This window comes from Moschus berezovskii, chromosome 17, assembly GCF_049115385.1.
Source record: "Moschus berezovskii isolate FMDL1 chromosome 17, NW_MosBer_1.0, whole genome shotgun sequence".
Lineage (NCBI taxonomy): Eukaryota > Metazoa > Chordata > Mammalia > Artiodactyla > Moschidae > Moschus > Moschus berezovskii.
In genome coordinates this window covers 7,434,674-7,576,161 of record NC_142476.1, presented here as the reverse complement: position 1 = coordinate 7,576,161, position 141,488 = coordinate 7,434,674, and the positions used below count along the sequence as shown (strand labels likewise).

At 48.2% G+C, this 141,488-nt stretch overlaps 5 protein-coding genes and 1 pseudogene across 12 annotated transcripts in view; 3 read left to right on the top strand and 3 right to left on the bottom strand.

Annotated features, from left to right (window-relative positions):
* Window positions 1-42,233: 42,233 nt before the first annotated feature.
* FCAMR (Fc alpha and mu receptor) lies at window positions 42,234-53,821 on the top strand. The gene is made up of 6 exons (XM_088845078.1): window positions 42,234-42,308; window positions 44,290-44,446; window positions 49,768-50,106; window positions 51,010-51,769; window positions 52,417-52,535; window positions 53,148-53,821. Exons 1-6 carry the CDS (start codon window positions 42,234-42,236, stop codon window positions 53,315-53,317), a joined length of 1,620 nt encoding a protein of 539 aa, XP_088701204.1. The 3' UTR covers window positions 53,318-53,821.
* Window positions 53,822-64,049: 10,228 nt separating this feature from the next.
* Window positions 64,050-81,495, top strand: PIGR (polymeric immunoglobulin receptor). 2 transcript variants are annotated; one of them, XM_055419972.2, is made up of 12 exons: window positions 64,050-64,156; window positions 67,130-67,257; window positions 71,121-71,206; window positions 72,049-72,393; window positions 73,140-73,793; window positions 74,928-75,260; window positions 76,206-76,529; window positions 77,672-77,837; window positions 78,199-78,320; window positions 78,909-79,040; window positions 79,147-79,199; window positions 80,203-81,495. In XM_055419972.2, the coding sequence occupies exons 2-12, from the start codon at window positions 67,238-67,240 to the stop codon at window positions 80,299-80,301; spliced, it is 2,334 nt and encodes a 777-aa protein (XP_055275947.2). In that variant the 5' UTR covers window positions 64,050-64,156; window positions 67,130-67,237; the 3' UTR covers window positions 80,302-81,495. The 2 variants fall into 2 exon arrangements, with proteins under 2 accessions (XP_055275947.2, XP_055275948.2); XM_055419973.2 differs by lacking the exon at window positions 67,130-67,257 and having other exon boundaries at window positions 64,084-64,156.
* Window positions 81,496-88,264: 6,769 nt separating this feature from the next.
* On the top strand, window positions 88,265-104,619 carry FCMR (Fc mu receptor). Of its 5 annotated transcripts, none has more exons than XM_055419975.2 (8): window positions 88,305-88,536; window positions 95,330-95,662; window positions 96,425-96,556; window positions 97,672-97,894; window positions 99,585-99,721; window positions 100,042-100,200; window positions 100,770-100,828; window positions 101,579-103,406. In XM_055419975.2, exons 1-8 carry the CDS (start codon window positions 88,500-88,502, stop codon window positions 101,753-101,755), a joined length of 1,257 nt encoding a protein of 418 aa, XP_055275950.1. In that variant the 5' UTR covers window positions 88,305-88,499; the 3' UTR covers window positions 101,756-103,406. The 5 variants fall into 5 exon arrangements, with proteins under 5 accessions (XP_088701279.1, XP_055275950.1, XP_088701280.1 ...); XM_055419974.2 differs by lacking the exon at window positions 101,579-103,406 and adding an exon at window positions 103,413-104,619 and having other exon boundaries at window positions 88,315-88,536; XM_088845153.1 differs by lacking the exons at window positions 96,425-96,556; window positions 101,579-103,406 and adding an exon at window positions 103,413-104,619 and having other exon boundaries at window positions 88,265-88,536.
* A 929-nt stretch (window positions 104,620-105,548) lies between these two features.
* Window positions 105,549-112,433, bottom strand: IL24 (interleukin 24). Of its 3 annotated transcripts, none has more exons than XM_088845157.1 (5): window positions 111,332-112,433; window positions 109,399-109,599; window positions 108,248-108,310; window positions 107,249-107,407; window positions 105,549-106,683 (listed from the first exon to the last, which is right to left on the bottom strand). In XM_088845157.1, the coding sequence occupies exons 2-5, from the start codon at window positions 109,567-109,569 to the stop codon at window positions 106,591-106,593; spliced, it is 486 nt and encodes a 161-aa protein (XP_088701283.1). In that variant the 5' UTR covers window positions 109,570-109,599; window positions 111,332-112,433; the 3' UTR covers window positions 105,549-106,590. The 3 variants fall into 3 exon arrangements, with proteins under 3 accessions (XP_088701283.1, XP_088701282.1, XP_088701281.1); XM_088845156.1 differs by having other exon boundaries at window positions 109,399-109,596; XM_088845155.1 differs by having other exon boundaries at window positions 109,399-112,433.
* Window positions 112,434-130,862: 18,429 nt separating this feature from the next.
* LOC148775046 (integral membrane protein 2C-like) lies at window positions 130,863-131,754 on the bottom strand (annotated as a pseudogene).
* Window positions 131,755-140,254: 8,500 nt separating this feature from the next.
* IL20 (interleukin 20) overlaps window positions 140,255-141,488 on the bottom strand; it is a 3,024-nt gene continuing 1,790 nt past the window's right edge. The window contains exon 5 of the mRNA XM_055418854.2: window positions 140,255-140,332. Within this exon, the coding sequence (XP_055274829.2) occupies window positions 140,255-140,332 (78 nt within the window). The remainder of the gene's footprint in view (window positions 140,333-141,488) is intronic.

The following is a 141,488-nucleotide window of genomic DNA, read 5'->3' as shown; positions in this document are numbered from 1 at the left end:
ATTGAGATGATTCCTGGAAGGATTCAAATGCCAAGAGACAAGGCAAAAAAAGAGTACTAAGGCCAACCAGAGAACAAAATATAAAGTTTCTACACGTGCCTTCCAAGTCCCAACTTTGCTGCCCCTCAAGGATGCCCTTCTTTCTCAAGGTTGTCATGAGGTTTCCAAATCTAACCCCTCTCAGGGCTCTGACACTGTGAATAAGCTCGAGTTTAAGCCAAATGAATGACTCTTTAAGAACACACCCACCTACAGAGAAGCCTAATCAGCCAAGACCACCAGACACAAACCTGACTCAGTGCAGTGAGGGAGGGCATTCCAGAGAAGCTATATTAAGAGAATGAACCTCAATAATAGGGAAAACAGGAAGCATGGTTTACAAGGATTTGGTTCCTGCTGAAGAATTTTGAAGAGAGTCTCACAGTTCTGACTTGATTTTTGTTTCTGATGCGAGATTAGGGTACATGGAAATTAACTAGGGATTGAATGTTGTCGTGAGTCAAGGCGTGTTCAGCAATAACAGATGCGTATTCCCTATAACAGATGGATAGAGCAATGTTGAGTTGAGAGAATCATCTGGAAGAGAGAGCTGGTCACTCAAGGAAGAGAGTCTTTATGACATTTTACACCTGCAGCATGACTTGGGGAGAAACAATACTTTCTTTCTATATGGCAGCTGGTTTTATCTGTGTCTGTCCTCCCAACCTGATTAAGGGCAGAGCTGCTTATTTATTTTTCATAATGAGATGATTTTGATGATTTGACCTTCGGGTTGGATGCCTATCTATTGATCTATCTATCCATCCATCCGTATATATCACATGATGGTTGGGGACATAGCTACCGGAATCAGACTGCTTGTATCCATATTCCAGTTCTACTACTTGCTTACCTCCGAGATCTTTAGCAAGCTATCTTGCCAAAGATAACTCTGTCTCTCAATTTCCTCTTTTGTAAAGTAGGAACCAAATCAGAGCAGTCATCTCATAGGATTAACAAAATAATACATGTGAAGTTCTTAGACCAGTGTCTGGCCCTCAATTAGTGTTCAACAAGCATTAGTTCTTTTTCTTCTTACTATTATTTTTATTTTAAAAGTAACCCTGTTGCAGGAAAGGGGACCCCTTCCAGGGCCCGAAACTGGGCTCTTGTCTAACACTCAGAAAAGAATTGTCCAAGGAGACACGTGCTGACAAAGCAAGAGATTTTATTGGGAAAGGGCACCCGGATGGAGAGCAGTAGGGTAAGGGAACCCAGGAGAACAGCTCTGCCGCGTGGCTCGCAGTCTCGGGTTTTATGGTGATGGGATTAGTTTCCAGGTGGTCTTTGGCCAATCATTCTAATTCAGTCTTTCCTGGTGGTGCATGCATCGCTCAGCCAAGATAGATGCTAGCAAGAGGGATTCTGGGAAGTGGACGGACACCCGGTGTCTCCTTTCCACCTTTCCTGAACTCTTCTGGTTGGTGGTGGCTTATTAGTTCCATATTCCTTATCAGGATCTCCTATCATAAAACAACTCATAAAAATGGTTACTACAATGCCTGGCCAGAGTGGACGGTTTCAATCAGTGTGCTTCCCCTAACAACTTAACTTCTGATTAAAGATGGCAGGTCTACTATACATGTTTTCTCTTCATCCTTCAAAGAAATCTCTAAATAATAATTAAAATGTATAACTGAGAGCAATGAAAAGACTAATAGATTATTAGCATATGGAAGAAATCAATAAATACTCAGAAGACATGAAGCAGGTGGAGGAGTGACCACTGTTGATGCTAAGAACAGAAACCCAGAATGCAGAGGAGAGAGTGCCTAGCATGCTGCATGCTAAGTTGCTTCAGTCATGTACGACTCATTGTGATCTCATGGACTGTAGCCCACCACGCTCCTCTGTCCATGGGATTCTCTAGGCAAGAATACTGGAGTGGGTTGCCATTCCCTTCTCCAGGGTATCTTCCCAACCCAGGGATCAAACTTGTGGTTCTTACATTTCCTGCTTTCGTAGGTAGGTTCTTTACCACTAGCACCACCTGGGAAGCCCTTGGAGTACCTGGGGAAGATCAGAGAGTAAGGGTGTAGCTGGGAAAGGTCAACTTCGACTCCATACTGGATCTGTTTCTGCAACATCAACTCTTACTTTGTCACTTTTGTTATTATAGGTATACATAATGGCCTGCCCCAGGAAGCTCTGCCCACCACCCACCCCCTGCCTGACCCTTGGGCTAGGGTGCCTTTGCTTGACTCAGGGAGATAGCCTGACTCTGCCCGCCTGTGAGGGACTGTGACATTCTTGAGTTCTTTGTGTGGGAAATGGCACCCCTCACCAGCTGCTTATTGGCATGGCTCAGAAATTCACATTTTGGGGGCCAGGGCCAGAATCACAGATAGCTGTGACATCTTTGTTTGTTGATATGACGGGAGAGAGTCCATTTCACACCACCTGTGAAATAACTGTAAGGAAGTGAAACTAGCACATCACCCTGCCTGGGGCTTGCCATTCTGAGCAATATTTGCAAGAATTAAATAGTCTTTTACTCTGTTTCCTCACCTCCCCCCAACTCTCATCCATAAAAGAACCTTGTATCCAGGCTCTGACAAGATAGTTATTTTGAGACATTAATCAGCCGTCTTTCCAGTCAGCCAACTCTCTGAATAAAGTCATATCCTTTGCCTCAACACCTTATCTCTTGGGTTTTTTGGCCTATTGTTCAGTGAGCAGAGCAAGCTTGGACTAAGTAATAGGGGGCTGCCATGTTGAGCAGAACCCAGTGAACTTGGCCTTAAGAAATGCCAAGTGGAATGAAGCCAAGAGTGAAACATGGGTTTGAAATGGGGTGTCTGCTGAAATCCTATGCACAGAGCAGTTGAATGCTACCCAAAGCCTTTGCTCAAAATACACAGGAGCCATGAACCAACCTTCAAGGAAAACAGAACAACAATCAAAAACCAGAAACAAAATCCTGAAGCAAAAATCAATGAAGGATGTTTCCCATGAGAAACAGAATAGTCTCAGGGAAAAGATTCTCCCAAAATGGCATTTTGATGGACCCCAGCATAACTGCTGTCTCCCCACCCTACCAGCCTGAAGCGAAGCACATACGTGAATATAGAAGTCCCAATCTAATGTTTCAAAAAATGAACAGACAAAAAGGTCAATTATGTATCTTAGAAGAGCCTCCATCATAAGAGAGAGAGATAAAGAGATGGGGGGGGTTCTAATTAGGAAGTATATAAATTAGTGAGTATGAATCTATCCAGATAGATAGACAGGTATAAACTTACTACATATACACACATATATCAGTTCAGTTCAGTCGCTCAGTCGTGTCCAACTCTCCGCGACCCCATGAATCACAGCACGCCAGGCCTCCCCGTCCATCACCAACCCCCGGAGTACACTCAAACTCATGTCCACAGAGTCGGTGATGCCATCCAGCCATCTCATTCTCCGTCGTCCCCTTCTCCTCCCGCCCCCAACCTTTCCCAGCATCAGAGTCTTTTCCAGTGATTCAACTCGTCGCATGAGGTGGCCAAAGTATTGCAGTTTCAGCTTTAGCATCAGTCCCTCCAATGAACATCCAGGGTTGATCTCCTTTAGAATGGACTGGTTGGATCTCCTTGCAGTATAAGGGACTCTCAAGAGTCTTCTTCAACACCACAGTTCAAAAGCATCGATTCTTCGGCGATCAGCCTTCTTCACAGTCCAACTCTCACATCCATACATGACCACGGGAAAAACCATTGCCTTGACTAGACGGACCTTGGTTGGCAAAGTAATGTCTCTGCTTTTTAATATACTATCAAGGTTGGTCATAACTTTCCTTCCAAGGAGCAAGCGTCTTTTAATTTCATGGCTGCAATCAGCATCTGCAGTGATTTTGGAGCCCAAAAAAATAAAGTCTGACACTGTTTCCACTGTTTTTCCATCTATTTCCCATGAAGTGATGGGACCAGATGCCATGATCTTTGTTTTCTGAATGTTGAGCTTCAAGCCAACCTTTTCACTCTCCTCTTTCACTTTCATCAAGAGGCTTTTGAGTTCCTCTTCACTTTCTGCCATAAGGGTGGTGTCATCTGCATATCAGAGGTTATTGATATTTCTCCCAGCAATCTTGATTCCAGCTTGTGCTTCTTCCAGCCCAGCGTTCCTCATGATGTACTCTGCATATAAGTTAAATAAGCAAGGTGACAATATACAACCTTGATGGACTCCTTTTCCTATTTGGAACCAGTCTGTTGTTCCATGTCCAGTTCTAACTGTTGCTTCCTGACCTGCATACGGTTTCTCAAGAGGCAGGTCAGCTGGTCTGGTATTCCCATCTCTTTCAGAATTTTCCACAGTTTATTGTGATCCACACAGTCAAAGGCTTTGGCATAGTCAATGAAGCAGAAATAGATGCTTTTCTGGAACTCTCTTGCTTTCTCCATGATCCATCTATGTTGCCAATTTGATCTCTGGTGCCTCTGCCTTTTCTAAAACCTGCTTGAACATCTGGAAGTTCACAGTTCACATACTGCTGAAGCCTGGCTTGGAGAATTTTGAGCATGACTTTACTCACATGTGAGATGAGTGCAATTGTGCGGTAGTTTGAGCATTCTTTGGCATTCCCTTTCTTTGGGATTGGAATGAAGACTGACTTTTCCAGTCCTGTGGCCATTGCTGAGTTTTCCAAATTTTCTGGCATATTGAATGCAGCACTTTCACAGCATCATCTTTCAGGATTTGAAATAGCTCAACTGGAATTCCATCACCTCCACTAGCTTTGTTCATAGTGATGCTTTCGAAGGCCCACTTGACTTCACATTCCAAGATGTTTGGCTCTAGGTGAGTGATCATGCCATCATGATTATCTTGGTCGTGAAGATCTTTTTTGCACAGTTCTTCTGTGTATTCTTGCCGCCTCTTCTTAATATCTTCTGCTTCTGTTAGGTCCATACCATTTCTGTCCTTTATCGAGCCCATCTTTGCATGAAATGGTCCCTTGGTATCTCTGATTTTCTTGAAGAGATCTCTTGTCTTTCCTATTCTATTGTTTTCCTCTATTTCTCTGCGTTAATCACTGAGAAAGGCTTTCTTATCTCTCCTTGCTATTCTTTGGAACTCTGCATTCAGATGCTTATATCTTTCCTTTTCTCCTTTGCTTTTTGCTTCTCTTCTTTTCACAGCTATTTGTAAGGCCTCCTCAGACAGCCATTTTGCTTTTTTGCATTTCTTTTCCATGGGGATGGTCTTGGTCCCTGTCTCCTGTACAATGTCACGAACCTCCGTCCAGAGTTCATCAGGCACTGTATCTATCAGATCTAGTCCCTTAAATCATTTCTCACTTCCACTGTATAATCATAAGGGATTTGATTAAGGTCATATCTGAATGGTCTAGTGGTTTTCCCTACTTTCTTCGATTTAAGTCTGAATTTGTCAATAAGGAGTTCATGATCTGAGCCACAGTCAGCTCCTGGTCTTGTTTTTGCTAATTGTGTATAGCTTCTCCATCTTTGGCTGCAAAAAATATAATCAATCTGATTTTGGTGTTGACCATCTGGTGATGTCCATGTATAGGCAGAGTCTTCTCTTGTGTTGTTGGAAGAGGGTGTTTGCTATGACCAGTGTGTTCTCTTGGCAAAACTCTATTAGCCTTTGCCCTGCTTCATTCCGTGCTCCAAGGCCAAATTTGTCTGTTACTCCAGGTGTTTCTTGACTTCCTACTTTTGCATTCCAGTCCCCTATAATGAAAAGGACATCTTTTTTGGGTGTTAGTTCTAAAAGGTCTTGTAGGTCTTCATAGAACCGATCAACTTCGGCTTCTTCAGCGTTACTGGTTGGGGCATAGGCTTGGATTACTGTAATATTGAATGGTTTGCCTTGGAAACGAACAGAGATCATTCTGTTGTTTTTGAGATAGCATCCAAGTACTGCATTTCGGACTCTTTTGTTGACCATGATGGCTACTCCATTTCTTCTAAGGGATTCCTGCCCACAGTAGTAGATATAATGATCATCTGAGTTAAATTCACCCATTCCAGTCCATGTTAGTTCGCTGATTCCTAGAATGTCTACGTTCACTCTTTCCATCTCCTGTTTGACCACTTCCAATTTGCCTTGATTCATGGACCTAACATTCCAAGTTCCTATGTAATATTGATCTTTACAGCATCAGACCTTGCTTCTATCACCAGTCACATCCACAGCTGGGTATTGGTTTTGCTTTGGCTCCACCCCTTCATTCTTCCTGGAGTTATTTCTCCACTGATCTCCAGTAGCATACTGGGCACCTACCAACCTGGGGAATTCCTCATTCAGTATCCTATCATTTTGCCTTTTGATACTGTTCATGGGGTTCTCAAGGCAAGTATACCGAAATGGTTTGCCATTCCCTTCTCCAGTGGACCACATTCTGTCAGACCTCTCCACCATGACCAGCCCATCTTGGGTGGCCCCACATGGCATGGCTTAGTTTCATTGAGTTAGACAGGGCTGTGGTCCATGTGATCAGATAGACTAGTTTTCTGTGATTATGATTTCAGTGTGTCTGTCCTCTGATGCCCCCTCGCAATACCTACTGTCTTATTTGGGTTTCTCTTACCTTGGTCATGGGATATCTCTTCACAGCTGCTCCAGCAAAGCGCAGCCGCTGTCCCTTACCTTGGACAAGGGGTATCTCCTCAAGGCCACCCCGCCTGACCTTGAATGTGGAGTAGTTACTCTCGGCCCTCCTGCGCCCGTGCAGCCACCGCCTGTTGGCCGTGGGATAGCTCCACTCGGCCACCGCCCCTGACCTCGGGCGTGGGGTAGCTCTTCTCGGCCACGCATAACTACTGGAAAAGCCATAGCTTTGACTACACAGACCTTTGTTGGCAAAGTAAAGTCTCTGCTTTTTAATATACTGTCTAGATTTGTCATAGTTTTCTTCTAAGGAGCAAACCTGTTATCAGCACTTCGTTCCTTTTATGGCTGAGTGATGCTCCATTGTGTAGCCATATTACAATTTTGTTTATCCGTTCTTTATTTGATCAACAATTTGGGTCGTTTCTACCATTTAACTACTATTAATAGTTGGTGATGGACAGGGAGTGCTGTGATTCATGGGGTCGCAAAGAGTCAGACACGACTGAGTGACTGAACTGAACTAAACTGAACTGAACTGAATAATGCTGTTGTGAACATTCTTGTACAGTTATTTTGTTTTACATTTTATTATATGGGGTGTATGTTTCGATTCTCTTGGAGAATACCTAGGAGTGGAATTGCTGGGTCATATGATAGCTTTGTTTAAATTTTTTAAGAACCGCCACACTTTTTCCCCAAAGTTGCTGCACCATTTTACATTCTCATCAGCAATGTATGATGATTAAATGGTATTTCACCCATTTTATGTACATAGTACAATTTATGCATTCTTCAGTTGATGGTCATTTGGGTTGTTTCCAGTTTTTTGCTGTTATACACAAAGATCTTGTGAACACTCTCCCGTAGGTCATCTGGTGGACACGTGCCAGGAGTTTCTTCAGAGTGTATAACCAGAAGTGGAATTGCTGGGTCATAAGGTTGGCACATTTGCAAATTTATTACATAATCCTGAATTGTTTCCCAAAGTATCATTCTCATAAGCAATTCCATCCTCAGTGTTTAAGAGCTCCCATTCTCTACATCATATCTTGGCATTATCAGATTTTTTAAATCTTGGGTAATCTGATAAGTATGCAATGTCCTCTCATTGTGGGTTTTTAATTGGCTGTTTCCTGTTTGCTCACCATCCTGAGCATCTCTTCATATGTCCATTTTAGGTTTCTTCTCCAGGGAAAATTGAGATGTCTTTTGTCGATCTTTCTCTTGGTTTGTTTTTATTTTTCTTATGATTTGTGTTTTTCCTTTGTTCTGAATAGAAATTCCTTTGTCACTTATGGGTGTTGCAAATATATTCCTTCAGTTTGTGGTTTTTCTTCTCTTACTACAGTAGACTTTGATAAAGAGTACAAACTATTTTTTGATAAACATTACCAAAGTGGTCATTGTATTCAAATATATACAATATATTAATGTATTCAAGTGTAGTCCCCTCTCTTTTAGTTTCTTATTTCTGTTTTGTTAGAAAAAAGAAAAAAACCTTCTTTTCCTTGAAGACATGAAAATCTTCTATAATCCTTCTAAATTTAAATTGTTTGTTTTTTATATTTAAGTTTTTAATTCATCTGGAATTTATTTTTGTGTATGGGTTTCCCTGGTGGCTAAGTGGTGACGAATCTGCCCGCCAATGAGATGTGAGTTGGATCCTTGAGCTGGGAAGATCCCGTGGAGAAGGAAATGACAACCCATTCCAGTATTATTGCCTGGGAAATCCCATGGATAGAGGAGTGGTGGGCTACAGTCCATGGGGTCTCCAAAGAGTCAGACACAACACTTAGCGACTAAACAATAAATGGTGCAGTTAAGGACTTGATTTTTTTTTAATCATGGCTAAATAATCAGCAATAATATCCTTCTCATATATCAAGTTTTCATCTATGTGTTTGACTGTTTCTGGGTTTTCTTATTTGGTCTGTTCCATTAATTCATTGGTTTATTCTCATCTAACATGACACTGTTTTAATTACTCTAGTTTTATAAAAAACTGTGACATCAGAGAACATGCTAGCCCATCCTTACCACCAATCTTGTGCTTCCTCAGAAGGCCTTTGGATATTCTGGGTCCTTTGTTCTTCCAAACAGACTTTAGAATAAGTTCATCATATTCCAAGGAAAATCACATTAAGGCTTTGATTGGAATTTCTTTAGTTCTATAGATCAAGATGGAGAAAATATATTTACAAAATTGATCTTCCTTCCACACAAATATATTATCTTTCTACTTGTTTAAGTCTTCTATATCTTTCAAAAAATCATATTTTTTTAATATGAAGTATTTACATATTTTTAGAGTCATTCCTAGACATTTTTCCTTCTTTACTGCTCTTATCATTGAAAGTTTGAAATTATATTTTTGTTTATTGCTGATATAAAAATGAAGTTGTTCTGGGGTATTGATTTTATCCTTAGCAACTTTGCTAAATAGTCAATAATTTTAATAATAAATGCGTAGATTGTTTGGAGTTTCCTATGCAGATATTCATATTATTGGCCAAAATGAGACTTTTATTTCATCCTTCTTCATTCTTATATCTTTTCTCTTCTTTTTCTTGCCTTGCTGATCTGGCTAAAGTCTTCACTTCCATCTTTATTCGTTTCTGAATTTAAAAGCAATACTTTTAACATTTCATTTACAATGTTAAAACTATAGTTTTTAAAAATAATTTTCTTTCTATTTCTAGTAAAATAACCTTCTATTTCTAATTTATTAAAAGGTTGGTTTTAATTTTTTTAAAGTGTATAAATGTTGATCATCATTTAATAATCTTTCTAGACCCGTTGAGGTGAATCACTTTAAATCTCTAATGGGATAAATTATATGAAGATACCCACTGCAGGATTCTTGCCTGGAAAATCCCATGGACAGAGGAGTCTGATGGGCTACAGTCCATGGGGATGCAAAGGGTTGGAAATGACCTAGTGACTGAGCAACAGCAGCAGCATTTTCCTATACAACTTTGTGAAATAGACTTATATATCATTTTTTAAATTTGTATTTATTTATTTTATTTTAGGCTGTGATAGGCCTTCATTGCTGTGCACGGGCTTTCTCTAGTCACAGTGTGCAGGCTTCCTACTGTGATGACCTTTGTTGCTGAGTGCAGGCTCTAGAGTGCAAGGGCTTCATTAGTTGCAGCCCGTAGTCTCAGCAGTTGTGAGGCACGGGCTTAGTCACCTCATGGCACATGGGATCTCCTGAACCAGTGATCAAACCTGTCCCCTGCGTTAGCCAGCAGATTCTTTACCACTGGACCACCAGGGATACCCTCATATATTATTTTTTAATGACTGGATTATGTTTGGAGTATTTAACTTGAGCATTTTTGTTTTTTGTTTTTCCATCCACTTAAGTAAATGAGTCAGATCTGCTATTTTCTTTTCCACACTGTCTTTGTACAGTTTGGGGATCAGGTTCCACTTAGTCTTATAAAATGAAGTTGAGAGTATTGCCTCTCCTACCATAAAAGTTTGAATAAGTTTGGATTATCTGCCTTTATCTCTTGAATACATAATATTAATAGAAGTCACATTTATAACTGTTTGGGCTTAGTTTTTTTCTTTAAGATTCAATTTTGTTAACAGTTATAAAACCACTCTGGGGCTTCCCTGATAGCTCAGCTGGTAAAGAATCTGCCTGCAATGTGGGAGACCTGGGTTCAATCCCTGGGTTGGGAAGCTACCCTGGAGAAGGGAAAGGCTATCCACTCCAGTATTCTGGCCTGGAGAATTCTATGGACAGTCCATGGGGTCGCAAAGAGTCGGGGACAGCTGAGCGACTTTCACTTCACTTCACTTCATAAAACCACTCTAGTTTTCTTTTCTACGTAAAGGCAAATAGTTACCAGTTACATTTTTTTAGGAGTTTGTCCATTTCACCTAAGAATACAAGTTTATTGGCATAGAGTAATTTATCACACTTGCTACTATCTTTGATCTTATAATAACCTCCTTTCTCATTCCTGATAAATTTGTGAGTGCCTTTCCTTTCCTTAGCTAAGAGTCTTCCAGAGCTTTGTTAGTTATTTTGGTTCTGTTGGCTCTCTGTGTCTCTACTCTAATGTTACTCTTGTCTTACATTTTACTCTCCACTTTAACTTGATTTTCTTCTTCTTGTGGTTCTTTTCCTAACATCTTTAGTTGGATACTGAATCTAGTAAAATTACTTAACCTTCACCTCTCTGTTCTAAAGCAAGAAATTTAAGGCTATAAATTTCTTTCAAATTTATACTTTAATTTTGAAAGTTAGTATTTTTATTGTTTAGATTTAATATTTTTCTAATTCACATTATCATTTATATTTTAACCATCAGATAGTTAAATACCTATTTTGAATTTGCCAAATATATGGCTTTTACAAGATAGGGGTGTTTTTATGTTCAGATAAAAAGATCTGTTTGATACTAACTTGAAATGTGTTGAAAGTTTATAACTTACAATGGCAGTCAATTCAAGAAATTTTTGTATATATTTTTTAAAGAATGTGTTTATTTAGTTTTTAAGTATAGTATTTAACGTATGTCCATTAGGCCAACCTTAGTTAGTTGTTTTATTCATAGTAATATTCTTAGAAACACAAAGACTGAAGAAATTTACTTATCAAGCCTCTTTTGTTAATAAATGATTATCAATAAGCTTTAGCAAACATCAGAGTTGTCTAAGACAGAAGAAAACATGGGGCCCAGAAACAGCAAGCTTTAAAATGAGTACTATTTTTCTTATTGTATAGGTGAGAAAACAGGATCAAAGATGTTAAGCAACTTGCTTCAAGTCACATAATCATTCACGAGTCCCGGATTCCAACCCAGGCACTAGGCTCCAGAGCACATGCTTTTCCACTGGCTTCAGCATTCCACTGGGCTTATACTAGCCCAGTGTTCCTTTTACAAATTTACTTGTTGTTAATTGCTATAGGTTGAATTGTTCCCCTGTCCCAATTCAAGGCCTTCTTAAATGAGCAATGCAAAGAAATAGAAGAAAACAGCTGAATGGGAAAGACTAGAGATCTCTTCAAGAAAATTGGAGATATCAAGAGAACATTTCATGCAAGGATGAGCATGAAAAAGGACAGAAACTGTATGGACCTAACAGAAGCAGAAGATATTAAGAAGAGGCGGCAAGAATACACAGAAGAACTGTACAGTAAAGGTCTTAAGAACCTGGATAACCACAATGGTGTGATCACTCATCTAGAGCCAGACATCTTGGAATGTGAGGTCAAGTGGGCCTTAGGAAGCATCACTACAAACAAAGCTAGTGGAGGTGACAGAATTCCAGCTAAACTATCTAAAATTAAAAGATGATGCTGTTAAAGTGCTCCATATGTCAGCAAATTTGGAAAACCCATCAGTGGCCACAGGACTGGAAAAGGTCAGTTTTCACTCCAATCACAACGGATGACAATGCCAAAGAATGTTCAAGCTACTGTACAATCGTTTGTACTGTACAATCTGTCTAAGACAACTCATTTCACATGCTAGCAATGTTATGCTCAAAGTCCTTCAAGTTAGGCTTTAGCAGTGCATGAACCGAGAACTTCTAGATGTACAAGCTGGATTTCAAAGAGGCAGAGGAATCAGAAATCAAACGGCCAACATTCATTGTATCATGGAGAAAACAAGGGTTCCAGGAAAACATCTACTTCTGCTTCATTATTTATGTTAAAGCCTTTAACTCTGTGGATCACAACAAATTGTGGAAAATTCTTAAAGAGATGGAAGTACCAGACCACCATACCTGTATCTTAGAAGCTTGTATGCAGGATAAGAAGCAACCGTTAGAACTAGACATGGAACAATGGACTGGTTCAAAATTAGGAAATGAGTATGACAAGGCTGTCAACCTGCTTATTTAAATTATATGCAGAGTACATCATGCAAAATACTGGGCTGGATGAATTACAAACTGGAATCAAGATCCAAGAAGAAATATCAACAACCTCAGATATGCAAATGATACCACTAACAGCAGAAAGTGAAGAGGAACTAAAGAGCCTCTTGATGAAGGTGAAAGAGGAAAGTAAAGAATCTGTTTTAAAACTCAACATTCAAAACACTAAGATCATGGCATATGGTCCCATCACTTCATGGCAAATAGAAGGGGGAAAAGTAGAAGCAGTGACAGATTTTATTTTCTTGGGCTCCAAAATCACTGCAGATGGTGACTGCAGCCAGGAAATTAAAAGATGCTTGCTCCTTGGAAGGACAGCTATGACAGAGTATTAAAAAGCAGTGATATCACTTTGCCAACAAGGATCCATGTCGTCAAAGCTTTGGTTTTTTCCAGAAGTCATGTATGAATGTGAGAGTTGGACTATGAAGAAAGCTGAGCACCGAAGAAATGAAGCTTTTGAACTGGTGTTGGAGAAGACTCTTGAGAGTCCCTTGGACTGCAAGGAGATCCAATCAGTCCATTCTAAAGAAAAGGAGTCCTGGGTGTTCATTGGAAGGACTGATGTTGAAGCTGAAACTCTAATACTTTGGCCGCCTGATGCAAAGAGCTGACTCATTTGAAAAGACCCTGTTGCTGGAAAAGATTGAAGGCAGGAGAAGGGGACGACAGAGGATGAGATGGTTGGATGGCATCACTGACTCAATGGACATGAGTTTGAGTAAACTCTGGGAGTTGGTGATGGACCGGGAGGCATGGCATACTGCAGTCCATGGGATTGCAAAGAGTTGGACACGACTGAGCGACTGAACTGAACTGACTGGACCTTTTCCCTAACTCCAATCAATTTTTCCCACACCTAAAACCACCCTGCTTTTTTATCCCATAAATATATCAAGCCCCTCGCCTTCAAGAAGTTGGATTTGAGATTTGTTGTCCACTCTCCTCACTTGACTGCCTTGCAAATAAACCCTCTCTTTGCTGCAATCCTCAGTGTCTCAGATGATACCTCTCTAAAGCAAGAAAGCAAAGAGGAATTAAAGAGTCTCTTGATGAGGGTGAAAGAAGAGAATGAAAAAGCTGGCTTAAAGCTCAGTACTGAAAAAACTAAGATCATGGCATCTGGTCCCATCACTTCACGGCAAAGAAAAGGGGAAACTGTGGAAGCAGTGGCAGATCTCCTCTCTGGGGAGGAGATGCAGATGGTGACTGCAGCCATGAAATTAGCAGACAGCTGCTTCTTGGAAGGAAGGCTATGACAAACATAGTGTGTTAAAAAGCAAAGACATCACTTTGCAGACAAAGGTCCTTATAATCAGGGCTATGGTCTTTCCAGTAGTCACGTACTGATGTAAGAATTAAACCATAAAGAAGGCTGAGCCCTGAAGAATTGATGCTTTTGAACTGTGGTGCTGGAGAAGACTCTTGAGAGTCCCTTGGACTGCAGGGAGATCCAACCAGTCCATCCTAAAGGAAATCAATCCTGAATACTCTTTGGAAGGACTGATGCTGAAACTGAAACTCCAGTAATTTGGCCACAATGCAAAGAGTGGACTCACTGGAAAAGACCCTGATGCTGGGAAAGATTGAGGGCAGGAGGAGAAGAGGGTGACAGAGGGTGAGATGGTTGGATGGCATCACCAATTCAGTGGACATGAACTTGGGCAAACTCAGGGAGATAGTGAAGGACAGGGAGACCCCCGAATAACAACAACACATTGGGAAAAATGAACCTGGTTTGGTAAAAAGGTTCAGTTAAGAAAGAGGTCATACTGCAACAGAGTGGATTCCTAATCTAACATAATTGGTGTCCTTATATTGGGTTGGTCAAAATGTTTATTTGGGTTTTTCTGTAACATAAAATGAAAAACAAAACTTCACCTGAGGGGACATATTTGCCCAGGGGGTGAACACTACAGTAAGTTTGGAGTTCTGCTACCCGAAACCAAGAAACTACCAGAAATTAGGAGAAAGGCCTGGAATAGACACTTCCCTGGTCTTCAAATGAAACAAGACCAAATCAGCACCTTGATTTTGGAGTTCCAGCCTCCAGAAGCATAAAACGTGAAGTGTCCATTATTCAAGAACCCAGTTTATGGCACTGTGTTATAGCAGCCTGCTGCTGCTGCTGCTGCTAAGCCGCTTCAGTCGTGTCCGCTCTGTGCGACCCCATAGACGGCAGCCCACCAGGCTCCCCTGTCCCTGGGATTCTCCAGGCAAGAGCACTGGAGTGGGTTGCCATGTCCTTCTCCAAAGCATGAAAGTGAAACGTGAAAGTGAAGTCGCTCAGTCGTGTCCGACTCTTAGCGACCCCACGGACTGCAGCCCACCAGGCTCCCCCGTCCCTGGGATTCTCCAGGCAAGAGTGCTGCAGTAGGGTGCCGTTGCCTAGCAAACCAATATACGTGTTACTCGCTTATGTGCAGATGAGACAAGCTGAGTGCTGGAGGAGGACAAATAAATATATATCCGGCCTCTGTCCTCACCTCTGACACAGAACTGTCAGCCCCTGGTCAGTCCCTCAGTGGTAAGAGCGCTGGGGGCCTCTTTTGTTCTAACAGGGAACCGTCACTGGGCTCCTGGGTGGCTCCTGGATAAAGCTCATCTCCAGAAAGACCACGCCGCGATGTGAAGCTTGAAATTTTCAGCCCCACCATCCAATCTCCAGAGAGGGGTGAGGGGCTAGAAATGGAGTATATAGATGATCATGCCCAAGTGAGGAAGCCTCCATAAAAATCCCCAAACTGCAGAGTTGGGAGAGCTTCCAGGTTGGTAAACACTTAGAGGTGCTGGGAAGGTATTGTACTCAGAGAGGGAGTGGAAACCCCTCCCCACATGCCTGCCCTTTGCGTCTCTTCCATTTGGATGTTCATCTGTATCCTTCCTCATATTCTTTTATTACAAACTGGTAAACAGTAAATACACTGTTTCCAAGAGTCATGTAAGCCGTTCTATCAAGTTAATCAAACACAAGGAAAGAGTTGTGGGAACCTTCAATTCAGAGCTGATTGACCAGAAGTACAGGAAACAAATGGGCTTGCAGTTGGCATCTGGAGGGTGAGGGGTGGCACGACTGAGCCCTTACCTACAGGCTCTGATGCTATCTCCAGGTAAATAGTATCAGAATTGAGTTAAATTGTAGGACAGCCAGCTGATGACACAACATTGCTTGGTGTGGGGGAATCCTACATATGTTTAGTGACCAGAAGTGTCAGAAGTAAAATATGCTCTGTAAAAGTAACCGGGACACATGGACTGTAGGCTTTTCTAATACAAAATGGAATTTTACTTCTCATCCATGTGTTTTTTAAATGCAAATGATTTATTTAATAATGTTTCTCCAGTCTTCTCTCAAAACACCCCAGAGAGAGAGCCAGGGATATCTCTCCTTCTCACCCTCTATCTCCTGTGATCTGACCACAGTCTACTTTCTGCTAATGGGGCAGAAGGCAGGGTATCACTCAGTTGTGTCCGACTCTTTGCAACCCCATGGACCGTAGGCTGCCAGGCTCCTCTGTCCATGAAATTCTCCAGGCCAGAATACTGGAGTGGATATCCATTCCTTTCTCCAGGGGATCTTCCCAACCCAGGGACTGAACCCAGGTCTCCTGCATTGCAGGTGGATTCTCTACTGACCGAGCCACCAGGGAAGCCCCCAAAACTCCCCAAGTATACTAGTAATTCTTCTGAAAGACTTACAAAATAAATGCTGGTCTTACTGAGATTAAATAAATAATTGGAAATGAATTATTCTATTCACCAAATTATAAAACCACCTAAAATTATGCAGTGTGACAGTCAAGAACCCTTTCTCCAGAATCTGATAACCTGGGAGCACACCCCCGCCCCCCAGTGCAATAGAAAACCTCATTTCCCGTAGTCTGAGAGCAAGCCCTACAGCTAAGGCTGCCACTGGCCTAAGGAGTGACCAAGAGATCTCAATCACTAGTGAGAACAGGACAATAATCAAACTGAACTTAGCTACAAAAATCCCAAGTGCTACTTGAACTTCATGGGGTAGAAACAATCTTTTATCTCTGTTCCAAAATCCCATTAACGTGTGGAGTTTTAAAAGGTAAAAATTCACAAAGACAAAAAAGAGAAGAGGAGATGACAGCGAACAGTGAAAAGCAAGTTAGGAAAGGGTTCCTGGCCAGGTGGGGCAGGGAGAATGTGATTCCAAGCCTGAGACTGGGAAGCCAGAGAGAAGCAGCCTTTTGTGCTGAAGCCGCAGAAACATCAGGAATTAGAGGAACGTGGAACTCAGAAGGTGTGGATGTGGAGGATTCCGGCTAAAAATAAAGCAATTATACCAGATAACTAAACACAGAAATGCCAGGCACAGCTGAGAACTGAGAGATTAATTCACTGTCTACTCTGAATAGTCGAAACCTCAGCCTTCCTCTATTTGATTCAAAAATGCCAGCAGAGGCTTATACCCTCTCTCTACCTCTGCCCCTCTACCTGCCCTGCCCTGCACAGGACTGGAAGATTCTCTGGGGAAACCAACCAGCCCAAGAGAAAATGGCTATTGCAACTGAATTTGGGGGGTTCTGCCAATGAAATGGATGGGTCACTGCCTGAAAAAACAAAACAAATCATCTGCAGTGAAGCTTGTCAAGATTATCGACAGGCTCCAAAAACGCAGAGTCAGATAGCTGTTTGGGTGCTTCACTCTTAAGGATGAACACACATACATGGTCCTCTAGACCTCTGAGGAAAGCCTCTAAAATCAGACCAGAGGCTAAAATAAACACACATGAAGGAAGGACTTGAGGGGAAACATACAGTGCAGACATTTAAAAAAACTCTACAATTCTTTATAAAAAAGGAATCAATATCTTTGGAAACAAAAAGATACTGTAACCATGAGCCAAGAAAATGTCATATATTTTAAAAGGGGAATTTTGAAAACAAAATGTCCTTATAAAATGCATACGCATGCATGCTAAGTCGCTTTAGTCACGTCCGATTCTTTGCAACCCTATGGATTGTAGCCCGCCAGGCTTCTCTGTCCATGGGGATTCTCTAGGCAAGAATACTGGAGTGGGTTGCCATGCCCTCCTGCAGGGGATCTTCCCAACCCAGGAATCAAACCCACAGTCTCTTATGTCTCCAACAAGAGAGACATATGTCAGCATATGACTTCTTTACCACTAGCACCACCCCGGAAGCTCTGTAAAGTATATACACACACACACATAAAGCTGTGGAAAAATCTTCTTTGGTTCTGACCCTCCTGCTTCTCTCTTCCCCTTTATAAGGACCCTTTTAATTACACTTGGGACCACCAGATAATCCAGGATAATTTTTTTCAGGTCAAGATCTGTAATTAAATCCCCTTGCAAAGTCCGTTTTGCCAGGTAAGGTAGCATAGTCACAGGTTCCGGGGATTAGAATGTGGACATCTTGGGGGGAACCATTACTCTACCTGCTATGGGTAGGATTTCAAACGGACACAGTCCATTCTCCTTCTTGAATGGGCCACCTTTACCTCTGGTCCACAGGGAACTCAGCCTGGATAGAAGCTGAGTGACTCTCTTTAGCTTGCTCTGCTCCTAAAGTTGCTAGTCAACCGGCTTAGCCTCTGCCCTGGATTCCATGGGCAGGAGTCAGCCTTTGCCCAAACTGCAGGAGGCCCCACGCTCTAAGTGGTCAGCTACAGCCTGAGCAGGGAAGCAGAGCCATCCGCCACCCACGGTCCTTTGTTGAGGGAGGGGGCTCAGTCTCAGTACAGGCCCCTGTAGAAACAGCTGCCTCCCCAGCCCCAGTCTCTACTCCCAAACCCCTCACAGCCTCGGTGCAGGGACTCGCCTCACTGGTTCTCTTGGTGGAGTATCTTTTCTGCAGATCTGCCTCTTATGTCACTCTGGGATCATTTATTTCATGTCTGGGTGATTCGGTCAAACTATCTAACTTCATCTGCTGTTATAAAAACAAAAAAGAGAAAAGTAAGCAGAGGACACAAAAAGGCAATTCGTAAAATAAGTATGAATGATTAATATTCATTTAAAAGTCATTTTCCATGTGATGAAATATATTCAAATTAAAACAAGATACCATTTTCATTGATGAGAGGAAGAAGGTCTTAAAGTTTGATAACACCCTGCAAGGGCCTGAAAAAAGTCAAAGAGTCACTCAGTCGTGTCCAACACTTGGTGATCACATGGACTGTAGTCTGACAGGCTCCTCTGTCCATGGAATTCTCCAGGCAAGAATTACTGGAGTGGGTAGCCATTCCCTTCTCCAAGGGGTCTTCCTGACCCAGGGATCAAACCTAGATCTCCTGCATTGCAGGCAGACTCTTTACCATTTGAGCCACCAGGGAAGCCCTTGTACACTGTTGAGAGGAATTCAAATATTTTGGATGGCAATTTTTCAATATTCATCAAAGTCTTTAAAATTGGATGAAATTGTTGGCATGTGTACAAAGATGAATGAATGAAGATATTCACTGAATCAACATTTATATTAACAAAAGTGATTGATCATTAACCAATAAAGGATTGGTTAAGTAGTTTATAATCTCCGTACATGATGTAATTATTTGCAATCCTCTGAAGTGATCAATGCAAAGAAATAGAGGAAAACAACAGAATAGGAAAAACAAGAGACCTCTTCAAGAAAATTAGAGATTCCAAGGGAACATTTCATGCAAAGATGGGCTCGATAAAGGACAGAAATGGTATGGACCTAACAGAAGCAGAAGATATTAAGAAGAGGTGGCAGGAATACACAGAAGAACTGTACAAAAAAAATCTTCACGACCAAGATAGTCACAATAACGTGATCACTGACCTAGAGCCAGACATCTTGGAATGTGAAGTCAAGTGGGCCTTAGAAAGCATCACTACGAACAAAGCTAGTGGAGGTGATGGAATTCCAGTTGAGCTATTTCAAGTCTTGAAAGATGATGCTGTGAAAGTGCTGCACTCAATATGCCAGCAGATTTGGAAAACTCAGCAGTGGCCACAGGACTGGAAAAGGTCAGTCTTCATTCCAATCCCAAAGAAAGGCAATGCCAAAGAATGCTCAAACTACCGCACAATTGCACTCATCTCACACGCTAGTAAAGTCATGCTCAAAATTCTCCAAGCCAGACTTCAGCAGTATGTAAACCATGAACCCCTAGATGTTCAAGCAGGTTTTAGAAAAGGCAGAGGCACCAGAGATCAAATTGCCAACATCCGCTGGATCATGGAGAAAGCAAGAGAGTTCCAGAAAAACATCTATTTCTGCTTCATTGACTATGCCAAAGCCTTCGACTGTGTCGATCACAATAAACTGTGGAACATTCTGAAAGAGATGGGAATCCCAGACCACCTGACCTGCCTCTTGAGAAACCTGTATGCAGGTCAGGAAGCAACAGTTAGAACTGGACATGGAACAACAGACTGGTTCCAAATAGGAAAAGGAGTCCATCAAGGTTGTATATTGTCACCTTGCTTATTTAACTTATATGCAGAGTACATCATGAGGAACGCTGGGCTGGAAGAAGCACAAGCTGGAATCAAAATTGCTGGGAGAAATATCAATAACCTCAGATATGCAGATGACACCACCCTTATGGCAGAAAGTGAAGAGGAACTCAAAAGCCTCTTGATGAAAGTGAAAGAGGAGAGTGAAAAGGTTGGCTTGAAGCTCAACATTCAGAAAACAAAGATCATGGCATCTGGTCCCATCACTTCATGGGAAATAGATGGAAAAACAGTGGAAACAGTGTCAGACTTTATTTTTTTGGGCTCCAAAATCACTGCAGATGCTGATTGCAGCCGTGAAATTAAAAGACGCTTGCTCCTTGGAAGGAAAGTTATGACCAACCTTGATAGTATGTTAAAAAGCAGAGACATTACTTTGCCAACAAAGGTCCGTCTAGTCAAGGCAATGGTTTTTCCTGTGGTCATGTATGGATGTGAGAGTTGGACTGTGAAGAAAGCTGATCGCCGAAGAATTGATGCTTTTGAACTGTGGTGTTGGAGAAGACTCTTGAGAGTCCCTTATACTGCAAGGAGATCCAACCAGTCCATTCTAAAGGAGATCAATCCTGGATGTTCATTGGAGGGACTGATGCTGAAGCTGAAACTGCAATACTTTGGCCACCTCATGCGAAGAGTTGACTCACTGGAAAAGACTCTGATGCTGGGAAAGGTTGGGGGCGGGAGGAGAAGGGGACAACAGAGAATGAGATGGCTGGATGGCATCACCGACTCTGTGGACATGAGTTTGAGTGTACTCCGGGAGTTGGTGATGGACAGGGAGGCCTGGCGTGCTGTGATTCATGGGGTCGCGGAGAGTCGGACACGACTGAGCGACTGAACTGAACTGAACTGAACTGAACTGATGTTATAGAAGGTGAAATGACATCAGTAAATAAGTCTGGGTATATTGACAAATGAAAAAACTATTTGCAGAATAATTTTGTGGGAAAATACATATAAGAGAAGAACATTCAGATTTTAAAATAGGATATCTTTATATAGTGAGGTAATGGGTAAATTCTAATTTTCTTCTTTGGTTTTTCTATGTTTTGAATATAAAACTATGAAATTGTATTTAAAAATTTTATAATAAAATCCACTTTTAAAACATTAAATAGCTTTTCCTTGTATCCACTGCAGAATCGTCTTCAGAACTGGTTTTGATGTAAGCAGAGTCTGTTGGAAGTAGTACTGGGAGGCACTCTCACTGTAAAAGGGGAGCAGGACTGTGGAAAATGGCCTACAGCGACAGGGCAAGACAAACTCCTCATCATGATGAGCAGGGTGGGGAAAGCCGCTGGGTTGGACGGGTGTCTATAGTCAGGGCTCTATTAACAGATGGCGTGCTTGACCCTCCGGGGCCCCAGTCAGCACACACTGGGTCTATGCCCGTGAAAGAGGAGAAAGAGCATATTGTGTTTGAGTTTCAAAGGGCTGGTTAAGGGGAGAAAATAAAATGTATGAAATAATTACAAAGGTATGCAGTAAATATATTTTTTAATACTAGGGAAACTATTTTGATATATTTTGATATCTGGTTTAGCTGGATTATACAGTGGTTGGGTGGTGCAGTACTCTCAATAAGTGTTTTGGAAGGAAGAAAGGAAAGAGAGAGAGAAAGAAAGGAAGAAAAAGAAAAGAGAGAGGGAAGGGATGGAAGGAGGGAGGGAAAAAAAAGAGACGTTTCAAGTGGAAGATATGGCTGAGCCAGTGGTTCTCAAAGTGTGGTCCCTAGACCAGCAACATCAACATCACCTGAAACTTCTAAGAAATGAAGATTCTCAGACTTTACCCAGATGTGCTGAATCAGCTATATACAATCAAGGGATTCTAATCGCTAAAAGTTTGAGAACCACTGGGCTAAGCAAAGATGTGGAAGCTGGTATGAGCAGGTTGTGGGTATAGACTCTGACTTTATCAGAGTGAAGAAGTCATATCAGACATAGATGGAAGACAAAGTGGGAAGTAAGGAACCAAGAAGGCTTTGTATTATTGGAGGCAAAATTGATGAATTCTTTCATAAATAATATGATTGGTATTTGCAAAAAGCTGGTATTTGTATTGATTGGTATTTGCAAATATGAAGGAAATCTGTTAAAGGAAACATCACTTATAGCCACCCTTCACCAACACATCAATTAGCTTGATATTTTCCCTGCTCCATTACAGTGTTTGTATGTATATTTAGATAATGTTCATGCAGTTGTAATGAAGTCATACATGCAATTGGGGGGGTTATTCACTTGTTTTAGTTCTTTGTAGTTTTCTTATTCAACATATTATTGAAAGTTCTAGTCAGATCAATTAGGCAAAAAAAAAAAAAGAAATAAAAGACATCTAAATTGGAAAGGAAGAAGTAAAATGGTCACTATTTGAGAATGAAATGATTTTATATATAGGAAACCCTAAAGACACTCAGAAGTTGTTAGAAATAATAACAAATACAATAAATTTGTAGGGTACAAAAATCTGTTGCATTTCTATATGTTAAGGCTGAGCTTGCAGAAAGAACAATCAAGAAAGAAATCTCATTTACAAATATAACAAAAGAATAAAATACCTAGGAATAAATTTAACCAAAGAAGTGAACGACTATAAAACACTGATGAAAGAAGTTGAGGAAGACACAAATAAATGAAAGGGTCTCCTGTGCTCGTGGACTGGAAGAATTAACATTGTCAAGATGCCCATACAACCTATGCCCGGTCTGAGTCGCAGCACACAAACTCTTAGCTGCAGCGCATGAGATCTCATTCCCCGACCAGGGATTGAACCTGGAGCTTGGCATCTTAGCTACTGGACCACCAGGGAAATCCCTAAAACGTATCTTTAAAGTCAGAACTAAACCTTAAATGTGCTTGGGGCATTTTGGGTCCATAGGCAATGTAGAAAGACATCTATCTTCCCCACCCCCCTACCCCTCTTTTAATAGGTGTAGTTGGGATTTCCTTGTACTTAGTGTCTGAGGGTCTCAAGACTCTTTCATGTATTACTAACCTTGAACGAAGTGGAGGATGGCCAGCGTGGGTAGTTGTAGGAAGCTTCTCGCTGGGAGTAAACAGAGGGGAGTAGCACAATTTGAAAAACGCTGCCAGAACTGCCTTTAAATAATCCCAGTACTTCCTCTTGTTCTTTCACATTCCCTGTCCCAGTTTGCCTGGCATAGTCCCAATTTATACCTGCTGTTCCCGCACTGAGATTAAAAGCCCCCTTCCACTTTAAAAACTGTCCTAATCTGAGTAATGGGACTTCCCCCACGGCTCAGCGGTCAAGAATCCACCTGCACTGCAGGAGATGCAGGAGGCACGGGTTCGAGGCTTTGGTAGGAAAGATCCCTTGGAGGAGGAAATGGCAACCCACCACAGTATTCTTGCCTGAAAAATACCATGGATAGAGGAGCCTGGCGGGCTGCAGTCCATCAGGTCACAGAGAGGGCATGCAGGCTCACGATTTCAGAAATAAAGGACGCGGTCATCCTAGCCATGAAGCCTTGCGGCCACAAGGTGGCAACATCTGTTCATCGCTGAAAAGCCCCGCAGCTGGTGGGCGATCCCAGTACCTGTGACAGAAAGCAGCCCCTTCCTTAACCCAGAAGGTGGAAATATAGCACCAGACCAACGAAATGAGGGTAACTTAGAATTCAGGGGCTAGTAAGGGGGCCATCTTGTCCACCCTCCAGACCTGAGCGCTATGAGAGAGGCTGTCCCTGGGACAGGGATTCTCTTAGCCCTTGGGGAAGGGTCCTCTCCACCAGCAGTTTCTCAGATCCTGACCTACAAAGGCACTAGTCCTTGCACTGAAGGTGCACACCGCCTAGATGTATTCAACGTGCCTGCTTGGTTTTCCCAACAATCCTTTCATCGTCAGATCTTTTCTTTTTTTTTCGTCCTGTTTTCAGGCTGAATTCTTTCTTCCAAAAGGATACACTGAAGTTCTAACCCCCAGAACCTCTTGAAAATAGGGTCATTAGAGAAGCAATTAGCTAAAATGACACCATACAGAGTAGCTGCTGCTGCTGCTAAGTCGCTTCAGTCGTGTCCGACTCTGTGCGACCCCATAGACGGCAGCCCACCAGGCTCCCCCGTCCCTGGGATTCTCCAGGCAAGAACACTGGAGTGGGTGCCATTGCCTTCTCCGCGTACAGAGCAGAGTGGACCTTAATCCAGTACGACTGGTGCCCATATAACAAAAGGAGGAATGGACTGGGGTGATGCTGACGCAGGTCACGGAACATCTGGGGTGGAAGAGGGAGGGGTGAGCCACTTCCTGGAGGCTTCAGAGGGGCCATGGCCCTGCCAGCACCTTGAGGCTGCACTTCTAACCTCTGTAACTATGAGAGAAAACATTTTTGTTTCTCCAGCCACTCAGCTTGTGATATTTTACAACAGCCCTAGAAAATTTTTTTTCACTCACTGATCCCAATGATTAGCATCAATTGCTGCATAACCATACTACCACACAGTTAGCAGATAAAACAGCGCACATTTATTTTCTCATGGTTTCCTTGGGTCAAGAGGCCCAGCAGGGCTTAGCTGAGATCTCTGCAAGACTGCAATCAAGGCATCAGCCAAGGCTGCGTTCTCATCTGAGAGCTCAGTTGAGGAAGAATCCACTTCCATGTTTGCCTGATTATTGGTACAATTCAGGTCCTTGAGGGTGCTGGACTGAGAGCCTCAGTTTCTTGTTGGCTGGAGGACAAGTGAAAGTGTTAGCCACTCAATCCGGTCCAACTCTCTGCAACCCCATGGACTATAGCTTTCCAGTCTCCTCTGTCCATGGAATTCTCCAGGCAAGAATACTGGGCTGGGTAGCCATTCCCTTCTCCAGGGGATCTTCCTGACCCAGGGATCAAACCTGGGTCTTCTGCATTTTGCAGGCAGATTCTTTACCATTTGAGCCAAGGCTGCCCTCATTTCCTTGCCCCAGTGCCCTTTCCTCAGAGCAGCTCACAATAGGGCAACTGCCTTCAGCAAAGTCCACAAATAAAAAAGTCTCCTTACAATCTTATGCATCTTAATCATAAAAGTGACCTCTCATCACCTGTGCTCTTGGTTTAGGTAAGTCACAGACTACACGCACATTTGAGGAAAAGTCATGAGCACCAGGAGGCAGGGATCTTGAAGCCACCATCTAGCAAGGCTTTGGACAACAAATTACTTGGGGATGAAATTTTCAGGCCAAACTTCCTGGGGCGTGAGTCCCTATAGTTCTCCCTAGCCCCTACCTTCCCACAGTTCAGTTAAGTCATTCATTCATGTCCGACTCTTTGTGACCCCATAGACTGCAGCACACCATGCTTTTCTGTCCATCACCAACTCCCAGAGCTTGCTCAAACTCATGTCCATTGAGTCGGTGATACCATCCAACCATCTCATCCTCTGTCGTCCCCTTCTCCTCCTGCCTTCAATCTTTCCCAGCATCAGGGTCTTTTCCAATGAGTCAGCTCTTCGCATGAGGTGGCCAAAGTATTGGAGTTTCAGCTTCAGCATCAGTCCTTCCAATGAACACCCAGGACTGGTTTCCTCTAGGATGGACTGGTTGGATTTCCTTGCTGTCCAAGGGACTCTCAAGAGTCTTCTCCAACACCACAGTTCAAAAGCATCAATTCTTCAGCACTCAGCCTTATTTATGGTCCAACTCTCACATCCACACTGACTACTGGAAATACCATAGCTTTGGCTAGACAGACCTTTGTTGGCAAAGCAATGTCTCTGCTTTTTAATATGCTATCTAGGTTGGTCATAGCTTTACTTCCAAGGAGCAAGTGTCTTTTAATTTCATGGCTTCAGTCACCATCTGAAGTGATTTTGGAGCCCAAGAAAATAAAGTCTGTCACTGTTTCCCCGTCTATTTCCCATGAAGTGATGGGACCAGATGACATGATCTTAGTTTTTTGAATGTTGAGTTTTAAGCCAGCTTTTTCACTCTCCTCTTTCAGTTTCATCAAGAGGTTCTTTAGTTCCTCTTCACTTTCTGCCATAAGGGTGGTGTCATCTGCATGTCTGAGGATTTTGATATTTCTCCCAGCAATCTTGATTCCAGCTTGTGCTTCTTCCAGCCCAGCGTTCCCATGATGTACTCTGCATAGAAGTTAAATAAGCAGGGTGACAATATACAGCCTTGTTGTACTCCTTTCCCGATTTGGAACCAGTCTGTTGTTCCATGTCCGGTTCTAACTGTTGCTTCCTGACCTGCATACAGGTTTCTCAGGAGGCAGTTCAGGTGGTCTGGTATTCCCATCTCTTTAAGAGATGTGGGATACCTTCCCACATATCCAAACAATAAAATGATTTTTGCCTCCCCATTCCCAAATTGAAAGCAACTTCTCACTGGTCTGTGGGGTGACTCCCTTCCCACACTTCCCGCTTCCTCTCTGCTGCCAACTGCACATGTCACAGGAGGCCCTTAAATTCTGGGATGGGGCAAAGATTGAAAGCTGAAAACAGTCTGATCCGAGGCAAGGAGAGGCTGTGCTCTCCCTGAACCCTGGGGGTACTACCCTCTTGCAGAGATGAGTGAGCCCTGCTCACCCTCACTCGCTTCTGCCTTGCTTCCTGCTGGGCACGGGGTCAGTCCCACTTTATGGTAGGGACAGCATGCTCTCAATGGTCCATGGCCTTGTACTTTCCCATACTCCTTTGCCGTTAGGCAGGGCCATGTGACCGGTGCAGGCCCTGTATGTTTGGTTCAGAAATTTAAGTCCAGTGTGTCTCCCCTTTCCCTTCCTCCCTGGACTCAGCAAGCTTGGAGGCCTAGTGCTGAGAGGGTGATGGCCAAAGGTGGAGGGAGCTTGGTTCCTGACACGTGGTTCTCCTTGCCGGAAAGCCCCTGCTAACCCACTTGGGTATCACATGACTGAGAAGTGAGGTTCATTGCATTAAGCCACTTGGGTTTTGGAATTTGTCTATTGCATCTATAGTGATAAGTGCCCTTCCCAATCACCTTCATTTGGGCTTCTTCATCAGCCTCAGGCAAAACGGTGCAAAGAGAAGCTCAGCCAGCAGTTCTGACACCTCCAGAACCGGCACCAGGCTTGACAGATCTGCCAGGGCCACTTGGATGGCAACACTGACAACTCATTCTGTTCCATGCCACTTACAAGCTACATGACTTTGGGCAAATTACATAATCTCTGTGTCTCTGTTTCCACACCTGTAAAATAGGCTCACTCTTAAGGCTTTGGTAAAGAGTAAATAAATAAACACGCAAAGCAGGGGAGCAGCTCCAGGCTCACCATCTGTTCTACTGGCAAGGATACGGGTGTGCACTATGGGGCACCAGGGTGGTACTCACTTTAACCTTATCCTCAACCTGCCAGCACAGGTCCCTGGGGGCGTCTCCTCAGTCTAGGAAAAGGACTGGGCCTCTCAGTCCTCACTTAAAATCCTTCTTCCTTCCCCAGCTCCCTCTCTCTCAGGAACCTTCCTTTCCTTGATACCAGAAGGTTCTTCATGTATATATATATACATATATATATATATAAAACCATATATATATATATATAACCATAGGTGTTACAATTGTATAGCATCCACTCCTCTCCAGACCTGTCCCAGACCACTTTCTTAGAGCCCTGCTGTTTTCCTTCTTAATAGTCATTAACATTTGTAGTTATATACTTGCTTATATGCTGATGCTGATGGGTACCATGCCCTCCTCCCCAGACTCAGCTCCTTGAGGAAGAGACATACCTGCTTTTTCAGCATCTATGTCCAGCCCCCAGTGTAGTGTTTGGTATATTTATTCTTAATAAGTACTTGAGGACTCATTAAATTAATCCCTCTGTCTCTCCTCTTATTCTCCCTCTGTCCACCTTCCCCCACACCACTGGATATCAGGGTAACCCCTTGTGGCTCTTCACTGCCATCCCAACCTCATCACTTTTGGTTTTATCAGAATTTCCTAATAGGTTTTCATTTTTCCAAATGTTTACACTCCAATACATTTTTTAAAATGCATTTCTATGTACTACTTTATTTTACTTTTTGGTCACCCCACATGGCTCATGGAATCTTAGTTACCTGACCAATGATGGAACCCAGGCCCCCTGAGGTGAAAGCACCATGTTCTAACCGCTGGACCTCCAGGGAATTCCCTCCAGTACATTCTGTCCTCTCCTCTACCCTGCTTGAAAGACCATTACCCACAGGGTCAGTTTCCGACTGCTTTCAAGACATACTAAAAAATGTATCTAGAAAGGAGCAGCTTTGATAGTGGGGTTGGGAGGGACAATGCTGAAATTCCACTAAGGGTGTACATCTGAAAATTCTTGTTTTTAGACAAGAGTCTAAACACTCTTGTCTGTGTAGTGGGAACAGTATTGCTGCCTTAAGGGTCAGTGCAGCGCTTAAATGAGACTGCGGCCATCACGAGGACAAGCAGAAGACAGACATTTAATGAAGGATGCATTTTTGCATTGATAATATTCTATGATTTTAGTTCAAAGGAATGGGGACGCTTCAGGTGAGCAGACAGAAGACTCTAGTGGATGAGTTCAAAGGCTAAGGGAAGAGGGAGTAGATTTAATCTTATATTCCTCTTTCCAGAAGGTATAGGCATTATCAATAGGAAGGAATCAAAAGAAGTTAGAGTTTTCTCAATTAGAATTTCCTAAAAATTAGAGTCGGACACGACTGAGAGACTGAACTGAACTGAGCTGAAAAATTAGAGACATTTGAAAATTTGATGGCTTTGTGTGAGTTTCCTGTCACTGGGAGTAATCAAACCGAGGTGGAATGCTTCATTTTAAAATAGGTCTTTGAAACTGAGTAGATGTTTTTTCAAAGAGGAAATGTAGATGGCCAAAAGGCATATGAAAATGTGCTCAGCATCCCTAATCATCAGGGAAATGCAAGTCAAAACAATGAGTCAACCTCATACCTGTCAGCATGGATATCATCAGAAAGAACACAACAAATATTTGGGGAGGATGTGGAGAAAAGGAAACCCTTATACATAGTTGATGGAATGTAAACTGGTACAGCCACTACAGAAAACAGCATGGAGATTTCTCAAAAAACTAAAAATAAATGTGACCAACAATTCCACTCTTGGGTATATATCTGAAAAAAACAAAAATGCTAATTCAAAAAAATACATGGACCCCAATGTTCATAGCAGCACTATTTACAATTGTGAAGATGTAGAAACAACCTAAGTGTCCATGAACATATAAATGGATAAAGGTATGGCACATATATACTATAAAATACTACTCAGCCATAAAAAAGAATGAAATAATGTCATTTGCAACAATATGAATGAGAGGAGCATACTAAGTAAATCAGAAAGAGAAAGACATTACCATATGATATCACTTACATGTGGACTCTGAAAAGTACAACAAACTAGTGAATGTAACAAAAAAGAGGCAGACTCACAGATACAGAGAACAGATGAGGGGTTACCAGTAGGGGGAGGCAATATAGGGGTGGGAGAGAGGGAGGTGCAAATTACTGGGATTCAGTAGAAGCAGTGCTAAGGGGAAGGTTCATAGCAATACAAGCTTACCTCAAGAAACAAGAGAAAAATCAAATAAATAACCTAACTTTACACCTAAAGCAACTAGAAAAAGAAGAAATGAAGAACCCCAGGGTTAGTAGAAGGAAAGAAATCATAAATGTTAGGGCAGAGATAAATGAAAAAGAAAGGAGACTAAAGCAAAAATCAAGAAAATCTAAAGCTGGTTCTTTGAGAAGATAAATAAGATACACAAACCATTAGCCAGACTCATCAAGAAACAAAGGGAGAAAAATCAAATTGACAAAAATTAGAACTGAAAATGGAGAAATCACAACAGACAACACAGAAATACAAAGGATCATAAGAGACTACTATCAGCAACTATATGCCACTAATATGGACAACTAGGAAGAAATGGACAAATTCTTTGAAAAGTATAACCTTCCAAAACTGAACCAGGAAGAAACAGAAAATCTTAACAGACCCATCACAGTCATGGAAATCGAAACTGTAATAAAAAATTTTTCAACAAACAAAAGCCCAGGATCAGATGGCTTCACAGGTGAATTCTACCAAAAATTTAGAGAAAAGCTAACACCTGTCCTACTCAAACTCTTCCAGAAAATTGCAGATGAAGGTAAACTTCCAAACTCATTCTATGAGGCCACCATCTCCCTAATCCCAAAACCTGGCAAAAATGCCACAAAAAAAGAAAACTACAGGCCAATATCACTGGTGAACATAGATGCAAAAATCCTCAACAAAATTCTAGTAATCAGTCTTGCTTTTCGAGAGCAATGCTTCCAGGCTGAAGTAGATGGGACTGCAGGATTCCAGCCCCTTCTCTCCTTTAAGATAAATCTCAGCCTCAAAAATTGAACAGTTAGGAAGGAGAAAACCTCAGGGACTTTGAGGATCCTAGGTATTAGCTTCTGAAATGAAGACTGAGGCTTCAACATTTCCTTAGGCATCTTTGTAGAAGCCATTTAAAAAATTAAAAGATTTTTAAAAGACAGAGGATTAAGGGCAATGATCTCTGAAGATAATCTCCCTTCTCAAATTAAGACATTTTGTTACTGTGGAGCTTACCAGATGAGAAAGTGAAAAATAGGCTTTATTTCGCACTTAGAACTGAATGAAATGTCAATTACCAATCATTATGGATCCTGCCCCGTCGTAGCAAATCTGGATACGATCCATCAGCTGGTTTCAACATTTGGTGGAGAAACAGCCCTCGAGACGCTCCTATTATCAGCTGATGTCAAATTTCAGGGCAAGTTGGGCAAGTAACATAGCATTCTCTCTCTAAAGGAAAGCTGAGCCTTCCCCTTCTGTTCCCTACACTGAAGTCTAGAGAAGGGAGACATCTGGTGGGGAGATGGGGTTCTGGAGCTTGGGATGGGATAGCTGGTGCATGACACTTGCAAAATTTTAAGTCCCAGCTTCTTCTAAACTCTCAGAGCCTGCATAATTGGCCCACTTCTCCCTATGAAGAACTAGCACCATTCTCTAATCCCCAAATCCCACCACCCCATCTTGCTTGAAGACCCTACAGAGACATCTCCCCACCATCTACCTTCCTGGTAACTAAGCTTATGAAGTAGAGATAAGTCCCACCATCACCCAGTTCCGATGTGCTGGTCCTGATAATGGGAGAAAATGAGCTGCAAGCCCTAGTCAGCGTGACTCAGCCAAAGTCAGAGATGATCGTGTCGGACTTGATTCAGAAGGTCTGGACCAAGGAGGCTGAAATAGAAGATAGTGCAAGGAAGCACTATAGCTTTCCAAGGATATAAGATTTAACACCCTGGCAGGGACTTCAGGAAGTCCTCGCTGTTCCCATGACTCCTAGAAGCATGGAGAAAGAGATGGCCCAAGCCAGAGGCAAATGAAATGCCAGTGCTCCTCCAGCAGGCAATGGGGGAAGAAATAAAAGGATTCAGGAAGGGATCATGCTAGAATGGATGTTCCATACATTTGGAACACCTACCAGATGATTTTGTTCCATGATAAGGCCTGGGGAAAATGTATTTACAAAAACTATAAGAAATGAGTCAGTATTACTAAAAAAGATAGATGGGGGCTCTCCATAAGCCAGACTGCTAGTAGGAGAAGTAGGTGGAGAATTTGGCTTGGTGATGAGAGGCCCAGAACCAGAGAGGCCAAGTGGATGCAATTATTTGATGAGTAACAGGATTGGAGTGCAGACACGGGCCCTGACTCCAGAGAGTTATAGAGATGATTAAAAGAATCTGGTGTTCTTACAGGGCAAAAATAAATGGGGCTTCCCAGGTGGCACAGTGGTAAAAAAAAAAAAAAATCTGCCTGCTAACACGGGAGATGTGAGTTTGATCCCTGGGTCAAAAAGATTCCCTGGAGAAGGAAATGGCAACCCACTCCAGTATTCTTGCAGGAAAAATCCCATGGACAGAGGAGCCTGGCAGGCTACAGTCTATAGGGTTGCAAAGTTGAACATGAGTGAGGGACTGAGCACACACACACAGGCAAAATAAAAACCAACAAGATCGTTTCTTAGATTCTACCATTAAAAGAAGTCAACGATGAATGAGAGTCTAAGGGCAGCCACCCCAATAAAATGTTAGACTCAGATTCAACTAGGTCCCTAAAAGAAAAAAAAAAGCCTACAACCCCGCACCTAACATACAGAGTCGTGATTTCATAAGTCCTTCCCAAAGGGACCCACAGTTGTTTGATTGGGTAACTGGGGGAAGAGGACCCCCAACTGTTCTGAGGACTATTGGACACAGAGTCTGAGCTGACATGATACCCAGAGAACCAGAGCATCACCCTGGCCCCCTATTCTAACCAGTGGGGCATATGGGGGCCAGGTAATGACTGAAGTCCCTGCCAAGGTCTGGTTTACAGTGTGCCCACTGGATCTACAGATATACCCAGTGGTAATTTCTCCAGACCCTGAAAGTATAACTGGGGCTGACCTGCTTGTTAGTTGAATCACTGGGTCTTAGGCTTTTGGGTAAGAGCTATCATAGTGAGGAAAGCCGGTTGGAAGCTTGTGAAAGTGCCCCATCTCTAGCCAAGTCCATAAATACAAAACAGTATCTCATGGTAGGGAGGAACTATTCATACTTGCATTACCTTAAGGATCTAATTAGTTAGGAAGCAACAGTCAGAACTGGACATGGAACAACAGACTGATTCCAAATAGGAGGAGTACATCAAGGTTGTATATTGTCACCCTGCTTATTTAACTTATATGCAGAGTACATCATGAGGAACGCTGGGCTGGAAGAAGCACAAGCTGGAATCAAGATTGCTGGGAGAAATATCAATAACCTCAGATATGCAGATGACACCACCCTTATGGCAGAAAGTGAAGAGGAACTCAAAAGCCTCTTGATGAAAGTGAAAGAGGAGAGTGAAAAGGGTGGCTTGAAGCTCAACATTCAGAAAACAAAGATCATGGCATCTGGTCCCATCACTTCATGGGAAATACATGGGGAAACAGTGGAAACAGTGGCAGACTTTATTTTTTGGGGCTCCAAAATCACTGCAGATGCTGATTGCAGCCATGAAATTAAAAGACGCTTACTCCTTGGAAGGAAAGTTATGACCAACCTTGATAGTATATTAAAAAGCAGAGACATTACTTTGCCAACCAAGGTCCGTCTAGTCAAGGCTATGGTTTTTCCCATGGTCATGTATGGATGTGAGAGTTGGACTGTGAAGAAAGCTGAGCACCGAAGAATTGGTGCTTTTGAACTGTGGTGCTGGAGAAGACTCTTGAGAGTCCCTTGGACTGCAAGAAGATCCAACCAGTTCATTCTAAAGGAGATCAATCCTGGGTGTTCATTGGAAGGACTGATGCTAAAGCTGAAGCTGCAATACTTTGGCCACCTCATGCGACGAGTTGACTCACTGGAAAAGACTCTGATGATGGGAAAGGTTGGGGGCGGGAGGAGAAGGGGACGACAGAGAATGAGATGGCTGGATGGCATCACTGACTCTGTGGACATGAGTTTGAGTGAACTCCAGGAGTTGGTGATAGACAGGGAGGCCTGGCGTGCTGTGATTCATAGGGTCGCGGAAAGTGGGACACGACTGAACTGAACTGAACTGAACTGAAGGATCTGAAGGATCTAAAGTATGCAGAGTGGCAATTCCCGTAATGTCTCTATTCAACACAACAGTTGGCCCCTACAGAAACCTAGTAGACTCTAGAGGATGACAATAAACTACTGCAAACTCAATCAATTATTAACCTCAATTCTAGCTACCATATCTGTTTATCTACTATAGCAGATTTGACATGGCCTCAGGCACATAATCGGAGAAGGCAATGGCAAGTCACTCCAGTACTCTTGCCTAGAAAATCCCATGGATGGAGGAGCCTGGTAGGCTGCAGTTCGTGGGGTCGCTAAGGGTCGGACACGACTGAGCGACTTCACTTTCACTTTTCACTTTCACACATTGGAGAAGGAAATGGCAGCCCACTCCAGTGTTCTTGCCTGGAAAGTCCCAGGGATGGGGGAGCCTGGTGGGCTTCCGTCATGGGGTCACACAGAGTCGGACACGACTGCAGTGACTTAGCAGCAGCAGCAGCAGCAGGCACACAATATGAAGCTTTGGTTTGGTGAATGCATTCTTTGCTATTCCCTTCAGAGGAGAGGATTAGAGACCATTTGCATTTGTGTGGGTGAATAACAACATTTACTTACAATTTGGTCCCAAGGCTATGTTAACTCCCCAGCCCTATGTCACAATACAGTCCAAAAGGATCTGACCATCGGAACACCCTGGAGAATGTTATCAGTTCAGTTCAGTTCAGTCGCTCAGTCGTGTCCGACTCTCCGCGACCCCATGAATCACAGCACGCCAGGCCTCCCTGTCCATCACCAACTCCCGGAGTACACTCAAACTCATGTCCACAGAGTCGGTGATGCCATCCAGCCATCTCATTCTCCGTCGTCCCCTTCTCCTCCCACCCCCAACCTTTCCCAGCATCAGAGTCTTTTCCAGTGAGTCAACTCGTCTCATGAGGTGGCCAAAGTATTGGAGTTTCAGCTTTAGCATCAGTCCCTCCAATGAACATCCAGGATTGATCTCCTTTAGAATGGACTGGTTGGATCTCCTTGCAGTATAAGGGACTCTCAAGAGTCTTCTCCAACACCACAGTTCAAAAGCATCGATTCTTCGGCGAACAGCTTTCTTCACAGTCCAACTCTCACATCCATACATGACCACGGGAAAAACCATTGCCTTGACTAGACGAACCTTGGTCGGCAAAGTAATGTCTCTGCTTTTTAATATACTATCAAGGTTGGTCATAACTTTCCTTCCAAGGAGCAAGCGTCTTTTAATTTCATGGCTGCAATCAGCATCTGCAGTGATTTTGGAGCCCAAAAAAACAAAGTCTGACACTGTTTCCACTGTTTTTCCATCTATTTCCCATGAAGTGATGGGACCAGATGCCATGATCTTTGTTTTCTGAATGTTGAGCTTCAAGCCAACCTTTTCACTCTCCTCTTTCACTTTCATCAAGAGGCTTTTGAGTTCCTCTTCACTTTCTGCCCTAAGGGTAGTGTCATCTGCATATCTGAGGTTATTGATATTTCTCCCAGCAATCTTGATTCCAGCTTGTGCTTCTTCCAGCCCAGCGTTCCTCATGATGTACTCTGCATATAAGTTAAATAAGCAAGGTGACAATATACAACCTTGACGCACTCCTTTTCCTATTTGGAACCAGTCTGTTGTTCCATGACCGGTTCTAACTGTTGCTTCCTGACCTGCATACAGGTTTCTCAAGAGGCAGGTCAGGTGGTCTGGGATTCCCATCTCTTTCAGAATGTTCCACAGTTTATTGTGATCCACACAGTCAAAGGCTTTGGCATAGTCAATGAAGCAGAAATAGATGTTTTTCTGAAACTCTCTTGCTTTCTCCATGATCCAGCGGATGTTGGCAATTTGATCTCTGGTGCCTCTGCCTTTTCTAAAACCTGCTTGAACATCTGGGAGTTCACGGTTTACTTACTGCTGAAGCCTGGCTTGGAGAATTTTGAGCATGACTTTACTAGCGTGTGAGATGAGTGCAATTGTGCGGTAGTTTGAGCATTCTTTGGCATTGCCTTTCTTTGGGATTGGAATGTTATATGTATCCATTATTTATTGATGGTATTATGCTAATCAGGCCATGTGAGCATGCTAATCAGGCCATGTGAGCAAGAAGCAGTTAGCATGTTGGAGGCCCCAGTAAGATAAACACGACTCAGAGGAAAACTTCATGAAAATTCTGGGGGGTGGTCACATCAGCAATATTTTTAGGGGTTCAGTGATCAGGGCCCTGCCAGGGACGCTCATCTCAAGTGAAAGACAAGACATCATATTCTGTATCTTCCACCCCAATGAAGGAAGCAGCATATTTGACAAGTCTCTCTGGCTCTGGAGGCAGTGCATGGGAAACCTGCTCCAGGCCAGGCAGCAAGTGGCATGAAATACTTTTCCCTTTGAGTGGGGCCCAGGTCAGGAAAAGGCTCAGTAGTAGGTCCAGGCTGAGATGGAAGCAGTCCTGCCACTTAATCTGAGAAGCACAGGTGTTGGCAAAAGATACTATGTGGAGCTTATGGTTGCACAGTCCCCTGTGGTTCTTTGGAAAGGCCATACCATCTGCAAGGAAGAATCATGTGTCCTTTGAAAAACAACTGCTAGCGTGATACTGGGCTCTGGTAGATGTAACACCTGAACACAGGACCCCAGATGAATATGCATCTAGAACTGCCCATCATGAACTGAGGGTTACTGTACCTATGAGGTCATAAGGTCAAGTAGGCCAGCAGCAACCCAGCAAAAATTGGAACTGCTGGGATTGAGGGCACATGCAGGCTGCATGAGCCAGTAGGCTGCCCCTCATCTCCACGACCACAGCTGCACCAGTGCCCCACCCCACCACTCCATTCAAAAGGGGCTACACAGGAGCATGTCTTAAAACCACATGGCTGCTGCTGCTGCTAAGTCACTTCAGTCGTGTCCGACTCTGTGTGACCCCATGACGGAAGCCCACCAGGCTCCCCCGTCCCTGGGATTCTCCAGACAAGAACACTGGAGTGAGTTGCCATTTCCTTCTCCAATGTGTGAAAGTGAAAAGTGAAAGTGAAGTCGCTCAGTCGTGTCCGACCCTTAGCGACCCCACGGACTGCAGCCTACCAGGCTCCTCCATCCATGGGATTTTCTAGGCAATAGTACTGGAGTGGCTTGCCATTGCCTTCTCCGAAACCACATGGCAGAGGAACAAAACCCAGGCTTCATCTACAGATGAGTTGTGGCTCAGCTGGTAAAGGATCCACCTGTAATGCAAGAGACCTGGATTGGATCCCTGGGTTGGGAAGATCCCCTGGGGAAGGGAAAGGCTACCCACTCCAGTATTCTCGCCTAGAGAATTCCAAGGACTGTATAGTCCATGGGGTCACAAAGAGTCGGACATGACTGAGTGACTTTAACTTTCACTTTCACTTTTGTTCCATATGTGGGTTCAAGTTGAAAGTAAACAGTAGTTAGTTGCGCTACAAGGAGTAGCCTTGAGAAAGAGTGAAAGCAAGAGAATCCTTCCAATAAGCAGAACTTTAGGCAGTGCACCTGGTCATCTAATTTGTGTTAAAGGGAAAATGTCCTGATGTTAGAGTATGTTCAGAGGTCTGGGTAGAGAAAGATTGGTTAGAACGTGGGTGAACGTGAGCGTGGTGTGGAGCCTGAAGCTCTTTGTACCATAATAATGCCCACTAGAAAGTATCCACATGGAAGAGGCACTAAATCAGCAAGCGGACAGGATGATTTGGCCACCTGACATCAGCCAGTTTCGGGCATCAGCCACCATGGTGCTGGCACAATGGACCCAAAAGAGAAGTGGTCAGGGTCGGAGGGAAGGACTGTGGGCTCCCACGGGCAGCCTGGGCTCCCGCTAACCAGGCTGAGTTTAGCGCTGTTGCTAACAAGCATACAACCTGCGAGCAATAGAGCTGACCCAAGTCCCCCGTCCAGCACCATTCCTCGGGGAGACCAGCTGCTCTTCCATGACAAAGTAGTTATTTGGGGTCCCTTCCATCCTGCAAGGGCCAGCAGTTAGTCATCACAGGACAATGTCTATTCCAAATAGGATCCTAACCCAATAATCCCAACCAGTAAGAAATACATTTGTTTTAATCCCCAGACTCAAGTCACTCCAGAAAGCTTACGCTAAGAGCTGTGGAGCATGTTTTCCCACAGTGATCGCCACCAACACCCCAAGATGAGTATCAGCTAAGATCTTAGGCCATGAGTACACTGCTACAAGCTATGATATGGTCTCCTGGGATTCTTTACCTTGCGCTCTTACCAGGAGGAAGTTAAACCACCTCAGCACTCTCCTGGCTGCCTTTAGAATGTCTTCTGTGTTTGGAGGGTGTGAATGTTGCTGGATTGTAATCTTTGCTATCAGCCCAATGATGATTGGAGTTGTAAAACTTGCTAATGGCATTATAGAATGATTATTTTTTCTATACAAACACTTTCTTCTGTTAGCATCTGGATGAGTGACAAGTCTCATAGTTCACCTTCCTCTATGAATTTCTAAGGAAGTCGTAAAAGACTTGGAGTAATCCAAATGACTTTATTTTTTCTGGCTGCTCTGCATCTTCCTTGCTGTGTACAGGCTTAGTTGCAGGGAGCAGGGCTCCTCTCTAGTTGCAGTCCTTCTCATTCCAATGACTGCTTGCTTTTGTCGTGGATCATGGGCCCTAGGCCAAGTGGGCTAGGTAATTGTAGCAAGTGGGCTTAGGTGCCCTGAGGCACGTGGGGACCTTGGTTCCCAGACCAGGGGTGGAACCCATGTCCCCTGCGTTGGCAGGAAGAGTCTTAACCACTGGACTGCCAGTGAAGTCCTTCCAAGCATTTTTAAACAATGCTTTCTGCAGCCTTCAGTATTCTGACCACAGCTTTGGTGAGGGAGGGGCAGGAGGGAAGAGTCTGTCCTGCAAATAACAAGGATAGAAATAAAGCATACATGTGTGGGTAGACTAAGCAGAAAAATGTACAATGATGTGCAACAAGGAATGTAAATCTTGACCACTGGTGACAATGAAGCGTAAAATGTCTCTATACATTGCTCTTAATTATTCATTAGAAAACCTGTTTTGGAGAAGGACGAGATTTGCATTGGTTAGTATTCTGTATGCTGATTTCCACTCTAGTGTGTCTGTTGAGTGAATGAGAGCCTTTGCTACAACTGGAATTGGGTATTAGAGATGGGGAGGTCAGGAAGCGAATAAAGCTCTTCCCAGATCTGACATTTGCTCTAAGTACTATTTCACCTTTTTCTGGAGTCTGGGCCCTGTAATCAGAAGGTCACAGTGTCATAAATCCATGTAAACAGGCCACCCGTGCCTTTGTGCTGGGCAAGAGAATTCAGTTATGCTCCCAAGAAAAGTAGCCAGCATAATTTTTACCCCCACAAAGTTTCAAAGAGGGGACCACTTTGGCTTTGGACCAGTGCTCTGAAAACTAGCCCATGCTTTCCAAACTAACTGGACTTTGTAATTCATGTATTTATCATCAAAAAGCCTTTAAGGTATTTCAAAAGAAGACATTATTTTTTTTGCAAAATGACCACATAGGTTACAAAATAATGAAAATTTCACAGGTATTTATTTTTAAATACAAGATCATTCCAGACATACCCAGAGTAAAACTGACTTTCCTTTAATCTTTCAAATGGCGAAAGGAAAAAAAAAGGGATAAAGAGCAGCAGACCTCAGAATAGGTGAAAACATTCAAAAAGGACTTCAGGGGAAGGTTTGATAATTGTAAGACACTTGCTCCCTGTTGCTATGTGTTAAGCTATTAACACTATCAGCTAATATTTACTGAGAATTTACTGCCTGTTAGGCACTTCAAGTTCCATGGATTATCACACTTAATTCACATAATAACTTTATGAGGTAGGTGCTACTATCCTCCTGTTTTAAAGATTAGGAAAACGAAGTTTCCAAAAGATAAGTAATCTGACCCACATCACTTTCCCAGCAAAAAGTACAACTGGGATATCAGTTTAGGGAGTCTAATTCCAAAGTCTTTGTGATCAACTGGAAGGCTCTACTGCTTTCTGAGTGCTGGGAGGGGAAACTCTAGCCAAGCATCAGTCCTCTCTGCACCTGTATAGGGGTCATTCAACTCTGAGGATGAGTTTCTGAAGGCAGGACTGCCATGCACAGCTCTTCAGCCTAAACACTGCTCCAGGATGCCACAGCTGAGGGGAGGCCATCCACGTGTTAGATGTGTTCCAACTTACAAGGGAGGCTCTAGGTATTCGTGAGGATCTGAAGGCCATGACCAAGTCCTGGGACAGCAGCACACACAGCTGTGCACAAATGAAGCGGAGTAGGGCGCCATGGTCCTGGCCCCCTGGGTCCTCACCCTGCCTTTTGTCTGCAGAAAAACTTTAGCCAAAGGGTAAGTTTAATCAGAGAAGTGAGAAATGCAGAAACAAGGGGAAACAGTCAAAGGGAACCAAATAATAATAATAATGCGCTCATTAAGAACAGTCAAGGACCATTAGTTCCTTGTCAAGGGCTGAAGGTAATATTCTGAGCCATAACCCGTGAGCTCTTATAGATACCGAAACCCCCACCAGGTGGAGAAGTTAAGGACATGATGACCAGACTGTAGCCATGACATAAGCTGCCACAGTTCTGAGAACAAGCCTCAGGAAATAGAAAAAAAAAAAAAGAAAAAACAGATCCTGGAACAGAAGATTAACTGTACTTAATCAAGACGACACTGGCCAGATCACTGATGACCAATTTCAAGATGACTGTCAGAGCTGACTGTGCTGTTTCTGCAAATAGCCCCGTCCCTCTGTCTAAAAAAGCTCTTGCACCCGCCTGCCAGTGCAGGTGATCGGCCTTTGGACAGGTGTCCACCTTCCCCACCCATTGCCTGCATCCAAAATAAAGCAAACTTTCCTTTCCACCAGCCTGGCCTCTTTGATGGCTTTTGAGCGGCGCGGAGCCAGACCCGGGTTCTGTAACACAGGGACACTGGTGCGCGTGGCTACATGAGATGGTCTCGCCCCCGCCACACTGTAGGCCTCCCCTGGGGCCATTTCTTTTCCTCTCCTATTGCTTTCAGTGGCTCAGTCCCTATCCCCACTCCATCTGCAAGCCTGGCAGGGGGAAAGCGAGGGCAACACACGCTGCCCCAGTGGTTATCCAATACGTGACAACATGCCAACTGCATCTATTTATTTTAAGGAAGAAGTGTCATTTCTAATTGGCTCAAGAATCCTACCTAGTCTATCAGGGGCCCTGGTGAGAGTCTTCAACTGCAGCACTTGTATCCCCTGAAGCCCTTTTGTTGTTGAGTGCTTGGGCTATGCCTGCCATTTTAATGTCAGTTTAAAGCCAAAAGAGGCAGACAAATTACCTCTTCTGCACAATATTTCCATGAAATATCTTCCACAGGGAAATATTAGGGTAATTCTGAAATACGTCATCCACCTGGAAAAGCTACACTTGCCAGCGTTCTCTCTCCATGGAGATCATCTCACTTACTGCATTGTGTTTTGTCCAGAGCATGAGCGGTAGCTGCCAAGCATGCAGTTGAACTGGAGTCAGGGCCTCAAACTGCCTCCTCGTGGAAGTCGAAGGGGACCGGTCAGCTAGTAGGCACCAGCTGCCAGCCAGACAGCAGGGGAATTCCTTTCCTGAATTTTCTCTCCTGCCCAAGCTGTTGCATCACTCACCCAGAAGAGTTCTGAATGAATTGACTGATCTGGGGCATTCTAAAAACTCTGGGCCCTGGACTGGAGGGCACATAAGAGGTAGAAGGATACGTGTCAGTGCATTTCCCTTAAAGCTACTGTCATCACCCCTGGAAAAGTTCTGCAGGAACAAGGGGCAGTCAGAATAACAGGAGACCTGGACGGGCTCCCTGTTATAGGAAATACAAGCCGAGGCCCCGCATGAAGTGGCCGGATGGGAGTGTAGAGAGCTGGGCAGCAGCCCTATGCCTCACCCCGCCAGTCTCCAGAGCTAACTCCCGCTGCCTTCCAGCGCGTCGGACAGCCAACTCAGCCCCAAGGTTTAAAGAAAAGAAACTAGAAGGTTTCCAGTCACCAGCACATCAAAAACAGAAAAGGAAAAGTCCAAGCGGATTTTATTTCTGGACTGAGATGGATCTAGAATCCCCAGCTAAGGCTGGAGATCCAAAGGTGAGATGAGGCTTTCCCCAAGGGGTTGGGGGCTTGTCTCCTGATGTGGGTGATGAGGGGCAGCAGCAGCTGTCCCTGAACAGCCAGGCCTTGCTCCCAGGGGCCAGGGAAGGATTCTGGAGGTCAGGCCAGCATCTCCCTCATACCGTCCTACTCTTCTCTCACTCCCACTCCCCCTCCCCGCAGAGTGCAGGACTCCTTACAGTCCCCTGAGTGACTTAGAACCAACCAACATTAAGAAGGGCTTCCCAGTTGCTACTAGTGGCAAAGAATCCAGGCTGCTGGTACAGGAGACATGAGAGACACAGGTTCGATCCCTGGGTCAGGAAGATCCCCTGGAGGAGAGCATGGCAACCCACTCCAGTATTCTTGTCTGAAGAATCCCATGGACAGAGGAGCCTGTGGGATTACAGTCCTTAGGGCTGCAAAGAGTCGGACTCGACTGAAGCAACTTAGCATACATGCACGTTAACATTAAGAAGGAGAAGGAAGCATGGAGCTCTTGTAGTCAAAGCTCTTGTGTGGCAGTGGAGAGGAGAGATGCTTTGCTCAAGGTCATTGCCATGGGCAACATGGAACCTCCTGAATCCTGGTTCTGTGCTCTGTCCTCTACACCTGCCTCCTCCCTTTCTCGTCTGCTGCCACAGGTGGGAGGACAGGAGAGAAGCGGGGCTCAAGCGGGCAGCAAGGACTTGGGGAGTTACACACCAGCCTGGGCTGAAGCTGGGGTAGAGCCCTTCCCAGTGGGACTGAGGGACAAGAGAATTCCCCAATGTGCCCTGTCCTCTAAAATGCGATGCACGATCCTAGAGATATGTGGCCCCAAGCTACTGAGTTGGGGCTCCCTGTCTCCTGGAAAGAGGTTTCCTGAAGGTCACCGGCAGGTGGATGATTTGGAGGCTTTCCGTTGAATGTTATCCTCGCAACCTCCAATCAAGGCTGATAACTCCTTGGAGGCATTTTATCTCACACCCTGTGTTTCCTCATTGCCCCGCAGAGGCGGTTTTGCTCCTGCAGCCGAGAGATAGCTGCACCCACTGGGGCTTCAGAGAAGCCGGGCAGGGCTGTACAGACTTTGGCCCCAGTGTGCGCTGTGTCAGCACTTAGCGCTTGAGAAAAACCCGCCTGGGGGAACCTGGACAGCAGCCCCAGAAGTAGCCTGGACCTGGTGGATATTAATCAAGCAACAGATTAGGTGCAGACACACCCGGGAGAGCCTCCAGATGAGAGCAGGAAGCCAGCAGCTTAGAGGGCAGGGAGGGCTTGAGGCTGCCATGATGGTGCCCAAGACAGGAGGCAGAGGGAAACTGTGAACCTTGCCACATCGGAACGCCCTGGGGGCTCCACCTGGGTACAGCTGGCAGAGGCTTGAGTGGACGTGGCCAGGCAGAGCCGCGCTGAGGCGACGAGGTGCCTCGCAGAGCCGACCCCAGACTCTGTCTCCTTCTCCTCTCTCGTCTCTCCTTCGGCTCCTGCCTCACGCTTCCTCCCCCTCTCCTGTTTCCTCTGCACCACCCCCCACGCCCACCTTGTTCCCTTTTCTCCTCCTTTAGCCCAAGCCCAGCCATGTGTGATTTTGTCCATTTGGACAGGGAGTGGGGTGAGAGGACCAGATTACGACTGTATGAGCCTGTTCTTAACATGAGCAGGACAGGTATGAGCATGGGAAGGAGGAAACAACAGCTAACTTCAGTTTGATTTCTTTAGAAAAAGTATCCACAGGTCCCAGGAAATGCAGGCAGTAGATATATTCAAAGAAGAGATTTTTAACCACTCAAAAAGCATCCGTGAAAACCCTCTGGGGACTACAAAAGAAGCATAATGTATTAACACAATCCTTGCCTTTTTTCAATCAGCAAGCAACAAAGGGCCATTGATAATAGTCAGTATGGTGTTTGTCAAAACAGTGAGAGGTTCTTGTTCATAACTTGTTTAGTTATGCTCAGTTACGTACCTTGGGCACCTACACCGGGCTAGACCCCAATTCAGAGCCTGGAGGCTCAGAGTCCTACCTTCCAGGAGCTCCCCAGCTGGTGGGAGAGACCAGAGCAGGGGGAGATCAGCAAGGGCCAGGGGCCAGGGATGGATTTCCAGAGCTTGTGGAGGAGAGACCGAACAGGACCCTTGGGCAGAAACGACTTGGCCTGAGAGTTGATTTTTAACTCCTGCTATTGCCTGGAGGCTCACACCAGAGATTTTTCCCTGAAGGAAGCGATTCTTGTGTGAAACAGAAGGGGAAGTGGGAGACTCGGCACCAGGCCCCCTGTGGACACTTGTAGCTCGGTCATTTAAGTGGCACAGCACCCTGCACTGAGTCTCATTCCCCAGGAGAGGATCTCCAACACTGAGTAACCTTTCTGGGGCCCCACAGTTCCAGCTAAGGCTTAAACGTCTTGGAGAGTTTCCACTACACAGTGCTCCCCCAGATCTAGAGCCCCAGGCTGGCAAGCGGGGGCTGGGGCTGGCATGCCATGGAGGGAGTTTTCCCAGGCTTGGTGGCAGTGAGCCAGGCCAAATGTGCGTGTCTGGGGCCATGAGGATGGAGCCACGCTTCTCTCGAAGGGCCGTGACATCCTGCTCTTAAATGGAGCTAATCTGGCCCCAACGCTGAGCTCACCCTGATCCCAGAGTGAGAAGGTGACCAGCAAGGTCCCAGGGCTACTGGACCAGCGTCTCACTCGCCTGCTCTCAAGCCTCCTCATTGACAGTGATTTTTTCTTGCAGGTCACCAGTCAGAGGGCAGGATGGAGAATGCTCATCTTCCTCCTGATATGCCTGCTGCAGGGTGAGTCCCAAACAGCCAGATTCAGAGCTTGCACACCCAGACCCAAGCCTTCCAGGCTGCAGCCTGGCGGGCACCTCAGGGGCCTTCAGCACCCCCTCCAAAGTACAGGCATTCCCCACAGCTTTGGTACGAGGGAGTGATTGGATCTGGGCCCAGGGAGAGTGTGGGAGGCAAAAGCTCAACAAAGGGGTGTGTGTCCAACCTGATGATTGCTGGGATATTCACTGTTTGGATCTGTCTCTGCATTCTTCCATTCAAGTTGACGACTGAAAGTCGGCTGCATTTGCCAGATATAGGTTCCAGGATAGCACTGCTCTATTAGCACTCATTCTAAAATAACTCAAGTGCCAGGCCCCAGTACCAGGCATGTAAAGACGAAGACCTTGCCCTAAAGAGTGCAGAGTCTACAAAGAAACTAGATGGGTAAACAAAAACTACATCAATGCATTTACTTCTTTAGTCAACTCCCACTTATGGAGGGCCTACCCTGTGCCAGGCACTAGGGACAGACAGACGAAAGTCAAGTTGCAGGCTGGTGTGGTGATCAGGCTCAGACAGTGCAGCACAGTCCTGTCTCCATGCTGTGGTATCTGGTTTTATTCTGATGCTAATGGAGAGTCACTGAGGAAGGCAGTAAGTTTGTGCCCAGAGTATCCAAGTAGCTGCTTAATAAAAAATGTTGAAAGAGTAAATTAACAAATAAATGCCATAACACCCTGATGCTGGGAAAGATTGAAGGCAGGAGGAGAAGGGGACAACAAAGGATGAAATGGTTGGATGGCATCACCAACTCAGTGGGCATGAATTTGAGAAAGCTCCAGGAGATGGTAATGGACAGGGAAGCCTGGCGTGCTGCAGTCCACGGGGTCACAAAGAGTCAGACATGATCTATTGAACAACAAATAATAACAGCAAAAACAATTTTGTTTGGTTTATAAACAAATCAGATTTTAATGAATCAAGGGTAGCTAATATTGGAGCAAGAAACCTCTGTGATACAATCACATCACCTCTTTATTTTCATCTCTTACTGCCCCCTTTAAAATTTTTCAGTAGAAGCAAGCTTCCTGGCCCCCAGATGAAAACTCAGGCAGGCCCATGATTTTTCAAGTTTAAAAAGTTCTAATTGGATTATTTTAAGTATCCAGTTAAATGTTTTGGTCAACCATTTCATCTTCATTCAGAGATGTGCCCCCCCCAGCCACCCCAGGCCTGCAGTCAGGAAGGCAGGGAGGGGTGTGAGGCTGCCTTCCCCCCTCCCCTGGTCCTTCTCCCCACCTCGGAGGCAGCTGGCACCTGGGACCCCAGGAGGGTCACAGTGGTGGTTGGGAGGGGAAGCAGGAGGCAGGCTGCTCATAGCTGATGGAGTGGCCTGGAGCTCTCTGGCCCGGCAGGCTTCAGAGCTGGTTCTTCCTCTTGTGGATGCCTTTGTGAACCCCTCCAAGGCCCATCTCCCTGCTATGGTCCCTGCACACAGAAGACCCCATCTCAGATGGCTGCAGGCTGGTTCTCTCCCCACTGGGCCCCACCGCTGGACAAAGGGAGCGCCCAGACCTTTCTCATCCTGTTGCTGGGGCAGAAGTGATCCATCCCAGGCACAAGCTGGCTCTCCTTGCTCCTGCCACATGCCCCTTGCACCTCCTCACACCAAGTCAGGCTCCAGTCTGTGGTCTCCAACTGCAGGCCTCACTTGCCCGTCCCTGCCTGAAGCCACACAGTGGACACTGCTGGGAGATGATGGGTGAATGACAGCAGGGGCACCACCTCCACCAAAGGGGCCCCTGGGAGCCATCACTGCTGCTGCTGCTGCTAAGCCGTTTCAGTCGTGTCCAACTCTGTGCGACCCCAGAGACGGCAGCCCACCAGGCTACTCTCTCCCTGGGATTCTCCAGGCAAGAATACTGGAGTGGGTTGCCATTTCCTTCTCCAATGCATGCATGCATGCTAAGTCGCTTCAATCATGTCCTACTCTGTGCGACCCTATGGACAGTAGCCCACCAGGCTCCTCTGTCCATGGGATTCTCTAGGCAAGAATACTGGAGTGGGTTGCCATTTCTTTCCCCAGGGAGCCATTACACTGATCCTAAAATGCCAGCCCTTTCTTTAATTCTCACAGTCAACTAATACAAAATTCCCAAAGCCTTTATCATATATAACTAAGAGCTTACATAGGAGTCAGGCTTCCTGAGTGGTGCTAGTGGTAACAAACCCACCTGCCAACGTAGGAGACATAAGAGACGCAGGTTCAACCCCTGGGTTGGGAAGATCCCCTGGAGGAGAGCACGGCAACCCACTCCACTGTTCTTGCCTGGAGTATCCCACGAACAGAGGAACCTCGCGGGCTACAGTCCACGGGGCTGCAAAGAGTCAGACACAACTGAAGCAACTTAGCACGCACACATGCAAGAGCCACCAGTTTTCCACTGAAAGTGTTCTCAAGGGTACATGAAATTTGGTATTAAAAAAAGAAAAAAATATTCATTGTGAAAGTTGATTAAGGATTCCTAATCAGCTCTCAACTGCAAAGTCAGAACACCCCATCCTGCTGATCAACGGGGCTCATAAATCCTCTTGCTCTGCCCCTCCCCGCACACACATGTAGATCACACACAGATTCCAGAAATCAGAGCATCATCACTTGTTGCCCTGAGATAGTCCTTGCTCGTGATTACAAAGATTCTTGCTTTTTATGATAAGTTGCCATGTAACTGTATCAACAGTGGCATAGTTGCAGTGTGTCATTTAATTAAACCCACAGTGAGTATTGATTTATCTCTAACATTTATGGTCCTGACTCTTCCTATAATGAGACCTTAAGACATATGCAACAAGAAGGCCAGCTTTATGGGCATGCGCCCTGAGCAGTCAGTCACACAGGGCCCCATTTATAAGGTGCCTGGTTTAATGCTCTACTGTTGCCTTAGTGAACTCTTAGTAACTTTGGAACGAGAGGTCCTTCATTTTTATTTTGCACTGGGCCTTGCAAATTATGTAGCCAATCCTGGCAACAGGGTTTAATTTTCTGGGGTCAGAGGTGCTAAACACATAGAGCTTCCCTAACAGCTCAGTTGGTAAAGAATCTACCTGCAGTGCAGGAGACCCCAGTTCGATTCCTGGGTTGGGAAGATCCACTGGAGAGGGGATAGGCTATGAACGCACTCCAGTGTTCTTGGGCTTCCCTTATGGCTCAGCTGGTAAAGAATCTGCCTGCAATGCGGGAGACCTGGGTTTGATCCCTGGGTTGAGAAGATCCCCGGAGAAGGGAAAGGCTACCCACTCCAGTATTCTGGCCTGGAGAATTCCATGGACTGTATAGTCCATGGGGTCACAAAGAGTCGGACACAACAGAGTGACTTTCACTTTCAAAGACACAGAACAAATTGATAGATGCTAAGCACCCGTATCCTAAAGCAAGATGTTGAAGCACCTGGGCAGGACTGTGGAGAGAGATAGCAAAGCTGTTTGTTCCAGAAATAGCCCCCCATGCCGTCCCCCGCAGAATCACCAGGGGAAAGAAGAGCTCAGAGTAAGAGCTCTCTGGAGAGAGGCAGTGTGATATTCTCTGCACCACCTGTCCGTAAGGGACAGAGGGCTGACCTCTTTCCCACTGTTAGAGGAGTAAGAGAAGGAACTTCTAGGAAGCCACTCAACAAGCTTGCTGTAGTCCCAGCTGTCTCCTGACAGCTCGGTTCCAGCGGGACCAAATGTGGATCCCAGAGAAGGAGCTGCCCCAGGGCCTCCAGCAAGAGGGCCACCCACGGGGCACTGTGACTTCAACCAGAGGGGCACGAAGCCCCAAGTCACGGGCCTGATGGTCAAGGGGCCATTAAAAGGCCAGCAGGAGAGGAAGCAGTTCTTTCCAGAAGGGAGCTAACTGCAGAGAGGCCCCGACAAGGAATCTGGGAAGCAAAGGGGACGGATGCGATGCTGGACACCGCCTTGCCCAGAGGGCGCCACCCACTGCCAGGACTCCTCCTCCCCTTCCCTCTCCCCTCCACACCCGGCCCCAGAGGGGCCCCAACAGCAGTTCTGAGTAGAGAAAGAGGTCCAGCAAAGCAAGAGACCCCAACCTGTCCCCCTCCCAAACATCAGGCCTCCAAGCATAGCTGGAAGAAAGGAAAAGGCTTCAACTTGATAAGAGATTGGAATTGCAACAGTCATTGGTCTGTGTGTTTTCTTATCCAAGCGAGACTATGAAAGCTACTTGAAATTATGTCTGAGGTTTCGTCAAGAAGCAGAGACATCCCAGAGCCAGTGTGAAGAGGCAGTCAGTGAAAGGGCCGTAGACTGAGCTTCAGCCATGATCGCAGCCACTGCCAAAGCAGACGTATTCACAATTCTGCTCGGCTTTGACGGCAGCACTTGGTGGTTACCATTTCTAGAGAAAACTGAGCAGTGTTGCAAGCGCTAGTCTGAGGAGGTACCGCCAAGCAGGGCAGGATTCCTGTGCTTCAGCACCCTCTCCTTTCAGCAGAAAGCATACATTTCTGTTTTTACTATTTAACATCTCTCTTTTTTAAAAAAACTTATTGAAGTATACCTGATTCACAATGTTGTGCTAATTTCTGCCGTACCACAAAGTGATTCAGTTATACATATATATATTCTTTTTCATCTCCTTTTCCATTGTGGTTTATCAAAGAATATTGAATATAGTTCCCTCTGCTATACAGTGGGACCTTGTTGTTCTAATAGCTCTCTTTTACATTCCATGCAAACAAATCACAGTCCTTTGTCAGGTGTTGCCTTGGCCCCCTTACAGGTATTTAGATGCAGCTTTTTAAACATCTGCATTTTAAAAAAGACATCTGCACTGGAGCCCAGTGGCTAGAACACAGGCTCTGGGCAGACTCACAGAGGATCAGCTGGCACATGGTAAGTTCTATGGCGTTTGGCTGAACAGTGGTAAGATCATTCTTGCATTTTCATCTCTCAGATGGGGCCTTTCACACTCTACTGATTATTTTTAGCTTCCCCGGTACCTCAGTGGTGAAGAATCCTCCTGCTAATGCAGGAGGCACAGGTTCGATCCCTGGGTCAGGAAGATCCCCCGGAAGAGGAAATGGCAACCCACTCCAGTATTCTTGCCTGGGAAACCTCATGGACAGTGGAGCCTGGCAGGGCCACAGTCCACGGGGAATCACAAAAGAGGCAGACACGACTTTAGCGACTAAACAACTGCAACAGCGAAAGCTCTACTTTCACGGGGGCACTTTCTGACCTGTTCCCTAATTCTAGCGGAGTCTGGAGCTCAGAGCTCCTCAAACGGCGACACACTCAACACTCTTCCTCCGTGGACTTTTTTCTCCCTCTGCCTGCAGCCGCCAGTGCGTTGACGGGCCCACGGCTGGTGTCCGGGGAGCCTGGGGGAGCTGTGACCGTCCAGTGCCGGTACCCGCGCTTGGCCATCAACAGCCACCAGAGGAAGTACTGGTGCCGCCTCGGGCGCCCGCCGGGGGTCTGCCGCACCGTCGTGTCCACCAACCACTACACGCACGAGCGCTACCGCGGCCGCGTGGCCCTCGCAGACTTCCCCAAAAGAGGCTTGTTCGTGGTGAGGCTGTCCCGGCTGTCCCCGGAGGACGAGGGGCGCTACCGCTGCGGCCTCGGGAGCTCAAACAACGCGCTGTTCTTCAGCATGAACCTGACGGTCTCTCCAGGTCAGCGCGGACGGCTGGCGGGCCAGCTGTGGCGGCGAGAATGCTAGGAACGGGGAGAGGCCACAGGAAGCCCAGAGGCCCAGGAGGGCGTTAAGCACGCGGGCAGTGATGGTGAAAGCTGGGGTCACGCAAGGGCCGAAGGTGCAGGCTCGCACTTCAGACGGAGGGAAGGTAGTTACCAGGGGAGGTGGCCCAGCCAGCGGCCCAGTGCTAGGGAATCCCCGCAAGCTCTCCCACCCTAGGCCCCCTGAACGCTGTGGCGCGTGTATTTGAACAGGGTTCTGTGAAGCCGGTGAGTTGGATAAAGCGGCTTCTTACGGTCACGCCTCTTTGTTCAGACGTGCGGAGCAGGTAGAGGGCAGCACTGAGCCCTTCCTAAGACGGAGCCTCTCAGCAGGCCTCCAACGGCGGCCAGGCCGGGGTCCCGTGTGGCTGGTTCTGGAGCGCTGTCCGGAGCCAGGTACCCGGAGTCCAGGGAAGGTGCAGGCAGGCAGGAGTCCAGAGAGAGAACTGTTCGTTGAGAGGCTGTTCTCTAACCATCTGCGGACACTGGCCACTCTGCTGTGACTGGAGTTTTTCTTTTCTTCTCATTTGCAGAGCAGTACGTGAAGGGCTGTGGGCCTCTGGGGAAGTGGACAGCATGGGGTCCTGGGGCAGTTGGATAGAGAACATGTGGGCATCAAAGAAGGAGACAGGAACACAAAGTGTCAATATTCGCAACAGACTGGAGAATACACCTGGTTTTCCCAGTTTTCTGTTTTATCCAATATATTGGCCAAAGACTACACTGCTTAGTGAGGGTACCTTCTACGCGGCAAATACTTCAAGCCTGATGTCCTTTGCTAAAGCCTGTAGGCAGCCCAGACAGCCTTCTCATTAGGCCTCCTTCTGCTGTTCACACAGGTCTTTCCAGAACCATCCCCACAGCCACTCTGACCTATGGTGAGCTTATCACAGGATCCTCTGAAATAGCATCACCCCCAGCAGCCAAAAGATGCACACGAGGAGACACCCAGACGACAGGAAGACAGCGGGCAGGATGGGATACGGTTGCCCTGACTCCAGGAGCCAGGAAAACCACGGCTTCAGCCACGGGAAGGCAAACCCCAGAAGCAACTGCGGTAGTGGCTCCAGGGACAGGCAGCCAGGTAGAAGGCTCCGTCTGGGCAACTGTGGCCACTGTGCAGAGCCCGGCTTCAACAGTCAGAGGCATGACCGGTGCAACAGAACAGGGTCTGGTATGGAGCACCACTGATTCAGAAGCAGCCGGGGCCGGGGCCAGCAAAAGAGAGAGGGAAACGACTCCTGGGGCTGACAAGCCAAGGGAGGAGGCAGAGAGCATCAGTGCAGCCCCGGGCACCACTGAGACAGCCGCAGGGACGGCTAGGCCATTGACCCTGGCCTCAGAAGGATGGATGTGGGAACCCCTGAAAGAGGAGACATCGGCTTCTGAGCCACAGAGCCTGGGCTCCATTGAAGGGACCATCCCGGCTGCGGCTGTGTGGGCCTCAGAGCCAACCCGCATAGAGATGGCATCTGCAGAGGGAAGCGGTGAAGGTGACCTGGACGCCCCTGCTGGAGACGGTGGTCCCCGAGTGATGCCGAGCCAGGCCCTGGCAGCAGGGCCCCCAGGGTCCCCGGCCAAGGAGTCTTCTGTAAAGAGGTAACCCCCAGGGCCCCCTTCACTGGGGCTGCACCTCTGTGCGCTCCCTCAGTGAGCTCACCTTCACGTGCCCCTGCGTCTGCTCACTCCTCTCCTCCCGCTCTGTAGCCTGGGGACAGTTAAGGGCAAGGGTCACGGGGAGGTGGGGGGGATGTCAGAATGCTCCCTCCTTCAAGGGTCCTCGCTGGGAGAACGCCATCTGAGTATTTTCACATGACTGAGCAAACATCTAAGCAACAGAATATTTAGAATATTTAGGTGGGACTGTTGGGACTTTTCGTTTCTTAAAGATGAGGAAACAAAGCTCCAGCGGGTGGCAAGGTTGGGTGGCGAGGTGACTCACTGAAGCCACAGAGAGAGACTTTGCGGCAGAGCCAAATGCCCAGCGTGGACTCCCTGACCCTGACTCAGTTCTCTTGGCCCCTGCAGCCCGTCGTCAGGGACCCCACACAGGTGGTGGAGGAGGGACAGGACTGAGGACTTGGGAACTGGGAGACCAGCCGTGGAACGGGGACGGCCGGCTGGCCCAGGCCTCCGCGTCGCCTCTGTAAAATGCGGGGTGCGGCCCCAGGGCCTCAGCCTCCCGGGGCGCTCCAGCCCCGCTCCTTGTGCTTTTCTGACGCCCACTGCTGCTGCTTCCTCCGCAGCGCTTCCCTGGAAGAGAAGAACTTCTCCGGGACCCTGACTCCAGTCTCGTCGGTGCTGTGCCTGCTCATGCTGGGGACCCTTGTTCTATGGAAAAGGAAGCTCCAGAGGAAGGCGAGCTGTGAGTGGGGTCTAAGTTGCCCCTGGCCTGCGGAGGGGAGGGCTCAATCCCCTCTGACATCCTCAGGACCAGGGCGGGTCAGGACCAGGGCCAGGACTGCTGGCTGCAGAAATGCTAAATGCTAGTCTGGGCCATGCTAGCCAAGCTTGGCCTTAGTTCCTTTATCTGTCAGATGGGAAAGTCATCTGTTTATTTATGTTCTGGTGACGTCCGAGAGCTTAGGGAGACATTCTTCAGAGAATGGGGAGACTGTTGCTCAGTGTAGGCCTGGGAACCACGTGAACAATGCTGGCAGCAGACAGGAGTGCAGGGCCCAGAGGTGCAGCCAAACTATACCTGCACCCTCTGCAGACCTCGTACAGCACCAGGCCAGGTTTAAACACATCTAAAGCGACTGCTCCATGGTGGTTAGATGTGGCGAAGAAAGGGTGAGATAGTCTGGGAGCAAACAAAAGGGGCTAAGCTTCCCAGACCCAGGGCCCTGTGGATCTAAGGGTCTGATGAGAGATCTTCTGTGTCAGGAACTCCTGACGCTTGCAGTGGGTGAGCGTGCTTCTCGGGGAATCAGATTCGGCGCCCAGGACCCTCACAGCGTGCTCTGTATCTGTGCAGCTCAGAGGACAGGACGGTCGGCAGGGGTCACCTGGATTGAGATGACACAGTTCCCGGAGCCGGGCCTCCAGCCAGGCCAGCCACCCCAGGTGGGAAGGAAGAGGCTCCAGGTTGACCCTCCTCCTCTCCACGCCAGCCTGAGTCTCCCGGCGAGAGACCCGGGACGCTGAGGATGGGAAGGGCAAGCCGCTCGGCCCCTGTGGAAGAGGAACTGGGACTGAACCCCATAGCCCAGCTTCTTCTCCTCCTTCCTCCACATGAATGGGCTGGGGTTAGAGGGAACGGGGCAGTGGGGCTCTGTCCAGGGAGACAAAGGCTGGTTCAAGGGAGGTCGAGCATTTTCCACGACCATAGGTGACACTGTGACTCAAAGAAGGCTGCGAGAAAGGATCAGTTCACTACTGGTGGAGGTCAGTGGACCTGGATACGGCATGAGATTTCCATTCCTGGAGGTCTGAAAATATGAGAGGCTTCCAATCAAAGTGCAATGTTAACGAAATTTCAGCCATCACTCCTGGCCCTTGTAGATGCTCCCTTTTCTGATGTCTGTTAGCACCCAGCCTACTGCACACGTTTGATCCTATTCATTTCCAGTAGATGCTAAGCTCTGGGGGCAGTAATTGTGTGTTGTCCTTCTCACTACATCCCCGAAGAACCTCAGCTCAGTAGAGCCCCCCAATAAATAATTGTACTGAATGGCTGACTGGGGGGGGCATGGTCTCTGCGGCCTCTGGTGACTCTGCCTATGAAGATGCTCTGAAATACTTTCAATGTGGGGGGCCCATAGGTGATCCCACAGGTCCCTACATGGGGACCAAGAGGAAGAACACTTGTTCCCCATTCATCCCTCCCCCTTTGGCCCCACACTCACTATGCTGTAGACCTTTTGACCCAGTCAAGATTTTCTGGGATTTTCCTAAGTTCATGAAGAAGGGTATTTTTCAGTAGATTCTCATCTGCTTCATAAAGCTCCTCTTATTCAACTGCTTATAAATCCCTGATACCAAGGATTGTTGATAAAGCTGGAAAGCGGTTATGGTAAGAGGGGCGGATAAGAAAGCAGATGGTCAAGAGGAATTTTATGTGGATTCTGCTTTGCAACCCATTTTATCACATGCTTGTTGGCGGATTTTGCTCCAGTCCCAGGTGTCACACCTAGTCAAGTGTCACTTCTGCCCTCTTACTTTGCCAGATCTGTCAACAAGCTGTCTGAGCTTCCCGTTTGGACAGAGCAGCCCTTGAGCAATGGAAGAGAAGGGAAAGAAAGGCTCCAGCATCAAGTCAGGAATTGACAGGCAGCTGTTCCCAGAAGGCCCAGCCCTGCCTCCTACGCTGTCAGCAGCAGCACAAACCCTACCTTACTGCCTCTGCAAAGCTGGGGCTGAACCCACACACTGTCCAGGGAACAGAAATATGATACGGTCTTCATGGTTTGGGAGAGAAAGACTCACTGTTTTGGATAAGCAGTGAAGTTGCCTGCACCTAACCAAACGGACTACAGAACTTCAGCACTAATAGATCCTCAGAGATCAACCAGTCTAAAGCCCACTGCCCAGGGTGAGATAACTGAGACCCTGTGGCAGCAAAACAGCTTGCTGAAAGTCACTCAGTTAACCCAGTTAGGAACAGCAGGATGAGGACTAGAAAAGGGAGCTCGTGACCTTGACCTAGTGCTTTCCTCACTTACCCTTGCTAAATACCGTATCAGAGCAAAACTCATCATCAAAAATCAAAGACACCACACCCCTGGCTCTAGACCATTCTCATGCACTTGATCTCAGGGGCCTGCCTCAAACACCTGTAAGAGAGACAGAAGAGCCACATCATCCTATCCAACCGCTGTGGAAACAGCCCTCAGGGGTATAGAGTTCAACCACGGTCCCTCGGCTCCCTGCGTGCAGGAATGGGAGCAAATCCAGACTGTATAGGACCACTCCAGCAGTGTTTTCCAGAGGCATCCACAAAACGCTAGCTTCTGAGGACTATTAAGAGCGATTCTGAGGAAAGGGTTTGGTAGATCAAAGAAGCTTTGGAAACGTGGCTTAAACCAAAAGCAGGTTTTATTCAGGATTTTTGGAAGACTTTACTACACCAAGGTGCATTGTGAATACCCCTGGTGGGACGGTCAGGGGACATTGTACGTGTGTCCCCGGGTTTTGAACTATTGTGTTTAGCTTGAAGCGAGCTCCCGGGACTGGAGCCAGATGCACTGAATCAGGGGTCACAAACCTTTTCTATAAAGGGCCAGAGAGCAAATACTTAAGACTTTGCAGGCTGTAAAGCCTCTGTTGCAACTGCTCCACTCTGCCCTTGCCGCCCAAAAGTGGCCAAAAACCATTCTGAAGTGAATAACTTTTGGCTATGTTCCAACAAAACTATTTACAGAAGCAGGCCACAGGCTGGATCTGGCTCAAGAGTGGTAATTAATTTACAGCCTTAATGCCAATCCCTGCATTAAACCGTAAACCACCTGAGGCTCTCCGCTTCCCACTCTGATATGAAGGGTCTGACCCAATCTCCTCAACAGCTTCCCTTGACCACCCTTTTGTGGCCCCTTCCTCCTTCTGTGCCCCTGTAAGCCTCTGTCTGGGATGCAGAAGTTGGGCGTTCTACCTGACCTCCTGCCTGGGAGAAGGAGGGCACCTGCCGGCCAGGGTGTTGTCCAAGGGGTTGGGGTCAGGGGCAGCTTCCAGAAGAAGGAGAGGCTGCCAAATCAGAGTGTTCCAGGGAAAGCTGAGGTCCGCCATCGGGGAGAGCCAGTACAAGCTCAAAGGGATGGAGCAGAGCCAAGACCAAAGTCTTTGGAGCTGAGCAGAGATAAGATCTGAGTGAAATCTTGGCCAGGAAGGAAGTGGGGGAACCCCTAAGGCGTAAGGCACTCCTTTATGGGCTTAAGGCACTCCTTTATGGGCTAACGGATACCTGGAGAGGGGCAGGGGCCTGGATTTAAAGGGCCAGAGGCAAAGGAGGCCACTGTGGGGAACTGTCAGCACTCTGGTTTTTAATCTCATATCCCCAGCTAGCTTGATACCCACATCTCTGGGACGAGGAGCAGGGGGACTTCCGTCTCTGAAGATGGAATCAGGCAAGTGTCCATGGGAAATATCCAAGAAAGAGGGAAGCACTCCCTTTCCTAAGATCAAGCATGTTCTCTGGATTAGGGAGCAACCCTCCCAGACCCACCTTGCTGCATAACAATACTGCTGCTGTTCATTGAGTATCTCTACCAAGCAGGCACACTCCCAGGTGTTTTCACGTTCCACGTTCACCTGATGCAACATTTCTATTAAGTAGGCAAGATAATCCCCATTTTACAGATGAGAAGACTGAGGAGACAGAAAGTAGCCAGGAGCCACTGAACACAAGGCAGGCACAAACGAAATCCTTGATCATGGCACTGCACCGCCATGCTTGGACTTACAGCCTGCTTATTTTGGTCACACCTTTCCCTGTTTAAGATTCTAGAGAAGTCCTTGTTTTCCTCTTTTAGGCCTGTGTGTAAAAAGGTTCATAATCATTTCCAGTAATTTGTTCTCTTCAGTCAATGAGCTGACCTATTCCTGTCCTGGCTAAGTGAAGTGGAAAAGTTCAAAGAGCTGGATCTAAGAGCAAAAACTTCACTGACCAGCCCTGAGGTCCTTACTGGCATTTGCAAAAATCGAGCTCAGATCCTGACCGCTTGCAGGGGTGTCCGTCTGTCACAGGTAACTCAGGACAAGCGCTTGACTTGGCAGCTGACTTCTCATACTCTCCACAAGGGTTTGGGTGGTTTCTTCCTCCCCTCCAGCAGCCAGTGGGGTCTGGGAAGTACAGAATCAGCTCCCGTCAGATACAGAGAGGGAGGTATTTCCACGAAAGGACTTACACTTCACTTCAGTCAAGTAGACATGGATTATGTGATTATTTTCCATTGGTGCAGATAATCCAGGGCTAAGAGCTTGACAAAGGTTGAATGGAGAGCCCGTACTAAAGGAAGTACACTTTCTGTGGGTGGTGCTGCATGCCAAGTCCAGGGCCACCGAGCCCTCCATTTTTCTTGAAGTGATGCAGCGTGACTTACAGACACTGGCCCTCCCAGGCCAAACTGCTCCCCTCACTGTCATCAAAGGGTTGAGCCATCACCCCACGGCCCACCCTCCAGGGGGGCAGCTGAAACCCAGATGGGCAGCAGAGAGGTGCCCGATGCCGCACTCCTAGAGGCCCATAGTCACCACGAGCACTGCAGCACCGGGTCAGGGGCCCACCGTTTGCCTCCTGGGCCTGTTTGGCTGAAGCATTCCCTGATTAGCATCTAGGGTTTTCTGTGTTTGACCTCTTCCAGCCTCTGACCAATTCCTATCCTTTGCCTCTTTGTTGCCTTGATCTAGACCTACCAGTTTTGCTCTGAGCACGGAGCTTCAGTTAACAAGGGCCCCTTCTTTCCCTAACGTTACAGATTCCTGGTTCCCCAACCCTGAGTCTCTTAGAAGGAAAAGAGCCATGATGGCTGTGACCGAAAGCATTTTCCAAGCTGTCCCGTAATTTGACAATGTTGCACTTCAGACAAGAGTTCAGCAAGAGGGCACTGGGGAGTTTGCTTCTTTAAATCCTGGCGTGGGAAGGACAGACTGGTTAGGAAATACAACTCTCCTCCACCCGTGTAGCACAGACAACTGAAAACTAACTACAGTATACGTCACTGGAAAGAAGCAGATTATACACCATTGTACAGACGGGAATGTTGAGGCTCGGATGGGCACAGGTTGCAGGGGATCACAGAGGATGTGTTTTTAATGGCTGCCGCCAGGCAAAGCTTGGGCTGAAGGCCAAGCTCAGACCAGGAACAAGGAAACAGCAAGTTTTCAGGAGGACCCCAGTGGCTTATGAGAGGGGCTGGGCCCTGTCACTTGACACTCCGCCTATTGACTTTGGATGTCTGCTCTGAAAATCTTCCTCCTTCCGCCCCTCCCTAGCCAGGGGATGGAGGCAGTAGAGGGCAAGAGAGTGGTTTGGTAACTTCAGAAAAGATTTGCTCTTTTGTTCCTGCCTTGCAGAATCAGAGAATAAAAGCTCTGAAGGCAATGGCGAGCCACTCCAGTACTCTTGCCTAGAAAATCCCATGGATGGAGGAGCCTCGTTGGCTGCAGTCCGTGGGGTCGCTAGGGGTCGGACACGACTGAGCGACTTCACTTTCTCTTTTCACTTTCACACATTGGAGAAGGAAATGGCAACCCACTCCGGTGTTCTTGCCTGGAGAATCCCGGGGACGGGGGACCCTGGTGGGCTTCTGTCTATGGGGTCACACAGAGTCGGACACGACTGAAGTGACGCAGCAGCAGCAGGGGTCCCGGAACTGGCCTAGGGGAAACTGAGGGAGCCTAGGGGACTGAAGCCGACTTTCCGTTTCCAGGATCTTTCACGTTCAGTTTCGACATGTCTAGCCTTCTCAGGGCAAGACACGGGCTCAGGCGTGCCCACCGCCGTCTCTGCCGTCACACCCCCACCAGTCACAAAGATCGAATACAGACACCACCCCCACCCAACTCCAGAAGGCTTAGAATTAATGTCGTTCTCACTTTCTAATTAGGAATCAACAGAGCTAGAAGACCAGTGAGGGGCTGCACATGTGGGCAGTGACACAGAGGCTGGTTGTCAGGGAGCAGGAGGTGACTCAGTGAGTTCCTGGAGATGGAAGCAAAGCTCTGAGGCCCCGGAGCACACACGTGGCCAGTCAGTCGCTCTCTGCGACAGGTCCAGTGACCTGAGCCTTGAATCTGGCAGCTTCCCTCCTCCCCTCACACTCCCCATATGCCTGCCACCCAGCGTGCCACTGCGACTTTTCCCTCATTGCGGTTGTTCTTGGCATGGACACGAAGCTGCCAGGTCACAGACGCTCTCCTCCGAACTCCCTAAGAAGGGCCCTGTGGAGCCCCTATGAAGTCACCCACCAGCCAGGCAAACATTCACAAGGAAGCTTCTGTCTACCTACTTCCTGACGGGCAGGTTCCCCAGAAAGCTTCTGAACATAAGTCTGGGCTCAGAGACTCCTCCAAAATCTGACCCAAGCTAAGCCAGGCCAACTGGACTGTTCCAGTCAGGGGCTCCAGGCAGGGACCACACTGCCAAGCTGAGCAAAAGTGCAGTCGCCCACGTCCGAGGCCCTCTCTCAAGCCCCAAAGGTGAAATTAAAACAGCAAGAGCCAACGCTGTGTTCCTGCTGGTGGATGACAGCTGAGCCAGGAAATACTAGATCATTATTTGCTCATGGCAAGGACAGGCAACCTGGGCATAAATAATCCGAAATGGTCCACTTCCTTAAAAAACAGGGTTGGGGGAAGAGGGACTTGGTATTTAGCTTTTGCAGAGTCACTGTCACAATTCTATTTTCCAGCGATCGTTACTAAAATGCTCTACAAATGCTTACCAAGAAATGCTTGATTTCAGGGCTGGCTGGCCTGGGATTAAACATTGACCGCAGACAAGGGTTAAACATTGACTCAGCTAAAGACTTGCACATGGGAGCAAGAGCTGGCAGCAAACAGCAGTGGTAGGCATTTCCCCTGTCCACTCTTGTCCCACTTGTCCCGCAAAGCCGCATTCGTGAGGACGGTCCCCCGTGAGTGGTGCTGAAAGGGCAGTGGAGATCTGGGGAAGGACCAGATAGCATAGGCCTCCCCTTCTCTGTTGGTGGCTGGGTCAGCCCAGGGTCTGGGAGCCTCACACTGGTAGTGACAACCTGGGGGGCCTGTGGACCTGGACTTCTCCCGTCTTGGCGGGATCAATTCAGGGTGCAAAAGGGAGCTCTTGGCTGCCTGGGAAAACAGACTTCAAAAGATTCATCTGGGGGATTAAAGGCTTTGGGAAGTGGAGGAAAGCATTCAATGCTGGGAAACCTGGGTTCTCAACCCATCCCTGCCATGGTGCAGCCCTGGCCGAGTCCTCCCACTTCCCTGCCCTTGGTTCCTCATGGGCCAGCGGGGACTTCCCTGCCCTTGGCTCTTCACGGGTCACCAGGGAGTCAGTCCATTCCAACAACCCATGCAGTCCCTGTGCTGAACCATCAATACCTTCTAAATGCCAGCCACTGTCCATATTATACTTAATCTTCACACCATAGTAATGGGGTAAGTATAATTAGCCCCACTTCATAAATGAGAAAACCAAGGTCCAGAGACATTAAATAACTTGTCAAGGGGCCCCCTGCTAGGAGGTGGCAGGACTTGGGTGTGATCCCAGGGAGCTCCAGGTCTGGAGTGTGGGCGCTTTCCCAAGGCTGCACTGCCTGGCTGGCGCGTGGGGCTGATGGCCCTTCAGTTAGACAAGAAGCCCTTGGGGAACAGGGCTGCACACCCCTGCATGTCTCAAATTTCCCTGGACCTCGAACTTGCTGCGGCCGTAGTTTTGCGGTAATCTGATTGAACAACTGGTCATGGACACAGCAGAAGTTTGTGGTAGGCTGAGAAATGGTGCCCCAAAGACAGGCCCACCTCTGGTCCTGGAATCTGTGAGTGTTACCTTATTTGAGAAAAGGGTCTTTGCGGATGTAATTCAGTTCAGGATCTTGAGATGACATCATCCTGGATTACCTAGACAGACCCCAAAGACCATCACAAGTGTCCTTATAAGAGAGGCAGAGAAACATTTGAGACACACACAGAAGACAATCTGAGCCAAGGACATAGATCAGAGTGGTGTGGCTACAAGGCAAAGAGTGCCCAGGAATGCCAACAGCCACCAGGAGCTGGAAGAAACAAGGGTCCGGTTCTTCCCCTGAGCCTCCGAGGGGGCACTGAGCCCACACCCTGGTCTCCGACGTCGGCCTTCCAAGAAAGAACACCTCTCAGCTGTTCAGGCCACCCAGCTTGTGGTCATTTGTTGCAGCCGCCGCAGGAAACTAATGCGATGCTCAATCAAAACAGAGTCCTAGAACCGGGAAGGCCTTGGAGGTCATTCGGTCCAGCGCCCCAGTTTAGCAGATGAAACACCTGCAGCCCTGAAGGGGCAAGTGATTTGGCGAAGGTCGCTCAGTAAGTTAGAGCCGGGTACAGGCTCGCTGACCCCAGGCCAGGGCTCCCCAACTGACTCGTGCTGAGTCCCAGAGTCATGAAAGGCAAACGAGGAGACTTCCTCATCATTATATTCCTCTCTGATTATTATTTTAAGAGTGAGGGGGAGCTCTTAAACAGATGAAACGCTGTCCAATTTGGAGGTGTAACTCCTGCTTTTACCGTCATCACTCTTGAGTTGGGCGGCCAGTCTCTCCTCCCCCAGGACTGGGAGGCACGGCCTATGTCTTGGGGCCAGTGGGTTCCCGGTGGGGAAACCGCAGCGAAAGACGGGAAGCTGAGGGACTCCAGTCACACTGCTAGCATGTGGCTGAGCCCAAAATAGGACGCAGGGTTTTGACTTCATGGTTCCTGAAGAAACCGCACCCTTGTTTCTTCCAGCTCCTGGTGGCTGTTGGCATTCCTGGGCACTCTTTGCCTTGTAGCCACACCACTCTGATCTGTGTCCTTGGCTTAGACTGTCTTCTGTGTGTGTCTCAAATGTTTCTCTTCCAGGTTCTCTTCCCTGGTTCTGCTTCTCATTTGCTTCTTTCCCTAAGCTGGGTCAGTAGGCAATGTGGACTTGGTGTACTTGTCAGGGCATGGGCACCGTCAGCTAAGATGGTTCTGGGGACTCCTGGGAACACACCAAGCCATGATCTAGGAAATGTCCCATCATCGCAGACTGTAGGGCTGGGAGAGAAGCCCTGGGCCCCCCAGGCAGCCTGAGAAGCAGCTGTTTCCTGGATGTGCTTCCCTCCCTCCCCACAGGCCCGTAACACATCAAGGTTGTGTCCTAGGACTCAGTGGGTCCCCCTTAAGCCGGACTCCAGACAACTAGATGCAAGGTAGCCCTGCTTTGGGGGAAGTGGGTTAATGAGAATAAGAGAACAAAACCTACAAATAGCTTGACGATCGAATTCCAAAGAGAGAGAAAAGAAGGAAAAACCTTTGAAAGGAGCCATATAACCTAGCAGAACTAGAATTTTCCCCTCATTGTCCCCAAACCATTACCACCTCCCCTCACACTCTCCCACTTCATATTGACCCTGGCGCTAGGGAAGGAGCCTGACGGCTGAGCAGGGAAGAAAGATGGCTCAGCTACAGATGCGTCTCTGTGCCTGTCATCCCCCCGTCACCACGGGGCTCAGTCCAGGGCTGCCGCTGGAGAGGAGGCTGACATCGACAGAGAGACCCCCAAGGGTTTGGGGGTGCCAGACAAGGGGGCCTGCGCCTTGCTCGTCCTGTCTGGAGCCCGGGGTCGGCAGCTTACCAGTGTCCCCTGAAGCCCCAGTTACATGGGGCAGGTGAGCGCAGAAAGCTGCAGGGGTGTTGGGGAGAATGAGGCTCTGCAGCACGGGGTCTGAAAGTACCAGAAAAATGGAAGTGAGCCACACTTGCCCTGCACACACTGGAGGGCCTACCTGCAGGAGCCCAGACGCAGAGACTAGGAGACCCAGGGTGGACAGCAGGCCTCTCAGGATTGGCCAGCATAAAGGCCACCAACCAGCAGGACAGGTCACACCTCAGCGGACGGGACTACTCCCTTCTCGAGCCTGAGGCCCACTCAGAACCATCGTGGGGGGCGCTCCTTCCCTCCGTCTTGACAGTCACACTGGTGCAAGCCACCCCCTCACCCAGACCCGCTCCCCCAGGGTTCACAGAAACACCACAGCAGAGACGGGGGGACAGAAAGGAAAGCCAACCCAGGATGAGACTGAGTTTTAAATCAGGAGGAAAGTGAACGAGATATCACTGAATCAGACCAACTTTACCTGTAAGTAACCAGGTAACTTGTTTCCAGCATCAGTCAGATTATGGCTTTAAGGTCTGAAAAAATAGCTGCATAATAGAAAACCAGGTTTATTATCTCGCCATCCAAACCCATGACCTCAGGCTGATAGCCCACCGGGACTGAGTGGCTAGCTAAAATGAGACCCGGGTTCTGGCTGCCTTGTGTTTTTTCCGGGACTCTGTTTCCCCTTTCCTTCTTCCCCTTCTGGGCTCCGGCCTGCAGGACGCTGTAGACAGCCTGGGCCAGCCCTGCGCAGGTAGGACGGGGTGGGCGTGTGAGGGGTGGGGGGCGCGCACGGATGTTGGGGAGGGGGCTCCCCTTGGATAACTCCGACGAAGATGTTTGGGGAACTCCTGGGAGCCCTAACAAGGTCAGGCCAGGGAAACCACCAAGGACCGACCGAGTCAGGGAGGGAGGCTTCTACCGCAGCTCAGACGGTCGGCGCTCACTTTGCCGAGTGAGGCGCCAAGCCCAGGTCCCAACAAGACCCTGAGCTCTGCCATTCCCGCAAGCCCGGGGCAGCTGGAGCCGCCAGCTCTCTAGCATGTGAGGGGGGAAAACCACGGTCCCCTGGGTCCTGGGAGCTCTGGGACTGATGAAAGGGGCTCTACAGGAGATGGGGAAAGAGTGCACTTAATCCAGGGAGAGGGGGACAGGTCCCCAGGTGCGTGAGATGTGAGGCTATTCCTGCCGCCTGTACCCCTTCAAATGCATATCAACTCTGCACTAATATCTGGTGCTAGCCTCAGCCTGTAGGTTTGGTAGCACTCTCTCTATTTTCCACCTAAAAAGAAATAATGAAGGTGACTTGCCTAAGATCTTGCAGCTGGAAAGCAAACAGAACAGGCTCTCCATGCTTGATACCCTGCCTCCCATCCTGCAGATGCAATGATGGGGGACTCCCAAGTAACAGAGTCTCCCCAAGGTCAAGGAGAAGCAAGTGGAGCCAGGCAGGAAGGCGGAAAGGAAAGGAAAGCAAGGGCTCTGTGGGAGTCACGTGCTGCTGGCCAGCCGCCATGCCCATGGGAGAGTGTCCCTTTAAGAGCCCAGGTGTGGGTCAAGCACCACACAGTTTCAGTTTTGGCAGCAGCATCTAGTGTCCTGCTGGAGGCTTCTAGAAAAACCGGGGCTGTGGACTGGTCAGCAGGAGGTGCTCCCGAAGCTGACGGGATAGGAAGAAGGAGCTCAAAGTAAGTGGGGCTGCTCTGGGGTCCCCGAAAGGATGCCATCTGGGAAGGGCCCTCTGTATGCATGACTCCCAGTCCCCCAAGAGTGGGACAAGGGGAACATGGCCACTGACCGCGTGCCCAAGCATGTCGTGGGGGAGCTGACGGGCACAAGCCCAGGCACATCCCGGAGAGACGAGTGAGGATCAGGGGTGAACACTCAGCAGGTGGGAAGAAGGGATGTCTGGGCTTGGCATCTGGCGTTCTGCTAGAAATTTGGTCTCTGAGTTCCCTCCTAACTGCTCCATAATTTAACTGTGACCTTAAGCAAGTCACCTAATTGCTCTCTCAGCCTCTGTTTCCTAATGTGCAAAATGGGCATAAAAATAAGGCCGATCACTTACGGTTGATGTGAGATTCAAATGAAAAAAGATGTGTTAAATCGCTTTGAAAACTCTAGAGCAAAATGACAGTTGTTTTGGTGTTTCCCAATTCAGTTCAGTTATTCCAGGACTATTGAGCACCAGGCCGACCCGGATAGGATAATGCCTATGCAGGTCCTGATACAAGGCAGGTACCCTTCTAGTCCTTGAATATCTCTCCCTTCAGCTTTCTGGTGGAGTTACACGCAGTCCATTTTTCTGGGCTTCGAAGACACCCTGAGATCCTTTCCAATTTCAACCCAACTTTGCTCTCACAGATCCCTGCCACCCCAAGGTATAATGTGCATCACCGTTTCATCCTGTACCTGCTAAGGTGGGAAAAATGAAGTCCTTCCCCGGAAAGTGAGTTAGGCGGGCAGAGCCCCCTGCCAGGCGCAGGCAGCAATCTTCAGTCCTCAGGCTCCTCCTGCCTCTGCAGCCAGGAGACCTCAGACACCAGCTCTCTTACCCTGACAGCGTCCCAGGCCAGCCAGGGGACCCTCAGGACAAGCGCAGCTGCTCTGCAAGCTGCATCCCCCACCAGCCCCACTGTGCGCCACTGCCCCAGGTCAGCTACGCAGCCAGTGCTGTTTTGCACCAGTCTTCACTGTCACTCTCCCCCTTCACTAGGGGAATTACAAGTCCCTGAACATCTGGAGTTGGGATGTGTCAATTCGTGGGTTAGTGTAGAAGGCAGCTGTCTATTCTCAGAGCCAGTTTTGAAATTCTCCATCCATCCCTTGCGCTGCCCTTGTGTGTGGTGATGTGGTAGACGGAGCAACGAACCAGGATCCAGGAGAGCAGCTGGCTCTGTTATCTCTGCCTGCCTCTTAGAACCTCTGGATTCTGTGGCTTTATTTTACAAATAGTGTAATAGCAGCAGCTTCCAGGTAGAAAACACACTTACCCTTGGCTTTCACAGCTTCATCTTCTTCCTACTTGAAACAAATCCAGTGGGAGGCAGGGTAGGTGTCATAAACCCATGTAACAGTTGAGGAAACTGAGGCTGTGAATTAATGTGAGTGGTGCAAGGTCACCCAGCAGGTATAAATGACATTTGGGTACAGTCATTTTGGTATGGTCATGGAGATATTTTGACATCACCTAAAAAGCACGATACACAACTTTTTAAAAAGTAGCACACGCATATGCTCAGCAGACCCCCACACCTATGTCTCGCCCTCTTCTGGGTGGGTGGGGGCTGGGATCCCAAAGACCCCGGCATTGACACAGGGTGATGGACTGGAGAGACGTTTTGGAGGCCATGTGTCTGGTTACAGGAAACGAATGTAACCTGCTGTACATATGGTAAGTGCTGAATAAATAGCAGCCATTATTAATTTTCAGGAAGAAATTCTTCTGTTGGCACCTACCTCTGAGTTCAAATAGAGTCTTTTCACAGGAACCAGCTTTCCTGTGAAAAGCAGAGCGGAGAGAATTAGACTAATTTCTCTAAGACTGGACTTCCTGCTCCTGCCCCTTCTGACTGCTTCCTCTCAAGACCCTCTGCTGTTCGGCACAGTGACTAAAATCTTGTATGCTTGAGCCAGAATGCCTGAATCTGAGCCCCATCCCAGTCACCGACCTGCTGTGAAACTGTGGGCAAGCGTCTTGCTTCTCTGGACCTCAACCCTCTCATTCGTGAAATGAGTTTACCCATTGTACCCTACCTCCCAGGGTGACTGCGAGGGCTAAGTGAGTTAACACATGTAAAGCATCTGAAAATGGCTCCATCGTGCCAGCTCTAACTACGATCCCTCGCTTGTAACCTAGTCCCTGGCACGTGTCTGCTCTTTCAGGCCATTCTAGTCCAGCATGAACAGCTCACCCCCAGTCTTCGAAGGATGCTCAGCAAACAAACGTCTGTTCTCTCACTCTGAGACAGGAAAAAGAGAAGACTGTGTTGACTTTAAAGAGGATGTGGTTAAAAAAAACTGTTATTTTTAAGCTGGATACGCGACTTAGGACTTTACATATGTTGCCTTATTTAATCCCTATGGCGACTCACTAGACTAGATGCAGTCTTCTCCAGTTTACAGATGAACAGTGGGGCTCGATAGATTTAAATAGTCTGCCCCAAATCACACGGTCCCCAAGTGACAGAGCCAACAGCCAGCCTGAGGAGTCCATACGCTGTGCTACTCTCCAAGTGCACAGCGCCCGTGAAAGTCAAGTGCAGAAGCCCCTCAACCTCCTGTGCTAACAAGTAACTGCAGCCTCTTACAGTGGAAGAGCACTTTACACTATTGGGAGTGCCTCTATATATATTAACATAGTCCCCCTTCCCAAGGGAGCCCCTCAAATGGACAACTCAGGGATGACAATACCCATTTTACAGATGGGAGAGTTGAGCCAGCACATTTTGCCCAAGTCGGAGAGCTCTTCTGGTAGGCTGTGACAGAGCAGGACTCTGGACCACTGAGTCTCTTCCACCCTCCCTCGAGCTACTGTCCCGTGAGCACCCAGAACAAAGAAAGCAGTGGGCAAAGTGAGAGAAATCAGCCCTGACCTTGTCCTTCTCAGAGAGGGGATGAGGCCATAACCATCCCTGATCTGATCAGTCTTTTCCGAACAGCTGGTCCTTCCCAGGCACTCCCCGGAGAGCAAGGCCTTCTGGAGATGGGGAGATTGATCTCAGGTGACCCTGCCTTCCAAGAGCTTGCCATCCGGTAGAGTGGGTGAGATGAATGCCTTCACATCAAGGTAGGATGGGATAGAGTCAGTAACAGGGCTTCTCAATCTCTGCTGAAAGACCACCTGAAAATCTACAAGGCTTATTCCCAGAGCTCCGTGGAGCTTGGATTCCATACGTTTTGTTTCTGCTGAAGTCTCACATCCCTACTTTTGGCAGGGATGGGGCCAGATAGTCTTGGATCTTCCAGCTCACGCCTTCCTTGGAACCTGTGGCTTCTCTCTCCATCTCCCTGCTCTCTGAGCTTCAGTGCCTTTTCTCCAACATGGCCTGTGCTTGGAGATTCTCGCATATTCCAGGGCTTATGTAAACTATATAACCTCCCTTGCAACCCTGCCTGTCATTACAAGTCTGAGGCCCTTCCAAACTCCACGGACTGCCCTCCCTCCCCTAGCGGTGCCGTGCTTTCCAGGCTCGCCCTCGTGTGTGCTCAGCCCCTGCATCCACGGGAGAAGAGAGTGATAGGTCCACACGGACTCGAGCAAGCTCCTGGCCATCAGTCCAGGCCAAGGAAAGCCCCTTCCCCAGCCAGGCCAGCTGCTCCCTGCTTCTCTGAGCCCCAAGCTCCCTGCTACACCAAGTTCACACTCACAGGAAGTCAGAAACTGCCACCATGGCTTCAAGCCCCCAGCAGTGCCTGCTCTCTCTTCCTTCCAAAGCCCCGAGGACCGTGAGAGCCTTAACTGTCCCTCTGCTGTGAACCAAGTCGGTGACAAGCCCAGAGTTACTGAAGGCCATATGCTCACCAGGAGCCAAGCCAGGCCCTGGTCCAGAAGACCCTCTCCCTCTGATAGAGGAGAAAGCCTGAACTGAGACGGACAAACATGTGACTCTCAACCACGAGAGCTGAAGATCAGTCACTCCAACTGAAGGCGAGCTAGCTAGAGTAATTTTGTAAGATGGTAGACTCTATTCTTTAGCGGGGCCTACACCTAGCCCCAACCTGCAAGTGTGCAGACATACGTTGTCAATATATGAGGGGCAGTAACTTGGTAAAGTGAGAATGATCTAGAATATCCCAGCCTGACTACTGAAAATACAACTCCTATTTAAGAGCCAGAAAAGGTACCGTCATGCGTGGTATACTAACCTATGTATATCTGGGAGAATAGGTCCCTCTGAGCATCCGAGGAGTGATAATAGGGTACCAATTTGATCCCATTCTGTTATAAGTCTTGGGGCCAAAATCTCTCTAACCCTTAGATTTCCTATCTGCCCAGGAAGATATTCTCTGTCCCTTGGGTTGCTGTGATGGTGGATAAAATCATAAAGAAAAGAAGGTAGCAGAGCATCCTGTGCCCAGTAAATATTACGCTCTTTCTTTCCTTCCTAAAGCAAATCCTTTGAATCCAACTCCAGCCCCATGGAACTGGGGCCTCCCTGACACCTGAATCTCCCAGGTTTGGGAACAAATATGGTTTTAAGACTTTGAGAGGAAGGGATTCCTAATGATTTGCAAAGCCCAGGGTCTTCCAGGTGAGAGCAGAGAAACTGTGCTTTAAGTGAAGTTTTGAGCAGAGATTTCCTGCTCCTGAGAACGTGGGGGTATGGGAAGAGTCCAGTCTCCCCAGGGACTGGACTGTGCGCTTCCTACCAAGGTCAGCTTCCACAAAACTTGCCCTCCAGCTCTGCATCCCTGGTGGGAGGTTATGCAAAGGGTAACTGGGTACACGTGAGCATCCTTCCCCTACACAGACCTTCACCACTAGCCAAGCATGTCACAAATGAGAGGTGCCCGGGGAGGAAGTCGGGACCACTGCTTTGGAAGATGTGGCCTCTGCCTGCAGCAAGCCAGGACAAGTGGCTGTTACCAGTCCAGACTAGGGACTATCGCCTCCAAGTCAGCCTATGGGAAGCCCCACTGCAGTTCAGAGAAATATCAGGAAGCTTGCTGATGTCAGGGGAGAACAGAGACCAGAACCAGAGAGCCCCTATTGGCTGGGGCTCCTTAAAGCAGATGGCACAGTGTCCTCCCACCGGCCACTGCGCCCAAGCCCAGTGAAAATGGCAGGTGGCGGGACTCAGCGGTGAGCCCATCCCAAGGTTCCAGATGAGAGACTTCCCAGCCCTCTGACCCCCGCTCCCACCTGGGAGTCAGTCCCACGTCCACCCGGGTGGTCCTGCAGCCAGCTTCGTCCTGAGCACATCCGAGCTGGAGCTGACGCTGCCATTTGGCTAAGGCCACGCTCCAGAGGTTAATCATTGGCCTGGTATGAAAAGTCCAGGGCAGCTAACCGGAATCAAGAGAGGCTCGAGCTGCCACCCGACACCCATATTTGTCCCTGCCTCCCCAAACCTGCTCCCCCAACTCTTCCGAAGAACTGGAGAAACAGAATACCTTTATCTCCACGAGGAAATAAGGAGGTGCTTTGCTGGGAAATTCCCTCACGGAAAAGAAGGAACCAAGATAAACAGCTCTATTGCCTTTGGCTCAAGCCAGCGAAGGGCGTCTCTGGGAGCAGGAGTGAGGCCAAGGCAGGAAGGGGGGCCTGAGAGATAGGCCCCCGCGCCCCCTGCTGCCTCGAGCCTCCTTATCTTTATGGGCGTGTCACTGCCCAGCACGTGTTAACACAGCTTTCTCCTTTCCCCCTCTCATCGCAAACCTGTTCCAAAACTGGAAGACTGGCAAAGTCCGTGGGAGAGTGGAGACTCCCCTCGCCACCTCCATCCTCCTCCAGGCTGTGGTCGGGGTCCAGAGGACAGCAGCAGTCAAGCCAGGCTCTGGGCCTCTCAACCCTCCCCAGCCCTGGGCTGTGTCCCCAGATGTGACAAGGTCCACACGTGCAACACCGTCTCAGTGGCCTCACCCCGGATTTTCCATCTTTGTCTGTCAGCCTCACCAAGCAGGAGGCGGTCACGCCTACATGTTTAACCCCGACCCCATAACGGAGTCTCTGGGAAATCCTGGGCATGTCACTCAGCATCTCAAGATCTTGATTTTCTTATCCAGGAAGTGGTTGTAATTATATCTGTCCTGTATCATTTAAAGGGAACTTCTAGAGCTCCAGTGAAGTGGTGTAAATGACGACGTTTGAAAAGCAAAGAGCACTCCACAGATAACAAGAATAAGCGTGAAGGATAAGCACCTCACTCGGTTTGAGATGGAATACGGGCAGTGAGACAGACTCAGAGCTTGGACTCTGGGGATGAGATAAAGCAGGATTCGGTCTTCCCCACCAGCTCCACCCCTACCCTACCTATCCCCACATTTAATCCCTGTGTGGCCTTCAGGAAAGCCCTTAACCCTTAAGCTTTCATTTCCTCCTATGTCAACTGTAGATAAGAATGCCCGCCTCTTAGAGTGATACCAAGTTTAAATGAGACACTGCAGGTACATCGTTTCACGGGCACATCATGGAACGCAGCGCGAGGACCGTTGGCAGTGGTTGTGACCACGCTGCCTCTGTGCATCTCTATTTACTCACGTGACGGGCCATCAAATGTGCCAGCCCCCCTCCACCTCCCAGGGATGTAGGGAGGGCAGCTGGAACAGAGAGATGGAGACACCTCTTGGTAGTAAGCAATGATCTGGGGAGCTCTTCCTGAGATCTTAAGGATCTTGCCCAGGACAGTGCCTACCCCCAACCCCACGCAGGCGAGGAAACAGAGGAAATGGTGTGTGTGTGTCCCTATCCCAGAGGAACTGGCAACTTAGCTGAGAAGATAAAAGTCTACCTATCCCTACGAAAGAACAAAAGGCATTGTGGGATGACGGGACTTTGAGCTGTGATGGGAAAGGCGGGGCCATTCATTCTTTGACAGGTTTTATGTCCGTTACTGGAGACGCAGAATAGAACAGGTGTTACAGGGCCCGGAAGGTCAGCTAGTCTTGGACGACAAAGGCGTTTCATCCCCTTGTGCCGCTGTCTTTCAGCAACCACGCAGGACCGTGGCTGGACCCGCGGGAGCCCCCAGGGATGTCGCGCCTGTTCCTCGCCTGCCTGTTGGCCGTCTTCCCAGGTGCGTCAGCCAGGCTCCAGCCCACTCCATCCTAGTCCCCTGGGCCCAGGGATTCGGCCTGTCCCCAGGGACATCCCAGCAAGGCTGGCACTCCCTCGGGGAGCAACCACAGACCCTGCAGGGAGGATGGGTGAGCCAGCACCAGGGCATCAGGACTAGAAATGACACTCTCTCATGTCTGGCCAAGGGTCTTCGCTGGGAATAAGGAAAACAAGACCTTGACCTTGAACCTAGCCTCACTCTGAGTTACTTCCGGGTTTGGGAGAAATGACTTACATTTGTGCCTCTTGACATTTTTATCCGGAAAAAAGAAAAGAATTTACAAAGTGTTTTAGAAATATAGGGAAATAGCAGATAACAAGTGAAATAATGTAGCACTCCACAAGGATGGTTTTAAATATATATATATAATATATACATATATTTATATATATATTTAAATGTATATAAATATATATATATTATATATACATATATTTATATATATATTTAAATGTATATAAATATATATTTAAATGTATATATAAATATATCATACATAGTTAAATACATATAAATATATGTATATATGTAAGAAATATTATAAATATATGTACACATGCAAGGGATATCACTAAATAACCTTGCCATTTGTTTTCTTAATGTGGCTATCATTAGTAAATTACGATTAAAATCTTAGAATTATTTAATAATTGTGCAGTGTAGCAGTTGCCTAGCTGTAGCGCCTGGTAACTAACCCACAGAAGACACATGTCTCAGGAGGAAAAGTTCGTGTCCTCAGCGTGGACTGTCTAGAGGCTTTCCCTCCGGCAGCCTCAGAAAGCCCATCTCTGTCTGCACAGTGGTCTCCATGAAGAGTCCCATCTTCGGTCCCGAGGAGGTGACCAGTGTGGAAGGCCGCTCAGTGTCCATCAAGTGCTACTACCCGACCACCTCTGTCAACCGGCACACACGCAAGTACTGGTGCCGGCAGGGAGCCAGGGGCCGCTGCACAACCCTCATCTCCTCGGACGGCTACGTCTCCAACGACTATGCGGGCAGAGCCAACCTCACCAACTTCCCAGAGAGCGGCACTTTTGTGGTGGACATCAGCCATCTCACCCGGAACGACTCGGGGCGCTACAAGTGTGGCCTGGGCATTAGCAGCCGCGGCCTTAACTTCGATGTGAGCCTGGAGGTCAGCCAAGGTAAGGGCTCAGGCTCCTTAGATTTCTGGGGAAAGTGAGAGGGAGGAAGTATTTCCCAAGAGGGCAGGGTGTCCTGGCCTGGGGAAAGCTGTGGGTCCATCCAGAGCCTTCCATTTGCACAGTAGAAGGTGGGAATGAGACAGATGGGACCTACTTGGATAGGGGGAGGGCAGATGGGCCACTCTAGGTCTTAAGGGCCTGACAGAATTCTGGTTTTACTAAAGCTCTAGCTTAAGAGCGTGAGGAGAACAAGTTCTCTCCTTATATTTGTTGCAGGTGGGACCAGAGGTCCATGAGCAGGGGGAGATTCATGGGGATCCTTAAGTTCTGCTGTTAGAGCACCCTTCACATCAAGACTTCGGGCCACCAGACTTCTTTTAACATGTATTCTCTTACCTGATCTCCAGTAGTCCCTCAGAAGTCTCTGCATATATTAAATGATCAGTTTTTGTCCAAAGAGCACAAGATTGGATGTAACAAATGATACGGGCATAAGTATCAAGAGAGAACAGAGCAGGGAGAGACGAGTGCCAGCTTGGGAGGCTTCCTGGAGGAGGCAGCAGTAAAGCTGGGAGTTGGAAGACAGATTCTGACACTGTCTCTCTGGGAAAGAGGGCCCTCCAGGTGATAAGCACACCCAGCCCTCATCAGAAACATTGAGGAGGTGAACCGTGTGGAAGGCAGCTCAGCATCCTATGATGCAAGAAAGTAAAACCACAACTTGTTCTCCACCCTTCACCCTGCAGATCCTGGACAGACAGGCGATGTCCATGTCTACCCTGTAGACCTGGGCCGGACTGTGACCATCAGCTGCCCTTTCACGCGTGCAAATTCTCAGAAGATCAAATCCTTACGCAAGAAGACAGGCCAGGGCTATTTCCAAGTCATCGACTCCAACGGGTATGTGAACCAGAACTATACCAACAGAGCGCATCTCAGTATCCTGGGTACCGACACATTAGTGTTCAGCGTTGTCATCAACCGAATCCGGCTCAGCGATGCTGGGATGTATGTCTGCCAGGCTGGGGACGATGCCAAAGCCGACAAGAGCAACGTTGACCTCCAGGTGCTAGAGCCCAAGCCTGAGCTGGTTTACGGAGACTTGAGGAGCTCGGTGACCTTTGACTGTACCCTGGGCCCCGAGGTGGCAAATACGGCCAAATTTCTGTGCCAGCAGAAGACTGGGGAAGCTTGCAACGTGGTCATCAACACGCTGGGGAAGAGGGCTCAGAACTTCCAGGGCAGGATCCTGTTCGTGCCCAAGGACAACGGCGTGTTCAGTGTGCACATCGCCAGCCTGAGGAAGGAAGACGCAGGCCGCTACGTGTGCGGGGCCCAGCCCAACGGCCAGCCCGAGGACGGCTGGCCCGTGCAGGTGTGGCAGCTCTTCGTCAATGAAGGTGAGACCCGGGAGCGGAGAGGTGGGCAGTCTGCAGGTCAGAGCCCCGCGCGGCCCCTCTGAGTCTCTCTGACCGCATCCGTCCGTTGACCGTATCTGCTCACTGACGAGCCCTGGACCAGATGCGCTGGGGGCAGCATGGGAGCTCCAAGGCTGTGCACGACGGCCTCTGCCTTGTGTGATCTCGTAACGCCTCTTCTCTGTTACCACAGGCCTTTGATGGCCGCCCCTGATCCTTAGGAATGAGGGGAGTGAAGATCCCAACTGTCTGGGTTTCAGAGAGCCAAGGGAAGCACTCTACGTGGAGTCTCCCTGACCCCGGAGCAGGATGGCAGCTCATCCGTCACATTCCGATGGAAGAAGCCTTGGCTTGTATTGGTCTCATAGCTTTCCCAAGTCAACGCCCCGGCTTCTAAAATCTCCCCTCCAACATCTCTTAGGGCTCCTTGTTATTCAGCGTGATCTGGTGGAATCCCTGCCCCTTCCCTCCTTGGGAGCACTCTGTAGCAAGTTACCGTCTTGAGAAACTGAACCAGTACTTGAAGTTTGTGGTCACTATGCTTGAGGCTTTGCCGTAAGGGGCTCCCATTCCCTGTCCTTTCTCCTTCCAGCTCAGTCCTCACCACCTCCCTCAGCATCTTCGGTCACCTGGAACTCTCCCAGAGCCTCAGCTTTAGTTTCTTGAAGATAGACCATGCTTCTCTTGGACACAGCCTTTGTGGCCCTCAATAATTAAATTTATCTGTGCTACATAGTGTATATTTTAAATCAAACTGTTCTAAATATATTTTCTTAATTTGGAGAAAAAAAAAACACCTAGCCATCTTGTGGGACGAGCTAATAATAAAAAGACAAAAACTTCCTAGAAGCCCAAGGCAAAAGGCTGATGGTCGCTCTTTAAATGCTTTTCATTCTCTGCTTAGAATAAGGTGGGGAAGGAATAGTGGGGAGGTCCCCGGAGACGGGGTGAAGGCTCCTGCGCCAGGCTCTGTGACATTTGGAAAGGCTTTTTCACTTTCTGAGGCTGGTAAGGGGATTGTTATACACCTCACTCTCCACCCTGGCTGAGCCCACGGGGAGGAGGCTGCCCAGCCCACGGTGAGTTCTCCTGTCCCATCTTTGTCTGTGCTTCCAGAGACGGCGATCCCCACAAGCCCCTCCGTGGTGAAAGGTGTGAAGGGAGGCTCTGTGACTGTATCTTGCCCCTACAACCCAAAGGATGCCAACAACGCAAAGTACTGGTGTCGCTGGGAAGAGGCTCAAAACGGCCGCTGCCCGCAGCTGGTGCAGAGCCAGGGGCTGGTGAAGGAGCAGTACGAGGGCAGGCTGGCCCTGCTCGCCGAGCCGGGCAACGGCACCTACACCGTCATCCTCAACCAGCTCACTGACCAGGACACCGGCTTCTACTGGTGCGTGACCAACGGCGACGCGCGCTGGACGTCCACAGTGGAGCTCAAGGTTGTCGAAGGTAAGAGCTGAACTTGGCCAAGAGGGGAGGGAGGCAGCTCCGTGACCCTCCAGTCAACCACAGCATCACCCCCAGCCACTCTGCCTCCCGCCTCCCCCACCTCCAAGCTGCTGGAGAGAGCCCACCCGTTCATCCTGTAACCAGCACCCTTCCCCCACCTGTTCATACCAGCAACAAACACCCTTCCCTGCCCCCACGCCCTTCAAACAACCACACACAGCAACTCCTGTGATCAAGAGCATCAGCTTCTTTGACAGTCTGTATGGCATCAGCTGAAGCAGAGTTCGGTTCTTTGTACTGAGTCTTGTCGCTGTTGTTCAGTTGCTAAGTCACGTCCAGTTCATTGTGACCCCATGGACTGCTGCACACCAGGCTTCCCTGTCCATCAGCAATTCCAAGAGCTTGCTCAGACTCATATCCATTGAGACAGTGACGCCATCCAACCATCTCATCCTGTGTCATCCCCTTCTCCTCCTGCCCTCAATCTTTGCCAACATCAGGGTCTTTTCCAATGAGTCAGCTCTTTGCATCACGTGGCCAAAGTACTGGAACTTCAGCTTTAGCATCAGTCCTTCCAATGAGTATTCAGAGTTGATTTCCTTTAGGATTGACTGGTTTCATCTTGCTGTCTAAGGGACTCTCAAGAGTCTTCTCCAGCACCGTAGTACTGAGTCCAAGAGAGCAGATAACAGCAAGGAAACACATAGAAGCCCTCAGCAAGGTCCGTGGTCTGCAATAGATTGGAATGACTCATAGTGGTCACCAATAATCTATTACATGGGCACATGATTATAAGTGATTTTGTTCAGTACAGTGTATTTATTTAACATGCTGTCCAAAAAGGAACCGGACTGTGGACAAAGCATCCCCGCCCCAGCCCCCAGTCACATGCCTGCAGCATCACCAGGGCCAACTTCTGCACCTGTTATTCCCTCCCTGCTCCAGGAGAACCAAGCCTCAAGGCACCCAAGAACGTCACGGCTTGGCTGGGAGAGCCCTTCAAGCTCTCCTGCCACTTCCCCTGCAAATACTACTCCTTTGAGAAGTACTGGTGTAAGTGGAGCAACAAAGGCTGCAGTGCTCTGCCCACCCAGGACGACGGCCCCAGCCAGGCCTTTGTGAACTGCGACCAGAACAGCCAGATCGTCTCCCTGAACCTGAACACGGTCACCAAGGAGGATGAAGGCTGGTACTGGTGCGGAGTGAAGGATGGCCACCGATACGGGGAGACGGTGGCTGTCCACGTGGCGGTGGAGAACAGGGTGAAGGGTGAGTCTCTGGGGCCAGGCCCATGTGCCCCGGGGGGCTCCAGAGAAAACTGCCTAAGAACATCTCCATCAAGGGTGGCCCCAGGTTTGACTACAAGAGGCAGGGGCTGGGGGAGGCTTTATGCCCCTACCTGGTCTCATTTATCCTTCCCACAAGGGCATCCCAAATAAACACACAACCTCATCAAAAATAGTGGATTTGTCAATTAACTTCAGTTTCAAGACAAATCCCATAGTCACCCTTTCAGGCCACCATGAAGCCCGTTCTATATGGAGAGGTCTTCTACATGTAGACATGTCTAAATCACTGTTTCATCATACTCTGCCAAACTCGGCTCCAGAGAGCCAGATAACCTTCATGCACAAGGTCTGGTAAGGAAAATCTGGGCAATCTCTTCCAGTAAGATTGCATTTCAAACCGCTTCTAAAAATATCACCTGAAATGTCTTATCTCTGAGGGGTTATTTTTGTGTGCATGCATGCTCAGTGGTTAAGTTGTGTTCAACTCTTTGTGACCCCATGGACTGTAGCCCGCCAGGCTCCTCTGTCCATGGGATTCTCCAGGAAAGAATAGTGGAGTGGATTGCCATGCCCTCCTCCAGGGGATCTTCCCAACCCAGGGATCGAACAGGTGTCTCCTGCGTTGGCAGACAGATTCTTTACCGTTGAGCCACCAGGGAAGCCCAAGGAGTATGTTTAGTGCCTCTAGAAATGAGGTTATGGCAGCTTCCAGTTGTCAGGCTCACTGAGGGACCCCTCGCCAAGCTGACCCCTACTCTTTGTAACCCCATGGACTGTAGCCCACCAGGCTCCTCTGTCCACGGGATTTTCCAGGCAAGAACACTGGAGTGGGTTGCCATTTCCTTGTAGTCAAGAGGCCCTGGGCAAACCCTGTGAAGAATCTCCCGGTCAGCCCTAATGCACAGCTGGATCTAAGCACACAGCCTTACAATGGAAGTGAAGTTGGTATGACTAGGACAGAGATTGTCTGTGATGGGCTGGAGAAAAGCGTAACTCCCCTGCTTCTAGTGTTCTCTGAGACCCTGTCCAAAAAGGCATGAGATCTCCCCACGACCCTGGGATTCCTAATGAAGCCCCACTTCACAGACTCCCTAAACTCAAGCCCCTCTCTGCTCTCCCCAGGGTCCCAAGACGCCAAGCAAGTGAACGCTGCCCCTGCGGGGGCAGCAATAGAGTCGAGGGCCGGGGAGTTCGAGAACAAAGCCCTTCTGGACCCCAGGCTTTTCGTGGAGGACAGCCCCGTGAAGGATGCTGCTGGTGGGCCCGGAGCACCTGCAGATCCCGGCCGGTGAGGAGGGGTCTGGTGGTCCCCACCTGGAGAACATTCAGGAGGCCAAGGACCTGAGACTGGGTCACCAGGTCCCAGGAAGAGGGCCTGTCCACCTCTTGACAGTGGGTGCACCCACGCCGCCTTGGCCTGTGGTCTCTGCCCTTCTCCTGAGACTGGGGCGCAGTCCACCATTCAGCTCCATCTCCTGGTCCTGGGATGCAGGGAAGGCCCAGTGCTCACTTTTGTCCTGTCTGGGAGGGTTTCCTAGAAGAACGGAGCTTGGGGGGAGTAGATAAATCTGGTTGGCTGGAGCCAACCTGCCAGCCCCTCCTGGGACCCCCAGTGTCCCCTGCAGGGACTAAGCTAACCCTTCCCCCAGCCCTGCAGGACACAGCGGGAGCTCCAACGTGCTTGTCTCCACCCTGGTGCCCCTGGCCCTGGTGCTGGCTGCAGGGGTCGTGGCAATCGGGGTGGTCCGAGCCCGGCACAGGAAGAACGTAGGTGAGTCCCAGGGTGCTCCCTGCCCTCTGCCTGCAGCCTCCAGCCCCGAGGGGAGCTGCCGAGCTCCATCCCCTCTCATCCGCTCGGAGGAAGGGTCCAGGCAAAGGGAGGCAGGGGAGGACCAATGCACACGTGCCCTAAACTTCCACTAGGTGCTGCCGTCCAAATGTTGTCTCTGGAAGCGCATCTTCAGTCGCTAGGGGGTCTAAGCTCACAGGGAGGGGCTCCGGGAAGAGAAGGGCAGCGTCCTGGAAACCTGGGCTTCCAGCCTGGTGTGAGGACCAGTCAGCTGGGTGGCACTGGGCATCCCCTTCACACCTCTGGTGTCCATACGACTCAAGACAGAGATGAGGGTAATCACCTCCAAGGGCTGGTGTGAGGGCAAAGTGAGATCCTGTGCCCTGGAAGGTCCTAGAGTGATAAGCAGAGGTCAGGGGCTGCTGGGTGTAGGTTGTCTATGGACAGGGCCTGGCGGGGAGCCTCGGGTCCTCATCAGAGACAGCCGTCAGAGACCCTGCCCCTCCTGCAGGGATCCCTCAGGGACCTTCCACCCCCAGCCCTGCACCAACCCCCATCTCTACCCGACAGACCGGATCTCAATCAGGAGCTACCGGACGGATATCAGCATGTCAGACTTTGAGAACTCCAGGGATTTTGAAGGACGCGACAACATGGGAGCCTCTCCAGAGGCCCAAGAGACGTCTCTCGGAGGGAAGGACGGTACGTCCCTCGCTGGAGGACTGTCCAGGCCCCGGGGGACTCTGCCTCTGGAGCGGGAATGGGGGGCCAGGGAGGGCTGATCCCCCCTCTCCTGCTCTTCACACAGAGTTTGCCACTGCTGCCGAGGACAAGAGGGAAGAACCCAAGAAGGCAAAGAGGGTGAGGGCAAGGGGGGAGAAGGAGGCCTCATGCGGGTGGCGAGGAAAGGCAGCATGGAGGACCGCAGCGAGACACCGGGACGGTGGTCTCCGATGGGGCTGGCGCCAGGGCGGGGCAGGGGTGCGTCTTTCTGGCTGCGGGTCTGGTGTGGCTGAAACCCAGGCAGGAGGTGAGCGCACTGATGGGCTATCAACAGGAGGAGGGAGGGAGGTGGTGCAGCGGGGTGGGGAGGGGACTGGGGGGTGAGGGCACTGACCGCGTTCAAGATTCCGGCCACAGGGTGGGCAGGTCAAATGGCACTCCCTGGGAATCAGGGAGGTGCTCTTCCCGGGCTGTGGGACTCACAGACTTAGCTGAGCACCCTCGCTGGAGGATTTTTGGGGACCGGCGTTTTCGCTGGGCCTGGAAGACTTTCGCTCATGGGGGGCTCCTTCCCACCCCAACCAAGATCCACATCAGTTGAAATCCTACCTGCCTTTGGGTCACAGGTCACCCTCTCCTTGGGTTTCCCTGATCCCGAGGCACTAATGCTTATTATCACGTCCACACCCCTGGCGGCAGCAGAGACCCCAGCATGTGGAACAGAGAGGGGAACAGGTCGGTCCAGGAGACAGCCGTCCCCTCCAGGCTGGTGGTGTGTCTCTGAGCTGGTAGAGGAAGAAGCTGTGAACCTCTGCGGCTAATGCCAGCCTGGGTCAGCTTAGCCACGACTGTGGGCAGGGCTTCCTGGGACGGGACCCGGGCGGCAGAGGTGGTTCCACTCCACTTGTTGGAAGGAGGTAGTGAGACCGAGGGAGCTATTTTTAGAAGCTGCAACTTTCCGTTTCTCACGATCAGTCCCTCTTAGGTGGGCATGGCGGCTGGGATGAGAAGGGTGGGCAGACACAGGCTCGAGCTGCTTACAAGATCGTGAATTTAGGACACTTCATGCGTCCCCACCCCTCAACCCCCACTGTCCCAGCGCCACAGCCCCCAACACTGACTCCTCTCCTGTCACCCCTAGTCATCCAAGGAGGAAGCCGACGAGGCCTTCACCACCTTCCTGCTCCAGGCCAAAAACCTGGCCTCCGCCGCAACCCAGGACGGCCCGACAGAAGCCTAGACTGAGCCCTGGGCGCCCCTTCCCTCCGCACGTGGCAATCATGCTCCAAATCACGCTGATCCTCAGGGCCCTCAGCTCGGGGGGCTCCGCTGCCTGCACTCACACCCCGCCTGGGCTGCTCCTACCTGTCCTCAGAGGGTGTGCCGGCCCCTTCTTGGTGGCATCCAAGCCTGGCTTACTTGTTCCTATTGGGGGTGAGGTGATACAAGGAGTTCCCACCTGCAGCTTATTCGAACGAGAGAACTAAAGGTGTGGAGGACAATTAAGATCGCAGAGGGGCCTCTCAGAAAGAAAAGGGACTGGAGTGGGTGGGGAGACAACCGCAGAGGGGGGTCATTCATGCTTCCCTGTCCCCTTATTGGGGATGTCAGTGGGACTCTCCCTTCCACCCCATCTCTGCACCGCTCCACTCCCGCTCCGTTCCGTCTTCTCTTCTTCTTTCCCTCGTTAACAGTGTGCATTTGGTTACTCACTAGATTCCAGGCGCTCTGCTGGACACTGGGATAGATAGGCCGCAATCCCAGCTAGCAGCCTTCTGCAGACATCACAGAACCCCTGGAAGCCACAGCATCTCTTTATGTGTACACTCACTAACATCCTCATCAGGTTTCCTCACCTCTGCCTGCATTGGGAGAAATCATAAAAGGTCTGCAGCCCTGAGGCCTTAGGGATTATGTAACACGGGCATACACACAAGGCACCATCAACACATCCTTGCCATTTTACAGGTGAGAAAACTGAGGTCCTGAGAGGTGAAGAGGTTTGCTCACAGGCAGCAAGTGAGATATACTAGTGTCAAAGCTAGATTTGACACCCGCTGTCTCTACAGGAGGGCCTCTGCTCTCCAGATGAGACAGAACTCCATAGGAAGAAGAAAAATGTAAATAAGACTGGTCTTTCACAGGCCCCACCTCAGGGAAGATACCCCTTTCCCTGTCTGTCACTCACAGAGACCTAATAGGATAAGAGATTGGTCAAACACTCAAAACCCCCAAATTTGAAGAGTTCTGAGTGGAAAAGGAGAAAAGAGAGGGGATTTGATGGTGCCAGGGAGGGGCTGATCTCCAAAGAACTAAGGTTTAAGTTTTTTTTTCCTTCTAAGCTCTGTACTTCAACTAGCATCTATGAGCTGGCACTTGCTAACAAATCAAAAATGTGAATTAATTAATAATTAAAGACCATGATTTCCTCCAAGGAGGCTCAGACTGCATTTGTCCCCATGCCGCCTGTTCCCCAGGCAACTCTTTCAGAGCAATTTGCTCTTTTAGGCACCCCAGGACACGAGTCTAAACCAGCTTTTCCCTACCTCCAGCGCTGGGCTGAGAGGGGCTGCAGGTGGCCTGCAAGTGGGACCAAGATTATCTTCAACAAAGGATAGTTTGGGGTCTATACCAGTGGTCAAGACCCCAAAGCTCTGTGTCATAGAAGATAATTAAGACTGAAAGCAGGTGTAACCAGCGCTCCTCTTAGACATTCAAAAGTATCTTGGTGTAGCATCCATGGAGCACTTGACCTTAAATCTCATACCTCCCTGGGGTTTCCACTAAGATCAAGAGGCTGTTAATCAAAACTCTGGTAACCAAATGAATAAACTCCCTCCACAGACTAGAGGCCAGTCAGATGATACGTGTTAGGCTTTAGAACAGTTGACCCAAAGTCTCTTGGGGGACAGAGATTATATAAAGGATCCCCTTATTGCCTAAGGTCATTCCAAGGTTCTGGTGCTAAACCTTGTCATAGCCTATAAGTACTCATGTCACCGCTAGACTCTTCCTCAGGGTGTCTGTGTGTGGAGAGTTCTCTGTGGAAGAGAGTTCTTCCTGACCTTCTACCCCACCTGATGTGGAGCAGAACCTGGTCTTGAACATAATATTTTCCATGCAATGTTCTTCTCCAGTCTGAGATCGCAGCGTTTCAGGAGAATTAAAACTGCACGATATGTCATAAGCTCTCACAGTTTTACCCTCAGGAAGCTGATCTCTGTCTGACCCGCCAGAGAGTCATGCCTGGGGCAGAGGGCTAAGATATAACTTCTGTGTTAATGTGATAACATGCACATCAGTGCTGAACTCAGACAGCCTATCCCAGTCCCTAGAATCAAAAGCCAGGAAACATCCCTAGAGCTGCAATCTTCTCTTGTTCTGAACTGACTATGTGACAGCAACTGTAGTACTATGTCCTGCCCCTAATCCACCTGCTTCTTCTATGAAGAAGGAAGCTGGTCTATAGCCTCAACAGGATCGCTAATAAGTTACAAAAAATCACCAAACTGCAGGGGGGTTGGGTGGGATATTAATTTCCTAGGGCTACTTTAGGAAGTACCATGAACTGGGCGGCTTAAAACAACTGTAATTTATTTTTTCACCATTCAGGAGTCTAGAAGTCTGACATCTAGGTGTCAGCAGGGTCAGTTCCTTCAGAGGCTCTGAAGGAGAATCTGCTGGTGTCTCTTTCCTGGTTTCTGGCGGTTGCCAGCAATCCTTGGCTTGCAGCGGCAGCTCTCCACTCTCTCCCTCCACCATCACCTGGCCTTCTCCCTGTGTGTTGCTCTGTGTCTTCACAGACCTTCTTACAAGGACATCAGTTACCGGATTGAGAGCCCACTGTAATCTGGTCTGACCTCATTCTAGCGAATTACATCTGTAAAATTCCTGTTTTTAAATATTTAAGGTCATATTCTGAGGTTCCAGATGGACATGAGTTTTGGAGGCACACTATACAGCCCAATACAGGGAAATAGCAATCAACTGTGGGATTGACAATGATAAACCACAAAACCACAGTGTCCAGCAACCACTCAGAGAACCACTCAGTATTTCTGATGGCAAGAAAATCTTCCTCAGGTTCTTGAATCATCTTGAACTTTTTCTTTTAAAAATCCATTATATAATAATGATTATGCATTACAAAGTCCTAATAGTGGTTGCTGCTGCTGCTGCTAAGTCACTTCAGTTGTGTCCGACTCTGTGTGACCACAGAGACGGCAGCCCACCAGGCTCCCCCGTCCCTGGGATTCTCGAGGCAAGAACACTGGAGTGGGTTGCCATTTCCTTCTCCAATGCATGAAAGTGAAAAGTGAAAGTGAACTCACTCAGTCGTGTCCGACTCTTAGCGACCCCATGGACTGCAGCCCACCAGGCTCCTCCGTCCATGGGATTTTCCAGGCAAGAGTACTGGAGTGGGTTGCCATTGCCTTCTCCTAATAGTGGTTGAGAATCTGTTTATAGCAGTTGATTTCTGTTTGTAAAACTATACACATTATGTGCTTAGTCGCTCAATCATGTCTGAGTCTTTGTGACCCCATGGATTGTAGCCTGCCAGGCTCCTCTGTCCATGGGGATTCTCCAGGCAAGAATACTGGAGTGGGTTGTCATGCCCACCTCCAGGGAATCTTCCCAACCCAGGGATAGAACCCAGGTTTCCCTCATTGCAGGCAGATTCTTTACCAACTAAGCCACCAGGGAAGTCAAAGAAGACTGGAGTGGGTAGCCTATCCCTTCTCCAGGGGATCTTCTTAACCCAGGAATAGAACCAGGGTCTCCCGCATTGCCGTTGGATTCTTTACCAGCTGAGCTACCAGGGAAGCACAAAACTATATATATATATATATATGTGTGTGTGTGTGTGTGTGTGTGTATAGCTAATATTTATTAATATTAGCACTATGTATATATGTAATATATATATAGCTTTACAACTTAGCTATAGATAGTGGCTATATAATTATATAGATAGATAGACAAAATTTGTCCAAGTCTTTCCCAAAACTCAGGACAGAGCAGCTCTCCTAAGACAGCAGAGAGGACCTGCATGATATGGTCTGTGAAGCTGGTCCCCAAGGCAGAGAAACAAGTAGAGGTCCCTGTCCCTACACTTCTGTGAAATAATTATGCTATGGAGCCTGTACAGTAAAATAATGAATCATCTCAGAAAGACTACATATGTAAGTAGACGGGCATACTGAGAGAGAATACGTAAGGCTGAGACCAATGGCCCCCATCTAGCCAGGAAGCTGAAGCCAAAAGGGAAGGAAGACAGGCTGTAAAATTTGAGTTCTAGAAGCTTATAAACCTCTCCTAAGGCAGATAAGGAAACAGGCAGCCAATCCACCCTTCAGTTCAGTTCAGTCACTCAGTCGTGTCTGACTCTCTGCGACCCCATAAATCCACCCTTACTAGAGCCAAAAGTCTTTGTTTAAATGTGTGAAGCTAAATACCCTAAAATCTTTTTTGCTGATCAATCACGTTAAAATTCATCCAAAATTTCCACATATGTGGGTTCTAACCTGAGAGCACCATTAGGAAAATGGCCATATTCAGGAAAGAGATTTTACCAAAACTCTACCATTTCTTGTATCAGAAAGTCATAGGTCCATTTACTGTAAAGTTAACCTTCCCAAAAGCCCATTGCTGTGGAGCGGGCAAGCCTGGAGTCCAACTTAGAAAGTGGGAACTGCAGGATGCCCGAGGCAGGTGCCTCTACCTGGGCAGGCTCCCTATTGAGTTCAGAGAGCAGAGGATTCTCAGGTCTGTCTTGGGGGAGAGCAGTACTGGGTCGTGGCAAGGGACACCTGAGGATTTGGGCTCTAGGTCTGGGAATGTCAGGAGATGGCTCTTCGGAGTCTGGCCTTGTGGAAGGTCAAAGCTCAGTTCAGTTCAGTTGCTCAGTCGTGTCTGACTCTTCGCGACCCCATGGACTGCAGCACGCCAGGCCTCCCTGTCCATCACCAACTCCTGGAGTTCACTCAAACTCATGGCCATTGAGTCGGTGATGCCATCCAACTATCTATCTCATCCTCTGGTGTCCCCTTCTAATCCCACCTTCAATCTTTCCCAGCTTCAGGGTCTTTTCAAATGAGTCAGTTCATTGCATCAGGTGGCCAAAGTATTGGATTTTTAAAGCTGGGTGATGCCATAAGCAAGTGGCACCCATCAGGACAGCCTCTCCTTAGATGACAAGGACTAGTCCCTCTCGATGCTCCCACTATATTCCAGCCCCAGGAGGTGCCTGCCTCCTGCAGCTCTCACAGAGAGCTAATGAAGAATGCTCTTCCCATCCCGTCTGTAACAGAGGGGGGATAATAAAACCTCAGCTATCATGGAGAGCGAATAAATTTACCTAAGGACCCAGCACGGTTCCTGACCCAGCTCATATGATTTGTTCTCTCCACCTGCCAGTCATCAGACTGAATTTTTTCCATCCGCTTCATCCCTTCTGGCCAAGCCTTGGCCCCAGAGGACGCGAAGCCACAGAGCTCCCCGCCTGCCGGGGCACTGCAGCTCCCCAGGGGTTCTCCGGGGAGTAGCAGCCCCAGGCCTGTCCAGCAGCCCCATCGATCTGAAAGGAGAGGTGACGTGTAGGCGGGCAGAGAAAGAGAAGGAAAAAAGGGGAGAACGGGTACCTTCTCCCCTTGGCGGCTCAGCCAGGGACCAGCCTTCCCCGGGGCCCCAGCCCCCAAGACCCTGGGGCCGCATCTCAAGACGCAGACGGGACGGCCCGGTCTGCGAGCTTTGACCTCTTAGGTTCCAGTCACCTCCTCCCTAGCTGTCCTCAGATCCCTAAGACTTGCTCTTAACAACCCAGTGCGACATTGTTTGGGCCACACATGAGGTGACACTCTCATCTCCCTCGTCCCCAAGCTGCCCAGCAGGCCCAGCCACAGCCCAGCTGACCCGTCGTCTTCAAGGACACACACACTCACATGCAGGGCACGCTCACACTCACAGCCAGGCACCCATGCACTCACATGCTCACGACCACACACTCCCAACCACACACTACTCACTTTCACACTCACAACCACACATACACACACACATACCACACACAGCCATATACTACACATTCACACTCACAACCGTACACTCGCAATCACACACCACAATCAGATACCACACACAACCACATACCACACACAACCACACACTCACACACAGCCACAACCACACACCACACACAATCACATACCACACAACCACACTCACAACCACAAACTCACAGCCACACACTACTCACTTTCACACTCACAACCACACATACACACACACATACATACACACACACATACACACTCACAACCACACATACACAACCACATACTACACACTCATACTCACAACCATACACCACACACAATCACATACCACACACAACTACATATCACACACTCACATAACCACACACCACACATAATCACATACAACATAACACACACTCACAACCACACACTCACAACTACACACCAGACATTCACAACCACACATACATTCACACACACATACACACACACACTGCTGCTGCTGCTGCTGCTGCTGCTGAGTCACTTCAGTCGTGTCCGACTCTGTGTGACCCCACAGACGGAAGCCCACCAGGCTCCCCCGTCCCTGGGATTCTCTAACATCACACATAAAACACTCCCGTATCACTCTAGCTGTCACCCAGGCACGTGTCCCAGTCACACACCGCTCATGCTCGCACGTCACCGGTCAGTGTCACACCCACAGTCTCTCACACACACATTTCATTAATTCACTTATTCTCTCTCCCTCCAAGGCATCCCAGGCCTCGAGCCCAGCACATGTCGGAGCCCAGCTGTGTGGCAGCCCTGTGGTTGAGAGGAGGCCTCCAAGGAGGGATGCTGACGGGACAGCCTGGACAGTCTCCCGCTCTAACCCGAGCCTCGCGGCTGCCCTCCACAATTTGGTCAAGGGTGGATGGAGGAAATCACAAGAGCAGCTGCTCGGGGCTGTGGGGGCGCAGAACCCTGCCACCCACACTTCCTTTGCACCTGCTGCGAGTCTCACACTCCACTTGCACTGCGGATGCTGTCGTTCGTGTTCTGATAGCCTGTGACTGACCTGAGGTGTGGGGGCCTGTGGGGGTCCGGAGGAGCCTCCCAGAAGGGTGTGGGGACGATCTGAGTCCTCTGGGGGCCCCGGAGGTCGCCGCGCCTGCAGGTGGGGACCCTGGGAACTGAGCTATGGACAGCCTCCAGGGATGAAGCCAGGGAATCCTCTGACCAGCGCCCTTCCAGGTCTCGCATGAGGGGCTCTAAAGGCACCTGCATGGCCATGGCTTCTGCAGGGCCTCAGGGACTCCGCGGAAGAGGGGACGGCGGGCTCCACCCCCACTGCATCCACAAGAGGACCGAGGCGCAGGCTAGGAAGCGCCAAGCCCGGACCTTGTGACTGGAGCTTCTGACAGCACGCGCTTCTGACTGGCCCGGAGTTGCTCCCAGGATGCCTCGCGGCTGACGGCCGGAGCGCTGCCTCGGAGCAGCCCTGTCCTGTGGGACTGCTCTGCTAGGCGGGCTCGCTGCGTGACCTGTCTTCAGGAGAGCAAGCCAGCGACCATCCAGCCCCACCTTCAATTTCGAGATAAAGAAATGGAGGCTCAAAGGACGGCAGTGAGTTGCTCAAAATCCACATTTAGTATTCCTCCATAGTAGGTCTCCCAGAAGAAAGAAAAAGTGTAAGAAAGTGAAGTTGCTCATTGTGTCCAACTCTTTGCGACCCTGTGGACTGTAGCCTACCAGGCTCCTCCATCCATGGGATTTTTCCAGGCAAGAGTACTGGAGTGGGCTGCCATTTCCTTCTCCAGGGATCTTCCCGACCTAGGGATCGAACCCGGGTCTCCCACACTGCAGGCAGACGCTTTACTTTCTGAGCCACCAGGTCTCCCAAAGCATTTATCAAATGCGTTCAAGGGCTACAACCAGCACCTTCTGACTTCGGGCCCAAGCTTCTGTCCCTACAGCCGTCTTCAGAGGGAGAAAATTGGCAAGAAGGCTCTTTCATGCTGAAGACAAGCGTAAAGCAAATAACTCTGGCACACATAAACCCCACAAAGCATAGGAGGACCCTCCAAGGCATAGAAATATGAGGCCTGTTAGTTTCTAATAGTGTTTATTAATAGAAGTTGCCTCGAGGCACTTTGAACCCTGGGGACCCATTCTCACCCAACACAGCATGTTTTCTCAGTTCCTGACTTCCTCTGCGGTTTGCTGGTATTTTCTTTTTCAGTCTAAAACCAGTACGCAAACAGGACAGGTTGTCATTTCCTCATTTCCAAGCCCCACTCCTCATAGGGGCCCAGAAATCTCTTTCGAGCCTCAGACGGCGCTGGACTGCTGGGTGAGCAGCGGGCCTCCGTCCCCCTCTTCGGGGGCCCTTGGATGGGACCTTGCTCTGGAAGGAGCCATGGACCTGTGGCTTTGGGCGCTTTACTTCCTTCCAGGTAAGTGCTCTGGAGAAACAACTTGGACACTGTAAGAAGACTGAATTGGTCACAGGTAGGGGAGTGGCTGGGTATCTCTGGCTCTGAAGCTCCTGGATGAATTTAGTTGTAAACCAGAAGCTGGGGCAGGACAAGGGTGGAGGCCCTCCCAGCTCCCAGCTAGCGCCCTGCCCTCCTCTCCAGACCTGCCTCCTGCCCCTCAGGTGTTGACTCGCAAGGCTGATGCTGTCCCCTCTCCCAGCTGTCAGCCTATTAATCTGGGATTGAAAAGCAAGTGCCTCCAACATTCTCTCTTCTTGCCTCTACATTCTTTCTTTGGTTCTCTTATCTCCTGAATTTTCAAAGTTCCAATCGAAGACTCCCTAGTCCATTTGCTAGGCCTACTTCCCCAGGTAGCTCAAACGGTAAAGAATCTGCCTGCAATGAGGGAGATCTGGGTTCGATCCCTTCGCTGGGAAGATTCCCTGAAGAAGGAAATGGCAACCTACTCCAGTATTCTTGCTTGGAGAATCCCGTGGACAGAGGGGTCTGATGGGCTACAGTCCATGAGGTCATGAAGAGTCGGACACGACTGAGCGGCTAACACTTTCATTTCCAGAGCTTCTGTAAATCAAGATATACAGTCATCTCTTGGGCACCCCCACTTCCACATCTCATCAAGCTCAAAAATACAACCGGCCTGACACCTAATCTCAGATTTTTCACCGGTTACCACCTAAATCAGCTACTCTGTCTTCACTATCTATGATATCAGCTGCAAAATGCCAAAATAGCTTTTTACCCACCTCTCCCCATTAACCCCCAACCAGACTTTGACCCAACTGATGGCCAATTCATGTAGTTTCTAGATTCACACTTACCAGGATAGGAAGAAACGGCAGCCTCTGCTAGAGACAGAACAGAGGAGTGAAAAGAAAAGGAACAAAGGAGCAGCTCTTAACTACCTCCCTACTTTCTGCAACCCGACAGCCTGTGGCTCCAGATCCACCTTACTTCTTCTTGCCTCTGATTCTAACATCATCCTTCCCAACGACCTTTCATGCCTCCTACTGCCAACTGAACCAAACTCCTGAAATACTAACTCCTTCCTTGGCCTCTGCTTTTACATGTTGAGCTTATCGTTCTCCCCAGGACCTTCCTAACCTCCAGCCAGCAGAGCCTCCTGAATGTGTGCTGGACTTCCCTGCCACCACAGCCTTGCTCATGCGGTTCCTTCTGCCAGGAGCACCCTTCCCCTCACCTCCACCACTGATGCAGCCCTTCAAGCCCATCTCAACTTCCACCTCCTACTCTATATTTTTCAGAGCCCCTTCTTTCAAACCTCAATATTTTATTGATTCAGTGGTAAGTTTCTTGGGGGTCAGAGTAGGTTTCTATTCATACTTGCTTTCTTTGTGATGGCTGGAGTTTTGAAGAAAGGCAGATGTTTGAGTCAAACGTTGAAAGTTCCTAAAAGCCCAAAGGAATGAAGTTTGAATGAAATAGACTCTGTGAGAGACAGTAGGACATAGGTGAGCACGGTGGATGGTTAACCAAACTTAGGCCTGAGGGGGAAGAGGGAGTGGGTGAATGTGGGAGATGTCTAGAAGTGAGGGGTAGCTGAATTGTAGTCCAGCAGTCTGTCCAGAGCAATATGACTATTCTTCCAGAAGGGTCCTTGCTCTGGGCTTCGTCCTTCTCTACTGGTGCCAGTCACCACAGGGTGAGGAGTTCAAGCCCCGAAAGAATGTGCTTACCCCAAGCCTACATCCACACCCCCTCTGCTAGACCTCAAATTCCCTGTCCAAATGACTCTGAATCCACCTTCAGCAACTCTGCAACACTAACCTGGGTCTTCTATCCAAGGGTTATCTCTTGGCCTGTAAAAGGGTGGCTTCGGGTGGCTGTTTGGGAAGGAGATGGGGTTTATACATGCAAGCTGGGTCATCCACCATGCATATGCCAGGACTGTTGTGGAGTGGATAGGAGCTAGGGATGAGAACTGAAGGGAGAGGGGCCAGAAACTGGAGGCAGAAAACTTGGGGCCGTTTTCCCCTGCACAGCCATGTGTGAGAATGGACATCCAAGGAGTGCATAAATTTATCGAGATGTTGGAGAGTCCCAGGGATGGAGGAGCCTGGCGGGCTAGAGTCCATGGGGTTGCAAAGAGTCGGACACGATTGAGCAACTTAACAACGTTTATTAGCCTGATGATTAACTTTAAACTATTTAGACTAGGACATTTGGGTCTTATTTGTATTCCTGCCCCAGGTCCTGCAAATATGGGGGTGGCCTTGGTCGCGGAACCCAGTGCATGAGGCATGAACTACAGGCCGCATCACTTGGGGCCCCAGAGGGAGGTCCACAGTAAAGCAAGGCAGTGGGATAGGATGTAGGCTTTCAAACCATTTTACCTTGACCTATGATAGGAAGAATGCACACACTTGATGCTGTGACATAGTACACAAACACACACCTACAACTTACCCTTAATTCTTTACTGTGAGGATGACTCTGGGGCTTCAGCACTTGGATGGATGTTGATACTTTTTTTGGAGATAGGAAGAGCTTGTAAAGGAGCAGGTTTTGGAAGAGAAATCAAGAGTTGTTTTTTTTTTCCTTTTACCATTGTAAATGTGAAATATATTTAGTTGTTTGAGTGAAGTCCAAGTGGAGAGATCCAAAAGGCAAGTCTGGAACTCAGAGGTACAGACAAGACTGGAGATCCACGCAGTGCTGAGATCTAGACAGAGTTGGCGCTAAAAGGCGTGGGAGTCCGTGGGCTCTTGCAGGGTGACCCAGGGGGGACAGAGAAGAGGACAGGCCCAGGGTCAGGCCCCAGGGTGGCCCAAAATTGGTAGAGAAGGAGCCGTACATAAGGAAGGATGCAAAGAAGTAAGTGAGGAGGAGAAGTAAGCGAACAGCTAAGGAGAAGTAAGGAGATGGCAAAGAACAGCCTTTGAGAAAGTGACGTCAGAGAAGCCAGGAAAGCATTCCCAGGCAGGAAGGCTCTATCCCACCAAATGCTGCCAAGAGGATGAGAAAACGAAGAAGGCAGAGTGACCAGTGTGGCAGCAAGGAAAGTTTTGGTGACCTTGACTGGAGCAGTATCAGTGGAATATTGGAGACAAAATTCTGACAGATGTAGGAGGAAAAGGAGCTCGGAGACGTGGGATTGGCTTCAGTGGTTTTGAGAAAGAGAACAGGAGAGGGGTGGTTGCAGCTGAAGGGGAGGGGGAATGTCGACTGAGGGATTTTCCAATGTGGGCATTATCAGGGCATGTGTGTGAGCCGTGTTAACACTGAAAGAGAGGAACCAGCGCGGCAGGCAGAGAAAGGGGGTGATTGCAGGAGAGAGGCTCTGTAGGAAGTGATGCGATGGACTCAGGATCCAGGGCAAAGGACTGGCTTTTGAGAGACAACAGATACTCCATTCACAGCAACAGGACCAAGGGCAGACAGCAGGCCTGGACACACACAAGTCAGTGTGAGCAGAAGTGGGAAGCCGCTTGGGATGTTTCTCATTTTTTTTTTTAAGAGCCATGCTCCATCTGATAAACATAAAGCTCTCAGGTCAGCTTCCTTCTTCCAGAGATCCTGCTGTGACTGGAGTCGATAGGGTCCTCATCACCTCTCCTGCCTAGAAAATCACCACTACGCAGAACCCAAAGTCTATTCCCAGAGCACAGCCACCAGCCAAGGCCTTGGGGGCCTAAACCTTATTTTGTACGATGAAAACAAGATTTTTTTCCATGTTTCAAACATATGCTGTGCTGTACTTAGTCGCTCAGTCATGTCTGACTCTTTGCGACCCCATGGACTGTAGCCCGCCAGGCTTCTCTGTCCATGGGGATTCTCCAGGAAAGAATACTGGAGTGGGTTGAGTGGGTTGCCATGCCCTCCTCCAGGGGATCTTCCCAACCCAGGAATCGAACCAGGGTCTCCTGCATTGCAGTTGGATTCTTTACCAGCTGAGCTACCAGGGAAGCCCATTTCGAACATATATTTATATCCAATTACATGTTGAGAGTGACTTTTTGTACCACATATATCCCTCTCCCCTACCATCACCACTGAAAATCAAATCACTGATTCAGAGATTAATGACACATCACAGCTTCTCAAAAACATCAATATTAAACAGGTTGATTCCTTTACATCTACTTCTACTCCTCCCTTTCTTCCCTGGAATCATTTGGAAATGTAATCATAAGACTCAAAATTGCAAAAATTCAAGGGCACCTGGGTTACTTACCTAAAAATGCAGATTCATAAGCAGATATACTCACCCATTCAAAGCAGATATAATCACCTTGCTGAAGGGCAGGACCAGGTCATCTGCATCCTAGCAAGTTCCCCCATAGGAGTCTTATGTACACTGTGCCTAAGTTCTAAACCTGGAGGTTGTATCTGTCTTTCTTTCTATTTGGGAAGTCTGCTTGTGGTTAGAAGTTATTATGAACTGCAAGGAGAGTAGTATCTGTTCATCTTCACCTTGCCCACTGATGCTTCCCTGGGACCAGAGCTCAGTGTACCCAGCAGTTTTCCTTGTGCTTCATCCATTCAAAGTTTGCACACTAAGGAAGTCCCAGTCAGCACTGGTTTCTGTAACAAAATATCATAGATCGCATGGCTTCCATAATAGACATTTATTTCTCACAGTTCAGGAAGCTGGAAGTCCTAGATTAGGGTGCTGGCAGATATGGCTTTCTGCGAGGGCCCTCTTCCTGGTTTGCAGAAGGCTACAAATCTCCCTCTGTGCTCATGTGGTCTCCTGTGTAAATAGAATAAGGACACCGATCTCATTTTGAGGGCTACAGCCTCATAACCTCATCTAACCCTACCTACCTCCAAATGCCCCACTCTGTAATACGGGAGCTTCAACACATGAGTTTTGGGCAATACAAACATACAGTCCATAACGTAGGATCTGGGCAAGCCAGAGGGTGACCAGCAGTACCCCACTGAACAGAGAGAGGCCACCAGAGGATGCGTGCGTCATGACCCCTCTCTGCTCTGTCTTGCCTCTGCCCATTTTACAGCGCCTCACCCTCAGAAAGCAGCCGGCATGCCCTTTTCTGGCTGAGTTGGTCTGGAAACGTTTGCGTGCTCACTCTCAGGTGCTGGGCTTTGCACACAGGTGCGTGTGGTCCCTCTGGACCTACAGGGGATTCCCCCAGCCCCTTGGTTGGGTCTTTGCCCTTTGAATGGGTCGCCCTTCCGTTGGCATGTTCCAGTCACAGGGCTGCCTCCCTCGTCTCAGTTTCCAGGGTGTTTAAAGCGAAGGTGAGTGATTCACGTGAGGGATTTCACGTCAGCTCACACGTGTCTGCAGTGCCCTCTGCTTCTCCCTGGTGTGCTAACCAGCTGCACATCCAGATACTAACGAACTCCTGTGACCGCTCCCAGCCAGCCCTTCTCTAGCCTCCTGCACCCTGCCTCACGCTCTCATGGTTGTTTCCTCCTCTCTCCGGGCAGCCCCATCCTTCCCTTCCCCCAGAATGTCCTCCTCAGCGCACCTAGAAGCCTGCAGCCCCACTTCTTCCCCTGACTCCTCGGAGTGATTCTGAATGTGTGCTCTGCAGATGAATTTCAGGAAGCTTGTGAACACCCTTCCCCTCCTCATGAACATGCCGTGTCCTCTCTCCTCTCTTAGGCTTTCTGGGGCCAATTCTCACTGTCTAGAAGCGTTTCTCCTCCACCCCAGTACCCCCAGCCTCGCCCCAACACACGCACTCCATCCTCTGCATCATCTTCCCAGAAATAAGTGGACCCTTGTGGGACCCACTTGGTTGACAATCATACCCGGGCTTACCCCCTTCTCCAGCTTAGCCCCGCCTTCTCTCCACCCCATAAGCTTACTGATGTCAGGGACTCAGGAGACACACCTTTCACTCCTCCCTGCTCCACCCCAGCCCCAAGGCACGCACCATGTGTGCACACACTCAAACACACTCCTGTTTCCCTCTGTATTCCCTCCTTCAATGAGGATGACCATCATTCTCTTAGCCCTCCACACCCAGTCCTTCAGGCCGCAGCTTACATGTCCCTTCTCCCAGAAAGCCTTCCTCAAATCCCCCTCCGTGGCAGCCTGGATCAGGCTCTCCACTTGCTGCTTCCAAGGAGCCCTGTGTAACCACGCCACGGGATTTATTATACTTTGCTGTAGTGGCCATTGATTTGTATCACTCAATAAGTGACTCGTTCTGTGAGGGAGAGATGTCAGCTAGCTTGTCACATGAACATGATTCAATAGATACCTGTTAATGATTGAATTAAAAAAAAAAAAAACACCTGGAGGTGAAAGAGTTGTTTTGGTTGGATGGATCCAACTAGACAGAAAAACCTGTTGCAATGAATTTCACTATGCCTCCCGGCAGCATACTGACGTCACTCGGGGGCCACGTGCTGGTTGGGGTGGGGGGCGGTTCACCATAGCACCCCCCCCCCGGAGTGGGATGGACATTTTGACTGGATTTTCAGGGGGTTGATGTCTGGGTCTATAGAGATTCAGGTTTGATGATAAGGCGGAAAGCTACATGAAGGCTTGGGCTGGGGACAGACTGAGCCTCAGGCGTACAGCTAGGGATGATCATAGAGCTGGACCAAGGAGGTTAACAGGGTTGAGGATGGAAAGAGGCTGTGGGTGCAGCTAGGGCTAGACATGAGGGAGGCGCAGGGCTTCTCATGGGGATGCAGCTGGATGCAGGGATGAGTATGAGGCTGCACTGGGGCCCAGGTTGGAAACAGGGCTGTGTTGGAGACGTGGCTGGGTGTGGGGCTTCCTCTCACTAACTCCCTCTCCCTGCGGTAGTCGGAGCCCCGAAGTTCCTTCCAGAAGTAAAGATGGAGGGAAAGCTGGGAGGATCCGTTATCATCGAGTGCCCACTTCCTGAAATGCACGTGAGGATATATCTGTGCCGGACCATTGACAAGTCTGGAAGATGCACCACCGTGGTGTCCAGCAGCAAATTCGTCAGGGAGGAATTCAAGCACCGAGTCAGCCTGGAGCAGTACCCGGACAGGAATCTGTTCCTGGTGGAGATGACAGGGCTGACCAAGAGTGACAGTGGGGTCTATGCCTGTGGGGTGGGCCGGAACACAGACCGAGGCAAGACCCAGCAGATCACCCTGACTGTTCACAGCGGTAGGTGCTCTACTCGATGGAGGCCCAGGCCACCCAGAAACGTTGCCCCCTGGGAAGGCGGGGACAAGCATGGGGCCTCAGTGGTCCCCACACCCTAACACTGCTTCCGTACCAGCTAGTCCAGTAGAAACTGGGATCCATGGGGCGGTAACCTCATAGAGTCATTGAACTTCAGGATCCACCAAATCTTCTATCCAAGCTGTAAGAAAAGAACAGGATTGGTGAGCCCCCGGTGGTACCATGCCCATCTTTCCGGGTCACTAGTCAAGTGGGGAGTGGGGGTAAAATTGAGGAGAGGCTCTGCGATTGGAGGAAACTGGAAGCAAAAGGACATAAACAGCCCTGTAATTGTCCCATGAGAAATATCAGGGATAAATGTAAAGGAAAGACAATCATGTTTTGAGCCACAGTTGATGGCCAGATTTGTTACTTTATACGATCCTTTCCTTATTGCTCCAGAATCCCTCCTTTCTCCCTTCTTTCTCCACTGACTTCCTCAGACATACACAGTACTCACAAAATAGATTCCCAATGGACTCTGATTTTGCAGAGAATGCCCACTGCGTTAGGGTGAAAGAGGATTTTTTTTCCGGGGAAGACCCCAGCCCAGTTACTTTTCTGCTCCTCTCGTGGGCACCATGTCCTCATCCCCTTATTGTCATCTGTCCTGGCTGAGTCAGCCTCAGCTCACACCAGCAGTCCCTCCCCTGGGCCTCAGGCTGATGCTAGAGACCACCAATGGACTTCTCTTGCCTTTGGTAGTTTACGAGCCATCCTGGGAAGAAGAGCCGATGCCTGAGTCTCCAGCATGGTTTAATAGATTTCTACAAATGCACATGTCTCCTTGGTTCCAGATGCCTGCACAGGCCAGTTCTTTAGAATTCGTATCCAAAGGTCAGTTCCCCGAAGCTAGGGCAGGGGAAGTGGGGGAAATTCTATGTTATTGTGAAAGTGGACGAGGGGATATGTGCTCAGTTCATACAGTGGTTGGCAGGGCAGAGCTGAGTCTCATGTGTGTATTTCCCTGTCTTGGAAGAGGGAACCTCCTTGAGATCTGCATTCCAAGGTGAATCAAGCCCATCCTTCAGCCACCTGGCACTAGTTGCAGTACTTACACATCACCACCAGGTGGTGCCGCGCACAATGAAGTTTATGCTCCATTCACAAATCTAGCTCTTCCATAAATCACTAGGAAACCAAGACTGCGCAGACATTTCCCAGCCAGAAGTCCTCCCGCCTTCTGCTCCCCATTTGGCTATCTTCCACTGGATGGCATACAGTAATGTAACAGCTCTATTTTGCGACAGTAAGATTAATAATAATTATGCTGCTGCTGCTGCTAAGTCGCTTCAGTCGTGTCCGACTCTGTGTGACCCCATAGAAGGCAGCCTACCAGGCTCCTCCATCCATGGGATCTTCCAGGCAAGAGTACTGGAGTGGGGTGCCATTGCCTTCTCCGAATAATTATATTAATGATACTTTTACACTTCTATCACTTTTCTGTCTTGAATGCATTTTGACATACAATGTTTCCACCATATCCTCACATGTTTCCTGAGAGGTAGACACATTAATTGAATATTGTTACACTAGAGGACTCTGCTGGCCCTTGAGAGGGGGATGATGTCACTGAGCTCATTATATACCCAAGGTTGTGACTGACAGGTGTGGAATGGGGGAGAATAGACAAACACATAGATATAATACAAGTCAGGGTGGGAACTGAACTACAATCAAGGTTTTCTCCATGGTTAAGAGGAGGGAAATTTCTTCTGCCTGGGAAGTCAGGGAAGACTTCCTGTAGGAAATGGAGTTTGAAGCAGATATAGACAGAAGGGACTAGGTGTAGAGGGCATGTTCGGAAGGCATTTCAGGCAATGTGGATTGCCAGAACAAAGGTAGTCTACCTAAAAGGGAGGGATGTGTTCAGGAAAGAAATGGTTGACCCTAGGCTACCAGAGACTAGAGTGTGGCTGTGGAAGGTCACTGTTTCCTGCTCTGTCCTGCAGTGACCACACCAGCTCAGAGGACCGAGTCGCCTCAAGCACACCAGGCCTCCGCCACCCCCTCAGTCACCCACCGCCCCCGCATTTCCAGGGCATCTTCCGTAGCAACTGCTGAGCCCACCATCTTCCTGCCATCCATCACAGCCTCAAAAACCTCAGCTCAGAAGGGGCTGCTCAGGCTCCAGACGGCCAGCAACAACCACCAAACCAGGCTTCACAGACAGAAGTAAGATGCCTCCACCATCCAGGATGGGCTAAAACTGGGCAAAGGAGACTAGAGTTAGGAGATCCACCAAAATCTCCCTGAAATGTCTACCAACAGAGACCCTTCTTGGCTTTGTCTCTAGAAGTCACTGTGAAATATAGTATAGCTATATTTACTATAGCTATACTAGCGTTATAGCTATAACATTAACTCATTAGTCCTATTAAGAAGAATACACACATCAGTACTCCAGGAGGAGATCTTGTAGAGATGAGATGAACATCTTTCAGTCATTCAACATTTATGCAAATCTGTTTTGATGGGGAAGAACTAAATGACTATGAAATTAGCTACTAAACCATCAATAATTTAAAAATTACTTTTGCGTGTTTCCTTTTACTTTTTCAATGCTACTAGGAAATTTTAACTTACGTGTCTGGCTCGGGCTACATTTCTGCTGGCCAGCTCTCATCTAATGGATGGGGTGCAGCCCAGGAAAGTGCTGCTATCGACCACTAGGGAGCAGCATGAGAACAGATTCCAAAGAAAACCAGTAATACCTGCGAATTATTTTTTGCCAAAGCAAATAGAAGGGGCTTCCCAGGTGCTTAGTGGTAAAGAATCGGCCACCCAATGTAGGAGACAGGAGATGCAGGTTCTATCCCTGAATCAGGAAGATCCCCTGGAGGAGAAAATGGGAACCTGCTCCAGTATTCTTGCCTGGAAAATCCCATGAACAGAGGCACCTGGTAGGCTACAGTCTGTAGGATTAGAAAAGAGTCCACACACAAGCAAAGGCAAACGTGAGTGAAGAAAGGCATTTCTGACATCATTTGGGTCTTACAATTAGGAAATTGAGCCCATGAGAGCAAAGTGGTTACAAACAGAACCAGGACTTCTGATTTTAGTCTATTAAACCATAACAGCCTACTAGTGGTAAAGAATTCAAATTAACTCAACCAACATGTTCTTAAATCTCCACTACATGCCAGACATTGTGCTATGTCCTGAAGATGTAGAAAAGCTTAAAAACATGCGATATCTAGGTGTTGTTTTACTAATACTAGTCTTGACTGTGATAAGTGTTGTAACTGGTATGAACAGAGGAAGTGGTGACACAGAGAAAAAGTTGATTCTAGTTTACCACGACTGGACAAGAAAACGAGGACATATGCAATGGATAAGGAAAGTAAGATTTCAACATGTAGAGAAAATGGAGGGAAGACCTTCTAGGCAAAGGGGGCAACATCCTCTCTTCCACAGTTATCAGAAACTAACTCATTTAAAATCTGCAATCATCTTGTGAAGAAACTGAGGTGCAGAGAGCTGGAATTGGAACTGACCTTTGTTGATTGCTGCTTGGGTCAGCTACATTAAGGTCTTTATAGGCACTTTTATTTCATCCTTAAATTGTTCTATGAAACAGGTTTTACTGTAACCTCATTACTGGGAAATGAGGCTCAGAGAAGTTAGGAAACTAATTCAAGATCACACAGCCAGGAATAAGCTAAACTTGAAATTTAATCCAGTTTTCCTGACTCCATAGATAGGCCCTTTTGTGACAGGGGTGGGGGTGGGGGGTGGGGGGAGAATTCTGTTATCCAAGGGACAAACCTGTGAACTGCCTTCAAAATTTGGCCCTTGGGGTGCTGCCTTAAGACCCCCTCCGTTCCTGACCTCGCCTTCCTCTCCCCGCTCCTCCCCTGCTCAGAGCCTCCAACCAGAGCCCGGGCGCTGCGTCTGGGATGGAAGACCAAGGTGTCTTCGTCCTGATCCCCACCATCCTGGGTCTCATACTCCTGGCGCTTCTGGGGCTGCTGGCGAAAAGGATCGTTCAGAGACGGAAAGGTGAGTGGGTCAGGCCCAGTGACGGAGCGCCCAGACCACCCAGCTCCCTCTGATCCCCCAGAGACACTCAGGAGCTTTGGATGAGCAGAGTTTGGGGGAACTTGGGATGGGGCTCGGTGGTCTGGACATGGGGACAGAGAGGAGCGCGGCCCGAACCCTGCAGTGGAGGGCCAGCCTGTGCCACTTCCGAGTGAGCACCCTCAGGTCAGACACTGCCAAACAGCGGGGAAGGGGCCGTCTTTAGTCTTCTGTAAGACTGGGCGAATGCGGGCCTCTGACACCCTCCTTCCTCTTTCTATTGCTGCGGCTTGGTCGAGAAGCTCTCTCCAGGCGGGTCCGCCGACTGGCCGTGAGGATGCGCGCGCTGGACGCCTCCCAGCGGGTCCTGGCCCAGCGGCCACGCGTGTCCCGGCGGCCGCGCACCCCGAACAATATCTACAGCGCCTGCCCTCGGCGGCCCCGCGGCGTGGACGCGGCTGGTGAGCCGGCGGGCAGGCGGGAGCAGGGCAGGGCTGGGTGTGCGGGCAGGCAGCGGGGAGAAGGTCGGCTTGTGGGGGCGCGAGGCGGGGCTGGGGGCTGGGGGTGGGGAGGGGACGGGGGCAGGGCTGGCGTGCGAGCTGGAGCCGCAGAAACTGCGGCTTCATTTTCTAAAGAAATGCAGGCTCAAAGAAAAGCAGTGAATTGCTCATTTGAGTGAATTTTTCCTTTGCTTTATGTTTTATATTATGTCAAAAAGACCTTGGTTTCCTAGCCATTGATAGAAGAGCTAGATTTTGTGAATGGAGCATAAACCTCATTATGCGTGGCTCCGCATAATGTAATATCTGGCCTGTGGGTGCTCTGACCTGGGGTGGGGTGGGAGCGGGGGGCAGTGGGGGCCGCGCCGGGGCCGGCGCGCGAGCTGGGGCCGCAGAAACCGCGCGGCGCAGAGCGCGAGCCGGGAGACCCGCGCCTCCAGGACCGCGGCGGAACGCGGGGCTTCACGCAGAGCTGGGGGCGGGGCTGGACCCTGGCCCCGCCCTCATGCCGCCCTCCCCGTCCCCGTCAGGTGGAGGGGTGGCACCGCCCCCAGGCCCCGAAGCGCCCTCAGCCTCCGCCCCTCCGCAGGTAAGCCCCGCCCCGCCCCGCCTCTGATTGGCAGCTGCGGCTCAAAAGGGCGGCCCCAGACCTGGGCGTGGCCCCGCGCGCCGTCTGCAGAGCTTGGGCTTCGCGGGAGGGCGCGGGCTTTCTCAGCCGCTGCGGATCCCTGCGTTGGGGAGTGAGAATTCATTTCCTCCTCAGGCGGTGCCCGTAGACGGCTACCCAACAATTGTGGTAGACTTAGTTACCTGGCTTCTGGCCAAGCATTTCTCATGGGATAAATGGGAGCTTAAGTAGAGGATGCTAGATGACGACTGTACAAATACGGGAAGGGCTTTCCTGTGTAAGAGATTCAATTTCTAGTAGGTCTTAAGAGGGTGGAAGTTATCCCGCTTCATCTGAGGAAGTACTTTGTAGTGAGCCCTCTAAGATGAGAGGAGATTGTATACTGAAGGCAATTAAGCCTGGCCTAGAGACATAAATGGGCTTCCCTGGTGGCTCAACTGGTAAAGAATCTGCCTTCAATGCGGGAGACCTGGGTTCAATCCCTCGGCTGGGAAGATCCCCTGGAGAAGGGAAAGGCTTCTGGCCTGGAGAATTCCATGGACTGTACAGATAAAATGCAACACTTTGAGTGAGAAAGATTCCTCTTGAAATCTAGGTGTGGAGTAGGGAGCTCATTTTTTTCTCTCTCTCTCTCATCTTTCTATTGATGGCCATTGGCAGGTGTATGAAAAAATGTTAAACTATTCATTCTTCTTTGTCTTCCCCAATTAGGAAGAGAACATATTATTCTCTAAAGCATCCACAGTAGCAGAAACATCATTGCTTCCAGAACCAAGAAAACTAAGTGTGGCAGATGTCCCTGATTTAATTTGGGTGGAGGCTAAGCTGATGCTGCTGCTGCTGCTGCTAAGTCACTTCAGTCGTGTCCGACTCTGTGTGACCCCATAGACGGAAGCCCACCAGGGGCTGATGCAGCAAACGCTCAACCCCAGGGCTCGCAAGATGGAAGCCTATTTTCCTCACAAGTGAAGACAGGGAGCCGGGAGGAGGTGGCCTGAGCCATGGGGGCATCCAGGGCCTCGGATGCCTTCTGCCTGTTGCTCCACCGTCCCCTGGAGTCTTGCCTCATCCGTGGTTGATGCTCAATCACTAGCACTATGTGTGCCTCCCAGCACATGGGAGGGAGAAAGAGGAAGTTGCTTTTTTAAGACCAGGAGCCTGAAGTTTCACGTATCAGAGAACCTCTGGGCACAGTTTAATCACATGGTCACACCTGCCTTCAAGGGAGGCTGAGAACTGTATCCCTGTGGGTCTTGCTTAAAAGGGGAGAGTGATGCCTGGGAACAGGCAACAGCTCTGCCCCCATCAGGCCCCGCTTCTGGAGCTTGCCCTTGCTCAGCCCTGCTGGAGGAGTTCTCAGTAGCGTAGGTAGGCCCAGCAGTGCCCATCAACTCTACCCTTTGTTGTTCAGGCGCTAAGTCACGTCTGACTCTTTGTGACCCTACAGACTGCAGCATGCCAGTCTTCCTGTCCTTCACTATCTCCCGGAGTTTGCTCAAACTCATGTCCACTGAGCCCTTTTCTCGGAAACTGTTCTGTGACCACACATGGCCTCATGTGGGCCTGTACCTTACTCCAATTTTACCCTTCCTCCCTGCTTGAAATTCACACTCCTGCTATCAGGAATTAAAAAAAAAAATCTTGATGAAACAAGTTCGCAACAAGGTGCCTATGATAAATGACTAAATATTTTAAGCCTTCACAGGGAGCGACTTTTTAAAAATGGTTAAGCCAGGTCAGTCTCAAATGAGGAACCATAAAAGGCAGTGGGAGATACATTTTGGAAGCTAGCTGCTGCCCATTCCCTCTCTGGTAAAATACAGAAAGGAACAGCTCCTCTCAGTGAGCGCTTACTCAGCACCTGCTCTGTTCAGGGGGCTAGACTTCTACTTCTCAGAGGTTGTGTTAAAATATGTGACTCTCCCTGCAGCCTTCCTGAGTGGATCTCACAATAGTTATGCCACGCTGGGGTCATGGCATAGCCCTGCCCTCCGAGAACTGATCCATCCCGAAGGCAGATGATCCTGAAGTTTCTTTCCGAGGAAGTGGAGCTCCACACGGCCTGCCACCTTCCTCCCCTTCAACCACCCACTCCTTCCTGGAAGGCACTGTCCCGTCACGTTACAGCCTCTCCAGGGAATGAAAGCCCTATGGAGGTGCAGAGGATGACTCATCCTCCTTCTGAATAATTCCCTGAGAAGATGCATATTTATTCCACAAGTCACGTCATCTCATCCAGAGGGGAAACTCCTCTGGTGGCTGTTTCTCCTTCAGACCCATGCTTAGTCACATGATTTTTGTCTGAGCCCCATTTCAAACACTTCCTGCCGTATTAGATCTAAGGGTTTTCCAGTCATGTAGAGTGTGAGGCACCACCCTGAAAATCCCCAGGGCTGAGCCACCTGATGGAGCTCAGCCACCTCTGCGTTTTGCCTTCTGGAGGATGGCAACCACGCGCGCCCCCAACCCCCACCCCACCATTGCCCACTGTGGATACTACAGTCACCCTACCCAAACCCAGTGATGCTTCTTTGGTCGTTCCCAGGTGCCTGAAATTCCCTGGCTCCATGTCCCATCTCCGAAGATCGACTCTGAATATGTAAACTTCTGCCACCAACCTGCTGCCAAGGTGGAGGACACTGATTCCGATGACTACGTCAATGTTCCCTGCCTGACTCACCTCTCCAGCTGTGCCCCTGGGCCCAGACCTTGGTGTCAATGAGTCTTGTCTGTCTGCTGGTTCCCAACACCCACTCCATCTGTTTTCAGAACCCTCGTTACCTCCCGCATCCCACCTCAAGTCTCGTCCCTGCCTGTTTGCCCCGAGCACTGATCAGTCTCCCCTCCTCCATCTCTCCTTACACACTTTTGAGCCCCTGGTGGTTTTCAGGTGGCCTCTGGGAATGCAGAGCATTTGTCCTGTTGCCACCTGCCTCCTCTCTAAGCCATGTGACAGGCTATGGACTTCAGAGTCTTTTTGATCACAGGGTCCTTACTCCTCTGGCTCTAGGCCACATGGCCTTGGACTGGAGTGCAGGCATAGCTGTTGCTTTGAAAGCCCTTCTCGAGCTTGAGTTCCCCACCAGCAGAAGGTACCTGGACTACCCTGTGAAGACACGCTTCAGCCCTTAGCTAGGAAGGGACCTTGGTATGAAGCACCCCTGGCAACCTCTTTGCTCCAATCTTGGGGCTAGCACTTACTAGTGATCTTCTATTTGTCTGGAGTCCTGTGGTGAGGGCAGTTTATTTGGATGTGATGAAGGGTTGTGAATTTTCAGAACCATCCTTGTTAGCGTTAGTGACATACATGGATACCCTCTTAGGTCTTCATCCCTTGATCCACAAAAGTACCCTGACTCCAGCATTTTCTCTCTTTAAAAAATAGAATAGCTTTTGTTATCTATTTATCCTTCTTCTATAGCTTAATGCTATCTTGCTGCTACTGCTGCTGCTGCTAAGTCGCTTCAGTCGTGTCCAACTCTGTGCGACCCCATAGGCAGCAGCCCACCAGGCTCCCCCGTCCCTGGGATTCTCCAGGCAAGAACACTGGAGTGGGTTGCCATTTCCTTCTGCAAGTACTATCTTACCCTTGGTCTGTTTGAGCTATCCAAAGCCATTACAACTCTCTGCTTTCAGACAGTCTGTTCAGCCCAAGTGGTTTATGGACAGGTGGGGAAGGACCGTGATCTGGGATTCCTGGAGGGCCCACTGTGCTGCAGGAGCATTAACATCATGGAAGAAGAGACATCCCACAGCCTACATGTATTCGTCCTTCTAAGTAAACTGAAGGAGGGCAGAGTTAGGCAGACATTGTATCTTTGGATTGAAATCAACTACAAAGTTCAACCAGAGCTGGAGACTAGAGAATGCCCAGTCTTGCTTTTAAGAAGAAGGCCTTTCCCAGACACACAACTCAGACTCACAGGACAATGGTCCAGTGCTAGAAAGCAGAGGCTCCCGAGGTCCCTGCCTTATGAGCAGGGAGTGTCCTCACGGGTGGGACAGTGCGTCCAGGTATGAGGACGCCAGCCACAGTGTCAGCTTGACACCGGCACCCCCAGGTGGGAGACAAAGGAAGAGTGAGTAGGATCAGAAAGAGCCCCCGAGGGGCGGGGCTGGCGGGAGCGGGGTGGGAAGGGCGGACAGCAGAGGCCGTGTTGAGGGGGAGTCTGCTTTGTGCTGGGCACCCTCTATGCTCTGTCTTTCATCGTTTACATTTCCAACCAGTGCTCTCACCCTCACCCAGCGCTCTCTTCCTGGAGGTGTCACAACCATGTGATTTCCATGCCCTTAAGCTCAACTTCATATCCCAACATCCCTCACTGTTCCTCAACAATTCAAAGACAGGTTTTTAAAAAATCCAATTTATTAAGCATTTTCTGAGCATTCCCATCCACTAACCCCACACACTGGCGAGGATTATGGGGGAAAACAGAGAAACGTGGGCACTGTCCTTGCTGCTCTCATAGAACTTTCAGTCTGACAAATAAATATGGCATCAGTTAAAACACTGATGGGAATTAAATAGAGTTGTAATAAATATAGGAATCTGCTTTGTAGGTTATTCACAGCATCCAAGGGAACCTTCCATAACTGTTGTTACCGTCACTTAAAGAATGAAGACGTAAGCTTGGGCCAAGAACAGGACCCATGGTCAAGAGTGTGAAGTGCCCAGAGACCACAGGAAGGGACCCTTATCTGAAATGACGTGGAGAAGAAGGAGGGTATCCTGGTCTGGGCCTTCAGAGCTGGTAGAATTTCTCCATCCAGCTCAACAGAATGTCCATTTCTCCAAAGGCTTTGGTCACAGCTGCTTCTCTGTCCAACTAAAGGGAAAGGAAAGTTGAAGACCTGCCGTGTTAGCCACAGGAATAGGTTTCCTTCTGACCCCTGAACCTGGTATGACTGTAGATCATGGGCTGTGACCCCTTTAGGATGGGCTGTGACCCCTTTAGGATGGCCTCTGACAAAGTCACCACCCATCAGCTGTTCTCTATGTGTTGTCTGCTTTGGAGGCGAGGAGGTGAGTAGCCGCAGATAAGGAGCAAGGGGAAAGCATTGTGAGTCCCTGACAATAAGCATCAGAATCTCTATGCAGGGTGGATTCCATCCACCTGAGACCACTGTGCAGATGAGGAAATTGAGACCTGAGTGGTCCCTTTTCCTAGTATGTTATTGCTCTTCACCATTTGTTTATAAACTGATATATCTGTTCCTCAAAAAATGATCGAAATTGGATTGTCTTGGGGAGGAAGCTGGGGATGAAATTGGAATTTTCTTTGTTGTCTTAACTTAGGAAAAGACGACATAATTCCCATAATTCTTTTTCACAAACTTGACCCTTTGGGCATCCTGGGAAATGTTGCAGATGTGCATTGGGGTTGGGGATTCTCCCTTCTTTCTCCCTCACTTTTGACTCACCAGTTGCCCACCTTAGCTACCCATAAAGCTCTCACTTTGGAATATCCTTGGTAGTGAAATCATCTTGTAGGGAAATAGAATAGCATTTTAACTTGAACACTGGCAGAAAAATTGGCCATGTCATTTGCAGTGTTTATGCAAAGTATATGGTAGCTGATGCAGCTATAGTATAGCTATGCTCCTGCTAAGTCAGGAGGCTCGGGGGCAAGCTGGGTGGAGTCCCCTACATTGAATTCTATATCAGGTCTCTGAGGCACTCTCGAGCAACAGTTCAGGGTAGTCTGCTTCCAGATGGGCAACTCTCAGTTCCCGGCCTTGATTACCTGTTTAAATGCTCGGTGGAAAAGCAAAAATCGCCTGCGTGCACTCTCGTGAGTAGAAAACATCTTTTCCTGCTGGATAACAGAGAAAGAAAATTGTGCCAAGTGTCAGGTAGGAGCAGAGGTGCCTTCTCCCACTCTTTTCTACTAATGCCAGAGGGACTCCCAAGGCCTAAGAGGGCAGCTCCAAATCTCACATCCCCAAGGCAGCCAATGCTGACCTCCCACTGTGCAGCAGGGACTGCCTCCTTTCATACTCATAGTAGTCTTGCCAGGTAGGGGTGATTATCAGCACTTTATAGATAAGAAAACCGAAGCCCAAAGTAACTGACCACTTTTGGGGTTTTGTTTGGGTTTGGTTTTTTTTGGTCTCCCAATTTCTCTCTCAAAGACATTTCAAATAAATAAGATTGATTATTTGAAAAAAAGAGAAATTGACCACCTTGCAAATGGACACCCAGTCTGTTAGAAACAGACCCGTACTTAACCCAGCACTGCTCGTGTCCAGAACCTGTGCCCTGTTCCATGACACCTGCGGCTCCTTGTCACGAAATAAAAGCCAGGGCCAGATAAGGGAAGACGAGTCTTCTGAAAACACAGCGTCTCCTGTGGACCTCCGTGCCAGCTTTGTTCTACTCACACTGGCTTGCAGTTTTGAAACGATGACAAAGAAGTTATTGGCCAGAGCAGAGAATGACTTCAGGACCCCGAATTCAGCCGCCTTGTCATGGTAGAGTTTGAAGACGGTGTTCACGTAGAACCTCAGCAGGGCGTGGATGAGGTGGCAGCTCTCAGTGTCCTGGGGGGTGGCAGGGTCACTGCCAAGCCCAGGCCTCTGCCCACTCTGACCCCAATGAACCACCCACGTGACACACGAGGCAAGGTAAGCACAGTGGAGGCAGGGATCCTCCAGGAGATGGGGCTCTGAAGCGTTGGGTCTTAAAGGGCCTTCGGACCTCTTTGTTTGACCAGAGGACCCACAGGCCTAGAAAGGAAGGGCTCATCTGGGGTCCCACAGCCAGTCAGTGGCAGGCCCAGGCCTGGCGCCCAGGACTCCCGACTCCCATGTGGTTAGATTTCTTTCTTCTTCAATCCGTGGCCTCTCTAATAGCTTTGGGCAGTGATGGGCCTTGAAAAGCACCACCTCTTGGTTAGCTGAGCTTTGGCAGGGGAAAGGTTTAGAAGGAGAAGAAATGAAGAGAGAGAAAACTAGTGTCCATGAACACAGGAATTGCACCCTGGGCCCCTGAGGCGCCACAGAGGGGAGCTTGGCGTCTCTCAGGGGTCACTGCCTAGATGGGTGGGAAGAAAGTGGGGGCATGGAAGAGGCCTAAGCACATGGCTCTGGGCCAATGAGAGCAGAAGAGAAATCCGAATTGATGGAGACTGGCTAAATGGAGACAGATGTTTACAAGCCTCAGTCCCCACCCTCTCCTCAGGTCCTGTATTCACATACCCTGGATACTGAGGAGACCAGCCCAGGTATTCCTCCTCCGGCTCACCACCCAGCCCTGGCCTGTGCAGGCTCAGCCCGGGACAGAAGTGAAGTCTTCTATCAGCCTCCCCTGGAGCACCCCTCAGCCTCACCCACAGACCAGCCACCCAGAGGAGACAGCACCCTTCCCCCGCATCTGATTACCGAGACGTTCTGCAGAACCTCTTTTCGCAGCAGCCGGACACTCGTGATGTTATCCTGAGCTTGCTTGGGGAACAGAAAGGACAGATGTCTCCAGGTTGGAGGTCAGCATAGAAGCCAAACTTGCAGGTACATGCTGCTTGCCTGGACCCTTCAGTCTATCTAGTCTGTGCGACCTCAGAGGCCACAGGGGGGACCCAGGGAGGGCCATGCTGAGCTGGCTCCTGGGGGGAGGTACAAGTTTCCAGCTCCAGAAAATCACAAATCCTGGCTCCCAGGGGCAGATGGCATCCTAGGCGTTCTTACAGCTTTGATGAAGGACTTGTTTGATTCCTTTGGTCACTTGAAGCATGAAGAAATATGACCATTTTGTTTAAGAACCACTAGGAGCAAAGTGTTACCTCCATCTTCCATGGAGAGTCAGGGAGGCTGCACCTCGAGGCTTCCCCTGCAGCCCGCCACTTCTTGGGTTTCCAGCCAAAGAATCCTTGAGAGGAGGAGCTTTAAAGCTCCTTTGTCCTACCTCCTCATTGTGCAAATAAGGAAACTGATAAGGTAGGAGTGGGGGGGAGGCTGCTGTATGGATTGGTTTCAAGGTCAAGATCACACAGAGGTGTCCTGTCCCAGTCCAGCACTCTCCTCTCTCCCCAGACTGCCTTGTCAACTCCTTCATTCTGCCTTGCATCTGGATTGTCTTTTAAGGAGTACGTCTCACAGGATGCTTTAACCGTTCTTTCCCAACTCAGAATTAAACATTCTTTCGATCTTGAATCAAGGCCTCAGCAGGTGGGAACAAACTAGGAGGAGCTGGCAAAGCAGTAGGTGAAAACTCTGGTGGGTCTCAAAGGATTTCCCATGACTTCCCATGGGTGAAGGCTTATGTAACCCTGGGACAGAGATGAAGCTCAAATGAATCAGGCTTCCTTCTTTATTCCTCGTGGGCTGTGTTTCTTTTCCTATGGACTGACCACATCTTTCTGAGCCTCAGTTTCCTCAAGTGCAGAAGGAAATGTGGACCCACGATATCTCTGACTTCACTAAGCTCCTAGGTAGGAACATGATTAGCAAGCTGCAAAGGGCTCCATAATCGTCAAATATGTTCCTCTGCCCAGAATCACCTCCCTCCAAGGCTGGGTCCAGAACACTTCACTCACCACGATGTCCTTCATGGCCCAGAAGGCCTGCCACAGTTTCTGGAGAACTACGCCTTCTACCCGGCAGGGCCCAAACTGGAACTCTTGACCCCGGACCCACGGCCCCGGGCTCCAGAGAAGCAGCATCAGACTCAGGCAGGGAAGAGCAGCCATGTGCATGGAAGAGCCCATCTGCAGCAAAGAAGGTCCAGGAGGGTCCTGCTGGTGGAAGGGAGCACCCCTGTGAGGGAGGGTCCTGCTGGTGGAAGGGAGCACCCCTGTGAGGGAGGGTCCTGCTGGTGGAAGAGAGTGCCCCTGTGAGGGAGGGTCCTGCTGGGGGAAGGGAGCACCCCTGTGAGGGAGGGTCCTGCTGGGGGAAGGGAGCACCCCTGTGAGGGAGGGTCCTGCTGGTGGAAGAGAGTGCCCCTGTGAGGGAGGGTCCTGCTGGGGGAAGGGAGCACCCCTGTGAGGGAGGGTCCTGCTGGTGGAAGAGAGTGCCCCTGTGAGGGAGGGTCCTGCTGGGGGAAGGGAGCACCCCTGTGAGGGAGGGTCCTGCTGGGGGAAGGGAGCACCCCTGTGAGGGAGCATCCTGCTGGGGAAGGGAGCACCCCTGTGAGGCAGGCCCTCGGCCCCAGGAGGTGTTCCCCTGGAGTAAGGTTCCTTGGCTCTGCTGTGGTCAACCTCGGGGACACGCAGATGAGAAACCTGAAACCAGGCGGGTGCCTGATGTTAAAATAGTTCAAACATGTGGCCTTGCCGGGCTGCCCTGGGTGGGGCAACAGTTTTTCGGCCCCAAGGGCCTTTCTGCCCCTCAGTCTTACACCCACTGGTCTGGCTATCCCCGATACCTCCTCCCTCACCACGCCCCTCCGCATCTCACACACACACGCACGCACGCACGCACGCACGCACGCACGCGCGCGCGCACGCACACACACACACACACACACACACACACACACGCCCTGCCCTGCCTTCCCTGCTCCATTACAGTCCTCTCTGGCCAACAGCCCACCAGTCAGAATTTGACCAAGAAAAGTGAAGAAACGGGGAGTTATAATGTGCCAAAGAACACGTACAAGGATCCCAAACTCAGCAGAACACATTCGCCTGTCTGAGTTCTGCCCTCAAGTCACTGGACACAAGTGGGAAGGTCTTTCTTCCCTCCCCCCAGAGAAGGCCACCTCTGACTCTCATCACCGTCCAGAGGAGCTGCAGGTTTAATCCTGGCCCACAGGGATGGGCAAGCTGGTAGGCACTCACTCTGCCACCTCAGCTGACCGACTCACTCTTGACGTTAGGAAGTAACTTTTCAGGTGACCGAACAAGAGGAGGAATCAGATTTCCACATGAATCGCCTCTGAAGCCTTCCACTGCATGACTGTATGAAGAGCTGCAAGCTAGAGGCAGGGCAGCCCCTTGTCTGTCTGTCATAACTGTGTGCAGAGATTTCTTCTCCATGGCTCTTGGCCCTCTGCTTCTCTTCCTTTCTTCTTTCCTCAGAGCTCGGTCCCTCCCTGTCTTACTCCAGGCCCTGGCCTCACACCTGAGGACGCTCAGTATTCCACCGCTCAGCTGGGCGGGAAGCCAGGAGAAGGTCTGTCTCCGCAGTGCCTGCCAACACACGAGCCAGAGGAGTGGGCCCGGGGCCAGCACTCGTCCTGTCATGCAGCTCTGAGCTCCAGCCTCTCCCTCAGAGTCATTCCGGTCCCTTCTTTCAAACGCCACAGGCTCTTCAGCCTGTCTTGCAGATTCGCCTGTGGGCCTCACGGTGCTCCAGCCTACACTCTTCCGATGTTAAACCCGGGAGAGCAGCTCCTCCTCGTGGCATATCTCACCCTTACATAAACCCTGACAAAGTTGGCTTCTGTGTGCCCCCAGCCCCTACGCTCAGTCGGTCGGCAGTCGGTCTACGGCTTCAAAGCCAAGTACTCAGGAATCTCCCATCACTCACCTCGGGCCTTGGAAGAGATGCTTGAGGGCTTGCGGGTTGCTGGTGGCTGGTTCCTGTCGTAGAGGAAGAAGGTTGGGCAGGCGCCGACACACACACACACCGTGCACCGACCGGGAGTGTAACGGTGGATGGAAGGCTCTTGTTCCAGCTGCGGAAGTTGTTTCCAAAGTAAAGGTGTGCAGGCAAGCCAGGCTTTGTGGAGCTCCATATATACAGGGGCTGTGGGGGAGGGGCGGGGGAGGCAGAGGGAGGTGGAGAGAGGGAGACTGCTCATGCTTTCCCAGAGAATGACGTCACTGCTAGTCAACCTTCTCTCTAGACGGTGGGGCTGCGGGGGAAGCAGCCCCTGGGTGTGGTGAGCGCTGGGTCTGAGTTCCAGCTCTGCCACTGGCAGCATGACAGGGGCAGGTCACCTAGCTACCTCGAACCTCAGTTTCTACATCCATAAAGTTAAAACAAGCAAGCAAGCAAACAAAAGCTCTGTCCCATTGCCACGGGAGCAGCAGTGCCATCAAGAGACCTGGCCATGTGTCCTCCTAGCAGGGCGCTCAGCCTTCAGGTGCAGGGTGTAGGTGAGGGGCAGAAAGCATGTTCCCCAGAATCTGGTCCTGAGGGATGCTTATCTGCACGACTCTCTGTGCACTAAGCATTTCACTGTCAGTAAATTAGAGAAGGTTGGCACGTGCTCGCCCCTCTTGGAAACCTATAGTGCCCTGTAGGAGTCGGAAGCCTGGTGTGGGCTTCACACTCCTTAACCCAGTCTTTCCCACAAATGTCAGACCATGACTCTGGGAAACACACTCTGAGAAATACTGGACTCTGAATGAGGAACGGGCCGACCACTGGCCGAGAAAAGCTGAGAATGGCTCAGCCTGAAGACAGTTCTTGTATTTTTTAATGATTGAAAAAAAATTAAAAGAACATGCCTTTTGGGACACATGAATGTGGCTGAATTAAAACTTTAATGTCCATAAATAAATATTTACTGGGATGCAGTCACGCCCATTTGTTCACATGTGGTTTGCTGCTTCTGTGTTACGGGGATGAGTAGCTGTGACTGAGGCCATGTGGCCCACAAAGTCACAAATATTTACTATTAATATCTGACCCTTTGCAGAGAGGGCTTGCTGAGCCCTGTTCTGAATTACCTTCTTGCATGAACATTCTAAGAGTTTCTTTAAACCTGGATCCAGGCAAAGTCATGGGAATAGAAATGTGATGTGAGGGGCAGGATAACTTTCTCTAGTTCTCCTTGGAGAAAAAAGAACAGGGGACACTAGGAAGAGCTGCTGCTGCTGCTGCTGCTGTTTAATCACTAAATTGTGTCCAACTCTTTGCAGCCCCATGGACTGCAGCCCTCCAGGCTCCTTTGTCTGTGGAATTCTCCAGGCAAGAATACTGGAGTGGGTAGCCATTTCCTTCTCCAGGGGATCTTCCCCACCCAGGGGTCGAACCCATGTCTTCTGCTTGGCAGGTGGATTCTTTACCACTGAGCAGCCCTTTCCAGTCTCTCCAGTTGGCGGACCCTTAATCTCTCTTCTCTCCATCACAAATACAGTGCTGTTTGTTTTCTTTAGTAAGTCAAATGCGTGCTGCAATCCCCAGCCAGCAGGCTGGCCAGCTGCCACTGCTGTATTAAGGACCGTGCTTGAGGCCTTTGCTCCCAGAAGGCTGGAGTCTTGTCCTCTAGTGCTAGGCAGGGGCCCACATCACAACCCCCTTTTCCTTTCCGGATCTAGGTCACTACTAATAATCTCTAACTACCATGAGAAGAAGATGCCAAGAGGCTTTGATGAGACAGAGAAGACAAACTAAGAAAGTTGGGACAATAGGTGAGGGGGAGGGCAAACGGGACTGGAGAGTCTAGACAGCTGGAGCTGGAAGCCGAGAGAAAAAGTGAGCCCAAGGGCATCTGCAATCCAGACAAATGTCTCCGGATAAGCAGGAGAGCAGGAGGGATGAGGTGTTAGCAGGGCAGGCTAGGACAGAGGCATGAGGTCATGGAGACAGCTAGGCAGGCTCCCGAATAGCCACCTGGGGTCATGAGCAGCTGAGCAACTCTTTCTAAGGAAAAAGTAACATAACACAGAGATTCCAGGCAAACACGTGCCTGAGTCTCAAGCTTGGCTGAGCTTATCCCCGGGAAGGCATGATTCCCCGGGAGGGCATGATTCCCTGAGAAGGGAGGGCATGGAGAGAACTCAAGGACCTTGGCCCCAGGTCAACTGAGATCGCTGGTTATGAGTTCACGCCTTGTCTGCAGGCAGACCTGCGTCCAAAACATGACGAGCCCCTCACCTGTAAAACCAAATCCCCACAGGCTCCAAGGACAGTGACATAAAGCCTTGCTGCTCAAAGTGTGGTCTGCGTTCCAGCAGAACAGCAATATCTAGGAGTTCATTAGAAATGCACCCTTCAGTGCACTACTGAACCAGAAAGTGCATTTTAAAAACTCCCAAGATGATTCTTATGTTAAAATTTGAGAAGTGTTTACATAAAACACAGGAAGTATCTTGTATCTTCCACATGGTAAATGCTTAACAAACAGGAGCTACAAGTGAAGCAGAAGGAATTAGAGCGGTGGTTCTCCTCGGGGCAATTTTGATCCAGGGGAATAGAATACAATGTCTCGAGATATTGTAGGTAGTCATAATGGGGAATAGAGGAGTGGGAAGTGGGATGCTCCTGACAGGTAGTGGCATGGGCCAAGATCAGATCAGATCAGATCAGTCTCTCAGTCGTGTCCGACTCTCCGCGACCCCGTGAATCACAGCACGCCAGGCCTCCCTGTCCCTCACCAACTCCCAGAGTTCACTCAAACTCATGTCCACAGAGTCGGTGATGCCATCCAACCATCTCATTCTCTGTCGTCCCCTTCTCCTCCTGCCCCCAACCTTTCCCAGCATCAGAGTCTTTTCCAGTGAGTCAACTCATTGCATGAGGTGGCCAAAGTATTGCAGCTTCAGCTTTAGTATCAGTCCCTCCAATGAACATCCAGGATTGATCTCCTTTAGAATGGACTGGTTGGATCTCCTTGCAGTATAAGGGACTCTCAAGAGTCTTCTCCAACACCACAGTTCAAAAGCATCGATTCTTCGGCGATCAGCCTTCTTCACAGTCCAACTCTCACATCCATACATGACCACGGGAAAAACCATTGCCTTGACTAGACGGACCTTGGTTGGCAAAGTAATGTCTCTGCTTTTTAATATACTATCAAGGTTGGTCATAACTTTCCTTCCAAGGAGCAAGCGTCTTTTAATTTCATGGCTGCAATCAGCATCTGCAGTGATTTTGGAGCCCAAAAAAATAAAGTCTGACACTGTTTCCACTGTTTTTCCATCTATTTCCCATGAAGTGATGGGACCAGATGCCATGATCTTTGTTTTCTGAATGTTGTGCTTCAAGCCAACCTTTACACTCTCCTCTTTCACTTTCATCAAGAGGCTTTTGAGTTCCTCTTCACTTTCTGCCATAAGGGTGGTGTCATCTGCATATCTGAGGTTATTGATATTTCTCCCAGCAATCTTGATTCCAGCTTGTGCTTCTTCCAGCCCAGCGTTCCTCATGATGTACTCTGCATAGAAGTTAAATAAGCAAGGTGACAATATACAGCCTTGACGTACTCCTTTTCCTATTTAGAACCAGTCTGTTGTTCCATGTCCAGTTCTAACTGTTGCTTCCTGACCTGCATACAGGTTTTTCAAGAGGCAGGTCAGGTGGTCTGGGATTCCCATCTCTTTCAGAATGTTCCATAGTTTATTGTGATCGACACAGTCAAAGGCTTTGGCATAGTCAATGAAGCAGAAATAGATGTTTTTCTGAAACTCTCTTGCTTTCTCCATGATCCAGCGGATGTTGGCAATTTGATCTCTGGTGCCTCTGCCTTTTCTAAAACCTACTTGAACATCTGGGAGTTCACGGTTTACATACTGCCGAAGCCTGGCTTGGAGAATTTTGAGCATGACTTTACTAGCGTGTGAGATGAGTGCAATTGTGAGGTAGTTAGAGCATTCTTTGGCATTGCCTTATCCTACAGTATATAGGACAACCCCTCCCCACAAAGAACCAGGTGACAGCCCCCCTAAATGCCCACAGTGCTGAGGCCCAGAAATCCTAGACCAGGGGAGAGCAGTGTCTGCAGGGGAGAGAGCTGACACAGACACAGAGAAGGGTCAGAAGCATACCCTGCGGGGGAGAAGGGCTGCGCTGAGAGAAGCAGTGGACTGTTGAGATGGTCAGGAGAGGGGAAGGAAAATAAGGTGGCAACTCGGCAGGCGGGGCCCGAAGGCCCCGGGTGGGAGCAGAGGGCGAGGCCTGGCGCACTGGCTCACCGCCACCACCACCCCTGCCCCACACTCCCAGGGAAGCTCCAAGTCTCAGACTTGGAGAAACTGGAGAAAGTGGGGCTGGTCTCTTAGTCCAGATCTGGGTATTTTCATCCCAACTCCATGCTAGACAAGATGAAGACCAGAAGTTCTCCTAATCTCTCTCATCTCCTTGCTCTCTGGAAACCTGGAAACTTTCTTTCACAATAATACTGGGTGGGAGAAAAGGTCCTCTGTGGATAAGCTTTGATTTGCAAGGCCACTTTCCCCCCTAAATACCCTTTATTAGGTTGAGGGTGTTTATTCTATGACTCTCAGGCCACTCCTGTCGCATATGCATGTATGCTTGTCGTGTATGTCACATCACATCTGCAGTCTGAATTTTCCATTTAACTCTACTCCCACTCCACATCCCCAACACATTCTCCTAAACCTATAGAGAGAGGAAAGGGATGAACCAGGTGGACAAGGGTCCCTTCTCCACACCCGGGTGAGGCAGTAAACATCTCACTCTAAACCTGAATATCCCCGCCTTGTGATTTACAGAAATGCCCTGCAGGAAAGAAGTGATGAGAATATGAAGTAGGGTTTCCTGAGCACCAGAGATAAAGGAAAGTTACAATACCATTTCTCTTCCAGTGAACTGATTTAATCTTCACTCTAAAATAGATTGTTATCTCGCTGTTTGGCTGGGAACACGTGCACTGACACGTGAGGTTTCTGGGCTTTTGTCAGTTCTTCCTGCTTCAGCTACTGTCATTCTAGGAGTGGAGATGAGAGGTGGGTGTCCATTGGTTGGCCCCCGTAGACTGGCACTTTGCCATTCTATCTTGTCCTCTATCACTGGTATAATTAATAATTTATTATTACAGGCATTTCAAAGGATAGGAGTGAAAACAAACACAGATCAGTCTTACAGCTCTACAGCATGCTTAGATGTACAAAATACCTCTAAGTGAAATCTCTCATCTGCTATTCACTGTAACAAAAATGTTAGAAGGAGGACAGATATTGTGAACTGTCCTTTGCAGATTAGAAAACTGAGATTCAGAAAGGTCAAGTGATTTCCCCTCTGTCACATGAATAAATGACCACAACATAACTAGAGTACAGGTCTTCTGGCTCTCAGTCACCATTCTTTCTTCTGTTCCACACCCTTCATCAGCTTCTCAATCTTGCATGTATGCACACATTTACTGAATAAGCACTTCCTAATGGCCACCTCTGGAGAAGGAAATGGCAACCCACTCCAGTATTCTTGCCTAGAGAATCCCGTGGACAGAGGAGCCTGGTGGGCTGCTGTCCATAGGGTCGCACAGAGTCGGACACGACTGAAGCGACTTAGCAAGCGTTCATGCATTGGAGAAGGAAATGGCAACCCACTCTAGTATTCTTGCCTGGAGAACCCCAGGGACAGAGGAGCCTGGTGGGCTGCCGTCTATGGGGTCGCACAGAGTCGGACACGACTGAAGTGACAGCAGCAGCAGCAATGGCCACCTCATGCGACGAGTTGACTCACTGGAAAAGAGTCGGATGCTGGGAAGGATTAGGGGCGGGAGGAGAAGGGGACGACAGAGAATGAGATGGCTGGATGGCATCACCGACTCTGTGGACATGAGTTTGAGTGAACTCAGGGAGTTGGTGATGGACAGGGAGGCCTGGCGTTCTGTGATTCATGGGGTCGCGGAGAGTCGGACACAACTGAGCGACTGAACTGAACTGAACTGAACTGAAGCACCTACTGTGGAGAAGGCAATGGCACCCCACTCCAGTACTCTTGCCTGGAAAATCCCATGGATGGAGGAGCCTGGTGGGCTGCAGTCCATGGGGTCATTCAGTCAGACACGACTGAGCGACTTCACTTTCACTTTTCACTTTCACACATTGGAGAAGGAAATGGCAACCCACTCCAGTGTTCTTGCCTGGAGAATCCCAGGGACGGGGGAGCCTGGTGGGCTGCCGTCTCTGGGGTCGCACAGAGTCGGACACGACTGAAGCGACTTAGCAGCAGCAGCAGCAGCAGCAAGCACCTACTGAGTGCAGAAAAGGCTATACAAAAGTGAATGACTATGATAACATTTACGTAAATGTCCAGAAAAGACACGTTATAGAGACAGAAAATAGAATACTGTCTGCCTAGGGCTTGGAATTGGGAATTTGGTGGATGGAAGGAATTGGAAGTGACTGAGGATGAATACAAAGTTTCCTTGGGGAGTAAAGAAAGTATTCTAAAACTGGGTTACAGTGATGCACTCTGTGCGTGTACTAAAACCCACTGAACGGGACACTTTAAGCAGTGAACTCTGTGGTGTGTGAATTATATCAACCAAGGTCCGCCTAGTCAAGGCTATGGTTTTTCCCATGGTCACGTATGGATGTGAGAGTTGGACTGCGAAGAAAGCTGATCGCCGAAGAATTGATGCTTTTGAACTGTGGTGCTGGAGAAGACTCTTGAGAGTCCAGTCCATTCTAAAGGAGATCAATCCTGGGTGTTCATTGGAAGGACTGATGCTAAAGCTGAAACTCCAATACTTTGGCCACCTCATGCGAAGAGTTGACTCACTGGAAAAGATTCTGAAGTCGGGAGGGATTGGGGGTGGGAGGAGAAGGGGACGACAGAGAATGAGATGGCTGGATGGCATCACCGACTCTGTGGACATGAGTTTGAGTGGACTCCGGGAGTTGGTGATGGACAGGGAGGCCTGGCGTGCTGTGATTCATGGGGTCGCGGAGAGTCGGACATGACTGAGCAACTGAACTGAAATGAACTGAACTGAAAGCTGTTTAAAAAATAATTAAGACTCAGTTTTTGTTCTCAGTTCTAATGAGTCAATAGAGTGAATACCCTTACAAACAGATAAATTGCAACACCAAGTCATGGGAACGTGTTGACACCAGTAACAGAAGGATGGAGCCAATGAAAACATCAAGGTGAGGTCTTGGTAAGAGGTATCTTGGATGTTGCTGGAAGGGTTGAGAAGCTTCCTAGTGGAGTTGACATTTGATCTGAGACTTGAAGCCTGAGTAGGAATTTGCCAGCAAAAATAAAGGAGGACGTCTTCTGGAAACCTCTGAAACCTCCACTAATGCTATGGCCATACAACTGCTATAGGGAACCAAAGAGAAGAAGGTTCTAGAAGTTTCTGGAAGAACAAGGATCCTTGCTTGCTGTTTTGCTTGATGATTAATGGAAATCCATGGGCAAGAGCAGTTTAAATATAGTTGCAGGATATGTAAGGGAACCTAAGGTGCTACTGAACCCCAAGATCTATAGACAGGAAAGGAGAAGTTGGGTGAAGGACTTGGGTCTCAGTTTTCTAAGCAAAGGCTTTAGCCAGTCACAAGAAAGAGAACCATAAGAGCCATCCAACTCTGAAAACTGCAATTGTGTCCCAGAAGTCAGGGTCCTGTACCTTCTCACAGCCTGCAGGGCACCAACTGTGAGTCTCAAGGGCATGAATGTTTCAAATAAACATATGGCAGTAAACACGGCTGGAGAAAATGATAGTTACAGAGTCTCCTGAGTAGATTCAGGTTAAGAATTGTGGTCCATTTCCCCTGTGTCACCGTGTCTCTCATATATCCAAAGTTGCTTTTTCTAACAGATACACATTTTGTAGGGGAGGGAAGGAAGGAAGATAAGTAAGGAGGGAGGGACTGAGGGGAGGGGGAAGGGAAGAAGAAAAGAGAAAGAAAGAAAGAGAAAGGAGGAGAAGGAGGAAGAGAGGGAAAAGACTTTGGTTGAAATGAGATATATTTCATACTCAGCAGTTTATCAGCATCAATATTCCTGAAATAGCCCCCCTACCTTCCTCCTATTCAAATTCATTCGCTAGAACTTACAAGGAATTTTTTAGAGTCCTAGACAGCAGCGATCACTCCACTCCTATGCTCATCTTTGATGGCACCTACGTGATCCTTCCTTGTGCCCTGGTGTCTTGTCCACCAGGCTATGAACTCCCTAGGCACCAGCACTGACTTTCCTTCGTCTCAGAAGGGCCCTCAGAGCCTGGCACATGGCGGGTGTTCAGTAAGCATTTGTTGAATAAGTGCATTTCACATGACTGATTCCCAAATCTAACTGCTTACAGGACCCAGTAGCCTCCCAAACTGTGTAGACATAAAGTCAAAGTCAAAGTCACTCAGTCGTGTCCGACTCTGCAACCCCATGGACTATAAAGTCCAAGGAATTCTCCAGGCCAGAATACTGGCGTGGGTAGCCGTTCCCTTCTCCAAGGGATCTTCCCAACCCAGGGACTGAACCCAGCTCTCCCACATTGCAGGTGGATTCTTTACCAGCTGAGCCACAAGGGAAGCCCAATACATAAAGTCTTTGCCAAATGTTCGCCAATTTGTTCAGGCACCAATCACTGGGTTGTAAGACACTGCTTTGCATCCCATGGCCTGATTAAATATCTGGGCCAGCTTTGCATGTGCCCCTAGTATGAGAGTAAAAACTCGTGAAATGATACTATAACCACTCATCTGCTTGTAGAATCCCAGGGAAACAGAATCTGTGCTTAAGCCAGCACAGGAGAGAGTCCTGCGAGTAAGAAACTCAGCCCCATCCTAGAGCTCCCAAACTGCTGCCTTAAATATGCTTTCTGTGTGCCACCTGCCCGATTCTGCCAAAGCGGGAAATGGTCCCTACTTCATCTGTCTTACACACTCTCTCCCAGTTTCATCCCTCTTTAAACAGAATGCCCGCTGCTTCATAAGACCCTTCTAAATGCACAACTCTGATCATACTACTCCTTAACCTTTAAAATTATCTTTGATTTCTCCCAGCCCATTGCTCTTTTGTTCCATTTTGTATCCATCAGTGCCTAGCACAGAGCCTTCAACATTTTGGTTTGTTCTTGACTCAATTCTTAATTTCAAAACCAGGTAATGGAATACATTTAAGGGGGAGAATAAATTAAATTGATTTTTATACTCCTCAACAGATGCTATTCTATGCGTGAGTCCATGTAATAGAATGCCATTCAACCACCAAATGTAATTTGTCTTTACATCCGTAAAAAACCTCTTATAACAGAAATTAAAAGATGCTTACTCCTTGGAAGGAAAGTTATGACCAACCTTGATAGCATGTTAAAGCAGAGAGAGACATTACTTTGCCAACCAAGTCCATCTAGTCAAGGCTATGGTTTTTCCAGTGGTCACGTATGGATGTGAGAGTTGGACTGTGAAGAAAGCTGATCGCCGAAGAATTGATGCTTTTGAACTGTGGTGTTGGAGAAGACTCTTGAGAGTCCCTTGGACTGCAAGGAGATCAATCCAACCAGTCCATTCTAAAGGAGATCAGTCTTGGGTGTTCATTGGAAGGTCTGATGCTAAAGCTGAAACTCCAATACTTTGGCCACCTCATGCGACATGTTGACTCACTGGAAAAGACTCTGATGCTAGGAAAGGTTGGGGGCGGGAAGAGAAGGGGACGACAGAGAATGAGATGGTTGGATGGCATCACCGACTCTGTGGACATGAGTTTGAGTGAACTCCGGGAGTTAATGATGGACAGGAAGGCCTGGCGTGCTGTGATTCATGGGGTCGCGGAGAGTCGGACACGACTGAGCGACTGAACTGAACTGAACTGAGACTTAAAAACCAAGTTACAGATGAAATATGCAGTATGGTCCCATTTTTGTAAAAAAAAATAATAAAATGAGTAACATGTACATGTTGAAAATGATCTAGAAATATAAATACCAAAATGTTAACAAGATTACATTTGAGTAGTGAGATAATGGGTATTTTCCTTTTCTAGAGCTTATCTGTGTTTTCCAAGGTTATACGAGTCTAATTCAAGTGTAAGTTTTTTTTTTTAACTTATTTAAAATTTAAATAAATCACTAGTTTCACCATTGCCCACAGAAAATCACTGAAATTCCTGGCATGGAAGTGTTCATTCTCCAACATCTGGCTACTCACCTTTCCAACTTTATCTCTTCACACACCTCTGCTCACCATGCTCCAGCCAAACTGGGCTGCTCACCTCCATTTTCTGCCTCTGCTCCACTGTTCATGGAATCTGGGATGTCCTTATCATGTGCCAAACACTAACCAACAATCTATTGCTTCAACATAAAAAGATGCAGTGATGATGCAGTGATGCGTCGCTGACTGTCAAAGACAAGCTGCATATATGTGTATACATGTGTTTACATACGTGCATACACATACTATAGCATGTGTGTGCATGCACACACACACATCCTGCTAATGATACTTATTTTGAAGCAGTACAATCGCAGGCTGAATAGAGTTTTATTTTCATCTTTAAGGGATTTTGTATAATTGATGTAAAAAGAACTCAGCAAACACCTACCATTTGAGAGGTAGAGATGTGCATTAAAATTTTACCTGTCTTTCAAGGTCTCCCTCTTGAAGCTATTCTAAAAGCTGCAAGGGGATTTTGCTGCTCTTGACCACCACAGGGATTTGGATTTCTTTGGTGGCACTGAGTCTCACCTCCCCTCCCCTCGTCCCTGCCCCTGGCCCTTCCCTCCTGCTCCCTCTCCCCCTCCCTCTCTGTACACCCACCCCCAACTTCCTCAACCCAGGACCTTGGGAAGACAAAGGAACAGATACCTTCTCTTCCTCATGCTGCCCAGCACAGCAGAGTAGCTTACTGAAAAAAATAAGCAAGTAGTGAGTAAGATGCTTGATAGGAAAAGTATTCAGAGTGATATGGAGTCTGCATTTTGGTGGGTTAACCTCATCACAAGAATAGAGAATTGGAAAAAGGTAAAAGGAGTAAAAGATGCCTACTCATTGGAGGAAAAGTTATAACCGACCTAGACAGCATATTAAAAAGCAGAGACATAACTTTGCCAACAAAGGGTTGTCTAGTCAAAGCTATGGTTTTTTGAGTAATCATGTATGGATGTGAAGAAACCTGAGCGTTGAAGAATTGATGCTTTTGAACTGTGGTGCTGGAGAAGACTCTTGAGAAGACTCCTTGGACTGCAAGGAGATCCAACCAGTCCATCCTAAAGGAAATCAGTCCTGAATATTCATTGGAAGGACTGATGCTGAAGTTGAAACTCCAATATTTTGGCCACCTGATGCAAAGAACTGACTCCTTGGAAAAGACCCTGATGCTGGGAAAGATTGAGGGTGGGAGAAGGGGACAACAGAGGGTTGGATGGCATCACCGACTCAACGGAGATGAGTTTGAGTAAGCTCCAGGAGTTGGTGATGGATAGGGAGGCCTGGCATGCTGCAGTCCATGGGTCGCAAAGAGTCAGACATGACTGAGCGACTGAACTGAACTGATTCTAGGTGGGATGTCCACTGGGAAGTATGGGAGACATTGCAGTCGCAGTTGCCCTCTTCTTAGAAGACAGGAAAATTGCACTTTCCTGCCCCGTGGAAGCTTGGCATGGCCATTGGACTATTTTGACCAGTGAAAGATAAGTGAAAGAATCAAGTGTCTTTTCAGGTGGAAGCATTTAAAGCTCTGGCACAGTTCTCCAAGCACGTTCCTACCTCGCTGTGTCGGGATGGCAGCGTTATGGGATCCACCTGGGCTCCTGAGTAGCCATGATGAGCAGATAGCCATGCGAATACGCATCAGACATGTATTATAACTGAGAAATAATTTTTGTGATAACAAGTCACTGAGAAAGACTAAGGTATTGTCTGCTGCTGAAGCATAATGTAGCCTCACCTAATGTAGAAGGAATGTTAGAGGCGAGAGGGATTTAAACACGTTTCAAGTCCCCTTCCGCCCTCAGAAAATGAATGTAGACTCTGCTATAGGCAACAATGCTATTCTACATGCTATTTAGACGACTCATAATAAGTCACAGAGAGTCTCAAAATTCTTCTTTGTTGGAAAGTGCTGCTTTCTCCCTGCACACAATGTAAACTATGCGTTCAGCGGGGTGAGGTCATGTTACAGCATGAGGCTGACCACTTTGGGATCCAGGAATTGGCGGCCCAGTCATTCAGGAGTCAGATAAGGGGCCACAGCTCTGGAATGGAGCAGGGACGGAAGTCTGAGAGCCTGTCTGAGAGCGAGAGCCCTGTGCCCTGGCAGGGGTGATAGAGGGACTCTGCTATTCAAAGGTGCCAGTAAAAAGCTTTGAACAAGCTACCAGAAACACACACACACCCCACATACTCACTACATAGATTTTAAAACTGGCAAAGAAAGGCAGGCTAAGGCCCAGCAGGTCTAAACTTGTCCCAGAATGTGAGAAAGTAGAGATCGTGTCCCTGAAAAGCCTTACATAGGGTACTGGAAATGCCAAATGACTTGGGCTCTTGAACCGAAATAAATTGCTTTTTGGCTCCTTATCTCCTTTGCCCAGAGGTAAAGGGTCAAATCCGGAGAAGGAAATGGCAACCCACTCCAGTGTTCTTGCCTAGAGAATCCCAGGGATGGGGAAGCCTGGTGAGAGGCCATCTATGGGGTCGCACAGAGTTGGACACGACTGAAGTGACTTAGCAAAGGGTCAAATCCAGGGAATCATCCAAAGCGGTGAAGAGTAGAAGCTGCTTCCAGCAACAATGAGTGGGACTCTCTCCATTCAGATTCTGACTTTAACTTCCAAACAGTGTCCTCTCAGAAAATACACTACTCATGAAATGAAGGACAAATTCACTAGCTCCCTGTGTAGACTAATCCCTGCCTTGAAAAGTCACCACCAGTCTTCCCAGATCAGAGAGATAGCTCCACAAGAAAGTAGAACTAATGGATCTAATCACTTAATTCTGATTGAGTGAATTCTGCCTTCCCACAATAAAATAAGAATAAAAATAACCTGGAATATCAGAATCTGAAGGCCCACATTTCATTAACCTGTGAAGAAAAATTAGAAATTAAAAATCTCAAAGTGTGTGGTCCCCAGTGCTGATACGAAGCTAACTGGCTCTTGCAGAGCTCCACTCTCTAGTGTATTTTGAGACGTTCTAAAGGGATGTATCTCATAGCTTTGTCCATGAACCATCCATGCCATCAGGGCTGGCTGAGCCAATGACAGCAAGCTTCAAGTGCTGCCCCAGGGACAGTGAGAATGGGACTTTCCTCACCAGATTTTCAGTGCCAATTCACTCCAGTCAAAAAATGTTGCAAGGTCACATTCACCCCTAATAAGGTGTCTGAGTCCAAAGTATTACAGAGTTCAGTGGAGCAACTTTTCCAATTTACACCCAGAGACTTTCTTGGCTCTAGGATGCCCACATAACTCAAGAGTGGTTGATCTGAGCAGCTTCAGTATCAAGGGCCTGGAACTCATCATTTCTTAGGGGTGGGAGAGGGGCTGGTAATGGTTAGGTCTCAGTGCTAGTCCAATAAGCCAGCATATGGCATAGTACTTTACTAAATACTTCCACAATTTGATATTCACAAAAGCCCTATGAAATAGAGCATACATCATTATCTCCCTTTTAACAACTGGGAAACCAAGGCAAAGAGGAAAACGACACTAAACGGTGATTTGCCTAAGCTCACAGAGTTAGAAAATGGAGCTACCGAGACTGGACCCCCCGGTCTCTGACTCCACGCCGGATGCACCAGAGGCAGTGCTGTGCGGGGGGAAAGCATGCAGCTGGGAAGTCACACTTCCTGTGGACCCTTGGCTCTGAGACTTGGTAGCTGTGTGATCATGGGTGAGTTACTTGATTCTTATATGCTTCAGTTCCCTCATCAGTAGAGTAAGAATAACAATACAAATCATCTCATAGGTATTTGTGAGGATTCAATGAGAAAAATACATGCAAAGCACATAGAAGTCAGCCTGACCCATCAGGAAGCAAGAGAAAGAGTTAACTATTATTAAAACATTACTAATATTATTTTTATATATTACCATGGCACACAATGCTTTTTTATTATTGAAAAGAGCCTGATATGGCTACAAACAATTTTTACTCTGTAACTTTAGTAACTTCTGTTTAGGAAAAATCTTTCCAGTGTTCCTAAGAGTACCCGATATGGAAACAGTAGAATATACCACAATATACTACGGTCAATCCCCAGTTTTTATCAGTCTGTTTATGGAATCTGTGAAGCTGTTTTGAAATGATAGTAGAAGGATGAAAGGACTAGATGAAGGGGATTATGAGGTACAAACTTCAAGTTATAAAATATTACTGTCATGGGGATGTAATGTACAGAAGAGGGACTATAATCACCGATATTGTAATACATTCATATGGTGACAGAACGTGACCATGCTTACTGTGGGGATCATTTTGTGATGTGTATGAAACCTGAATCACTGTCATACACCTGAATCTATTAGGATAGTATATCTCAATTATACGTCAATAAAAAGGAAAAAATTTAGAAAACTTAAAAAACAATAGTCCAGCCCCAAGAGAAGTCATACGAGAATATGATACAAAAGCTTCAGGACCAGAATTCATTGAATGGGCTCTTTTTTGATTGATGGTGTAGTGAAAGTAATGAGAACCAAATCATTTCCTAACCAGCCCTATCCTTTTGTACTAAAATCACTATTTTATAGCTATTTCTACTTTTGGGCAAAGTTTGTTGATCTGAAATGTTTTTATTTCATCTTCATTTTCAAGCAAATAGCTTTACTGAAATATAATTCACCTTCTTAAAATGTAAAATCCAGTGGGTTTTAGTATATTCACAGAATTATGTAACTGGCACCATTATCTAATTACTAAACTTTTTCATTACCCCAAAAAGAAACCTCATACCCACTGGCAACACACCCTACTCCACTCCCCCTTAGTCCCTAGAAACAGATGTTTTTTCTGTCCCTGTGGTTTTACCTATTCTGAGTGTTTCCAGACATTATATTTGAAATGTTATAAAGATAATTTGAAGTTCAGGATATTTGCATCCTCTCAGGAGTATTTATATTTGCTTCTGGAAGGGGACTGGCAATTCCACATTAACTTAATCCAATCATAGAATGAGGTGATTCAAAGTTGATTTTCTGTCCCTGTTAAGGGATTACCATGGGTTACCATGACACCTAGAGGGTAGCACTCGGGGGGTCTCAGCGGGAAGCTTGGCCAGGAGCCCCCAGGAGCCCTCCTTCATCAGCAGACTAGGAGCATGCACTGCTGTTCCCCCCATCTTGTAAATCTGTGGCGAATTGAGCACATCTGTCTCCCAATCTTCCATCAACTTTTTTAATAATTGAAGTTTAGCTGCTTCACAATGTTGCGTTAGTCTCTGCTGTACAGCACAGTGAATCAGCCACCACAGAGCATTGAGGAGAGCTCTGTGCTGTACGGGAGGTTCTCTTGGTTACCTGTTTCACACACAGCAGTGTGTATGTGTCGGTCCCAGTCTCCCGGTTCGTCCCACCCATCTCCCCACTTGGTGTCCACACGTTTGTTCTCTACGCCTCTATCTCTGTTTCCGCTTTGCAAATAGGTCCGTTTGTGCCTCATCAACTTTTCCAAAGTTAGATGACCTGCATCAAGGAAACGGCTTCCCTTACAGCTCAGTTGGTGAAGAATCTGCTCGCAGTACAGGAGACCTGGGTTCTATTCCTGGGTCGGGAAGATCCCTTGGAGAAGGAAATGGCAACCCACTCCAGTACTCTTGCCTGGAGAATCCCATGGACGGAGGAGCCTGGTGGGCTACAGTCCATGGGGTCACAAGAGTCGGACACGACTGAGCGACGGAACCACCGCCACCACCAGGGAAAAGCAGGCCCCAGTGCTGAGCTCGCGTCACTGGGTCTCCCTCTCCCAAATCCTGGCCCTGGAATTTTGCCTGTCTTGTCATCTCTTCAAAACCTTCAGTTGGGGGAGGGGGGTAATTTCCTGATTTTTGCAACTTTTCTTGAATTCTTCTCATTGTGTTAGTCATTCAGTTGTGCCCAACTCTTTGCGACCCCATGGACTGCAGCCCACCAGGTTCCTCTGTCCATGAGATTTTCCAGGCAAAGATACTGTAGTGGGTTGCCATTTCCTTCTCCGGGGGATCTTCCCAACCCTAGGGATCGAACCCAGGTCTCCTGCACTGCAGGCAGACTCTTTACCCACTGAGCTACAAGGGAAGCCACACATCTAAAAGCCAGTAGCAATTTTCTCCTTCAGGCAAAACAAAGAGAAAGATTCTTCTGAATATTCACCAGCTCCCCAACAGCTTCAGAAAAACCACCCTCTTCTGCCACTGGCAGGAGAGACACACCTACTAGGCATGTCTCTGAAGATCAAAAAAGATAACCCAGGCAAAGTGCTTAGTGAATTTTGTAGTAATCATGTTTCCTACTTTGTTCCAGCCTTGGTAAAGCTCAGAACTGAATTTTGACACTTCTAACAAGTTATGGGAGAAGGCAATGGCAACCCACTCTAGTACTCTTGCCTGGAAAATCCCATGGCTGGAGGAGCCTGGAAGGCTGCAGTCCATGGGGTCGCTGAGGGTCGGACACGACTGAGCGACTTCACTTTCACTTTTCACTTTCACACATTGGAGAAGGAAATGGCAGCCCACTCCAGTGTTCTTGCCTGGAGAATCCCAGGGACGGGGGAGCCTGGTGGGCTGCCGTCTCTGGGGTCGCACAGAGTCGGACACGACTGAAGCGACGCAGCAGCAGCAAGTTATGACTCAGAACCTTATGACATGACCTTTGCGGAATAATCTTAGCTCAGCATCGTTGCATTATCTGTGTTCTGTTTCATTTAGTTTCCTTAAATCTTGTTGTATTACATGTATTCTCATAAGTCACTCTCGATCACTTAGATAGAAAGTAGGACATAAATAAGTAAATAACGTACATTAAATAAGAGTGTTTTGAACTGGTATATGCTATACGTGTGACAGAATATTGATATTAGCACAGGCAGAACCACTTCCCTGGGGTAGTAGGACTTCAAGGTCCTTTGTCTTTTTAGGCTACTTGTTGACATCCCCACTAATCCTTCACAGTCTAACTCAAGGATCCCTCCTTCAGAAAGCCTTCCCTCATCTTTCTACATGGAGGTCTTTCCTTGTCATTAAGTCTTATATTGCTGGCAATGACTTGTCCTTACAATGTGACTCTCTTTAAATGCCTCTAACCTGCACAAAAGCTTCCCTGGTATTTCAGTGGTAATGAATCCTCCTGCCAACGTTCAGTCCCTGATCTGGGACGATCCCCTGGAGAAGGAAATGGCAACCCACTCCAGTATTTCGCCTGGGAAATTCCATGGACAGAGGAGCCTGGTGGGCTACATACAGTCCATGGGGGACTTAGTGACTTAGTGACTAAACAGCAACAACAGCAATCTCCACAAGGCCTAGAAAAAGAAATTACCTCGAATCGAACTGTTTTTGAAGAATTTTACTGATACACAATTGGCATGCAATAAACTGCACATATTTAAAATGTACAATTTGATAAGTTTTGGCATATGTATACAACTGGAAATCATCACCAAGATAATGAACATATTCATCATAGTTTAACCATTCACTTGTTGGTAGACATTTAGTTGTTTCAAATTTGGGGCTAATAAAAATAAACCTTTCATAAAACGTTTATGTGCAAGTCTTTTCATGAACATATGTTTTCTTTTCTCTTGGATAAATACCTAGGAATGGAATAACTGGGTCATATGGCAGCTGTTTCTTCAGTTTTTGGGAAACTGCCAAACTATTTTCAAAGTGGTTGTATCGTTTTAAATTCCCAACAGCCCATATGAGCTTCAGTTTCTCCACACCTTCCCCTAGCACCTGATACAGTCAATTTTTTTTAACCGTTCTAATAAGTATGATGTGGTATCTCACTTTGATTTTAATTTGTATTTACTTAATGAAAGACAATGTTAAGCATCTCTTCATGTGCTTCTTTTTTACATATATTTATCTTCTTTTGTGTCTGTTCAAATTTTGTGCTCAGTTTTTAATTGGGTTGCTTCCTTATAATTGAGTTTTGAGTATTCTCTATATTTTTTGGTCACACATTCTTTATTATATACAGGGATTTGCAAATATTTACCCCCAGACTAAGGACTGTCTTTTCATTTTCTTAGGCATCTTTTAAAGGGCAGAAATGTTTAACTTTAATGAAGTCTAACCTGCCAATTTGGCTTTTTATGGATTCTGCTTTTGGTTTTGTATCTAGGAAACCTTTAGCTAACTCAAAGTTATGAAGGTTTTTCCCTCAGGTTTTCTTTGAGAAGTTTTATAATTGTAGATTGTACATTTAGATTGATGATCCTTTGAGTATATAGGCCCAAGTTGATTTTTTTCTAAACAATATCCAATTATTTTACCACCATTTCTTGAAAGATTATTCTATCTCCACTAAATTGCCTCTGCACTGTTGTTGAAAATCAGATGTGTAGGTCTTTTTCTGGACTTTCCAGTCTACTCATCTATTTTTACACAGAACCACACTCTCTTGACTGCCATGGCTTTATATATCTCCAAATCTAATAATATTAATCCTACAATTTTGTTCTTTTTCAGTTATTTTGATTAAGCTTGCTGTATTTTAATATGAATTTTAAAATGAACTTGTCAGTTTCTACCTTTAAAAAAGGCTACTGAAATTTTTATACTGATTGCATTGAATATATAGATCAATTTGGGGAGAATTAGCATCTTAATAATTAGCAAGACCCAATGGTGTATCTCTCCATTATTTATTATTTTAAAATATCTAAATATTTCTTTATTTGCTTGTGCCAGGTCTGTTAGTTGTGGCACAGGGAATCTTCAATCTTCCTTGTAGTATGTGAGATCCAGTGATCCATCCCAGGCACCCTGCACTGGGTGTGCGGGGCACAGTCCCTCCATCCTCAGCTTAGGCCCGGGAGTCAGCACTGGTGAGGAAGTGTGTTTGGCAAGGAGCCTTTCAGGACTCTCCCAGCTCTGCAGACATCCCTGAACCCACTCCCTTCTCCCCACCCCAAAACCCGGCCAGGCCTGGTCCTTCCTGCCAGTCCTTCTCCTTTGGCTGCCAGTCAGGACCCCAGTCATCTGACCTCAAGATGAGGGTCACAGAAACCATCTTGTGGCGCCCCACCCGCCCCCCAGGCCTGAGAGGTTGGCAGAGATGGTGGCCTTGAGACGCCACAGCTGTGGTACAGGGAGGTGAGCAGGGCTGGAGAGAAATGGGGACACACGTCCCATCTAGGGAAAGGTGTCCAAAGCAAGAGCTAAGTGAGGGGAAGGAGAGCCAGGGAGCGGCCTCCATAGAAAATCAGAAAGGGCCGGGACGTCCAGGGCGGGTTTCACACCACCCTCACCCTGGCGTCCCCGCACCCAAGAGCTCTCAACATGGCGGGTAGCCATTTCCGTTGTTGGCCCCTCGTCTGTACTTCCGCTTCCGGGTGACCCGGCGCCACCGCCGGTAGGTGTCCTTCCTGCTGCAAACAGGTGGAGGCGAAGGAGGCCGGGGCCTCTTGTCGCTGACGTGCTCCATGACCACCGTCTCCTCCGGGGTGACGTGTTTCTGGGGGAGGTGGATGCCCCTCTGCACGTCCTCACCAGGGAGTTGCGAAGGGGCAGCAGGTTGATGGTGTTGAACAATGAAGTGGCTCCTGTCCAGGGAGAAGTCGTGATAGACAGTGAGCCCCTGCTGGAATCGTGGAGGATATCCCCAAACCAGGGCACGAGCACGTTGATGCCCTCGCGGTTCCTCTCCTCCAGTTTCATCTTCCGTCCTCCTCCAGCTCCTTGCGAGTGCGGACCCGGGAGGACAGGGAGGCCTCCTAGAAGACCCCACAGTGGAAGAAATTGTCTCGGGCCAGCTGAATGAGAAAGAAGGATCTGTAGATGTGGACGGAGGCGAGTGGCAGGTCCTTGCCCATGGACAGAGTCCCCGCGTCTTGTAGGGATGGTGAGGGGGCCCTCCTCCCAAGGGCTTCTCCCCAGACAGGGTGAGCTGAATATCAGTGCCCGGGGCGGGCACCCGGACGGAGACCAAGGCCAAAGCCTTGTCAGTCTTGCCGGCCTTGATGAGGGCCACCACGGGTTGGAAGCGGATCTTCACCACGGCTGCGTGGGCCGTGCGTCCGCCCAGGACCCTCTGTTGGCAGCCACACTCCTCTCAGACCCTATCTGTACCATGGGGCTCCGGCTCTCTGCAGGCACGGGAAGTTTGGTCCCCTTCTACATCTTTTGTTCTTGATTTATCCTCAAGGATTTCCTACTTTTTGATACATAACGAGTTGACTCACTGGAAAAGACTCTGATGCTGGGAAAGGTTGGGGGCGGGAGAAGAAGGGGACGACCGAGAATGAGATGGCTGGATGGCATCACCGACTCTGTGAACATGAGTTTGAGTGAACTCAGGGAGTTGGTGATAGACAGGGAGGCCTGGCGTTCTGTGATTCATGGGGTCGCGGAGAGTTGGACACGACTGAGCGACTGAACTGAACTGAACTGAACTGAACTGATGCTACTGTAAATAGTATTTTTTTTAAATTTCAAGTTCCAATTGAATATTGCTGGTATATGGAAATACAACTGATCTTACCTTGTATCCTGCTATCAAACAAAACTTTCTTATTTCTACTAGCTTGTTGTAAGTCCACTGAATATTTCTCCCTGGATGGGCCTGTCATATATGCATAAAGATTTTTTATTTCTTCTTAAACTGAATTGAGATGTAGTGGTCCTGGAAGTACAGGAACCTGAGCTTTAATGTCGACTCTGCCGTAACTCTCTGTGTAACCTTAGGCAAGTCACTTTCCTCTCTGAACCCCGGCTACCCTGTAAAGTGATCTGTAAGTCCTCTTCCACCTCTAATGTTCAAGGAATGTACTCTGAAAGGTATTAGCACTCTGGTTGTAATCCACAGCTTCCTGCCTCCAGGCCTCTGAGTCCTGCCTTCTTCCCGTTAAGCAACTGACTCATTGTGCTCCTGACAGCTGGGCTGAACCAGAGTGTCACCAGTTCTCCTCCCAATCTTCCAGTGAATCAGAGGAGTGGCTCTATTAGTTCATTCATTTACCAGTTGTTTTTCTGCTGCCTCCTGTTGGCATGGCCCAATCTGCAGGGTGGGTTATCTATTTTCTAGCAAAAGCCAAAGCTGTTAATTCATGAAAAAATTGGCTGAGGGCCACAAACATAGAGAAAGCAGTTTCTTTTTTTTTTTTTTTTAACTTTTAAAGACATAGTCCATTCACCTGCTTTTGAATTTCAGTTCAGTTCAGTCGCTCAGTCGTTTCCGACTCTTTGCGACCCCATGAATCACAGCACGCCAGGCCTCCCTGTCCATCACCAACTCCCGGAATTCACTCAAACTCATATCCATCGAGTCGGTGATACCATCCAGCCATCTCATTCTCTGCTGTCCCCGTCTCCTCCTACCCCCAATCCCTCCTAGCATCAGACTCTTTTCCAGTGAGTCAACTCTTTGCATGAGGTGGCCAAAGTATTGGCGTTTCAGCTTTAGCATAAATCCTTCCAATGAACACCCAGGATTGATCTCTTTTAGAATGGACTGGTTGGATTTCCTTGCAGTCCAAGGGACTCTCAAGAGTCTTCTCCAACACCACAGTTCAAAAGCATCAATTCTTCGGCGCTCAGCTTTCTTCACAGTCCAACTCTCACATCCATACATGACCACGGGAAAAACCATAGCCTTGACTAGACGGACCTTTGTTGGCAAAGTAATGTCTCTGCTTTTTAATATGCTATCTAGGCTGGTCATAACTTTTTTAAGGAGCAAGCATCTTTTAATTTCATGGCTGCAATCAGCATCTGCAGTGATTTTGGAGCCCCAAAAAATAAAGTCTGACACTGTTTCCACTGTTTCCCCATCTATTTCCCATGAAGTGATGGGACCAGATGCCATGATCTTCATTTTCTGAATGTTGAGCTTCAAGCCAACCTTTTCACTCTCCTCTTTCACTTTCATCAAGAGGCCTTTGAGTTCCTCTTCACTTTCTGCCATAAGGGTGGTGTCATCTGCATATCTGAGGTTATTGATATTTCTCCCAGCAATCTTGATTCCAGCTTGTGCTTCTTCCAGCCCAGTGTTCCTCATGATGTACTCTGCATATAAGTTAAATAAGCAGAGTGACAATATACAACCTTGACGTACTCCTTTTCCTATTTGGAACCAGTCTGTTGTTCCATGTCCAGTTCTAACTGTTGCTTCCTGACCTGCATACAGGTTTCTCAAGAGGCAGGTCAGGTGGTCTGGGATTCCCATCTCTTTCAGAATGTTCCACAGTTTATTGTGATCCACACAGTCAAAGGCTTTGGCATAGTCACTGAAGTAGTAATAGATGTTTTTCTGGAACTCTCTTGCTTTCTCCATGATCCAGCGGATGTTGGCAATTTGATCTCTGGTGCCTCTGCCTTTTCTAAAACCTGCTTGAAGTTCACAATTCACATATTGCTGAAGCCTAGCTTGGAGAATTTTGAGCATGACTTTACTAGTGTGTGAGATGAGTGCAATTGTGCGGTAGTTTGAGCATTCTTTGGCATTCCCTTTCTTTGGGATTGGAATGAAGACTGACCTTTTCCAGTCCTGTGGCCATTGCTGAGTTTTCCAAATTTGCTGGCATATTGAGTGCAGCACTTTCACAGCATCATCTTTCAGGATTTGAAATAGCTCAATTGGAATTCCATCACCTCCACTAGCTTTGTTCGTAGTGATGCTCTCTAAGGCCCACTTGACTTCACATTCCAAGATGTCTGGTTCCAAGTGAGTGATCACGCCATTGTGATTATCTTCGAATTTATTTTGAATTTAGTCCTCATCAATAATGTAATTTTATACTGTGCTGAGATAATGTAGGCTTTTTTAACACTGTCCTGTCCTGCAGGAACTTAAGAGTCCTGCAGGGTAATGGTACATTCGTTCTCCATCTGTATGGAAGAGAAACAGGCAGACAAAGTTACACTGGACCATGTTGGAGAAGACCTGAGTCCTTGAAAATAAGAAGTTGGGGCAATCCCAGGGCATGGTAGAAATGAAAGGTTCAGCAGACTTTTTGTGCTTTGAGTCACCCTGCAGCTGGATCTCATTCCTAGCTTTAGGAGATGCTCTGCCTTCTGAGCCCACCCCTCCATCAGAGGGAAGCCTTGTTCAATTTCACTGACGTCACCTAGGTATTTCCAATAGATATGCTCACCTCAAATTCTGAAAAATTTGAGCTGGTGACACAGGAACCATACAAACCCCTTCCAGTCATGAAGGCAGCAGCAGCTAGATCTGATCTTCTGAGACAGATTTAGCACATCCAGTTTCTAGAATTCAGAATCATCTGTCCCAACTCTTTCATTTCATTTTGCAGTGTGGAGTAAATGAACACCAACCAAAAGAGAACAAGCAAAGCTATTTATTCAGAACTTGTTATAGAAAGAGAGTCAGTCACCATGACATGTTTTGGCAGAGACTCTTAAGAGTTGGACACAACTGAGTAACTGAATGACAAAAGCCAGCAGAAGTGGGAAATCGTTCCAGGAGAAAACAAGGAACTTGTCAGGTATGCCTTGACTGGAGGTTGTTGACGTGAGGGGCCATCAGTAGGCTACCTAGAAACAGAACATCCTATGTGATTGGTTAAGGATACACTATTTGGCTTTTTCCGGTTCATGCTAGGTTATAAACAGGGACACAAATTGAGGAAGTTGCCAGTTTTTAATCAAGTCCTGGCCATTTGGATCCAATGGCTACAAGAGTTATAGTTTGCCTTCATGGGCTGGTTGCTAGAGATTGTGGTCTGATTTCATACAAGTCTAACTTATGGATAGCAGACCAGCTTCGTAGGCTGCTTACTGCAGGCAGATAATGGGTTGGTTTCCTGGGCTGGGTGCTGCAGACTCTGGATCAGAGTTCTACTTTTATACATAGTCTAGCCATTGTCCATCTTTATATGCACTCTCTCAGCAGAAACTGAGGCCCAGAGAAGTAGAGTGATTCTAGGATTCTTAATCCAAGGTCTAAGAGCTTAAAGTAATCAGAGCTGACAGGTCAATCCTATCATTTCCAAAGGAACTTATTCTGCTTACTGAGGAGACAAGGTTCAGATGCATAGAAAAATGAAGTTCAATAAAGATGTTATAGAGGTAAGTGGCACCAGGAAGTTAATAGCTTAGAAGGAAGGTTCATCACTGTCCTCTCCAGGCAGAACCACTGCTGCAGCCAGAGCCTCTACTGACCAAGAGCTGTCTATATACTGGGCATTCCAACCAGCTAGCAAACTGAAGTGGTTAAATGCATGTTTCTCTAGGCTGCCATCTCTCTTCATATTTTACCTTCAGACATATTTGCTGTGAACTTGAACAAGATATTTTACCTTTCTAGTCTTTAGTTTCCTCATCCATAAAATGGGAATAACAGCAGCACCTATCTCATCATGCTCTTGTGTGAATTAAATGAATGGACGCTTGTAACACACTTAGAACAGTACCTGGTACTTAAGATGTGCCTATACAAGGTAGATATGACAATCTTGTTTAGTCTTCACATCAACCCAGCATGATAAGTAGTATACTCCTACTTTTCAGAAAAAGAAACTAAGGATAATACTAAAGATAGCTATGTCACTTGTCCAAGATTGTGAGTTTCTGAGTCAGGATTTTCACTTGTATCTCTATGAAGCCCAAACTTATTATTCTTCACTACTGAGCTTCTGAACACAAGATGCTACTGTTGGGAAAGAAGTGGCATATTGAGTGGGAAGCCATATAGGGCTGTGGTATCAGGGTGTCTGCATTCAGCTCTTTCTTCTGCCCTTACACAAATTACTTATCACTTTTGAACACATTTTTACTTGCAAACTGGTAATAATAACCTATCTCACAGGTTTAAGGATTAAATAAGACAGCGTTTTAAAGATTAAGTAAGATAATGTATGTGAAGTTTCCAGTACAGTGACTGGCACATAAGTACTTAATAAATGACAGCAATGATTTTAGTTGTTTAATTTTAATTTAATGAGTTGAAAGTGACAGTTGCAAACTATTCTTTAGAGTCTGTCCCTTGAAGGTCCACCCTCATGTCCCCAAACTGACTTGACTCTCCACTGCCATATTCCCCATTGTTGGTACTGTGATAAGTCAAGTGGAGACCAGAAAAATAACTTAGAGGAGGAAATGGGTCCTGCAGGGGAAAGGAATAGACAGGTAAGGAGTGGTCACATGGTAACATGGAATTCCAAAAGACCAAGGCCCAGACTTTCAGAAGAATCAGAAATGCTTCTCAGGAAACAAATGGAGGAACTTCATCCTCAGCTCTGTAGGTCAACCTGAGACATACCCATCTGAAAGACACCCTTGGCAGATGAAACTAGCCTCCTCTTTGCCATCAAGTATCTCTTGGAGGTAGTAGTGTTAGTCACTTAGTTTGGAGCCCACCAAGCTTCTCCATCCATGGGATTCTCCAGGCAAGAATACTGTAGTGGTTTGCAATTTCCTTCTCCAGGGGATCTTCCTGACCCAGGAGTTGAACCTGGGTCTCCAACACTGCAGGCAGACTCTTTACCGTCTGAGCCGCCAGGGAAGCCCTCTCTTGGAGGTATTGGTTCTCATTTTACACTCAGTTCCGTGAAGTCTCCTTCTCAACTAGTCCTTGAGAGCCAAAGCTGAGTTGTTTGTCAGACTGGTTAGGGAAACCAGGGGAGGGGCAACAAGAAATTCTGATAGGAGAAAGGTGATCATAATGAAGAATATAAAAGGAGAAAATGCCCTGTTTTAAAAGAGTGTAAAAAACCATTTCTTCCATCATCCTGAAACGTTGATGTTATCAACTTGTTTTCCAGACCAAGAAATTAAATTCCAAGGTCAAGTTTTACAGCCCAAACCACTCAGGTAATGAGAGGTGACTCATGACTTGAATCCAAAAAAAAAGATGTAGAAAAAAATACCTAAATATTTCAGACTTGTTATCTGTGGGTGATAAGATTGAGTGATTTTAATTTTCTTTTCTATGCTTCTTTGTATTTTCCAAAATTTCTCCACCAGGCAGTTGTCACTTAACAATGAGAAAAAATAAAGTTCTTTAAGTTTCATCAGGACCTGGGATAAGGGCTAGGAGCAGAGACAGCAAAGAAAGCTCACTATAGAAGCATTAGTCTGCTGTTTCTGAAACTGAGCAAGGTAAACTGCTAAGCTGAGATGCAGCTCAGAATGAGCTGGAGAGGGAGGAGGCAAGCAGCCCAGGCCAGAGTTTTGGCTCCTTCGAGGCCAGGGAAGCTCAGCATGAAAGGGGCCTGGACCGAGAACACCAACTTAGTAGTTGGTTCCAAACACGAAGACTTGATCCAGGAACAACCTAGACTGTGGGGCTGGCCAGAATCCAAAACGGAAGGGGGCTTCAGAGAGGGCACACGCACCTCCCTAGGCAGGACACTTTGCACCTATGTGTTCTTAACCCTTATAATAGAACCTCCTGCCCATTGTAATTTGTGTTGCAATTAAGACCTCTGACACAAAAGTATGAGAGCCTGAAATGAGAGAGAAAGCAGGCACACAGAGAAGAGTGCTCAGTGCCAGGGAGGAAGGGGCAGGGAGGGCTGATGCCCCTCGTCCCTGCACAGCCCCTTCGTGTGGGGGAATCAGAGCTGTGGGTGAATTAGGAGACAGAACTGGGGGTGCATTTGGCAGTGGAGAGAAGGCCTAGGTTCCCACTGACAACTTCCTGCCCCAAGGGAGTAAGAGGTCCCTAGGTCATAAGAGACTCAAGCTCATACCTTTAGAAACCCATCCCACTCAAGTTCAATCCCAGTGGAAACCACTGTTTCCACTCCTGAAGCATTCTCAAACTCCAAGCAGATATTATACAAAGAAAACTTTATTTGTAAAAATATATCCTGACCACATAAGATTCCATAGCTGGAAGAGACACAAGTCTGGGGTCTAGGAGTTGAGTGGGGTTGGTCAGTAATTGTAACACAAGCCTGCAATTTTACATCAAAATTCCTTCTTCCACAACCCACACTCAGTAGCCATTAGTTCAGTTTTAAATATCTCACAGAACACTGGTGGTCAGTAAACATGTCCTTAATTTAATAAAATTCTAGCCACTCCTCCAGAATTTAGAGAGTTTGTTCACTCTATGAAAAACCTGCTCTAGTCAGCTAATAATCTGTGAATTGTTTTTCAAAAGCCTCATTTTCAAATATAAAAATAAATAGGTTAAATAGAAAAAATAAATACATTAATAAATACAACAAACAGTACAAAAGATCTTACTAAAATCTTATAAAACCATGATCCAGATTAAGAGTTCAGTTCTGTTTAGTCACTCCAACTAAACAATCCTGTCCGACTCTTTGCGAACCCATGGACTGCAGCATGCCCTGTTCATCATCAACTACCGGAAGCTGCTCAAGCTCATGTCCATCAAGTCAGTGATGCCATCCAACCATCTCATTCTCTGCCATCCCCTTCTCCTTCCTGCTTTCAATCTTTCCCAGCATCAGGGTCTTTTCAGATGAGTCAGTTCTTCGCATCAGGTGGCCAAAGTACTGGAGTTTCAGCTTCAGCATCAGTCCTTCCAATGAATATTTAGAACTGATTTCCTTTAGGATAGACTGGTTAGATCTCCTTGCAGTCCAAGGGACTCTCAAGAGTCTTCTCCAACGCCACAGTTCAAAAGCATAAATTCTTCAGCGCTCAGCTTTCTTTATAGTCCAACATTCACATCCATACATGACTACTGGAAAAACCATAGCCTTGACTAGACAGACCTTGGTTGGCAAAGTAATGTCTCTGCTCTTTAATATGCTGTCTAGGTTGGTCATAGCTTTTCTTCCAAGAAGTAAGTGTCTTTTAATTTCAAGGCTGCAGTCACCATCTGCAGTGATTTTGGAGCCCCCCAAAATAAAGTCTCTTGCTGTTTCCATTGTTTCGCCATCTATTTGCCATGAAGTGATGGGACCAGATGCCATGATCTTAGTTTTCTGAATATTGAGCTTCAAGCCAACCTTTTCACTCTCCTCTTTCACTTTCATTGAGAGGCCCTTTAGTTCTTCTTCACTTTCTGCCATAAGGGTGGTGTCATCTGCATACCTGAGGTTATTCATATTTCTCCTGGCAATCTTGATTCCAGCTTGTGGTTCAGCCAGCCTGGCATTTCACATGATAAACTCTGCATATAAGTTAAAGAAACAGGATGACAATATACAACTTTGACGTACTTCTTTCCCTATTTGGAACCAGTCTGTTGTTCCATGTCCAGTTCTAACTGTTGCTTCTTGGCCTGCATACCAGTTTCTCTGGAGTCTGGTATTCCCATCTCTTTACGAATTTTCCACAGTTTGTTGTGATCCACATGGTCAAAGGCTTTGGTGTAGTCAATAAAGCAGAAGTAGATGTTTCTCTGAAACTCTCTTGCTTTTTTGATGATCCAGAGGATGTTGGCAATTTGATGTATGGTTCCTCTGCCTTTACTAAATCCACCTTGAATATCTGGAAGTTCTTGGTTCACGTACTGTTGAAGACTGGCTTGGAGAATTTTGAGCATTGCTTTGCTAACGTGTGAGATGAGTACAATTGTGCGGTAGTTTGAACATTCTCTGACATTGCATTTCTTTAATTAAGAGTAGAAACACTAATAACCACGATAAGGAAACAAATAATAAATAAATAATGGACATGGTGACCAGCACTAAATTACACAACAAAGAGACAGAGGTTTGGGGTCATACTTTCATGGGTCCTGAGGGCTGAGCCAGGAATACTCTCAGCAGCATCACTTTCATCCTAGTCTGCCTCTTCCATCCATCGCAAGAGAATGTCTAGCTCCCCCAAAGCCTTCACCACCGCTGCCTGAGGCGGAAGCTGGAAGACACAAAGTAAAGAGGTGAGCAACTCATAAAGAGACAACGTGGGCTTCAAGTTTAATGCTCTCCTTTCACTGGTAGGTCTGTCAGGGATTATAAACGAAGCATATTTTCAAAATGAAGAGCTTAAAAGACATTATGGAACCTCGAGATCTCACAAGAGGAGGGAAAATCAGGGAGTCTAGTCACACTAGTGGAGAAGGCAATGGCAACCCACTCCAGTACTCTTGCCTGGAAAATGCCATGGACGGCGGAGCCTGGTGGACTGCCGTCTATGGGGTCGCTAAGAGTCGGACACGACTGAAGCGACTTAGCAGCAGCAGCAGTAGTCACACTAGTCTTACATAGGGAAACAGGCCCAGAAGAGCAGCAGAATTGGGACTACAACCCAAGCCTCTTGAATCACAGAGCAAAGCTGCTTTTAAAAGAAAGATATGTGTTTCTCTGTGTGTGTGTGTGTATTTGTGTGTTTAGGGATTGCCTACTATGCATCCTCCCACTGAACAAATATTAACTGTGCTAAGCACTGGACTGACTAGGGATTCAGGGATGAATGGTGCCATCACTACCCACAAGGAATTCACAGTCATGTAAAGGAGACAAGCAGAAGCAGGCAATTAAAATGCCATGTGGTGAATAACTGTCAGGGTCCCCTCAGGATGACAGGGAGGCACTTAACTCTCAGAGAAGTAGCCCGTGCCTTCCTGGAGGTGACATCTAGGCTGAGTCCTAAAGGATGAGTAGGTGATACCTAGACTGAGTCCTAAAGAACGAGTGGCGTGTGCAGCAAACTCCCATCTTCCTGATAGAGGCGCGAAGGCTTTGAGGTGAGAAAGAGCATGGCAAAGGCATGTGTGAAATGGTGAATGATTGTTTTTAAAGGTATGTGTATGTGTGTGAAGGCTTCCCCGGTGACTCAGCAGTAAAGGCTCTGCCGGCAATGCAGGAGACAGGAGATGAGGGTTCGCTCCCTGGGTTCGGCCCCCTGGAGGGGGGCATGGCAACCCACTCAGGTGTTCTTGCCTGGAGAGTCCCATGGACAGAGGAGCCTGATGGGCTACAGTCCACAGGGCCACAAGAGTCAGACACGACTGGAGCGGCTTAGCATGCACATGTGTGTGTGCATGTGGAAAACTAATGCCTCTTATCTGTGC

What these genes read in the sequence shown, in the direction of transcription:
- FCAMR (XM_088845078.1), top strand. Translation starts at nt 42,234, where the DNA reads ATGGAACCTCCTGAATCCTGGTTCTGTGCTCTGTCCTCTACACCTGCC. An exon ending in GAACCTGACGGTCTCTCCAG is followed by an intron (nt 50,107 to 51,009) that starts GTCAGCGCGGAC and finishes CTGTTCACACAG; the next exon opens with GTCTTTCCAGAACCATCCCC. An exon ending in AAGGAGTCTTCTGTAAAGAG is followed by an intron (nt 51,770 to 52,416) that starts GTAACCCCCAGG and finishes CTTCCTCCGCAG; the next exon opens with CGCTTCCCTGGAAGAGAAGA.
- FCMR (XM_088845153.1), top strand. Translation starts at nt 88,269, where the DNA reads ATGTTTTCTCAGTTCCTGACTTCCTCTGCGGTTTGCTGGTATTTTCTT. An exon ending in CACCCTGACTGTTCACAGCG is followed by an intron (nt 95,663 to 97,671) that starts GTAGGTGCTCTA and finishes TCTGTCCTGCAG; the next exon opens with TGACCACACCAGCTCAGAGG. An exon ending in CAGCCTCCGCCCCTCCGCAG is followed by an intron (nt 100,829 to 103,412) that starts GTAAGCCCCGCC and finishes GGTCGTTCCCAG; the next exon opens with GTGCCTGAAATTCCCTGGCT.
- PIGR (XM_055419972.2), top strand. Translation starts at nt 67,238, where the DNA reads ATGAATGCCTTCACATCAAG. An exon ending in GAGCCTGGAGGTCAGCCAAG is followed by an intron (nt 72,394 to 73,139) that starts GTAAGGGCTCAG and finishes TTCACCCTGCAG; the next exon opens with ATCCTGGACAGACAGGCGAT. An exon ending in CCGGCACAGGAAGAACGTAG is followed by an intron (nt 78,321 to 78,908) that starts GTGAGTCCCAGG and finishes TCTACCCGACAG; the next exon opens with ACCGGATCTCAATCAGGAGC.
- IL24 (XM_088845155.1), bottom strand. Translation starts at nt 109,965, where the DNA reads ATGCTCCCTCACAGGGGTGCTCCCTTCCCCCAGCAGGACCCTCCCTCA. An exon ending in GGGCCATGAAGGACATCGTG is followed by an intron (nt 108,311 to 109,398) that starts GTGAGTGAAGTG and finishes CTGTTCCCCAAG; the next exon opens with CAAGCTCAGGATAACATCAC. An exon ending in AGGTTCTGCAGAACGTCTCG is followed by an intron (nt 107,408 to 108,247) that starts GTAATCAGATGC and finishes GCCACCCCCCAG; the next exon opens with GACACTGAGAGCTGCCACCT.